This window comes from Pistacia vera, unplaced genomic scaffold (assembly GCF_008641045.1).
Source record: "Pistacia vera cultivar Batoury unplaced genomic scaffold, PisVer_v2 Contig392, whole genome shotgun sequence".
NCBI classification, from domain to species: Eukaryota; Viridiplantae; Streptophyta; class Magnoliopsida; order Sapindales; family Anacardiaceae; genus Pistacia; species Pistacia vera.
Window position 1 is genome coordinate 10162 of NW_022196215.1, and position 144179 is coordinate 154340.

Sequence of the window (144179 nt, forward strand, 5' to 3'; positions counted from 1 at the left end):
CCTAGAGGCTCGACCCATAAGATAAAAAAGAAGGGTCATAGATACAAAGCGCTCTCAAGCGCTCAAAGATGAAGTCGACAAACTTCTAGAAATCAACTTCATCAGGGAAGTCAGGTACCCGAACAGGCGCGCCAACCCAGTCCTATTCAAAAAGTTGAATGGCAAGTGGCGAACTTGCGTCGACTTCACGGATCTAAACAAAGCATGTCCGAAAGACAGCTTTTCACTACCACAGATTGACTAGCTTGTAGATACGACGGCGGGAAACACACACTTAACTTTATGGATGCGTATTTAGGATATAACTAGATCCTGATGGTAAGCTTGACAAAGAGCATACTTCTTTTATTACTGACCATGGAATTTATTGTCATAAGGTTATGCCGTTTGGCCTCAAGAACGCCGGTGCAACCTACTAGCGCTCGGTGAATAAGATGTTAGCCAATCAAATCGGCCATTCCATGGAAGTATACAGTGACAATATGCTCGTCAAATCAAAAGTCGCTGAAAGTCACATTGAGCACTTAGGGGAAATGTTCGACATCCTCAAAAAGTATCAAATAAAGCTCAATCCATTGAAATGTACTTTCAGAGTGAGCTCCGGGAAATTCTTAGGCTTCCTTGTAAACCAATGGAGAATAGAAGCAAACCTGGAGAAGATTCGGGCCTTGTTTGACATGAAAAGCCCAATTGGCATTAAACAGGTATAGAGTCTGACTGGACATATGGCCGCACTCAACAGGTTCGTTTCTCGAGTCACGGACAGGTGTTTACCATTTTTTGAGACCTTAAAAGGGAAGAAAGGTTTCAAGTGGACAGAGGACTGTGAAAGAGCTTTCTAGGAGCTGAAGAAACACCTCGAACAGGCCCTCTGTTGTTAAAGCCCACCCATGGCCAGCAGCTACTACTGTATTTGTTGGTATCCAAATCCACTGTCAGCGCGGCCTTGGTACGCAAAGAGGGGGGAATGCAATGACTAGTGTACTATGTGAGCAAGAGACTGTTCGACGTGGAGACAAGGTACCTAGAGATGGAAAAGCTCGCCTACGCCCTTGTTGTTAACGCCAGGAAGTTGCGGCCTTATTTCCAGGCACACTTCATCCATGTGTTGACAAACTTCCTTTTGAAGAAAATAATGCAGAAACCCTAGGCATCGGGTAGACTGATCCAGTGGACAATGGAGATGAGTCAACATAACATCAAGTACATCCCGAGGACGTCGATCAAAGGCCAAGCCGTGGCGGATTTTATATCTGAGTACTCTTATCAGCTAGACGCCGAGTCAAGCCCGCCAGAGGTAGATACCTCGAGAGAGATCGAGCAACAAAAACCAAAAAGTGACTTCTTATGGCTATGGATTCTGTATATAGATGACTTCTCGAATGAGAAGGAAGCAAGAATAGGCATTTTGCTTGAAAGTCCGAGGGGAGATCCAATCAAAGTCGCGGTAAGTTTCGGGTTCAACGCCTCTAATAACAAAGCTGAATATGAGGCATTGCTTCGTCTCGCCAGAGAAATGGGGGTAGGGACCATCAAAATCTATAGTGATTCACAGCTCGTGGTCCATCAAGTTACTGGGAAATACCAGGCAAAGGAAGACAGGATGTCATCCCACCACCAGCAAGTAGAAACCAAGCTTAGACAATTTAGATCTTTTACCATCCACTAGATCCCAGGGGAGAGACACTCGCAGGCAAATGCACTAGCTCGCCTGGCCTCTGTAATGAACAATGAGAAAGCTAATTCAATCCCAGTTAAATTCCTCTCGAAACCAAGCATCTTCACTTCACAAGATCCGGTGTTAGCCACAAGTCAAAGGTATAGTTAGATGGATGTAGTCATCACCTACTTAAAGGGCGACACACTGCTAGAGGACAAAACCGAAGCTAGAACACTCTGCACAAAAGCAACTAGGTACATGCTCGTCAACGATGGACTATACAAGCAATGTTTCAATATACCATTGCTGCGATGCATTGACCACAAAGATGCAAATTATGTTCTAAGAGAGATACATGAGGGCATTTGCGGAAACCACACAGGGGTAAGATTTCTAGCTTACAAGGTGCTCCGTCAGGGATACTATTGGCCAACAGTCTATGATGATGCGGCAGACTACGTCCACAGATGTGACAGATGCCAGAGATTTGTAGACATTTTGCGAGGTCCTCGCAAGAATTGACCACTCTGATAAGCCTTTGGCCATTCGTGATCAAGGGCATCGACCTTATTGGCCTATTGCCTTGGGGAAAATGGGGCATTAATTTCGCAGCTGTTGCCATAGATTACTTTACCAAGTGGGCGGAAGCCAAGCCATTGGCGATGATAACGTCGAACAGGTTGAAAGATTTTGTCTATAAAAGCACCATTTGTCGGTTTGGAATTCCCCACACAATAATAATCGACAATGGGAAGCAGTTCGACAACGAAGATTTCAAGACCTTCTATGAGCGGCTCGGCATCAAAAAGAGTTTCATAGCCGTCTACCGACCTCAAGCCAATAGACAAGTAAAGGTTGTGAACCAAGTAATCAAGCACACCATAAAGAAGAAACTCAACGACCTTAAAGAGAAGTGGGCTGACGAGCTACCAAAAGCTCTATGGTTTTATAGAACGACTGCTAGGAGCTCGACAGGTGAGACATCATTTTTTTTATCTTATGGATGTGAAGCAATGGTCCTGATCGAAGTAGGAATCAGTTCGTTCCGAAGAGAAACCTTTGACGAAGAAGCCAATAAAGACCTACTCTGCTTGGGGTTAGACCTGATCGAAGAGCATCGGGTCAAATCTTAGTTAAGGCTCGCCTCTTATCAACAGCGGCCAAGTAGTATTTCAACACCAAAGTCAAAAACATAGACTTTGAAGTGGACGATCTAGTTCTTAGGAAAGTCATCCAGGATACCCAAAACCCGAACTTGGGGGCGCTTGGACCTAGGTCACATTAGGATCTTTTCACCTGGAACGCCTCAACAGCGAAGCAATAATACAAGCTTGGAATGCTGAGCGCTTACGAAGTTATTATCAATAAGCAGCTCGAGTTCTATTTATTTCTATGAACTGCATTTGTTGTAAGGTTATTTACGACCGAAACACTTGATCAATAAAAGAGGTATTATTCAATACTTGCTTTGTTCATAATTTACATTTTCTAGTTCGTCAACAATTAACTACCGATCAATAAATCGCCACCTAAGCGATGGAATTCCAAAAGAAAACTCAGAGTCAAAAGTCAAGGAAAGGCAGCTTACCTCGAAAAAGCCACGCCAAAATCCAACTTTTTGAGGATAAAACATCATAAATCGACGAATTTAAACTTGAGTTTTGAAATCAAGGAAAAAACACGTCGAAGAAAATCGGCTTTAAGCCAGCAACCAAAGAACTTAAAAGGGACAGTAAAGTCTAAAATCAAAGTTTATCATCGCATCAGATTTTCTCACATAAATCGGGATTGAAAATCCCAGTTCGACGAAGTTAAACTTGGAAAAATCCAAAAAAAAAGGATGTTGGAAAAAATCAACATTAAGCTGGCGACGAAAGCTCGAAAAGGATGACGAGTCTAAAATTGATGCCAAACGTCGCATAAAGATTTTTTTCACAAAAAATTTGAAAAGTTCCTAAAGAAGCGAACTACGCATGAGTTGGAGCAAAATTTGGATCCCAAAGTCTGATTAGGACGAATTAAATGACTCCGCAGAAATGAAACAATCATTGCTCGAAAGAGAAACGTTGAAAAATGTTCTTTCATTAACTAAAAGTTTAATTACATTCAAGCAATAAAAAAAAAAAAAACAAACAAACAAAAAAAAGACTAAGATTCTTCAGGCTGATGGGGGAGCAAAGCGTTCGTCTTAGACCTCGTGTTCGAGAACCTCGCTCGAGAGGACTATGGTCAGAGGAACCAGGTCTTCGACCTCTAGCTTGGGCCTAGCCTCGTCGCCACCTTCGTCGACCTTTTCCTAGCCCTCGCCGTCATCCCCGGAGTCATCCGAGTACATGTAGGTCATCCCCTAAGCCTCGACCTGCACCCTTTCGACCTCTTTTTGATAAGCTTGTGGAAGGAAAGAAAAGTCAATCGACATATGAGCCTTCCATAATTTCTGCACGAGGAAGACTGATATCTCCCAAGATCGGGTAGTGATGGCCTCATTCAGCTCCTCAATCCTAAGCCTGAGTTGCTCGACCTCAACTTCGGCATTTTGCCGACCTACCATTTCTTGGGTAAGGTCGAGCGAAGTCTGCTTGAATTTGGCCTCCCAACTCGCTGCTGCTTTCTGGGCCGAGGAAAGCTCATAGTTTAGCTTGTTGTTGGCTTCTCGTCGCTAAACCAAACTCTGGTCGACCTCCGCTACCTTAGTTTCAACCTTACCCCAAGCAACCTCGCTCACATTGAGTTTGTCAAGGAACTCTTTTTCTTTGACCCAAAAGGTCATAACTTTCTCCTTAAGGCGTTCAAGCTCGACTTGTCTAACCTCCTTCTCTTTCTCCACAACCTCAGCCTTGGCAAAAGCATCCTCATTTATTGTCTCCGCTAGCATCCATCCCTTGTGAGTTCCCTCCAAGGTTTGGCCGCATTCTTTGTACAGGAGTCGGCTCGCCATGCCAAACTAAAAACGAAAAGGTGAGAAGCGAGCAAGAAACAAAAATAGCATTCAAAAAAGGGAAGCGAGCTATCAGTATCTTATCCGCGTAGTGTAGGTTAAGGCTAATATCTGGGAGGAAGCCGAGTCCTTGACGGCCGCGAATGTTCACGGGGTGACACAATCCCTGGCCACCGTAGCCCCAACATTGATATGGTCAAGAAGTTGGTCAATCAGAGCGTCAACGACAGCCTCGGTCGCTTTGCTCGTCTCCCCATCCTTTGGCTTGGACGAGCCACGTATACTCCCCCATGGAGCAGTTGTCGCACCTGCAGGGGCGGGCTTCTTCTTAGCCAAGCTTTTGGCTGCGCTTTTCTGAAGGCTTCCAGCCTGCGTGGTGACCTCTTTGCCCGAGCGTCTATGAGGCTCAGTCACCTTCTTCTTCCCCAAGCCATCGTTCTGCTCAGGCGCTTTACCTTTTCCCGAGCCTTCAGTTAGCTCGGACATCTTCTTCGCTGGCCCCTTAGGGGGCCCCGGTGGCACTCTTCCCACCAACTGCCTTAGAGGCAGTCGCAGATTTCTTCGCGCTTGGGCCCTTCACAAGCTCGCCTCTGGCGCACTTCGTGCCGGTAGCATCCACGGGCTGTTTTGTCACCGGAGTAGTCGGTGCCTTCTAGGTAGCCACTGAGGCTGCTGTTTTCTTCTTAAGGCTTTTTGGCCCAAATTTCTACAAGGAAAAGGGAAACGAGTTGGCGATCAATTTGTACGAGAAATCAAACGTGAGCAAGCAACAATATACCTTTTTCCAAAAGCGCTAAAAATCTGACCTCGCCCTTACAAAAGTGATACGCCTTTAGGTGAGAAAGCGTAAGAAGCTTGTGGACGTTGTGCGAATTGTCAAGAAGATCGCTGAAACGCTGCGGCCTTTGCAAGCTCACCGTGGGGAGATAATTATGCTCGACGTTAACTGCAAAGTAATTCGGTTAGATAATAAAGCAAAGCTCAAAACTTGTCCTCGCGTACGCGAGCGACCAAAGCCTTACTCGCTTCCAAAGCAAAGACACCGCTCGTCCCAGCTTCGTAGAAGAAGAATTGTGAATCCCAATGTGGGCCCTTCTTTGGGACATCGACTAGGCTGTTGCAACATACTTTCCTCGCCTTGGAAAGGTAGTACATCTGGCCTTGCCCCTTTTTGAGCCTGTACAAGTGGACAAACTCTTCGATGGACAGCTCGTCTAGCTCAACAATCATGTTCACGATGTATACCCCAGTAATGATTAAGTAACAGTTGGCCGTCAGTTGAAGAGGAGTGATGTCGAATCGCCTCAACACTTTATCGATGAAAGGGTGCAAGAGAATGGATACCCCACACCTGAGGAGAGTCTCAGAAATTGCCACCCATCCGGTTGGAGGATTCTTCCGAGAATGTTCTCCCGGGACCATTAGGTTGAGCTGCGGCGCGTAGGTCTCCCTTTATGCGTTGAAGATCCCCGAGGGTGATCAAAGATTGTGGCTCTTTTCGTAACCTGTGAGCTAGAGACAGTGGAGAATGAGCCAGTTGGATCGAAGCATGATCGGACTAGCCCATAGTGTCGTAGTCTAAGCTTTTGGCGACAAACTCTTTAGATATCTCAGGGGATGCATCCCCTAGTGCTGCCGAGCCAACTGGTGAATCAAACATTCGATCTATTGTGCAACTACTAGATGAGGACATGGTTGTAACTTGACTCTGGGTACCTGAAAAAAGAAGTGAACATGTGTTAGAGCTTGAACAACTTGGCGACCATTCCATATTCGCTTCTATGTCAGGCACCCAAAATAGCTTGCGCAACACAATGAAATCATGCGACCTACTGAGGACATCGGCGGCCACCGTGATCTTTAAAACCCGAGACCGTTGGAAATGCACCCGAAAAACCTTACTAAAACCTTAAAACATCCAATGTGGCCATTACAGCAGCTACCTCTTAGCACAAAAGTAAAAAAAAAATGAGCAAGGAAGAGAAAGAACTCTTATCGGAATAAAGAAGAGCGCTGAGAACTCGTAAGAAAGATCACCACAATGATGTAAGAGCAACGACAAAGAAAAGCAAGAGGGTGGAAGAACTTTAAGAGCGGATGTTCTGACGATATTTGCCACCTTTTATAGTGATTTCGCCATGGAAGACGAAAGGGCGGAGTTCAATCTCGACCATTGACTTACAATTGATCTTAGCCCTTTGTTCATTGAGCAATCTCAGCTTTTAAATGTGGCCACATGTCGACCATCCATGAGGTGCGACAAACCATCGATTGATTACAATCATAACCGTCGTCACACGATGCCTCAACTTCACGAGTGAACAACTGTTATCGCCCACACGCGATGAAACGTAACTAACAAAAGCTGCCGCATGTAATGCGACACAATCACGCAAAAATTACATTTATGCCCTGACTTTTTTTATTTTGAGTTTTGACAGGTGGCACATGTAATAATGTCCAACTGTGATGAATGTCGACCAAACGTAAGGTCAGTCGTGATAGCCCGATCGAGCATACACTCAAAGACTCACTGTAGAAGTCGAGCTTGGCATAAAATCGAGCGATAGTCTTTGAAGCCCGAGATGAGCATCGAACACTAGGGGGCAAGTGTTATGTGGTTTCTCCGCCAAGCTCGGGCCAACGCGAGGATGTAGCTCGACTTAGAATGATCTCGACAACTATGATTGATCGACCCAACATAAGCTCGTCGAGCTGTAGCTCGACCTAGCATAAGCTAGTCGCGGAAAATACGAGGAATTAATCAATCAATCCCTAGATTACTTCAGATCCAGGATATAGCGGGAATGCCTAGATCAACAGTTGTCGTTGCATGATCATAGCACCCAATCGCAAGGATATTAGAATTATGATTCAAACCATTTGTAATCTCCTTAATTTGGATCTTTCCTTTATGTAAATCTTGTATATAAACCCCCTAAAACGATGAGGAGGCGGATACAAATTCTGGATAAAAACTACATTGTTAGCTCTCACAACATATACAAAAAACATAGTGGACGTAGGCTGTTAACTTTGTCAAACCACCGTAAAAGTTCTCTTTGTCATTTACTTTATAGCGTTATCATTCACTCATCGTTGATTACCCGTAATCATGCACACATCAGTTTTGATCCCGACAAGGTCAATCTGATCCTGCTGGTTGGTGCAGAATTCTGTATCAACAGGAGTATTTTATAAACCCCTTAAAAATACACCATACTGGTTATGAGAGGTTTTTGAGCCAGTCAAAACTAGTGCATCAAAAATCTGGCAAGTAATGGTTTTAGAACACTTCAAAACTAATGGGAAAAAAAACTCCCAAGTAGACACAGGTGCGAATAATTTTAGAAAAAAAAACGTTTTTTGAGATTAAAAACACTTGAAAAGTATTAAAAAACAATTAATAATATAAAAATAAATAAATAAATGATCTTAATATGTAGGAGTAAGCATGAAAATAGGTTCTACCTAGAACTGGTGAATACCCGAGGTCCTGGTTCCGGGTAGGATCTAGAACTGTCCCTCACAAAGTAGGTTCTGATTATAAAAAATAGGAATTGAGACCCCCCGGTTCTAGTTTTGGTCACGGCTTTGGTTCCTTCATTCCAGGAACTAAAATCGGAACCTGGAACCTGGAATAGGGTACCTTGCTAGGAACCAGTAATAGGGTACCTTGCAAGGAACCAATAACAGGGTACCTTGCAAGGAACCGGGAAAAGAACCGGGGTTTATACAAACTGTTATACAAGATTGGGGGTTTTAACAAAATTTACCCCTAAACTAAACCTAACAATGAAATCCCTAAATCAATTTTAATTTGTCATAGACTATATATCGAACATTTTGGATTTTGGATTTTGGATATGAAGAATCTTTGAATAATTTTAATATATAGTCTTACACTATATATTAAAATTATTTGAAATATTGAAATTAATTAATAAAGAAAAAGTTATATAGAATATTTGAACAAGTGGGGGTGTATTTGTAATTTTTATAGGTTTTTTTTGGTCATTTTGTAAAGTTATAGGGACCAATGTAATTATCCAGGGTACCTAGAACTGGAACAAGAACCTGTTTCACAGGTTTTGGTTCCAGTAATTAAAGAACCAGAATCAGTCGATTCTAGTTTCGATTCCTAATTTCAAGAACTGACCAGTTCTGATTCCTCCAAAAATCTCAGGGTACCTAGACCCGATCACCCTTATTAATATGTATTCTCCAAAGAAATATAATTAAAACCCCTTCATGTATCTTTACATATGTATTTATAAAATGACAATAAAAATAAATATGAAAGGATTTATTAATTTCACGTGACAATATTATTTTGCAAAAATGTCCTAGATTTTTTTTTTTTTTTTTTTTTTTTGAGCAAGATGTCCATGCCCTTAGGGCTTTAAGTTAAGTACCCATAAACCCTCTATATCACCCTAATTAGCATCTTAAAGAACAAAATCAAAACCTCTTGACCTTACCCGTCTGCTGCGGTTTTGCTGTTTAGATCTTGACTACTATTTTGTGATCCGTTTATGTCTCTCTCTGTGCATAAGAGAGTTTTTTTTTTTTTTAATTATTTAGGGTCTTTTACATATATTTTGGATAAGGGAAAAATAAATATTATAACCTAGGTCCTTGGTGATTTTTGTCAATCTTGATAGTTTTGAGAGTGTTAGATTTCTTCACTATATATGAAAAGTAACCTTTTCTATATTCTATTCATAATATGTAATACTGATTGGAAATCAGTTTAAAAAAGGCACTAAATTTTCTCAACGGCAACTATTTTATCAAAACATTTAAATATTTTTTCCCATCCAAAAATGAATACTCAACGAGCATAATCTTATGCAATAACACATTTGCATTTGCAGAAAGCAAGGCAATATATTTAAGCCAAAATCAGTCAATTTCATAAGTAAAAAGATTACTAGCATCCCCTAAATATCGCACATCTTCAAAATCAGGTCTTTAATACGAAAACTTGAAAAATATGAAGTTGCAGAACTCAAAACATTGCCATTTCCACTAGATACTAAAACAAATCTTCAACGGTTGGCCTTAGCAACTCTCTCGATTTCATCTTTCTTTTGATAGCATAGCTGGAAATACAAGGGCATAATAGTTTTAACGCACCACAAAATATTTGACATACGAAAAGAAAACTAGTAATCTAGGCCTTGATTACCTGTTAGATGAACCCTTTGCAGCATTAATAAGTTCATCGCAAGGCACTCTCTGCAATTGTCTTGATGTTCCTGAAGCTGATTCACGAGCACCAGTAGTAAGAGATAGATGGCCTGGTTCAACGTCTCAATGGAAAATATCAACGGCCTGCGTCTAACAACACCAGCTGATCCAATTCTGGTAGCATCTTCACGGGACCACTGTAGTAATAGATACAGAAGAAAGAACATTAGATCAGTAAGGGCAAGGACAAGCATCTAAAAGGCAAACTGAGAAATTCACAACACCCAATTATCCATAAAAATGCAATCTACAAAACTGTAACCAACTTCCATACCTGTTGATGACAGCTCAACAATATTTGATTGGGTTCTGGTCAGTCAACAGGTGAATAATTTCCATGGCTGCTTCACAATCCTAACAGCCATCAATTTCTTACCATTGTTTCTTCCTGCATCATGAAGAGTTTGTAAGCCTCTCCACAGATGGGCACTGGGCCTTCCTGAAACGTTTCACAGAGTACCTACCACGGTGTGGCACATAGGTGGCATGCTTGGCAGCTTGGACTCCAATGTAATCTCAATGAAATGTCAACAACCTACATGGAAATATGAACGGATACATTATGAAAACCAATTGCTAGTTATAAATCATACAGTCCAACTTAAACGAAAAGCCTGTAAATTCAAAAGCTGGTTCACATGTATAGCAAGCAATTTCTTCACATTATCCCAACGGTATCTGAACATGACTTCATTGCTAACTATTATTGATAGAAGACCCAAAAGATCTGTCAATCTACAAATTAAAAAACCTTGAATACTATAATGTCATAGTCATCCAGATCTAAATTCAACAACTAATCTTTACATTTACTCATAAAGCCAAGAAATTCATTAGCACATCGGTAATAATCAACATAATCTGTGATTATTCTAAAACATGATGCTTCAAACAAACATTGTTTATTTTCCACACTTTCATTTACCTCTTCACAGTCCTTCACGTATTTGGTCAAAAAAATCTTTCAATCAACAAGATCTAAGAAGGCCAATAAGACTATTCAATCGAATAAAGTTCTTAAAACCAAAAAACAGATCGACAAAACCTACAATTCGAAATCACATTCCTCTTCACAACAAAACCTCGTGAAACCAAAACAGATCGACAAACACATCACAAAACAAAGCAAAACAAATTCTCTACAAATCGTAAATGAGAAGAGATTTTTGAAACCTAAACGTCGTCGAAGGTCCAGCGGTTGAAGAGCTTCACACGTACTGACCTGATTTGAGTCCAGAGACGGTTGCACCGGTGCCACAGCGGTTGCTGCCATCTTACCTGTAAACAAAACGACACAAAACTCAGTCCAATGGAGAGAAAGTGACGGAGATTTATATGAGAAGGAGAGAAGTGACAGAGAGGAAAGACCTTAGTCAGAGCTCCGGACGGAGTAAGAGTAGAGAATTAGGATTTTTGAAGGTGCGGCTCTCACAATGAAGCTCTCACGGGCGAGTGAAAATGATACTAGGGTTTCGCCTTTTAAGAATCACTAGGGTTGGTGTATGATGGGTGTGCTCGGGTACATGCGGACTATTTAGTGCTTATTCATTGGTCGACCTGAGGATTTTAAAACCTAGTTATATCAGGCATTGCTTAATATGTTATTATAATTAATATTTCACTTAATTTTCAATATTTAATTTAACATATGAACTTATAAATAGGAAATTATTTTGTGATTACATAATCAAGAGATTTTTCTATTAATTAAAATTAAGGAGATTATTTTTATATCCCCTAACTTTTATGTCAATTTTTACAAATCGATATTACAAATTACGTGATAATTTATTTTTTAAATAATTATACTATTAATATGAAATTATTTTTATAGAACATAATTGGGAGATTAACTATAGCTGCGATTTGCACTTAAGAGTGTTTACTAGATTCAAACCTATGGGATTATGTATTTTTAGGGGGGTGTTTTTTGGATTTAAATCTTTAGATATTGCTGACCATCGTCTAATTCGTCAAATCACCGATTCAACCGATCAATTAGGAAACGACCACTTCATTGTTTCACCCCGGTCATTATTAAAACCATGTCTAATAGTTAATAGATGAGTTTTAGTGAGATTTAGCTTTTAGCCCTAAGTAAAACTATAAAAATCTTCATGTAATCATGTGACCATTTCGGAGTGTGAATAATTTAAAAAAAACAAAAAAAGGCTTTTTGAGATTAAAATTTATAAGCACTTTGAAAACTAATTTAAAAAATAAATAATGATAATTGATCTTAAAAAAAAAAAATGATCTATGATTTTGCAAAATTGTCCTAGATGTCCTTTTTTTCTTGCGATAGCAGGAGGGCCATGCCCTTGGGCTTTGAATGTCTATGAAAAGAATCAACCTAAGACCCTTACATATTATCTCCCAATACCATCGGGTGTTTTGCTATATAATCTGTACTATTATTTTGTGATGTCTTCTTCTACTTGCATAGAGTATATTTTTTTTTTTTAATTTATTGTACACTTGTTTATTAATTTATTTAAGGTGCTTTTACTATTTATTTGGGTAAAGGAAAAACATTATACCTAGGTCCTTGGTGGATTTTTGTCAATTTTGACAAGTTACCTTTCTATTCAATATATTAACTCATTGTGAAATCATTTAAAAAGGCCTACACATAAATTTTCTCAACGGCAACTATTTTATCAAGAACATTAATATATTTTCCCATCCATAATGAATACTCAACAAGCATAATCTATGCATAACAATTTGCATTTGCAGAAAGCAGCAATTATTTAAGCCAAAATCAAGTCAATTTCATAAGATTACTAGTCGTCCAATAAATATAACCCACATCTTCAAAATCAGGTCTTTAATAACGAAACTTGTAGAAATATTAGTTGCAGAACTCAAAACATTGCCATTTCCACTAGATACTAAACAACAGTCACAACCCTAGTCGTCCCAAAATCTGTAGAAAGATAGTATGACCAGAGTGGACGAAAGCCATCAACGCAACCTCCTAGCTTCTCTCTCGACTCGAGCAGAGTGAGATATCACCTTCTCTCACGGTCCCTTCACTCCTCATGATGAACCGATTCGGATCATCCAAAATTGACTCTAACCTGAGTCACCTGCCCTCTTGAACCTGTACGTCCCATGACTTTCACCACCACAGCATGCTTAATTGCAGAATCCATTCTGGATACAAAAATGACAACATTTTAGCAAAACAAATCATTTAAAATCACCGCACAAAACACACACAGTCAACCAAAAGTCATAAGCACAACTAAGATTAACAACTAAACTACTTCCTACAATTCGTTAACCTAAACTCCTATTTCCTTATTCTGTCGCCAATTTGCAATCCACACAAAGAACTGCATCAAACTATTATCGAAACCTAGAAATAATTTCTATTCTAAGCACTGATAGGCTCCCTTCAATTAATAAGCAAGCCAATTATGTAAACACAAGTTTCTTGCATCTAGAAGATTCTACGGACAGGCCGCCAGCCCGAAATGTCTAGTTCTCTAAGCGAGTAGTCCAGAAGATCAGACTACTAAAAAAAGACCATTTCTCGACATATTCTTCAGAATAAGCTTTAAATCTCAAATTTCATTCCCTGCTTTTTTTTTTTTTTTTTTTTTTTTTTTTCCCGTGACATTTCTGGGCAGCCAAACAAATCATTCGCACATACAGTAACGTTTATATAGTTAATATTAGTAATTAATTACCAACACCAAAGCAAGTTTTCCTCCACAAAGAGAGACTAAAACAAGAATACACAAGCCTATTTCTCCATGCATTCTTTTAAAAGCTTAAATCTTAAAATTCATTCATTATTTTCTCAGCAGCCAAACAAACATTCACATATCAACTAAGTGCTTTTATAAGTCTAATACTAGTAAATTTAATTATCTTCAAACAGGCAAAATTCTCTCACAGAACGAAATTATAAACAAGGTTCTCAGCAGCCAAACAGATCTGACAATTAAATCACAGCAACATACAGTTATATACATATAAATTTATTAAAATTAAAAGGAATAAACGAGAAAATATTAAACGACGCGTAATCATGTTAAAACAGTGCCAAACGACGTGACAAAAGCTATAGTGTGATGGAAAGAAACAGTACGAAGGAACCCAAGGGGGGAGCGAACCTGAGAGAAGATGAGTAACAGAAAGGCTGTAGAGCGGCTGCTAATTCTTGTGCAGTTCTTCTTCCAATGGGGGAGAAAAACCCTAGATTGATGGCATTTTATATAGCGGAGGAAGCTTAATGACGGTTTTGCCCAGATGGTTGATTTGTTGGGTTTGTGTTTTTTGGTCAATTGAGAAGAAGTTTTCATATAAGGAGTTTAGATGTGGTGTGATTGTACCAAAGTTGATGAAGTGTACGCTTTCTATTTGCATTTCAACCGTCGTATTATCTTACTTTTTCTTCTTTAAGTTGAATGTTGACCCCATTCCTTTGGGCCTTTGTTCTGGACCATGGTTTCAAATCGTGTATCGTATCGTGTTCGAAAACCTAATTTTTTGAATCGTGTATCGCTATCGTATCGTATCGTAAGATACGTCTTTTTCAAAAAAATTAATAAAATAATCAAAATTTTCTAAAAATTAATATAATCCTCAAGATTAATTAAAGAATTTTGTGGTATTATTGACTTTAAATAACGGTATTACATAATCAAAATTAATCACAAAATTCCAAGATCAATGTCAATATCTATATCTCCACTTATATTATTATTATTATGTAAAATGGGCAATACATATTCCTCTTCACTTTCTCCATGCAAAATAGGTAAATTTGGACAGGTTTTGGTGAATCGGGTTGGGTGACCCAGTTTCGACCCGATTTTTTTTTTGACATTTGGCCCAAATTAATAAAGTCGTATCGATTTATATCGATATTTTTAAGAATACGAACGGATACGTATCGTATCGTAGGATACATATTAACGTATCGAATGGTTTAGGATACACTCTCTGATACATATCATTGGCGACCTGTATCGAATCGTATCGTATGATACATATCGGGTATCGTAGGATACTAACAATCATATTCTGGACCTTTATCATTGTTAGCGGTTATGTTTTAATTTCAGTGTTTTGTTTTACAGAATTAAGGATAAACATAATTAAAACACTTCATTTGACTAATTATTTGATGATTTTTAAAATAGTATTTTGAAAAAAAGTAAAATTGGATTATTTTTACGAAAAATATAATTATTAATGTTTTATGAGACGAATAAAGTAGAATAGGATTTTGAGAATATTGGAATAAATGCATTTTTAGGTTTTTTAGGACATAATAGTAGAATAGAATAAAAATATAATATTGAACCAAATGAAGCCCAAAAAACTATTAATTTTTTTTTTTAATACAAATTATTAAAAATACTTTAAAATTAAAGTCCATTTATATATAATGTACTATTATGATTATAAGGGGTTAATTAATCGGTTAAGTCTATTATTTGCTCTTATAAGTTATGGTCATTACGTTTTCTAGAAATAGTAGGATTTGATGGCTTGGTTTTAAAATTTAAGTACTTATGACCGGGGGTGTTCCAGCCAGCTTACAGATATCTCAATAAATTTTTTAAGACTTTCAAGTTAGCGATCGGATAAACCCTCAAGTGGTCACCCCTATTACCAACCGAAGAGAATTGAACTCAAAACATTTTGAATGTATTATCAACTTTCAAATTATAGAGTTTGACGGTCCACTAATTTTGATCTCAATTAGTGAAAGCAAATATGAATTGGAAAGATTTTTCAATTATTAAAAACATTTATTTTTCTAAAAATATTGAATTTAAAGAAAAATCGATATATATGTGATAGAAAAATATTATGCTTAAAACTAAGTCATACAATCAGAGAAAAAACAAAAGACTGAATAGTCATTTTACATGAATTTTATGCAACTTTTGTTTGATTGTATGATTTAGTTGTAAGCAAAATATTATTGTATGAACTATGTAATAATTATCTTTATGTAGATGTACAATAATGTTTTGCTTATAACTGAGTCATACAACTAGGTAAAAATTACATAAAATTTATGTAAAATAACTAATTTATCCTTTATTTTTTGTCTGATTGTAATATTATATAATTTAATTGTATAATTCAGTTGTTAGCATAACATTAGTCGTAGATGTATAATGAATTCGAACGCAAGGGAGTCATGTTAATTTTTTTTAAACTAGAGGGGTGCTTTAGTAAAACAACGTAAACATAAAAAATCCAAAATTTTCTAACCACACGGTCCACACCGCTCTCTCCCTCCCTTCTCCTCCTCCCTCTGTCCACTTCATGGAGCTCTCACTCTCACACTCATCTTCTCTAACAATTTCAGCGGTAACTGCTCCCTGCAACACTTATTCAATCCAAACTAAGATACCCGTTAACCCCAAGTGCAAATCCTTTGAGTTGCTGCTGAAATGCTCCAAGAAAGGGCCTTCACTTGGGCTGTACAGTAGCAGAATTGGCTCTAAACATGCACCAAAACGATCCCAGAGGCGTAACTCCATCTGGGTATGTTTTTTTTTTCTTCTTATTGATGAATTAAGCTCGTGTTTTGCTTGTTTATGACTTTATGTTTGAGTTTCGGTGGTTGAAAAGAATTTTTTTCTGCTTTTTGTTCTTGTTTTTGGTGTGTTCATTAACTTGCCTAGAGTGTTGGAGTAATTATATTTATAAGTATTTGTTTAAGTTAGAATTGTTAATGTGTTGAAGTTCAGCTCACTGAGAGAAAATGGTTAATATAAATGAGAATGCTAATTTACTTAACTAGCTTAAGTGGGAACTCTGGATGAGTCAAAGTCTTAGATGGGACGGGCGCGTCATCCATGCACGAAAAGTCGACTAAATAATTGCCTTGGATTGTTGGATTAATTTTATTATAAGTATATGTTTGAGGTAGAATTGTTCACGTGTTGAAGTTCTACTTACTGAGACAAAATTGTTATTGTTATAAATGAGAGGTGGCTGATTACAATTTCATTTTGTGGTCACCGACTTACCCTGACATGTTATCAAGGGTTGGAATGGTGAAATCAACATGTTGTATTTGATTTTTATTCACCTTGGTCTCTGATATTCCTTGGTCTATCTATGGCATTAATGTGAAAGTGGATGCTGCTAGGCCTCATCTGATATTGGAGCAGCTGGATCTGATCCAGTGCTGAACAAAGTGTCAGCTTTCAAAGATGCATGCTGGAGATTTCTTAGGCCCCATACTATACGTGGAACTGCTTTAGGATCAGTGTAAGTACTCAAGTTACAAATGCACTAGCAGTATTGGTAAATTAATTTTGGTTGGATGTTGCAGGATTACCTTATTTTTATGTTGACAGTGCTTTGGTAGGGAGAGCATTGATTGAAAACTCAAACCTAATTAAATGGTCACTGCTGTTGAAGGCATTCTCTGGTCTCGTGGCTCTAATTTGTGGGAATGGTTTTATAGTTGGCATCAATCAGATCTACGATGTTGGCATTGACAAGTATGTGGTGAAATAATATGTAAAATTCTTTGATTACTTGTAAAACTTGCATGAAACGACTTAAATGTAGACTTAAAATCAAATCTGGGTTTCTGAGCTTTTGAACTGGACTGCTCATATCTTGTGGTTAGGACTCAGCACATTGGATTCAGACGATTAGTGGTTGATATCCATCATTTAGGTCAGATGATTTATATCCATTCAGTGAAGCTAATTCTTAAAACCAACAAGTTCTAGATAAAGGTTTTCTCAATAACATCCCATGGTCTGAACATATTACATGGCCTAAGGTCTTAACTCATGGTCTGTATTTGTTTTATAATTCACTGTTTTAAAATATCATGTGGTACAGTGGTGCATTGTTTAAGTATGTTAAGTCGTCAAAGTAAACTTTGAAGTTAAACTTCTTATAGAAGTATGAGTAGTTGAATCCAAGATTCTGTCTATTATGTATTTGATTATTTATGATAAATGTGTGCAGCAAAAATATTTGTTTTCTCTATGCAGAGTAAACAAACCTTACTTACCAATAGCTGCTGGGGATCTTTCAGTGCAATCTGCATGGTCATTGGTGATATTTTTTGCTGTGACTGGTCTCTTGATTGTTGGATTAAACTTTGGCCCATTCATCACTTCCTTATACTCTCTTGGCCTTTTTCTGGGAACCATCTATTCTGTTCCTCCACTTAGAATGAAGAGATTTCCTGTGGCTGCATTTCTTATAATTGCAACGGTATGGTTTATTTTCACCTTCCTCACCTCCAAATCTCAGAAATTAATTTTATGGTAGTTTGCCTTGTCCTCCACGACCAATTGCAATTTGATGACCCACCACTTGAATGTTATTAAGTTACTATTTTACCTAAACAGCAAGGTTGATATATAAGAGTCTGACAATAATACATAAGCTCTGACTCACCCTTTCACATGCAAGGAATGTAGATTTAACACAACCGCCATCACTAACGCAGCTTATGAACATTGAAATAATGCATTGGGGGATTCAAACACAAGGCCACTTGGTTAACTTAGCTCTCATACCATATTAAGTTAACACTTGATGTAAGAGCTTAAGTCTATACAAAAGGGTCCAGCACAGTATTAGAAACCTATCAAATGTTTTGGTTTTGATTTGCATTTCCTTTGGAATGCCAGGTTGCTTCTAAAATTGAAATCAGAATCATAATTTCTGAACTGATAATAATGAAGAAAATGGGTTTTTAGTTCACATTATGAAATGATAATATGTCTAGTACAAGCCTAGAAAAAAATCTCTTAAGTGTTATAAGGACAATATAACGCCATTAAAAGCTGTGATAGATAAACTAGATGAATTGAATGTTGTATTTGTCTGTGTCTCTGACCGTCTGAAAGTTAGTTTTATTTGATTAAAGAGTAGTTGTCAAACAAAAAAGGTCATCATCTTATGCTACTATTATAAATATTAAGAATCACTTTAGTTTGTGTAAGAATTGTTTAGTGATCTGTATAATTTTATTGCTCTTTTACATTGATTGTTATTGCCACATGTGTCTCTAGAAAGTTAGTTTGTTAGACAAGAAACTAACAAAATATAACTTCTTCAGGTACGGGGCTTTCTTCTTAATTTTGGTGTATATTACGCCACAAGAGCTGCCCTTGGACTCTCATTTGAATGGAAGTAAGTTATCATTCATTACATATTGGTTCATAATTGATTGAATTAATGGTCATAGTTAACATTTGGCTCAATTAGGGTGTCATAGACATTGTTTTAAAACCCGGTTCAGAGGGCAACCCGTTTTGCTGCTCGGGTCACGGGTCAACCGGTTGGACCGATGACGTCAGCGACAATTTTATTTAAAAAAAATTACATATTAATCCTTCAAATTTTAATATATTACAAAAATTTCCCTAAAAAAGTTTAAAGTAGTCCCTAAAATTTTTATTTATTTAAAAAGGCCCCAAAAAATTACCAATTAATCCCTAAACTTTTGATATATCTCTAAAACACCCCTATAAAATTACAAGTTAACCCTTATAATTTTGAAATATTACAAAATCCCCCTAAGACCTGAACCGGACCGGAGAAGCTGCCGGGTCTCGGTCCGACCGGCTGGTCTGGTCCGGTTTTTAAAACAGAGGTCATAGGTACCTGCTAGCATGCTGATTTTTCATAGTGACTATGATGGAAAAATAATCAACCAGACTTAAAATAATTAGTGTGGTACCCCCATAATTCCACTCCATCCACTTAAGCTGGTAGCCTGAGCCATGATTTAGAGTTTGACTTTGTTTACCTTGAAACCTTTCTGATCCCCACAAATTGATACCACTGGCTAGAGGTCTTAGAGTATATCCTTCCATTTACATGAGCAGGCTATATTTAACTTTTTATTGTGGAATATGTCTATACTTGTTCGAACTGTTAACAAGAATTGTAATGTTTTCTCTTCAATTTCTACCTGCAGTGCACCTGTGGCTTTTATTACAACATTTGTGACATTGTTCGCATTGGTCATTGCTGTTACAAAAGATCTTCCAGATGTAGAGGGAGATCGCAAGTGAGTTGCAGGCCTAATTATGTCAATGTATTTGATTTTATTCTACTTTTGAAGCTAGCTGATATCTTGTTTATGTTTACCTTCCTGTGTTTTATGCATTAGATTCCCCTTGAATGCTTAAAGCACCAACTTTGAATGATATATGAGATTCCAGTTTATAGCAATTTATCTTGATATTCCCTCAATAAGCCTTCAAATTCCTAATTTTGTTATCCATCTCTTGAATGTTTTGAACTAACCCTGTCCCCATTTTTTTTAGATTTGAGACACTTCTTATTTTTTCATAGTTGTTTACAGATTTCAAATATCAACTTTAGCAACAAAGCTTGGAGTTAGAAACATTGCATTCCTTGGTTCTGGACTTCTGCTGGTAAATTATATTGCTGCTATATTGGCAGCAATTTACACTCCTCAGGTGAAAGTTCTGCTCCTTTGAAGTTAGTCTTATTAAGTTATAAATGGTTTATGCATTGTTGGTACTTGATTTTAAGCTCATTTCCGTAACTCATGGAATCATTTGAATGTTTATAGTTCTCAACATTGATCTTTTTTGTATACATAGTTTCTGCAAATTTTGTGTTGATCTTATGCAAATCTTATGGAATCAGCAGAGTGTTAAGTGTATTTCCAGACATTTTTTCTTCTATGGAGATTAGTTCTATAACTAAGTATACTTTTACTTGTTTTCAGGCTTTCAGGCGTAACTTAATGATACCTGCACATTTAATCTTGGCATCATGCTTGATTTTCCAGGTGTGTCTCTAATTAACACCATGATCAGGTCTATATTTTATTTCTTTTGAAAGTCTTGCACAGATTACTCTCCATTTGATTCGCCTTTTTTTTTTTTGGGAGGGGAGGGGTAGAGGATGTATGTTAGGATAAATTCTTTTTCCTTGATATGCTTCTTGTTTTGTGTTTGTCAGTGTTTAAATAATAGTTGCTCGACATGGTTTTCTATACTATTTAACAGATGTTATTTTGTTCATATCCTAGAACTTTTCCCTTTCTTTCTGTTAGATTATGGCAAGTTAGATTTGTATTTGGATTCTGATAAAACCCCAAGATTAACAAACAACAAGCAACCAATAAATCAGACAATGCACCAATTCTCAAGTGTTTTCACAAGATAGATTTGGATGGATTTAATCAGATTGATATTAAGAACTAAAAATGGTAAATAACAGAGCAATATTCCAGGAAATGAAATGAAAGAAAATAACAGCAGATAAGTCCCAGCAGTTCAAGGAGCTAGGGACCTCCCTGATTCACACTTTACAAATCCTGACTTTTCAACCAAAGGCTCTTCCTTTTATACATGAATCAGCTAACAACTTTTATTCCATTCTAACTAATTGGTTCACACGTCACATGCCTCCAGCTTCTCTCCACTCAAGCAGGTTTCTTCAATTCTGTTAGCCTCTCTCCACTAACGCATGCTTCTCCAATTCCAACCAAATCTGTAAGTGGCTTTTTACCCTTGTGCTCTCTGTGCTGGTAAACCTTCTTGATGGGTGGTCTATCAATACCCCCCACCTTGAAGAGCCACCTTGTCCTCAAGGTGAAAGTGAGGAAATTGAAGAGTGATGGTGTCGGCCAACTCCCAGGTTGCTTCAAATGGGGCTAAATCCTTCCACTTAATAAGGACTTCCTGAGAGCCATTCACTAGTGTGCGGACGGCCAAGACAAATTCCGAATGAACCTGCAGCTCCATGTCCTCCGTGAGGCAGGGTGGTAGAGGTTGGATAGGAACCGAGTTGTGCAGACTGCTCTTGAGTTGAGGTACGTGAAAAACGGGATGAATTTTGGCTGTTGAAGGCAGCTCCAGCTTATATGCAACCTGTCCAATTTTTTCCAAAATGGGAAATGGTCCATAAAAACGAGGACTCAACTTTTCATTGAGTTTAGAAGTCAGGGACTTGAAGCGGCAAGGTTGAAGCTTCAAAAACACTTGGTCTCCTGGCTGAAAGTTAACATCCCGACGATGGGCATCTGCCTGTGATTTCATATGGTTCTGGGCATTACTCAGGTTATTTTTCAGCGTGTCCAATATGGCGTTACGATCAGCCATCTGCTGATTGACTTCTTCAACCAGTGAAGGGTAGTCGGTGAAGCGGAGAAGAGTGGGCGGATCGCGGCCGTAGAGTGCATTGAAAGGTGTCATCTTGGTTGCACTATGAAAAGTAGAATTATACCAAAATTCGGCCCATGCTACCCACCGTGGCCATTGTTTAGGCTGGTTGCTGCAAAAACAACGAAGATAGGCTTCTAAACAACGGTTAACTACCTCCGTTTGGCCGTCGGTTTGAGGATGGTACGCAGAATTGAATTTCAGCTTGGTACCTGCGGCCTTAAACAATTCTTGCCAAAATTGACTGACAAACACTCGGTCTCTGTCGGATACAATTGAGTTTGGAAACCCATGCAGTCGCACAACTTTCGAAACAAACAAATCAGCCACTTCCTTGGCTCGTATATGGGTGACATAAGGGAAGGAAGTGACCATATTTAGTTAATCGATCCACCACTACCAATATCGTGTCATATCCTTTGGCTTTGGACAACCCCCTGATAAAATCCATACTAATGTCTTCGAATACCTGGGTGGGAATGGGTAAAGGTTGGAGAAGACCCGCAGGCTTAAGAGCAAAATGTTTATTCAGTTGACAGGTGGAACACTGTTGAACAAAAGTCTGAACATCTCTTTTAATACCCTCCCAAAAAACCAAATTCGTCACTCGTTTGTAAGTTCTGAAAAATCCGGAATGGCCGCCGGCCGGACTGTTGTGGAATTCCTCCAACAACTGCGGAATAAATTTAGAAGATTTGGGAACCACCAACCTGTTTTTGTAAAGCAGACAGCTGCGGCGTAGACTGTAATTTGGGTGACTCTGGGGATCAAAAAGCAAATCTTGGATGACAATTCGAAGCTTCGCATCTTGTTGTGCTTCAGTCGCCAGATCATCGAATTCTGAGAAGGTAACTATCGAGACAGCAGTGAATTCCATGTCTGCTCTGCGGGAGAGGGCATCAACCACGTGGTTTGAACTACCTGGTTGATACACTATCTCAAACGTGTAACCGAGAATCTTAGAAATCCATTTTTGCTATTCAGGTGTTTTCACCCTCTGATCGGTCAAGAACTGCAAACTACGCTGGCTGTTTTGGTAGTAAACTTTTGTCTGCTAAGGTAATGACTCCATTTTTGAACTACAAACACTATGGCCATTAACTCTCTTTCATATACTGATTTTTGCTTTGACTGATGGGAAAATGCTTTCTTGATGAATGCTATGGGACGTTGGTTCTGATGTAAGACAGCTCCCAATCCTTGGCCCAATGCGTCGGTGTGGACTTCAAAAGGGATACTGAAATCAAGTACAGCCAGCACAGGAACGGATGAGATGGTTTTTTTAAGGTTATCAAAGGCTTGTTGGGCCTGTTCATTCCACCCGAAGGCGTCTTTCTGAAGTAGTTTAGTCAATGGCCGAGCTATCGACCCATAATCTTTCACGAATCTACGATAATACCCTGTTAATCCCAAGAATCCCCGCAACCCTTTGATAGTCTGTGGAACAGGCCAAGATAGCATTGATTCCACTTTGGTTGGGTCTGCCTCCACCCCATTCACAGAAATCAAATATCCCACATATTCTAACTTCAACTGACCAAATATACATTTTTTTCGGTTGACAACCAGCTCGTTGTCGGCTAAGATTTGGAAGGTGTATCGCAAGTGAGTGAGGTGGGCTTCTAGGTCGGGGCTGTAGACTAGGATGTCGTCAAAAAATACCAGTACAAACTTCCTTAAAATTGGTCTGAAAATGGTCAACCCAAACGGCATGACCAAGAATTCGTAATGCCCCTCGTGAGTTCGGAAAGCTGTTTTCGGCACATCCTCAAGCCTAACTCTGATCGGATGATATCCGAATTTCAAATCCAGCTTAGAAAAAACTATCGCTCCAGCCAACTCATCTAACAACTCATCAATTGAAGGTATGGGAAATTTGTCGGGTATGGTTATGTTGTTAAGGGTGCGGTAGTCAACACAAAATCGCCAGCTTCCATCTTTCTTTTTAACCAATAGCACCGAGCTTGCAAAAGGACTAGTACTCGGTTGGATTATTCCGGATACCAGCATTTCACCCTCCAGCCTTCCTATCTCATTCTTTTGAGTGTAGAAATATTTGTAGGGGCGTAGATTAGGGGGTTAGGAGGATTGTTGGAGGGTTATGGCATGGTCAGTTGGTCTCCTCGGTGGAAGACAAGGGTGTTGGTCAAACAGTTGGTGGAATTCTTTAAGTAATGTAGCAACTTCCGGCTCCATGGGTTCACTTTGCTCTTCGACTTTCCTCTCAATAGAACAAAACTCTACTACATACCCTGCACCTTCACTCTATAGTGTCTTGAGCATAGCTTTTAGAGAGACTATAGCCTTAACTAACGAAGGATCACCCTGCAACACAATTCTCTTCCCATTACTATCGAACGCCATGGTTAAATTTTTCCAGTTAGAGCACACATCTCCCAACGTGCTCAACCAAGATATCCCTAACACCACATCAGCTCCACCTAAATCAAAGGGGAAAAAATCTTGTGTCAACTCCACCTCCTGGATCCTCATACTCACATTTCTGCAAATTCCTTCTCCCCTGACGGTAAAACCATTTCCTATCATTACTCCGAATTGTTTCCCCTTCTCCAAGTTCAAGCCTAGCTTCTGTACCAACTCCTTTGAGATGAAGTTGTGGGATGCCCCACTATCAACCAACACAATCACTGTCTCATCTCCAATCATTTCCCGGATCTTCAAAGTTTTATCCATCGTCATACCCACAATCGAGTTCATAGACAAAGCCAATGGATTACCTGTTGGGTTGGTGTCATCGTTGTTGTCAGAGTTGGGTTCTTCCTTTTCCGGCGAGTCTTCATCGGTTACTATAAGGATCTGCAGCAATCTTGCCTTCCAACGGTGCGTGGGATTGTATTTTTCGTCACATTTGAAACACAGTCCCCGCTTCCTCTTGGTCTGAATCTCGACGTCAGTCAATCGCCGGAAGCCTTCGCCCCGAAATCCCTGCATGGGTGTGTCAGCTGGCCTTTGTCGTTCATTTCCTTTGTTTGAACTCAGATCTGGAATGCGTGAAAAGGTGTTGGGAGACCACGCATTTGTGCGCCAGTTTTCTGGGTTGGGTGTGACCCGCTGGTATGGCTCCATTTTAGGTGGTTGGGTCTTAAAGGGTTTGGGCCTATGTTTTTCCAAAACCCAGTTTTTGTCCTCAACTCTGTGGACCTGCTCAATAAGTGAAAAGAGTGTATTTGGTTGGGCCAAATGCAGTTCAGCCCGAATTTCTTCTTTGAGTCCATTTAAAAAAATTCCCATTAGCAAATCTTCTCCTACCTCAAGCAAGGGAGCTGAATGTTCTTCAAAATTTTCTCTGAAGTCTGTTACTGTTCCAGTTTGTTTTAAGGCTACTAGTGCCTCATATGCTAATCCTTTGAAACATGGACGAAATCTCGCAACCACGGCAGTTTTAAAAGCTTCCCATGAACTGATTGGTGCCCTTGATTCGACCCACTGATACCAATTCAGTGCCCGTCCCTCCATGCAAACTGCAACTGCCTCTACTGTTTCTCCCTCTGTGTAACGATTGACTGAGAAATAGCGATCTGCTCTGAAAGTCCATCCGTAGGGATCTTCTCCATTAAATATTGGTAATTCTAATTTTTTTCCCTTCTTTTCCTCCTTAAGGCTCTCGGTTTCCTTACTCTGACTCATTCCACCATTGTCGTTACTGTTGGAGTTTTCCCCCAGCTTTGACTTGCCCCGATCTCTACTATTTTGTGCTTCCTTCTCCTCTTTCAGTCTCATCCATTCTCTCATTTCCAGGATATACCCTTTGATGCTACCTAACTCCTCCTTCATGCCTCCTAGCTCCTTCTCCATGTTACCCATTTCTTTTTCTAATCCCTCAACCTTCTGCTCCATTCTCGATTTAGGCATTACCCACACTAAGCTCTGATACCAGTTGATAAAACCCCAGGATTAACAAACAACAAGCAACCAATAAATCAGACAATGCACCAATTCTCAAGTGTTTTCACAAGACAGATTTGGATGGATTTAATCAGATTGATATTAAGAACTGAAAATGGTAAATAACAGAGCAATATTCCAGGAAATGAAATGAAAGAAATAACAGCAGATAAGTCCCAGTAGTTCGAGGAGCTGGGGACCTCCCTGATTCACACTTTACAAATCCTGACTTTTCAACCAAAGGCTCTCCCTTTTATACATGAATCAGCTAACAACTTTATTCCCTTCTAACTAATTGGTTCACACGTCACATGCCTCCAGCTTCTCTCCACTCAAGCAGGTTTCTTCAATTCTGTTAGCCTCTCTCCACTAACGCATGCTTCTCCAATTCCAACCAAATCTGTTAGTGGCTTTTTACCCTTGTGCTTTCTGTGCTGGTAAACCTTCTTGATGGGTGGTCTATCACATTCACATGACAAATCTGTGTGTTCATATATTTATTAGAGTTTAAATGCGATTATTCGACTTTTTTCTGTACACTTAAAACTTTTGGAGTTACTGGTTACTACAAATTGTTCTTGATCTGAAATTAATTTCAATAATTGAATTTCTGTAATATGTGGTTATCATTAATGATCTGTGTCTTATCTTACATACAATTTCATCTGGAATACAATTTCAGGCGTGGGTGTTAGAACGAGCAAATTATACCAAGGTAATCCTAGCTTTGGTGTTGCTTTATATGATCATAGTAATATTTTGTGTTGAGTGGTGATATTTGTCCCTCACCCCACCGAGGACTTGAAGAAGTCTCGTTTATCATTTGAAATCAGTTGAATATTTTTGAAAAATACAAAATTGACATCACAAATTTTTTGTGTTGGATAATTACAAACCCTTCTTTGAAGTCAATTAATAGTTAGAGAGAAAGTCCACAAAACCGATACATTAGATGACGAAGAGATAAAACAAATTAAAAAAAATTGAGAATACAGGTTGAATCCCCAGAAAGGTTCAAAAGACAACCCGCAAAAACAGAACTAAAAGAGAGAAAAACAAGGGTTTGAAACAAAAAAAATTATTGTTATACCAACTTGAAATATTAAAGAACAGATACAAGGCAGAAGGAAAAAAGAATGGAATAGAAAAAGAAAGAATGGAGAAAAGAATTGGAGATAAATCAGCCATACGATACATTCGGCTGTCATACCCTATGGTTATATAGTAGATAGATCTTTCAGAACTAAAGTGAGATTCATATGATACTGTCCTAAGCTGCACATTGCCCTTCTTGCTTATCTGATTATATTTTTATCGTCTTTTGCAGGAAGCAATCTCGGGGTTCTACCAGTTTATATGGAATCTCTTCTATGCTGAGTATGCTATATTTCCTTTCATCTAAAATACTAGTCTGTACCTTTTTTGGTGTGCCCTTTCTATTTTTCATTTTTAGTTTCCCACAGAGAGAGATAGTAGTTTGTTACATAAATTGCTGCATAATTTTGCAATGTAGCTAACTTTGTTGTATGTACAATTTTGTATATCTTGCTAGGCAAAGAACTAAGAACTGTATTTTGATTCATGCAAGTAATGGAATAATATGGAAATTTTCTATCCAGTGACTTGCAGCCTTGCTGATTTGCTTGTTGGTAGACATACAAACTTGAATTCTGGTGTCTTCATAATTCAGCATGGTCTTCATTCGCAGAACTAATCAACCCTAGTTGCTAACTACTTACATACACAGTAGAATATATATTGGTTCAGATGAGTGAAGTTAGTAGGGTATTACATAGTGTTAACAACTCTTGTTTGGTCCTCGGGTCTAGATGTTCTTGTGTTATGTCATAGAGTGGATAACTACGATGTTTCAGAATCTTAGATGTTTCAAAAGCTAGTGGATCAGTTCTGTGCTCAATAATTCAACTATATGCTGTGTCTTAATGAAATAGGGGATCCATTTGGGTTTTATAGTTGAACATATAATATAGGTCAAATTGAGGATGCTAACACATTTTGAAACTTCAAATCTCTTAATACTTGAAACTTTAGAAATTGGTATCTAAGATTGAGTTCAGACTGAGACTTGTTGGTTCTAAAACATTCAACTTACATTTATTACTTATCAAGTTACAAATGAATTTTACTTTGTAATTGTATCTAGATTTTCAAGTCCCTGTTTCTTTCTTTCTTTGTATATTAAGATTAATTTAGGATCATATAGAACTGAAGAAATGAAAGGGTACTCATCTTTCTATATTGAATGGCAACAAATTCTCATTTTCACTTTGTGTCTACTAAAAGAAATGTGTAACAGATTGGTATAGAAAGAACATAAATTAACTTCTATTTCATCTTCTCTACCGCCAAGACCAGTCAATAGATATACTTTTGTCTAAATATAGTCTATTCCTTGCCTGGTTGGGACGATTCGCCTTGCTCTGGAGCAAGGGGACTTCTACCTAGTGGATTTGAAAATGCACCTCTTACACCTCTTGCTCTTGGAGACAAGTTTTCTTGCTCGAGAACCCGGCATTGAAGTTCAAAAGGGTAATCCCTCATGCAACCAATCCGGGGCCCAGCTCCTGTGCTCCATCTAGAGGATAATTGCTGAGCTAACTGGTAAGATCTCATTCCTTTATGTGAATCTATCCTCATTATGATTTTCTCTTTTGGGATGTGCTTTTCATTTTCATCATCACTATCATCATCCTCATCAAACAAATTCTTTTTAGGAACCATGAATTCTTCGTCTGACAAAAATGATTCTTCTGCTGTTTCATAACCATCTTCTGAAGGAGATTCTGGAATTTCAGAATGACAATTTTGAGGAAGCACATCTTTCTTAAAAATATCATACACATCACCTATTTTGGGTACTTCAACTCTTGTAACTTTCGAGCCAAATCGTCGAGACAATTTTGATTTTAGTTTACCCGAACTTTCTGCAGCCTTAGAGTCCTCTTCTCGCGAATCAATATCCTCTTGGGCTGAAGTTTTAGCTTCTGTTGCTTCAGTGTACTTATAGATTTCTGCTTCCAATGAAGTGCTATGCAGGCTCTTGCTCTTCTTGATATTGCCTTCTTCTTCCTCCTCAACTGGCGTTTTCTAAACAGAACATATCCCAAAAAAAAAAATTGTCAATACATCAAAGATTAGCCTCTCTTTGTTTAACATACGGAAAAATCTGGTATGATACGATAACATATCCAAAAAAAGAAAAAAAAAGAAAAAAAAAGGGGCATAAATCTAAGTTTTTGCCTCCCAAAAGTCTCCTGCTACACAAATTTTGGGTTATATCAGATGTTAACTTCATCAGTGCTCTTTTTACCTGCAGATTTTCCGTATCCACGCCATACTCGTGGAGGAATGACATGAACGCCTGGAAATTTTCTTCTGTTGGAAGGTAGTGTCCACTGTGAGGCCAAACTGACTGTAAGGTTGAATAAATCATGTCAGCACACAAAACCCACTTGAGGTAAAAGAATCTAATTCCTCAGAAACACGTAGCAATGGCTTCTTATTTACCTTCAGAATACCATTTTCGACGACCAATCTTCCAGCTGATAATGTCGCGCCACCAGCCAGAAAACTCGAATGCTGAAATGTGCCCTTGTTCTTCTGCCCAACATACAAGCTCTTGGATGCACTGAGAACGAAGATCCATTTGGCATCTTTAGGTCCTCCAGTGGTATCAAGAAGTTTCCCACTCTTCTTGTAAAGGAATTGTGCACCCTCTATCACTACTTCATACTCAGTCCTTTCTGTCTGCAAGTTGAAAATTTTGTTGTTTAGCAAACTCCGTTTTAGGGTTTTAAAATTTTAAAAACTACAGACATCCGCGGAAGAGAGGAACAGATGGAGAGATTAGGCGACTAACCGGACCAAGATACTTAATGCATTGCTGTTGAAGCTTCGATCGGGGACACCTCTCAAGGAGGTTAACTTCTCTTCCTTCGCCTATATCAAGCCTGCAAAATGTTTAGGTTCTCAGTTGTGAAGTTGAGAAGTTTTTTAATTCATTTTGTTGTGGTTCCAAGTATCCTTACCAGTAAAAGAAGGGCTGCTTGCTCTGACAATGCAGCCATGTTCGATAATAAAACTGAAGATTATGGCCATAGCGATGGCGAGGATCAATCTGCCAACAAAACAAACAATGAATAAGAATAACACCCCTTATCTCAATCGATGTATCATATTAAGTCGTATAATTTCCTAGAAGAATGGACTCACTGCTTCGAGCCAATGCTGTAAAGCGAGCTTTCGAGCCTTTTCATCCTTGGACAAACCTTTTCCAACCTGGAAACAAACAATTGGAACGTTACCAATTAAAAATTGTCGCAAAAATGTTTAATAAATTAACAAGCATCTCCTTGTTGAACATATTTATGTAACTTGGGGTGTTCAAAATTGATTAATCGGTTTTATGAACCAAACCAGTTTTTGGGTTCAGGAATTTTCCGGAACTGAAACCAAACTGGTTAATCGGTTAGTAAAAACCTGTTAACCGGTTTTGAAACTGTCTCAATTTAATATTTTTATGATAAATCGGTTTTGGTTAACTGGTTTTCATATTCTCGTAAATTAGTGATCAAACTGAAAAATCGGTTTCTCTATTTTTTGAACCAAAACCGAACTAGTTTGGTTCGGTTTTTGCATCTTTTTGAACACCCTTACCTTGGCAGCTCTGGTTCTTGCTCTTGACCAACGAGAAATGGCAGTTTCATGCTTTCCAATCTCAAAGAATGATACCCGGTTGAGTTCAGCAAAATCTAACACCTTCCACCTATGAAAATTTCATTACAAGAATCTGATTATTCGACTGTGCTTTTACCTTTATACCCTTTTTATAAAAAGAATGCAAAATATATTTTTAGTGCGACATACCATCTTTGCTCAGCAAGAACAGCACAATCTGCAAGCTTTCTCCTGGTTCTGAAACTCTTGTACACTTTCTGCAACCTCAATGCAGCTTGATATCTCCGATTACCCGCCATTTTCGACACACCCGCCGGCTGCAATTTCCTCCCGCGAACACCATTCAATCTCGGATTTTGATCACCACCATCACCATCACCGTATCCATAACCATAAGCATCATGATCTCCAACATCCTCAAAATCTTTGTTCTTGAAACCCATGGCTGTGCCAAAAACCTGGTACTCCATTTCTGCAGGTGCAGGAGGAGTTTTAAACGATAACGTGTTGTCTAATTTCCTCCCTTCGAAGCTAAGTGATCTTTCCATTATTATCTTCCCGGTACTGTTTGATTTTCTTACCGTTGGCTCAGCCTCGCGGCCGTTGAAACTCACTGAGCGAAAGAATGGAGCCTTCAATTCCCCACCACCACCGCCTGTGACACTAAATGATCTCACGAGAACTGCCCCAAAACGGCTGTCTAAATCGTCAAAATTGTCAATTGGGTATGAAGGTGATACCCCCATTTGGCCTTCGAAGAAATGCCAAGATCTCAACTAACAAGATCTCTTTCAACCTGTGAAAAAAAAAAAAGCANTTTTTGAACACCCTTACCTTGGCAGCTCTGGTTCTTGCTCTTGACCAACGAGAAATGGCAGTTTCATGCTTTCCAATCTCAAAGAATGATACCCGGTTGAGTTCAGCAAAATCTAACACCTTCCACCTATGAAAATTTCATTACAAGAATCTGATTATTCGACCGTGCTTTTACCTTTATACCCTTTTTATAAAAAGAATGCAAAATATTTTTTTAGTGCAACATACCATCTTTGCTCAGCAAGAACAGCACAATCTGCAAGCTTTCTCCTGGTTCTGAAACTCTTGTACACTTTCTGCAACCTCAATGCAGCTTGATATCTCCGATTACCTGCCATTTTCGACACACCCGCCGGCTGCAATTTCCTCCCGCGAACACCATTCAATCTCGGATTTTGATCACCACCATCACCATCACCGTATCCATAACCATAAGCATCAAGATCTCCAACATCCTCAAAATCTTTGTTCTTGAAACCCATGGCTGTGCCAAAAACCTGGTACTCCATTTCTGCAGGTGCAGGAGGAGTTTTAAACGATAACGTGTTGTCTAATTTCCTCCCTTCGAAGCTAAGTGATCTTTCCATTATTATCTTCCCGGTACTGTTTGATTTTCTTACCGTTGGCTCAGCCTCGCGGCCGTTGAAACTCACTGAGCGAAAGAATGGAGCCTTCAATTCCCCACCACCGCCGCCTGTGACACTAAATGATCTCACGAGAACTGCCCCAAAACGGCTGTCTAAATCGTCAAAATTGTCAATTGGGTATGAAGGTGATACCCCCATTTGGCCTTCGAAGAAATGCCAAGATCTCAACTAACAAGATCTCTTTCAACCTGTGAAAAAAAAAAAAAAAAAAGCAAAATTAATTCAGAAAATTTCAAGAAACTTGAAGTGAAAACAAAAACTTCAACCCAAAAGTTGAAAATATTTGGACTCAGAAGCCTGAAAACGATTGGTTTTCTGAACATTTCCATTTCTTTTTTTCTTGGTTTTCTTCAAAAGGATTCAAGAAAATAGCTTTAAAATAAGAAGAGATTCATGGTTGAACCAACATATAAACCATTTCCCAGAAAGACATTTCCATTTCTTAGTTTTCTTCATAAACATTCAAGAAAATAGCTTGTAAAAAAAAGAAAAGTTAAACCAAAATGTATGAAACTTTCCTGGAAAAGAGATTACCATCTCAAAAATGTTCAAAATATTTGGGTTCATTTAATGGATGAAAAAGCTCCAAATTGATTGCGTTTCTGAACATTTCCATTTCCATTTCTTATTTTTCTCATAAAAATAGCTTAAAATGAAAAGTTAGAACCAAAATACAATAAATTTTCCAAGAAAAGAAACAACCCTTTTGTCAAATCTAATGTATCCAACTTACACCATTTCATGCAAACTTAAATACATTTATATATTTAAATCAACCAACAAAACCACAAACAAAACCAATCAACTTGATGATTGTAGAAAGAAACAAACAAAAGAATAAAAGAAGAATCGAACTCAAAAGAACTTCACCTTAACGTGGGAGAAATGGAACCAAAGAATCACACCAAACAATAAGAGGAAGAGAGAAGAAGAAGAAGTCAAAAGAGAAAAATGAGGCAGAGACGAAGAATGAAGGAGATATAAGAAGAATGCAAAGAGGTCTTTAAAGCATGGATTTGAGCTCTAGTATTCGATTGGGTGATTGCTATACTTGCAAGAGCCAATGGTTGTATATTTATAGAGAAGATGATGACACCCAACAACAGAAGAAGTAGGAGAGTTTTAAGTTTGAACTCAACAGGTGGCATTGTCTATATGATATAATTAGAAATTCATTTCTATTCACCCAATAAATTTTTTTTTTTTTTTTTTTTTTTTAAGCATAAATTTTTACTCCATTTATTTAGTCGGTTTGGTACGGCATATATGCAATTAAATTTGAGGGTATAAAAGGAGGAAAATTTTTAGGTGAGTTAGGTTTACCACCTTATTTGTATATATATCTAGTAAAATTTTGTCATATATGAATTTGACAATATTTTTCGTCGAGATCAGGTATCCATAAATTTTGAGAATATGAACGAGAGAGAGGGTAAAGGAGTACCCACAAAAACTCGATCTTGGCATGACCCAATATTGATTAATAACTAATATTTATTAGATATCATTTAATTTAACATGTTCTTTTTCATTTACAAACGAACACATGTATAGAGCTTTATAGTTATTGGTATGAATGATGTGATATAGTTTATTCATTTTAGTTATATATATATATATATATAAATTTAACAACTTTTGTCAAAAATTTTAGTTAGATAAATGTCAATTGATTTTTTGATTAATTACCATAAAAGAATCTACATATTTAAAGAATTCAGAAAAAAAAAAATGAAAGTAATTTTCTATTTTTAAACTTAAAATAATATATTGAAATTGCTTATTGGGTAAAACTTTACATTTTGATTTTTTTTATGTGAATATACAAATAATGTTTGTAAATAAAATTTAATTGAAAGTATGATTAGCAATTATTTTATAAATGATTTTGTTACCATAAAATCTTTTATAATAAACTAATATTGATATTAAACAAAATGTAAATCTATAATTTTTTAGTAAAAAATTGTAACATAAATTTGAAATTAATATATGAATATTTAGGCTAATAGTATGAAAGTTAAAAATTAATATCATAAGAAGATAGAATTAGCATTAAGCCATTCATTATATCAACAATTACATTTTTAATTAATTAATATTTAATATTTATTTGGTAACATAATAAAAATGATTAAAATTATATATATATTTGTAAATTTTTAAAATACGAATATGAATTCATTATTTATCGATTATAAACAAAAATTCAATTAAACTTTTTCATCCAGTCTTAGACCATTTCCAACCACAAACACCGAATTAGTGCAACGTTTACACTATTTTACTATTACATCTTTAACCCATTACACTAGATATTATACCAAAGTGATTATTTCTTAGAATATTCTCATTCTTTTTCTTTTTATTAATTATCAATAATTAATTTATTTAACTAATTATTTATATATATATTAATTAAATATTTGTAATAATATATTTTATTAATTAACTACTAATAATAAACATTTATTAAATCAATTAAACATTACACCAAGAATTTTGCAAAAAAGAACCCAACAACAAGATCAAGGATCTCAAAATACCTATAGTTCTTTTCAAAATTTTGATTATCTTACAGGATCCGGAATTAATCTATCGGAATACTAAATTGTTATTATAGTTTATATTATATTTTCTTTTAATTTAAGTGTTTCTGAATTAGTGTTGATTTATTTTGAGTTATTGAAGTTTAATATTTGTATTGTAATGAAATTTTATATTAATTTTTGAATTATATAATTATTATAAATATTAATATAAATAATAATAAAATTAACATAATTACAAATTAAAAAATAAGTAAATAAAAGATGTTTTAGTGTGGATGAATAGTATCGTATCAAATTTGTTTACACCAATTTGGTGTGACTTTTGATGTCTGGTGGAGTAAAATTTGGACACAATTTTGGTGTTTTACATCAATTTAATATCCCATTAAAAAGAGGAATTATTAAAAAAAAAAAAAAGCAAACAAAACAAAATGTAAACAAAACTTTTTGAACTTTCTACCAAATGCTTGACAAAATGTGAAAATTGAAAAATAATGATGGATCATTAACCTATTATTACGTGAAAACGATATTATCAAAGAAATTATTTATTTTTTATAAATATAAATAAATAATCTAATCAAGATATTTTTATATTAATTTATATAATTATATTAAATATAATATTAAATAAAAATATTATTGGAAAGCACAAATGAAAAATAAAAAAAGCTCAAAAAGATGTCGGAAAAGATAGCAGTCTTGCAGTGCAAAACCAGTCAACCCTCACCGCCACTGTTCGGATCCTGTAAGTTGTACCCAAAGGTACAACCCGCAACAAAACAAAAACCTAGGTTGTACTTAGAAGTTAGAAGAATATCATCCCAATCGCTTTCTCAACCACGTTAAACCACGCTCCACGTGAAGCATCGACATCGCGGATTAACTTATTATCACGCGCGTCAAGTGACAATGGGACTTGTATGTGTAGAAGTCAAGTACACAGTTTCACGACGACACAACCAGCTGTCGTCTCCGCTTCCCCATGCATACAGGTTGTAGGTCAACCGTACGGAATTTTTTTTAACACACAAACACGTGGCAGACCAGGATTCGCATGCGCGATAAAGTGTAGAATTAGAAATTTGAGGATAGTGAAATTAAATTCCACTCGGTTTTGTGTTGACTTTTTGACTGAATTGGTCCTCACTCCTGTTCACCGAAACACAGGAGAAAATGAAATAAATTGATATATTTTGGCCAATGTTTTAAAACCCAACTCTGAGGATGATCCAGTCACCTCTTCACCTAAACACATGACGAAAATGAAATAAATTGATATATTTTGGCCAATATTTTAAAACCTAACTCTGGGAATGACCCAGTCAGGCGACTGGGTCGTGGGTTAATCGGTTAAACTAGCAGTTTAATCAATAGTTTAACAGGTTTAAAATCTAGTAAACACACTTCTGATAAATACCATCAGACTCCATAGATTTGAAATCTAGCAAATACAACCCCTAGCTAAATGCAAATTGGCGATCGATTGGGAGAGCAGCGGCGACACACCAGGGAGGGTAGATTAGGTGATGGAGAGGACGAATCAGCAATTGGCAAGTTAAGGCATCGCTAGAAAATGATAGATCGGTGGTGGAAGTCAAACAGTTGCAGTGGCTTTTTTTGTCGAGATGACGGTGGATCTTCGTGAACTGCAATGGAGCTTGGGAGAAGGTAGATCGGTGGCTGAGAAGGCCGATCGATGCCGAAGAAGGTCGATTGACTTCGGGAAATGGAAGAAAAATTAATCGACGACGAAACATCGTGTTGCGACAGGAGATGAAGCATCACGGCCCCGAAGAAAGTCAGAAGGTGGTTTCCGATGGCAAGGGAAGGTGGAAGGTCGTTGGAAAAGGGAGGTCATCACTAGTTTGCATTTAGCTAGAGGGTGTGTTTACTGGATTTCAAACCTTCAAGGACTGATGTGTATTAATAAGGGGTGTGCTTAATAGATTTGAAACATGAAACAGTTGAAAGGGTAACCCAACCCGGAGAAGGCCCCGAGTCTCTGTTCAACCGATTAAACCGGCGGGGTCGGTCTTGGTTTTAAAACAATGATTTTGACGTGGAATTGACTATTCATTTTGGGTTGTTTCAACTTTCACGTGTTTTCTTAAGACCAAAATTGTCTTTTTTTTTTTCTTTTTTTTTTTTTTTGTCTTTTTATTCATAATATGTAAAAAAAAATATTGGGTGTGACCATACTAGCACTAAGGCACTAGATCCCATTAGAATTCTTAAATTAAGCATGCTTAGACAAGAACAGTACTAGGATGGGTGATATCTTGGGAAGTCCTCGTGTTGCATTCCTCATTTTTATCTCGCTTTTCCCTTTTAAACCACCACTAAGTGGCCTAGTAGTCAATTAGGACTCTTGAGTGTATTATTCAAGAGGTACCGACTGTCAATTTTAAGGCCCCGAGTGATTAATTGAGATACACGTAAGCTGGCCCGGATACCCCCAGTCATCAAAATAAATAAATAAATAAAAATAAGCAAATATTTTGTTTTTCAATATTCTTAATATGTGTTATAAACCAAAATAACTTACAAAACAATGCTAACTTTTGTTACATACGTGATAATCGTTTCTCTTTTTATAATATATTATTTACTTTATGAATAATTTATGTTCTTATATTTGTTAAATAAGATTTTATTGTTATTGTAATGTCTAATATTATATTGTATGATGTTTTAAAGATTATATTAAATAGTAAAATATGGCATTAGTAGCCATTATCTTAGGTGTTATAAATCTATTATTTAATCATAGTTGTACACAATGATAGAGCTTATAATGATGTCACTTTAAATATAACAACATTAATGTTGTTAAAGAAATGATGGCAAAAATCCAAAACAGATCTACGCAGACGGGAAGGTTCCACCAGAGAACTTGTTAAAATCAATTAATTTTCAAAAATCTTTCTCCAAAATTTATAAAATTTATTAATTAATAATATTTTCGAAAATTTGTGGATTTGTTTGAAATAAAAATTTCTCATTTTTTAAAACAAGTGGTAAAACAGATTTTACTAAACATATATATATATAATTTGCTAAATTAATGAATTGTATTTTAATCTTTAAAAAATTATTCGTGAATTACAAGTCAAATAAACCCATAAACACGAAGGAAATTAAGTGATATTTTATTGGTTTAATTATATAACATAATTATCCAAAGGCAGCTGGAAAGCACCAAAAAAGGAAACAGGAGAGTTTGGATTAGATTAAGAAACAGAGTATAAGGAAATAAACTGTTAGATGATTGGAACTTTTCATAATTTTGATAGAATCCAGAAAACCTCTGACCAAATATTTGATATCATCACTTTTTGGTCCAACGCGCTTCACTGAACCACCGACACTTAGCTCAAAATTAACTCCTTCTAGATACTATTAGTTTAGGAATTTACTGTTTCATCCCTGTGAAAATTACCACCGACCCTTCAAAATAGTTAGTTGGGGTATTTGTCTATTCATGGGATATAAACATTTTAGTCTAATCAGATAAGATTTTTTTAATAAAAAGTCTATAGTACCCCAGTTGTCTTAAACAATGTTAATAGAAATAAATAAAATATTAGAGAAAAAAAAGTTAAAAAAGTACTATACACCTAAATGGAAAAAAAAAAAAAAAAAATTTATAAGAGTAATGGTCATATATATAAGTGAAAAACTTTTTAAAATGAAGATTAAGTCATACATTCCCCATTTCAAGTTGGCTTTCGAACATGTCTGTATTCATGCAAGAGGAAGAGCAGTGTTAGATGAATTAGAGAAAAGTCTTGATCTCAGGGAATGACATATGGAGCCTTCAAGAATGATTCTTTACAGGTTTGGGAATACTTCCAGGTTTGGGAATACAAATTTCTGCCCATCGTGCGTCCACTCAAGGTGGACTCCCGTCCATTATTAAGGGACGCCTTTCAAAAAATTTGAAGGAGGGTTCATTAAGTTGAGCATAATTTTTTTAAATTTAAAGTTTGGACGGGCGTCCAATCCATTATTAAGGGATACTCATCCATAACATTTAAACGATCGTCCCTTAATTTTGTTTTTAATTTATAGTTTGGATGAGCGTCCATCAAATGTGGTGTTCGCCCGTCCATTAGTATGGACCCCCGTCCATTGAATATGGACGGGAGTCAATGATTTTTGTTTTCAAATTTTTTAAATTTAAACTATGGATGAGTGTCCATTATAGATGGACACCCGTTTATAGTAAATGAACTCTCATCTATATAATATGAACGGGAGTCCATCGTTCATTTCGCATGGATGGGCATCCAGCTTTGATGGACGTTTGTCCAATAACAGTGAACGGTCATCCATAGTTAATGAACGGCCGTTCATTTGCAAGATATTTGTTAAAGTGATACGTGGCTGGTTCGAGTGTGATGACGTGTAATTCGGTGCACAGTCCCAGTGTCCGTAGCATTATTGACTACCTTATACAAAGATATAGATGAGAGATAACGTTTTCTTTTGAGAGAATTTGTGGTTTAAGGGTTTCACTGGAATTGAGTCAGAAAGAATTTTAGAAATAGTGTTTTCTCTTAGAGAATTTCTAGTAAAAGTAATGTTACATGTATGAAATATGTGTACGATTTCGTTGTATTGCATCAGTAAGTTTCTTTTGATGATTATTTATGGTTATTTAATAGTTTAAGTTTTTAGGTCGATTGGTTTTTTAAAATGATTTATCGAATTTGATCTCTTAACCAGTGTGTCTTGACTAATCGAACTTATAATCAAGAATTATATTGATTACATAACGTTATTAAGTCAGTATGCATATATATGAACCGTTAGATTAATGTCTTTTAATGGTTGAGATTGCATCTATATTAAGGAATTCACAATATGCATTGGTTATGCAAGTTGTATTGTCAAAACTATATTTTCTTATTTCACCCGTAATTATATGAACTCAATAACGTTATAATTAAGCATTTAGACCATCACAATCAGGGAATGATATAAAACTTAGAAGAATGATAGTGAGAGTCAACTAATTTACTTGTATTGATATTAAATTTGGAAGTGGAAAAGGGTTTTATTAAAGTATAGTAGTCAAAAAATCTAAAATCACAATCATTTACTATTCTCATTTAGCACTTTCCAATTCTTAGTACAATTTTCTAGGGTTTACCATGAATGGTTCAACATTTAAATTTCAAACTCTTATACTCACTCAAAATTCTTTGGTCAAAACTTTTCATTCTTTCACTTCACCACCTCTTGACTTAAAAAATTTCCACATGCATGTCAAGTCTTCTCTCATCATTTTCAAAGTAGTTTTCTTTAACCATCAACTCTCCTTCTTTAGGGTTAATTTATACTTCAAAATATGATTTTCCACAAAGACTTGGTCATTTTCGACATTATAATAATTTAGTTGCTACATTAATAATGTTTTGATTATGACTTTCATGTAACCAAGAATTATATTGACGGGAAAAATCTAAAATACCACCAAATATCGCATCGACTATATAGTTTTAATTTAACAATTACCAGTCACAGTATTTATAAACATAAATGTGATATAAAAAAAATTATTGACCTGTGGTATAACCAACATGGTATATCGTCCGTGGCATTCATATTTTCTCCAGTATCAGTGCATCTCAAAAATCACAAAATCATATCACAAAATGACATAAAATTCTCTATTAGGTTTTTATATACGGTTATTTAAGCCCCACTCAATCTCTTTCTAAGTCCCAACAATGATTAAAATTATATAGAAAATTTAACTTTTTTTTTTTTAATTTCATTCCAAAATTATCTCCTTTAATATTTATTTTTCTTCTTTATATCTTTGTTAAATTGAATTTCAAAAAGCAACTCTAATACAAGAACATTAATTCATTGTTTGATTCTATCTTCCTTCTCTTCGAAAAAAATTAAAATATGATTTCAAATATCAAATTTGCAAACTATGTTTTAGAAATAAAGAATTTAAAGTTTATTTTTTTTTATTTTTATCATATGGTGTGTTAAAAAGAAAAAAGAAAAAAAAAACCCTTAGAGCTTATGATTATTAACATTCTTTTGAAATAGGTGGGCTTCTTTATACTTCTTGGGCCTATCTTATTGGGCCCATTTCTGTATACTTACAAATGAGGCCTAATAAGATAATAGGTGGGCCTTTCCTAGGCTTGCTGCTAATTACACCCTTGTGAAGAGAAGTGTTCTTTTAACTCATTCATTTTATCATTTAACTTCACACTTTTTTTTTTTTTTATATTTTAAACGAGAATAATTGTAAATTTACAAATTCATTTATGAGGATAAAACCAAAACTTACATTCTTTTTCGAACGCATATTAGTTTATATATATATATATGTGTGTGTGTGTGTGTGTGTGTGTGTGTGTGTGTGTGTGGCTTTATATATTATTAACATTCTTTTGAAATAGGTGGGCTTCATCCCAATCCAAAGCAAGTCGTTCTCATGCAGAACAAGCTCGTTCTCGTGACCGTTCCTTATATTGTTCAATTTGCGATTTAAGCGAAGTCAGCAAGGCTGATAAGAGTTTGAAAATACACAATTACTTTATGGTTTATGGGGACTATTTGGGAGAAATTAGTTGTAAATTGGTAAATTTGCTTAATATTTTCATAAATATCTTTTATGGGATTATGGGTGTGTTTTAGTGTTTTTTAGGTTATTAGTGTTAAATGTTATACTCGAATGAATAATCACGTCGGCAACAGAATGAGTGATGAGTAGAAACAAACGGATTGAGAATCGGAGTTGAATTAAAAAAGTTATGGAGCTTTGAAGTAAAAAGGAGATTCTAGATTACGCTCCAGTTTGAGCATGCCTAGGTGTTTCAATAATAACTCAAGCTGCAGACCTTGGATTAAGATGATTCAAAGGGCTACATTTCATATGTTTACTACTTCTCTAGATTCTATCATTATCATGCTAAAAAATCACTATCTTTGAAGTGCTGCAAAATGATGCGAGATTTGAACTAAAGAAGAGGAAGTTATCATTGCGCCGCAACACACTTAGTCTAGAATCAACTGCACCACAGCACAGTACTGGGCACAGTCACGACAGAAGGAAATCTTTCTTTCATTTTTATTAGGAAATTAGGGTTTAAGAGTCCTAAACTAAATAGAATTAAGGGAAAAAAAACCCTAACCCTTTTGGAATATAAAGGGAAGTCTTTTAATATTATTTTGGGGAATTTTTCAGAGCGAGCAAAAGAAAAACTATTAGAAGAAAAGAAAAGAGCATAAGAATTTATGGAGCTTTTGGAGCAAAATCATAGAGAAATTTTTCCTTGTTTCTCCTTAAACTCATGATTTTTGTTTTAATAAAGATAATTGTTTCATTAATATTTGCTATGAACTAATTTTATTTTCTGGGGCTAAGATGTAGCCCAATTTCTTGATTTATTTATATTGATTTTTATTAAAATTTCTTCCTAAGTTTTATTATTATCCCTAATGTTTTTTATTCTTAAGGGCTTAAGAATTGAATGAATTAATGGACTAAGTTGAGATTGAGAGATAATACTTAGTTAGTCTACGGTAGTAAAATCATATGTTGAACGAGCATTAGAGATAAGTTATTGCGATTAATGAGGTTTTGGTAAACTCCATAAAGCGTAATAATCTCTAATTGCTTAAATCTTATTAGAGATAATTTAGGTTAGCAATTAGGGGTTAATTTGATAATCATTCAAGAGAAAATTGTTGGAAATTTAAGGAGTTTGACATATAGGAAGAGCTTAATGAAATTAACATAAGTTATCAATACATAGGAATAAGAGATGGTGTGAAATCTATATCCTAGGTCTAGTCATCTTGCATTAAAACCAAAGATTTATTTAGTTATTTTCATTTCAATTTTTTTATTTTATTTAATTTCAATTGTTTATTTTTAATTTAGATTTTTCTTGATGAAATTTGGATTAATCAAATAGTATTAGGATAGTTTATTTTGGTAATTGATAATAGTAATTCACTTGGGATTGATATCCGTATTCTTACAAAGGGACGTGTGTTCCTAAAGAAAGAATGCATGTTCCAATCCAGAGCACGTCATTCTCATATAGAATAAACCTTTTCTCGTGACCGTTCCTTATATTGTCTAGTTTAGAAATTAAGTCCATAACTAAGGTAGAACGCCGTTCATCAAGACACGGGATGCCCATTCCCTATGCTATAGAAGTCACCAAATGATTATTTTGCCAATATCAACAAGCTGCAGCCGTGGAACAACTTAGCTTGAGGGGGGCTGCCAAGATATAAGCTTAGGAGCTGTCTGGGTTAGAATGTAATATTTGAAAGTAGTCAGGACTACACTGTTATTTGTCTAGGTTAAAATGTCATATATCAAAGCTAAGTAAGAAACACAACCTTTTGTATCCACGACTACATTAAAAGAAAGCCGCGCACTGTTCTTGTAATTAAAATAGTTAACAAGAAAAATATATATGTCTCTCTCATTTCTCTCTAATTTTTGCCCCAAATCTAGAACAATCTCACGTCAGAGAACTGGTGGTTATTTGGTTCCAACCTAGATCTAAGCTTTTCAAGTTTGTCAAATTTGCTAAACCTGCACCAAAAGATTTAAATAAATAAGATAAAAAAGAAACAACTTAGATGCATTTTTTTTTTTAAATAAACCAGTATCATCAAAAATCAAAATAAACATCTCAGATCAGCATAGAATAATTTTTTCTTCTTGCTATTTTTCTAAAAGTCGGCATATATCCTCTTTTGATAAATGTAAAAAAGGAGAAGGAGAAGAGGGTTCTGTAATCAAATAACCCTAGATTTGCTGCCGGTCAGCCAGCCTCCTCCTCAGACAGCCAAAGCCACCACAAAGCATCCCAAACCAACACCAACCCAACAAGCAAACCCACAACACTCGAAACTCACACTGACGCCACAGATGGGCGTGGCGAGTCGCTATTGAGCGTAGTCAATCGCGCGCTTTTTATTGTGCAAACAGGCGCATTGACGTCGCTGAAGATCACAGCGCATGGGTCACTGTGAGAAGTAGGGGGCCTGGGGACTGCAATGGGCGCGGGAAAAAAGCTAAAAAGGACGGTGACAACGCTTTAAATTATATGTACTCTTTTGGCTTTTCAATTGATTAGTTGGCTTGTTTTGTTCAGGTGGCGCTTAGGGTTTTGGCTTATAAAAAATCTCAGGGTTATAATCCGATAGTAAAGATTCATTTTGAGATGTTGAGATGGGGCGTATTTGTAATTTTTTAAAGGTTTATTTGTCATGTTTGAAACTAATAGGGATTATCTTGTAATTTTTGTTCCAATCCAATTTTTCAGAACCAGCTAATTCTGGTTCCTTAAAAAGCGGACGGGTACTCGGACCAGCCCACCCTTATGGAGAAGTTATTATAACATATGATAAGTTAGGGTTTAGGGTTTGCAATTTAAATTTTCTTTTCTTTCTTATCTATGTTAATAATTAATATGATCAATAATTAATAAATTAAGTATTTTTAAAATATAAATATATCAATTTATGGTATAGTTAATATGATATCCAATGATATCGTTATGACTTATGACAACTTATCGAAAAGAGATCTTAAATGGTATCTTTTGGATATCATTTTTTTTTTTTTTTTTGGTTGCACTTGATTGCTCAACATCAAAACTAGGAATGGGGAGCGAGTTAAGCGGTTTGTGAGCTACTCGAGCTGGACTCGTGAAAAGCTCGAACTCGATTCGAAGTCATTCGAGTCCTGCTCAAGCTCGAGTGGCTCGTTTAAGGGGTTGAGCCGAGTTCGATCCAGGCGAAGCTTAGCTCAATAGGCTCGCGAGCCTCACCACGTTCGGAGGGTTAAATTGTAAGTTTTGTAATTTTTTTTATTAAGCAGCCCCCTTCTTACAATAATCTCGAAGCTCGAGCTAGTTTGAGCACGAGCTTGAGTACCCACCCACACTCACGAGCTTGAGCTTGAGCCCAAGTATTCAAACACGAATAAGCTCTGCTCGAACTTGAACTTGACAATTTTTATCACGAACCAAGCTTACGTGTCTAAATACTCGGTTGGCTCGGCTCGTATACACCCAAAAAACTGGCTTAAATTAGGTCAGTCCAGGTTAATTAATGCCCTCCTACGCAATGCTACTAAGGAGCAATCTCTTGAATTTAAGATACTATGGTAATTATATGAATTACAAGTATATGTTTTTATCATTCTTATTTTTATTTTCCATATTGGGGCGAAACCAGCCCAGCTGGCTCACCCAGGCTGCAGCTCGGATGAGATTTTGCAAGAAAATTAAAATTAAAATTAAAATTAAAATTATTTTATAAATATAATATATTAATATAAATTAATTGTTTATTATATACTATTCAACCTAATTTTAATTGAAAAATCTCTCCATTCCAATGAATAATTTTAACTTTGAGTCAACCACTTTTCTTCAAACATAAATAATTTTCAAAATCACAATCCATGAAAACAAAAGAGAAAGATTTAAAATGGTAACAATGAAATTTTTTTATCGTCATATTATAAAGAAGAAAAATCTTAAAATATATTTACACTTTAATCCTTGGACATAATATTCTGATTCAACTTCTGTCTGTTCTTCTATTTTCATCTTCTCCTACGAATATCTAATCAGGTAATTCTCTAATACCGTCTCTCTTAGCATTAATTAGCTTGTAATTATAAACTAAGTTCAGAAAGAAAAATCAAAGAAAATGGCAATTTTATCTAACCTCGGCGATCCATGAACTGGCAGTTTCGCTTCTTCTTTTGAGTATTTCTTCATAATTTACTAAAGCCTTTTTCTTCATCCATTTTGTGATCAGAAACTTCTGGGAAATTACTCTTCTCAGTAGACATATATTTGATCTCAAAATCCCATATTGAAAGTCATTGTTGCTATCAGTATCACCCACAAGTCAACATACGAACATAAATGTGAAGAAATTTAACCACTAACACAAGTCAACATACAGAGAATAAATTTTTCCCCCCGATGGGTAAGGGAGGTTTTCCTTTCTCTTGGAAATGGAGTTTAGATCAGAGAAAATCAGACCAGCCTTCCACCGGAACCCAAAAAATCCCTTTTCTTCTTTTTAGTTGTTGACCTTATTCATATGAGTACCTGGGAATGTCACGATGATAGGTGCGTCAGTCGGGTTATCCTGTGATGCACGGCGGCCGGAGGCTCACGTGCTCCTACATAGAGAATGATGGTGTTTCCCCTGACAGTGGCTGCCTTTACAGGTCTCCTCTCGATTTAGCTGCATGGAGAGTATGTGGAGTTTGCATAGCCGCGTGCCGTCAACCAGTATAGGCAGCTTATACGTGATAAGGTGATCTATCTGAGTGAAAAGATATTTTCCCATGGTGGGTCCTCTTTCTTTCTTGTATTGTTACATGTGTTGATCGCTAGCGTTCTTCGCTGTCCATCTTTGGTCCTGAGCTTGATGTTCGCTCTGAACAAAGGCGTATCCCGGACTCCTCTACTGATCCCGGGCTGGAGATTTTTACCGCACAACACATTTATTTGATCTCAAAATCCCATATTGAAAGTCTGTTGCTATCACCCACAAGTCAACATACGAACATAAATGCGAAGAAATTTAACCACTAACACAAGCATCTGAGCACCTTATCTTCTTCTTGGACAGTGGCAATAATAAAAATACAAGGAACTCATTTTGAAACAATGTGACTCTATATCTGGAGAGCTCTGCTGGGACAAGCTAGAGCTGAAAACATTTTCTCTGATGCCATTTATGGCAAGCAGGTTAAGTAGCGGTGGCCTGGCCGGCGAATTCGGTGGCGATCACTGGTTAGAAGTAAGATCAAATCAAAGCCGTAACACATGAATGAAATGATGAGAAAAATATCAAACCAAAATTTAAGCTGAATTTAAAAAGCTATACAGAACCAAAGTCTCATCCCCCAGACTTTTATGATCTGCGCACAGGAGCATCACTGAATGAAATAGAGAAGCAACAGGAACAAAATAATAATAGTAAAAAAAACAACAGTAAACAAAGAAATTATATCGCGATTTACCCTGGTTCACCTAATGTGGGCTACGTCCAGCTGAGTTAAATTTTTGAAATATACCTCACCTCTCTCGTTACAATGAATGAATTGCTCCCACACTCATAACAAGAGAAAAATATGTTTATATACTAGGTTTAGAGATTAAACCTAGTTTTACAGGAATTCCTATTCCTAAGCCCAACCCAAAAAGGAATTAATAACTTAAAAGGAATCCTACAGCGGTTTACATGGAAAAGCCCAAACTGCCTACGGGCTCCGTTACCCATTAATGCTGAAGTAGATGACTAAAGCCCAACCCCCGAGTGCGTCTCCGTTACCCATTAATGCTGAAATAGTCGACAACTCCAACAATCATGATAACCTTCTAGATCAAATAACAAACAAATTAAGTAAGCTCTTTCAAAATATTAAAGAAATATCTAGACGAGACAAAACAAGACAGAGACTATCTAGTTGGAAGTGACGTGACCCAGTCAAGGAATATCGATACTGTGGGTCGGATCTTGGTCCGAGTATATATTATGGGGTCCAATTGGATTAGATTTTTGCCTCCTGTAATGATTTTTTCTTCTTCCATAACTCCTGTATTATATTGTAAATTAACAGCTTTTTCTCAATTGCATTTGATATCTTTTTATTTACACGTACAAAGTAGTATCCAATGATGGGATAAACTTGGGAACTGGAATAAGTATGAATAATGTTAAAAATAAATTATATAGGTATACAAGTTGAAAATTCTCAGGTACGGATGTCCTGAATCATTTTGCATGCAGTGCAGACGATGGTGAGCGATGACACTAACTTCGATTGTGAGCTAGAATCTAGAGCTTACCCTTGATCTGTACGAAAAGTTTAAGGACGTCCACATCAAAGATTGATTATACAACTGATGCATTACACTATAAATAAAAGTAAAATAAAGCTAAAGGATATGACAATTAGAAAATATTAATGATAGGTTGATTCATATACAAAAGTTATACCAAGTTATAACAGAATAAAATCACATCAGTTTGTATATATACATTATCTTAAATTGTTTTAATTGTAGGAGCGTGAAAGGAAGGATGGCTTTGAAATTGAATGATATACTCAGAGGTCTGTTTTTATTATTTTTTATTGTTTAATGAGAGGTTTAAAAATAATTGGATTAGTGCTGCGCACGGAATTTCCAGGAACATATAAAACTGATGCATGATTAATGTGACAATTGAAATATAAAACTCTTGTAATTTCTCAAGACAAATTTAATTTTCCCATTCTCTGTTCGTCAAACTATAAAAAAAAAGAAACTTGTTCGGCCTTCTTTGATTCTCCCGGACACTGGTTCTCAAAGTTTCTCCTTGCATGTCTTGGCCGTTCGATGAGAACAAAGTCTGATAAATTGTGCGGAAAACAACAATTTACGACTGCTCGATGGACAAAGCTAATCACTTTGACACACAAATAAACAAGAAAATATTAAGAATTAAGAGTAAAAATTTTAGTACTGAAAGAAAGGGAAATGTGAAAGAAAATCTACGGCTACGAAATTCAAAAGTAAGATATGCAACTAACTTCCCTGGTAATATGAATCTTAAATGATTTAAAACTCTGATTTTTTTTTTCCTTTAAAAACAAAATGTGTTTCCCTACACGAGAAAATAACTATGTAAAAAGGGGCAACGTACCATACATGAGGAACATAGAAGTCATAGTGGACAACCACTCCAAACTTTGCTCAGTCGTTTTAATTATATTGACTTGGGTATATTTGAATCATAGTTTCTCCCCTTACATATTTGTAATAATATTACCCAAAAAGTAGTGTTTGGTTCAGGAAATTTTTTATTCGGAAAAGATAGGATTGTCTTGAGATAGTTACCTTGAAGATTAATAGGGAATGTTATATTAATATATTTGGTTGGGAGGAATAAATATTATCGAAAGGGTTATTATTGAATTACATTTTTTTTTAAATATTATTATTATTTAGAGTATTATTTTAATCCCAACATTTGAGAATTTAGCTAAAACACCCCAACAATAGAAGTATAAATTTACCAAATACCCACCCTAGAAGACTGTCGACCACTAGCTACTACCGTCAGCCGTCGTCGATAGTTGTCGAGACGACATATTGTTGTCGAATCTAGCCAAAAACAGTTAGATCCGTTGGTCGTTTCGACGACGCATCAAACTAACGAGGGTGCCTGACAATCGTCTGGGTGGCTGGGGATATTTTGGGTATTATTCTTGTAAATAGTGAGTGTATTTCTATGCAAAAAGTTAATATATGAGATTATAGAAATCATTTCGCATATTTTGGCTAATTGTTATTTAATAGACTATGAGGACATTCGTGTCCAAAATGTTTTATTAATTAGGGTAAGTTGTATGAACAGTGGATTACCCTAGTAATAAAAAATAACACAATTTTAGACGGTAATCGAATTACCCACTATTACCTACAGTAACACAATTTATATTGATCGATTATTGGAATCTTTCATTATTGACATCCAATGTGATAATTGCGAATTAAAGTTAGATTACCGGTGTTATCTTTTATGATCTCAAATCAAATGCTATTTTAATTTATTAATGGGCAAAGTATAAAATGTGTAAGATGATAAAAACCCAATAACAATAAAATAAATTGTTATTAAGTGATACTTCCCCAAAAAAACTGCACTTAGCTCTTTTATCATTAATTGTAAAAACACTTTTGAATACTTTTTGTGTCATTTTGATTTTCCCCGAAATAACAAAACCTTTATGTGATTAAATAAATTCTTTCATGTTTACAACTGAAAGAGCTTGATCAAATATATTGTTAGCCTCAAAAGTCAAGCTCATGTCAGTATAATAATGTCTCTTTGTACCAGCTACCAAGCCCATATCTTCAAAGATATTCTCATCAACTTTATCATTTCAAATAGATGAATGGACGAGAGCCTTTCATGTGTCAAGACAACTTGCAAAACACTCATTACATTGAGTGTTTAGGTGTATAAATGGGCACTCCTCTTCCCAAAGAAGGGGGATGGGCTAAGATTTGAGCTTCATTTCATTCTCTCTCTGTAAATACTGTATTTCTTCATTTTGTATGCCTTACGAGCAAAATCATAGAAATAGTTAGAATTAATAAAATAACAGTGGATTTATGAGTCACTTATTGAGCATTAAAACCACTATAAAAACCCCTTTTGTCAATCTTTTATTTATCTTTTCTGCAACATATATATCTCAACTCCATATTCAAATCTCATGCATCCATCACGTATGATCTAAGTCCGCTTAGCGCTTTTCACGTGCGAGTTGTTAGCGTCCAAAATCAAGCGTCACAATATACATCTATAATATATATATATATATATATATAATATATATATATATTCTAAATCTCGTTAACAATAACCTGACGTAGTTGTGACAATTGAAATATAAATTTTTTATTTCATTATTGTTTTTCAAAATATGTTGGTGTTTACAGTAAAAACATATAACACACATAAAAGTTTAGTACTCACCAAAGTGGGGGTCTCCACCCATTCGCCACGTCTCCCAGAATCAAATTGAATTTTTAATGTAAAATTACAATAGACCCTCTATTCTTTACTGACATTTCTTCCATTTGTTCCAGTCCAGTTTCAAGACATGTTCCATCTGGGTACCCGTTGTAGCCCAGTTTCAAGATATGTTCCATCCCGGATACCTGACCTCAATGCCCATTCCAGGTTTTGGTCTGGTTCCAGTTTATGGACATGTAGGAATAAAAACCAACCCCGCATAATGGCGGTTCCAATCATTGGAACTGGAATCTACCTTGTGAAGGCCGGTTCCAGTTCTATCCATTGGTTCCGGATAGAACCGTTACTCATGTTTACCCTTAATGCATGATATGACGTCCATGGAGAAAGTTTTTGTAAACTGTACCATCAAAAATAAATGTTAAAAAATCATTTTTCACAAGATAAGTGTATATTATATATATATATATAACCTAAGTTTTCTGTTATGGAGTAATTTAATTAGAATCCATTTTGGTATCAGGGCATTAGTAGAATTTCCCAACATGCTTAAGGATCTCAAAGTTTTTTATAAAATTAATGGAAAGACGTTTATTTATTTATTAAAGGTGCCAAAGTGGCATCTTAAAAAAAAAAGGAAGCTACTTATCATAGTTATACATTAAAAACTACGTTACCTTTCATCAACAATGTCGAGGCGAACGCGGTTGCCTTTGTTGCTTGTTTTCTTTCTTCCATCTCCCCACTCTTCTCTAGAATCTTGCTTTTACAAGTTTGGATACATCGATATCATTATATATACATAAAGTTTTTGTTGGAGTCCCACACACTACAAGAAAATTGACATTTGCAACCATTTTTTAGCAACTAACCAGAATTAGTTACAAAAGGCTACATTTATCAACTAAATTGACATTAGTCGAGCAAGAGAATTAAAATTTTGGGGCCCACATATTCCAACATTTGGCATCTAAAGTTAATTTTTGCGACTATTTTGTTAGTCACAGAACCGGTTGCTTTAGTGACTAATAAATTTGTTGCAATTTTTTCCGGGTGATTTTTCCCTCCAAAATTTGATAATTTGCATCTAAAATATGGCTTTTTGCATCTACATTTTTGTTACAAAAACCAATTTTTTGCACTACTAATTTAGTTGCTAAATTAGTTGCGAATAATTAGAGATTTATTAGTAACTATTATGATTAGTTTAGAAAAATGAAATTACCAAATATCACTATTTGGACAGTAATTACAGGGCCCCAAAGTATTACAGCAACTAAATTTGATTTAGTTGCTAATTTAACTTAAAAAATTCATATCACCCCCAAAATTATTTGTTCCCGCCGACCTCAATTATGGGCAACTAACACTAATTCTTTACTGACTAATTTTTAGTTGCAAATCGACTTATTTCCATAATAGAATTATATTTCAAAATATCCCATATTTGGACTAATTACAAGGCCCCAAAGTATATACAACAGGTTGATTTTGTCTCTTTTTTTGTTTGAGGGGTCAAATGATATTATTTAGGGTCTACCTTGTCACTTTTCATCATGTAGGGACCAAATAAATGTTTTACATATACCCAATTATCCAAAACTAAACTAATTTTACCCTAAACCCTAATTGATCACTCCGTCCGCATCTTCTTCTCCTTTTTTCCCTAAAATCTGGACTTCTCCAGTTGTCCTTGTCAGTTCTGACTGTCGTCCATCGAACCTCATCTGTTCTCAATCTTTTCACGGCCGGCTTCGACCCTAAACGCTTTTACACACATGTTCTTTATTAAACGACGACGTCAGAAGCGTTCGTTCTTTCTTAACATTGCAGTTACAGTTGCACTCTAAATCTTCATTCCAATGCAAATACGAAGTCTTGATTAATTAGGAGAAAAAACTTGTTATCAAAGAAACACAACCACAATCAGAAATGTGGATTTGATCGCAACTGCTCCACCGCCTAGATCCGCCATACCTCTTCTTCGATCCAGTTGACGCTCATCCTCTTTGGTTTAAATCCAATCTCTTTCTCTCCCCAACCTTTGACTCCGAATCCTATATCTCGGAGCTCCAAAATTTTGTTCCTTCAGACACTCCGATCTAAGTTACATCTCATTTATCTTCCTCAAGCATGAACTTATGATTTAATTGACCGGGACTGTGTCTGATTTCGTTAACTTGAACACCAAGCTCGTCAATGTCGACGCGGCCATCGTACGGATGCAGGCCCCATGTTGGAGTTGAGGAAGAGAATCGAGGGTTTAGAGTCACTATTGGAGGTTCCATTTTGGCGTTGCAGAGTGGTTTAAAGAAAAGATTGGAGGCTGCTGCGGCTAGGGGCTTTTGAACTGTTGCTTGACACATTTCATGTTGTTTCTGGTTTCATTACTGCGTTTTTAGAGCTGATATTTATTCGTTGAATTAAACTCAATTATTGATTGCGTTGATAGGGTTGTTGGATTATAGCTAATTTCAGTTTGGGTGTTGTACTTGTGGCGACTAAGTGTGTAAAGATGAAAGAGCTGGATCTAGAAGTTACAGAATTTGGGATTTGTGGAATAGATATCTAGTTCACTTGAGTTCAATTTGATTGATAGCACTAGCTTATAATGCCAATATTTTATTGATTAATCAAGGTTTTCATGTGAGTTTCATGAATTGCGTGAGATGGGTATGCTGTTAATTACTATTTTTTTGTTTTGCATTGTACTCACCATGTGCTTGAGAAATGAGTCAAGAATGAGTTAAAAGTGGAAACATGAGTACTTATTTAAGTGGCCGTGCTCGGGTTAGTTTGATGTTCTAATCAAATTTTAATGCTGAATTTTAATTATTGGGGTTCAAAATTAAGTGTTATGCTTCATCACCTCTGCCTCATGAAAAACCCACATCATTAATTACAAAGCCCTACTTCAATTTTTTCATTCTGACTTTACATTTGCACCATTTAGTTTTTATTCAAGGAAGGTAATACTCTTTTTATTTAATGTGTTTCTTATCATGCTATGTTTTGCAGTTTTCTTGTACCACTCTTGCCTAATCAATTACATATAGTCTATGCTTCTGTCCTGACATTTTTTTTTCCTTTTTTTTTTTTTTTTGTTATTGGCAGTCCTGTCTTGTGGGCATCATTTGTGCTTTTCTTGCTTGTAAACGTTAATGGTGAGTTATCTTCTCCTTGATAATGCCTTTTGAACAATGATTCTGCACTTTAAATTGAACTAGAAGTGATATAGTTCATTAACATATTTATTTTCCTTTTCAGGATGGCAAGCATTATTGTGGGCATCCTTAATCCCTGTGATTGTAAGAAATTTATTCTCTGCACCTATCATCTTGACTTACTGGAAGAGTTAAATTCTGAATACTATTAATTGGTTGCAGATAATCTTAGCTATTGGAATGGAGCTTCAATCCATTTTGACACAGTGGCTCTTGAAATTACCGAAAGACATGCGGTGGTGCAAGGGATGCCACTTGTACAGGGCTCAGACAATACTTTGGTTTGGTCGGCCTCATTTAGTGCTTCATCTCATTCACTTCGCTTTGTTTCAGGTACTGAATGACCTCCTCTTTCGCAGATAGAAGATCTTTAATAAATATGATTAGAGTGAAATTGGAGTAAAGTAAGATCAAACAAGTGAACTAAATTACTTGCTGTAGACTTTTATGCATGCTGTGTCTAGATTATGATAAACGGAAGCTTCATTTTAAACTTAGAACATTCAAAGGGGTTGTCTTTTGCTCTTCATCCCATCTATTTCTTGTAAGAGATCCATAAAGTGAAATTAATTTGGTTTGGATACCCTTACTATTAAATGCATCCATTCAATTGATGCGGCCTTAGTGCTACATTTCATCTTCGAGATCTTAATGCTTTTTGCTTAGTTAACTTTGAAATAAGTCCTGGTATAGTTAGCTATATCAATACCTTTAATTTCTTCTAAAATTAAATATTGTTTCCGAGCGAGAACTACACATATACTTTATTAAGTGCTTTTGGGCAAGTAAAAATTTGTTAAGTGCTTTTGGGCAAGTAAAAATTATAGAAGGCTTTAATTAGTAGTGTAATTTGATGAATCATCAGTTACAACAATTCTTAATTTTTAATAATTTTCTTATAAAAAGTGAAGATAACAAAGTTTGGTTAGAATTATATAATTAATTTTTATATCTATAAGATTGTGAGGATAGGCATGCTCAACGAAAAAATAATTAAAGTTGTAAAGCTTGCTTTTCCTGCCGTTCTACAAGTCTGATTCTATCATTTAAGACTTTATAATGTCTAAATCATGGTGTTACTTGTTAAAGTCCTTGTAATTCTTACCTAATCTCTTTAATTAATTAGCCAGTTACATATTGTTTTTCTTTTTTATTGCTTGCCTCCATAGCCATCTTTGTCTCCATTACTTCTACGAGAGTTGACGTTTTTTATATGTATTTAATTAGGTACCAAAGAGAGGTTTCCTACATTAATAATTTAGAGTGTGGTATTTCTTTTCATATAAGAAAAATGACATATTCTTGATAAATTATAAAATTAAAACCTATTATTTGTTGTAAAAGGTTTTTGAGGATCTTAAAGTTGACTTGAAGACCGAGGCTAAGAAGACTGCGGCACCACAACTACTCAACCATAACAAAAAGGTATAAGTTACGTAAATTGATATTTAATTAATTTATTGATCGTTTAGACCCATTTACATTATCACTAGTACTATATTTTCGCATGGATGAATGTGGTTTAATTGGGTTGAGTATTGTCTTTGTGATAGAACATATTATGATACTGAATTTATGTTTTGTTTGTGACCTAAAGGTCACAATGGATAGAAGATTAAACAGTTGGAGGACCAGCTAATCTTATTTGATCAACAAAAAGAGAAAATAAAAAGCCTTGAACACCAACAATTGGTCCTGTTAGAGATGATAAGCAGCACTATAGCCCTTGAACTGAGAAAATCTGATAAAGCTCCAACTCGACAGCACTGCCTTCTCGAACTGATGAAGACTCGTCCTCATCAACTACAGCTATTTCAAATACCGGAATTGGTGACACTTGATGTGCTAACGGTATTGATGGTTATTTTAGTGTTGTATGGACAATAGATATTTTGACATGGGGGTAGAACCATCTTTTTAGGATTGTTTGCATATATGTGTTAGATGGTTACATGGGGTGGGCATTTTTTGTTAGTATGCACAGATAGATAGGTAGAAAAAGGAAAATGTGGGTGCATGTGTTCTTTTGGGTTATGCACAGTGTATAGTGCATTTTGGATTTTTATTGCTCATCATCATAAAAATCCATGTATTGACTACATATATAGATATAAAATTGATTTTTGTTTAGTGATCAGATTTTAATATTGTGTCCATTATTTTGTTCATGTTGAATGTATAATGTAGGTCAATACGAAATGCTCTAAAAAAACATTCTGCAACTATATTTTAGTAGCAAAAAGTCATTTAGCATAGTGGCATCGCTGGAGGTCAATATGAAATGCTCTAAAAAAACACATTCTGCAACTAATGTTTTAGTAGCAAAAAGTAATTTAGTATAATTGTTCCATATTCAGCATCTAAAAAATAGTCGCGATACATTTCAGATTTCACATTCAGCGTCTAAAATGATTACAATTAACCACTAAATTTTTGTCACTAAAAGATAATTCGGCCACTAATAAAAAGTCACAAAAACCTATTGGATTCCACATTCAGCGTCTAAAATGACTATAATTAACACTAATTTTGGTCACCAAAAGATACATTCGGCCACTAATAAATAGTTGCGAAAACCGTTTGGATTCTACATTAGCGTCTAAAAGAGTTACAAGTAGCCACTAAATTTTGGTCACAAAAGATACATTCGTCACTAATAAATAGTTGCAAAAGCCTTGACGAAATTACCCTTACACCTTTGGCGACTAATTTGCGTGGGATTCGTGACAAATTATTAGACACTAAAACCGACATTTTGCAACTAATTGATTAGTCGCTATACAATTTTACCAAATTACCCTTCAACTTTTAGCGTCTAAGTTGGGGGACTATTTTGAACAACATTTGTCGACTATTTTGATAGTCGCAAAAAAAAAAAAAAAAAAAAACTTTTTGCGTCTAAACCACAATATGACCGCTATGAATCTGCAACCAGCTACTGCAAGTAAGGGGCAACTACCGAATTAGATGCTAAAAAGTTTAGCATCTAAATGTGACTTCTGCATCTAATTTTGCTAGACGCAGAAAGTCAGTTTTTTCTAGTGACATCGACTAGACACGCTCAAGCCTATTGGGTTATAAGAGGGGGTACTCTCCCATTCAACGGCCTTATTGGGTGAGGAGTTAGGCCCACCTCAAATTCTAACATGGTATCAAAGCCTAGGTTCAGTTGAGCTGAGCGCTTGGCCAGTAGGTGAGGAGTTAGAGCCAGCAAATATCTCTAAAATAGGCATGACCCAAAATATGGCTTAACCGTGAGGAGGAGTGTGGAGTCCCCACATCGACTAGGCACGCTCAAGCCTATTGGGTTATAAGAGGGGGTAATCCTCCCATTCAACAAGACCTTATTGGGTGAGAACTTAGACTCACCTCAAATTCTAACATGGTATCAGAGCCCAGGTTCAGTTGAGCTGAGCACTTGGCCAGCGAGTAAGGAGTTAGAGCCAGCAACTACCTCCAATAACAGGCATGACCTAACATATGGGCTTGACTGTGAGGGGGAGTGTTGGGGTCCCACATCGACTAGGCACGCTCAAGCCTGTTGGGTTATAAGAGGGGGTAATCCTCCCATTCAACAAGACCTTATTGGGTGAGGAGTTAGACCCACCTCAAATTCTAACATGGTATCAGAGTCCAGGTTCAATTGACAAGGCCTTATTGGGTGAGGAGTCAAGCCCACCTCAAATTCTAACATGGTATCAAAGCCCAGTTCAGTTGAGCTGAGCGCTTGGCCAGCGGGTGAGGAGTTAGAGCCGACAATTACCTCCAAAAAACAGGCATGACCCAAAATATGGGCTTGACCATGAGAGTGAGTGTTGGAGTCTCACATCAACTAGGCATGCTCAAGCCTATTGGGTTATAAGAAGGGGTAATCCTTCCATTCAACAAGGCCTTATTGGGTGAGGAGTTAGGCCCATCTCAAATTCTAACACGGTATCAGAGCCCAAATTCAGTTGAGCTGAGCGTTTGGCCAGAGGGTGAAGAGTTAGAGCCAGCAACTATCTCAAATAACATGCATGACCCAACATATGGGCTTGACCTTGAGGGGGAGTGTTGGAATCCCACATCGACAAGGCATGCTCAAACCTATTGGGTTATAAGAGGGGGTAATACTCCCATTCAACAAGGCCTTATTAGGTGAGGAGTCAAGGCCACCTCAAATTCTAACAGTTTTGACTTGTTTCAATGAAATAAAAATGTTAAACCTGAACGGATCATGAAGTCATTCTCATTTGTTTGTGTTTTTAAGTAGAGTACTTTAAATCTTAATACGTGCAACCAAGGGTGGATGCTACTCTAGTTCTGGCTGTCGGACGACGACCGCTTCTTGTTCTTGCCTAGCCGCTTCTTTTGATTTGTTTATTATTTAGAATCCTAGACTAAAGAAGAAGCTCCTGAATCAGCGCAGGGCCAAATCAGCAATAGGAAAATTATACTAACCCATCGTTAGTGACTTTCTCAAGGCTCCACAAAAGAAGAAAGTCTAGGTCCAATTTTTTAAAAAAATATTAATATATACAATTTCTGGATTTTGGCCCACCCTAACAAAAATATTTATGAGCAAAAATATTAATGTGTAGTTAGTTTTTATTTTGGCCCATCATAACATAAATTTTTGCATGCAACAAATGTTAGCAATGTACTTCTAACCATCTCAACTATCCCCACTTCCCCACTATCAATCTATTAATTAATTGTACTAATATTCCTAGTCCTTGAGATGGTGGGGACGAATATTAGAAATGGCATTGTTCTTACCCAAAAAAGAAATGGCATTGTTGGGACAGCAAGAAATGTTGAAAGCCAAAAACATTTGTTGAAGTTTCTATGAAAAGAAAAAAATGTAAATTAAAATAACAACGACTAAACTAATTATTATAACTTTATATAAAAGCTTAGATCATAATTCCACTCAAACTAAATACTCAGATTCATCACAAATGAAAACAAATTAATTCTACGTGGATAAGATTAACAAAACTAGACTTCTAGTAACATACGCCATTATAAAAATGTTATCTAGCTCACTTTACAAAAGTAATTAGGACTGTTGTGGTTTTTGTTTTCTATATATATTAAAACCCTGGCACTTTTCAGTCATCATGAACACACGAACACATTCTTATCATGTTAGAATATCCTATAATTAAGAGATGTTAGAATATCCTATAATTAAGAGATTGATATGATCAATAGTCTTAATTATAAGATATTATTTCTTTCATAATTATATGATATTTTCTGTAATATTCTGTAATTAATTCTTTTATTCATTCCTTGTAAATGTTCTTGTATCTAGCCTATATAATATTGTAGAAGTACAATGAATGAAATCATTAGAAAATTATTCCACAATTGTGTTTCTTGACATGGTATTAGAGCCTCTTTCAATCTCCTCTTCTTTGCCCTAGTAATTGAAGTTTGGTCTTGTGTTCACAATTGTTGTTTTTGTTCATATCATTCTACTGCGAAGTTTTTTGTTATCTTTACCGTTGTGGCTGATTTAGAAGAAAGTAGTAATGATTCTCTAAAGAAGAATGAATCTACTACTATATCGGTTGGATTCCATACGTACGAAACTTCTTCTCTAATCACTTCGGAATGACTTGATGGCACCAATTATGTTGAGTGGTCTTTGAACTCTCAAAATAAGATCCGTGGGTAAAAACGTTGGGGTTTTATTTTGGGTACTACGGCCACACCAAAAGATGTTCATTCGGAGGAACATGAAGCATGGGAAGATGAAAACTGCTTGGTCAAATCTTGGCTCCTTGATGCAATGACAAAGGACATCAGATCTCTCTTCCTTCGGTTGGCTAAGATGAAGGAAATATGGGAGGCTGCTAAACAGACATATTCGGTCAACTAGGATGCATCGAAAGTCTATCAATTACATTGCGATGTAATTTATGTCTGCTAGAGTGGAGGTTTTGTTATTTCTTAGTTTGGCAAACTACAAAAAATATGGCAAGAACTTGATGATATTGATGACTATACTATGTAGTGTGCCAATGATATTGTGAAATATACGACTAAGGTTAATTATCAATGTGTGTATATGTTTTTAGCTAGTCTTGACCTCAATTAGATGGATTCAAGGTCGCGTACTTGCTACCAAAACACTTCTAGATTTACAGGTTGTTTATGCTATGGTTTGTGCGGAAGCTAATCGCCAAGATGCTATGCTTGGAGGAAAAATTGGAGAAGCGGCTGTAATGGCCTCTTAGAAAATGCCTACCTCAAAGAAGGATAGGAAATGTAATCATTGTAATGATATGGGTCATACAATAGATACATGCTTTCGAATCCATGTATATCCAGATTGGCATCCAAAGGGTAAGAAAATGTCTCAGGTCCATTTGTTTTAGTATTTTGGATAGGATTTTTGATATTTTTAGAGTTGGGTGGGAATAACGAGGTAGGATTTAAAAATTAACAAAAACAACCCTTTAGGTTTACTAATTTATGAAACACCCCAATATATAATTTTTTTGTAAAATGACAAAAACACCCCCACCTATAGTTGCCAAATTCTAGCCACCACCATCGGAATCTAGTGTTACAACGCACGATTGGTCAGATCTGGCCGTTTGTGTGCCGATATGGCCTTTTCTAGCCAAATCCACCACAGATTTGGCCAAAAAAGGCTAGATCTATGGCCATTTCTGGCCGTCAACGATGGCCATATCTTAGCCATCATTGATGACCATATCTTAGCCATCATTGATGACTAGCTACGATAAAAAATCTGGCCGTGGATTTGGCCGAAAAAGATAGATTCGCACACTACTGGCCAGATCCAGTCGGTAATGTGCAATTATACCAAATTCCAACCACCTTCCGACGGTGGTGGCTGGAATCTGACAAATGTGGGTGAGTGGGGGTGTTTTTGTTAATTTTTAAACTTTCTTTTTCTGAGGGTGTTTAGTTAAATTAATAAATTTAAGAGAATTAAAATATAGTTGAAGAAAATATAATAGCATTTTGAGGATAATGAAACAAACAGTTATTTTGAGGATAGGATTGGAAATAGGATATGGAATAATGAAACAAATGGACCCTCAGATGTCTTCTAGACATTAATCCAAAGGGGAATCTAGCCATAACTCCTGGATTTACTGCTAAGTCAGGTATGTCTTTGTTGTAGATAATCATGTAAAATCTTACAGATATTGCATGATTAAGTGTATAAATCTATAATAAGATATTAGGACTGTAATCAATATATATTAAGAACAAATCTGTAAAATAGGAAGTTAGATTATTCATTTCCTAGACTAGATTATTTGTTTCCTAGATTAGTTCTTTATTTTCCTATATATTGATGTATAATTTATCAATACATACATAATAAAATTACAATAAGTTCTCTGTTTTTCACATGGCATTAGAGCAATTCTAGGTTGTTTTTCAATTTCGTTTTCTTTTTCTCTAGCCAAGTGAGCATTATTTGTGAGTCACCCTAGAGAGTGACCTTTTTTTTCTCACCGCCTGCCTAGGAAGAAGCCCCTCCTGCCAATCGACTATTCCTTAAAGTCCGATCACCGGATGAGCAGCATGTGAGTCTCATGTGCCATCTTTTTCATCTATTGCAGTCTCCACGCGCTAGCACGTGGAGGCATGTGTGACAAAGGACAGTGCTCCGATCACCCTTCTCGGCTTTGTCTTCATATTTTCGGCAAGTCTGTGTGATTAGTTCCTCAGTATCTCAGCCAGGTCAGATCAGTTTTGTTGATTTCTATTAGTATCAGATTTCATTCTTTGAAGAGTTTTGTTGGCTATTTGTGTTGAGGTCAGTTTGTTGATTTTCGTCTGCAAGTTGTGTTGTCTATTTGTGTTGAGATCAATTTTCATCTTCTTACCATGGTTGATAAGCCTATAACTGATATGGTTCCTGTAATGTCGAAAATTACGGAACATAAGCCTAATGGGTCTGATAACTATTTTGATTGGAGTAAGACAATTCGTCTCTGCCTGCGAAGCATTGGTAAAGATGATCATCTCACAAAAGATCCATCTGAAGATGATTTAAAGCAAACATGGTTGAGAGAGGATGCCCAGCTATTCTTGCAGATACGAAACTCCATCAACAATGAGGTACTTGGTTTAATTAATCATTGTGAATATGTGAAAGAGTTGATAGACTATCTAGATTTTTTTGTATTCTGGGAAATGAATGTTTCTTGTATTTTTGACGTATGCAAAGCCTTTTATCGAGCTGCGAAACAAGATAGGTCTCTTACAGTATATTTTATGGACTTTAAAAGGATATATGAAGAACTTAACGTCCTTTTACCGGTGAGTGCTAATGTGAAAGTTCAACAAGCTCAACGAGAGAAAATGGCGGTTATGAGTTTCCTAGCTGGACTCCCTTCTGAGTTTGAATCTGCTAAATCTCTGGTTCTCGCCAATTTTGAGATCACCTACCTCCAAGATGTATTTACTAGGGTTTATCGTACAGAAAGCCTTCCATCTGTTCAGTCAAGTAGTGCTCTTGTAAGTCGGAATAATGACACTGGGCGTTCATGTAACAGAAGAAATAATAGAGAAGGGGGTTCAAATAATCATGATAATCAGAGTAAGAAGTCAGGAGGGATTTTGTGCTACTACTGTCATGAACCCAGTCATACAAAGCGCATGTGTAGAAAGTTGTAAAATAAGGTCCAGAAAACTCAGTCAGCTCATGTTGCCGCTATTGATACTTTTGAGAAGACAGTTATGATTTCAGCTGATGAGTTTGCCAAGTTTTCTCAGTATCAAGAATCATTGAAGTGTTCATCTACTTCCATCATTGCTCTCGCTGAGTCAGGTAAACCAAATACATGTCTTATTTCCTTATCCTCTAAATGGGTCATTGATTCTGGTGCCACAGATCATATGACAGGTAATCCTAGTCTCTTTTCAACATATTAGTCACATAATTCCTCGTCTAATGTTACTTTAGCTGATGGGTCAACTTTTTTTGTTCTTGGGTCTAGGTCTGTTAACCCTACTCCGTTAATTTCTTATCCTCTATATTGAGTCTACCACAGTTCGCTTTTAATTTAATTTATGTGAGTAAACTCACTCGTGCTTTTAAATGTTGCATTTCTTTTTTCCCTAATCACTACCTGTTTTAGGATCTTATGACGAGGTAGATTATTGGTAAAGGACATGAATCTGGAGGGCTTTACATCCTTGACACATAGGTGCCCAGAACCATTGCATGTTCTAGTATTTCGACCCCTTCTGAGGTGCATTGTTAGTTAGGACATCCTTCTTTACCATTGTTAAAGAACCTATGTCCTCAGTTTAATAATTTATCTTTGTTAGATTGTGAGTCATGTCAACTTGCCAAACACCATCGTCTTCCTTCAAGTCCAAGAGTCAATAAATAGGCTAGTGTCCCGTTTGAATTAGTTCATTCAGATGTTTGGACTCTGTGTTCTATTATGTCTAAATCTGGATTTAAACATTTTGTTACCTTTGTTGATGACAACTCTCGTGTAACTTGGCTTTATTTAATTAAAAATCGTTCTGAGTTGTTTTCTCATTTTTGTGCCTTTTGTGTTGAAGTTAAAACTCAATTTAATACTTCTGTCCAGACATTAAGAAGTGATAATGCCAAAGAATATTTTTTGAGTTCTTTTCAGTTTTATATGAGTCAGCATGGCATTCTTCATCAATCCCCTTATGTTGACACACCATCCCAAAATGGAGTAGCTGAGAGGAAAAATAGGCACCTTCTTGAAACCGCCCGAGCCCTATTATTTCAAATACAAGTTCCTAAATAGTTTTGGGCCAATGCAGTTTTCACGGCCTGTTTTCTAATTAACCACATGCCTTCGTCTATTCTTAATGGTTTTACTCCTTACAATGTCCTCTTCTCATCTAAGCCTTTGTTTCTTATTGCACCAAAGATATTTGGTAGTACTTGTTTTGTTCGTGATGTTCGACCCTAGGTAACAAAGTTAGATCCCAAATCTCTTAAATGTGTTTTTCTAGGTTACTCTCGCCTTCAAAAGGGATATCGATGCTATTGTCCTAGTCTTAATAGATATCTGGTGTCATCTGATGTTACTTTCTTAGAAAACACCCATTTTTTTTCCTACTTCGTCTACCTATACAAGTCAGGGGGAGGATGATGATTTACTAATCTACATTGTCACATCCCTATTGGCTACTCCTACCCTTGATGCTTCCCCACCTACTGTTCCTCCTCCGGCACCACCTCTTGTCTGTCCACTACCTCCAATTCGCATTGTCTATTCTCGTCGACAGGAACCTCCTGTACTAGTCCCTTCGTCGTCAAATCCAGTCTCCAGTTATCTCGACACCTGTATTCCTAGTCAGGAAGACCCTTAGAATTCATGTCCTGCCTAAGACTCTTCGTTGTTGGATCCGGCCTTGAGTGATCTTGATCTTCCTATTGTTCTGTGGAAAGGTAAACGTTAGTGTATTTATCCTATCTCTTCATTTTTTTCTTATGATCACCTATCATCTTCTTCTTGTTCTTTTGTGGCATCCCTAGACTCTGTCTCCCTTCCTACAATTGTTCATGAAGCCTTATCTCATCTTGGCTAGTGTGATGCTATATAGAAGAGATGAATGATTTAGATGTTAAAAGTATTTGGACCTTGGTTGACTTACCTACTGGAAAGAGACCTATTGGATGCAAATGGGTGTTTGCTATTAAAGTAAATCTTGATGGGTCAATGGCTAGACTTAAAGCTTGTCTTGTAGCTAAAGGTTATGCTTAAACTTATGGAGTGGAATTGGCTTCTGTTCGCTTATTTATCTCTATGGTGGCTACTCATTCTTGGCCATTACATCAGTTGGACATCAAAAATGCTTTTTTACATGGTGACCTTCTAGAATAAGTTTATATGGAGCAACCACCTCGGTTTTTTTGCTCAGGAGGAGTATGGGAAAGTTTGTCGTCTTCACAAATCGTTGTATGGTTTGAAATAGAGTCCACGTGCTTGGTTTGGAAAGTTCAGTCATGTATTTGAAAAGTTTAGAATGACAAAGAGCAAGTCTAATCACTCAGTCTTTTACAAATAATTGGCAGTTGACATTATTCTTCTTGTCATATGTTGACGACATTATCATCACTAGGAGTGACATTATAGGGATTTTATTACTTAAGTCTTTTCTTCACACCCATTTTCATACAAAAGATTTAGAACTGTTGAAGTATTTCTTGGGGTTGAGGTAACAAAGAGCAAGAAAGACATCTTTCTCTCTCAAAGGAAATATGTACTTGACTTATTAACTGAGATAGGAAAATTGGGAGCTAAGCCATGTAGTACGCCAATGTTTCCTAATTTGCAACTTACCAAAGATGGTGAACTGTTTGAAGATCCTGAGAGTTATAGAAGACTGGTTGGAAAGTTGAACTATCTAACAGTCACTCGTCCTGATATTGCGCTTTCTGTCAATGTAGTAAGTCAATTCATGTCTTCTCCTACGGTTGACTATTAGGCAGCGTTAGAGCAGATTTTGTGTTATCTGAAAGGAGCTCCAGGACGTGGTATTTTGTACGAAAATCATGGACATAATAATATTGAGTGCTTTTTTGATGTAGATTGGGTGGGTTCCAAGATAGATAGAAGATCCACTACAGGCTACTGTGTTTTTGTTGGTGGAAATTTGGTCTCATGGAAAAGTAAGAAGCAAACGGTTATGTCCAGGTCTAGTGTAGAATCGGAATATAGGGCTATCGCCCAATCTGTGTGTGAAGTAATATGGATATATCAGTTTTTGACTGAAGTTGGTCTTATGGCCTCTTTGCCAGTGAAATTGTGGTGTGATAACCAAGCCGCTCTTCATATTGCTTCTAATCCTGTATTTCATGAATGAACTAAGCACATTGAAATTGACTGTCATTTCATTCGTGAGAAAATACAGCAAGGTTTAATCTCTATAAGATATGTGAAGACTGGAGAGCAATAAGAGATGTTTTCACTAAAGGTTTGAATGAGATTCAAATTGATTATATTTGTAACGAGTTGGGCATGATTAACATCTATGCTCCATCTTGAGGGGGAGTGTTGTAGATAATCATGCAAAATCTTACAGATATTGCATGATTAAGTGTATAAATCTATAATAAGATATTAGGAATGTAATCAATATATATTAAGAATAAAATTTATAAAATAGAAAGTTAGATTATTCATTTCCTAGATTAGATTATTTGTTTCCTACATTAGTTATTTATTTTCCCATATATTGATGTATAATTTATCAATACATACATAATAAATTTACAATCAATTCTCTATTTTTCACATTCATTTATTGGAATATGTCAGAGTCATGAAAGTGACTTGATTTTGGCGATAAAAAAAGCCTATGTGCGATTAAAATGAAATCATATTGAGGTAATTAAGAAATTTATGTATTTATTCACGAAAAATTGCATCCTAATATTTTCCTATGAATTTAGCATATTTGGAATGAATTTGGAAATGGCATGAATTGATATTCGGTTGTGGTTTATGGATTAGGGGTGATTTTGTCTCATTTATGCTGTTTAGGGGGTAAAATGACATGTTTCAAGAGGTTGATTTTGTCACTTTTCAATCATGTAGGAACTAAATGGAAATTTACCACATTTTGTATAAAAATGAAGCGAAAGGTCACAAACAGGAGGCAGTCGCCAAAGACCTTTACCCATCACTGGAGTTTGGTCGCTGGTAGGCGACCTTTCATCTTCCAAGCCGACGACTCTTCGCCTTCTCACACAGACTAGTCACCCATGTCAGTGACATACCACCGTTTCCACGTAGTGACTCTTCACCTTCCACTGGAGTTTGTACCGTTCTTCGGTGTCAATTGAGCTCCTTTTGTATTGGCCATCACCCCATTAACTTCCTCTCACATTTCCGCCGCCGATCTCCCCTTTTTTCGGCGAGATCCATCACCTTGATTCGACAAATCTTTGACTTCCTAGCATGATTTTGCTCTCTTTTTGTCGACCTTTTATCTCCCCAGGACTTGATCCAAACTCCCCATCACTTGAGATTTCCATTGGTACCTTCGGATCCCATTCTACTACCATTTGCCGGAAGACCCACCAGAAAACTAACATTTCCTGGCAAGTGCAACTGTTCGTATTTCGGGCTATCTGTTGGTTGTTTTTGCTCCTTCTTCGCATCATCTTATTGTCAGTTACTTTCTCTTCACCATGACCAGCTTTGTTTCCACCATTCCAGCCTTTGTCGACATCACCATGAGCGGCTGAGCTCCTAGTTGCCTGTTACGGTGTAGGGAAATCAGGATCGACACTCGTGGATCTTATTGGCAGTTCTTGACTAGTTAGATGAGCCTGAATGTTGGATATTTGGTTAAGTTTCTTGTATTCAGATGATATTTGTTTTCGTTTCAGTTTGTTTGTGATGCTTAAATATTATTCTGATGCTTGACGTGCTGAATTGATAATGTCCATTGAGAACGTTTGTTGACATATAACTTTTCGCATAATTGAATGTTGGTTTTTAATGTTGATTATGACTTTAGATTGCTTCGATACTGATTGCAATCAAGTTGTATTAGTGTTTAATATCATTTCTACTAGGAATGCATTTGTTGTGTAATTAGTTGATTGGATGATACAAGTTGATAGGTTGTACTTGTTAACGTTGTACCAACTAGTGGTGTTTAAGGGTTTAGCATTTTTTGGTTAGTCGATGATAGTCTTTAACCAATCGATCTATAACTAAGATGATGGGGAGACAAGATAGATTATACCTAGGTTGCCGGGAGATGTTTTTATTGATTTGCCTAGCCTTGTAGGTTTAGGAAATTGAAGAGCGAGGAGAGGAATTGTGAGAGTTGGTCTTGAGTCAAACCGAATCTGTAGCAGCAACTCTTTTAATACTGTGTTTTAGTTAGCAATTTATTTGATGCTTTTAATTTTCTACAATGAATTAGTTTCCTTAGTTTTAATCAATCAATTTTCCAAGTTCTCTTTCGTTAACTTAAATATACATTAGGTCATTAGTCTTGTTCTCTGTGGATTCGACCCTGCTTACCACTAACTATGGTATTTAGGTTTAATTTTGTGGCCGTGATGACCGGTTCAACAAAATAGTGATTGAATAATTGACTCTGGTGCAACAGACCATATGACTTGTGATCGTTATAGGTTTAGTTACTTATCCCCTAAATGTTCCAAAACTACCATTGCCAATGCCAATGGTGTATCATCTTCAGTTGTTGGAGTTAGTACAATCCGGTTATCCCCCACCTTAGCTATCAAAGATGTCTGATTTGTGCCATCATTAAACTATAATCTTCTCTCTATTAATCAATTAACCAAATCTCATAATTGTATTGCTCTATTTTTTCCTACTCATTGTGTTTTTAGGACATCTATACCAAGAAGAAGATTGGCTGTGATAGACAAAACAGAGGATTGCATTATCTGGAGGATGGGTTCCAACATTCCAACAGAGAACGGCAATCTCACTTGCTAAGGGAAGATTTGATGAATAAGAAAAAAGAGGAAATTTGGTTGTAGCATAAGAGACAAGGACATCCCTCTTTTAGCTATCTAAGGAGATTATTTCCCTCTTTGTTTAGAGGAGGTCATTTTTCGGATTTTAGTTGTGAAACTTGTGTAATGGCAAAAAGTCATCGTACTATTTTCCATTTAAGTGATAATAAAGCAAATATACCTTTTTCATTAATTCATTTGGATGTTTAGGGACCAACACCAATTTCTACTCTTAATGGGATGAGGTGGTTTGTAACTTTTGTTGATGATTGCACTCGAATGACTTGGGTTTATCAATTAAAACATAAGAGTGATGTCTGCTCGGTTTTTCGCTTGTTTCATCAAATGGTAACTACTCAGTTTGGTATTCCAATAAAATTCGTTTGTTCCAATGATAGGGGAGAATACTTGAAGCAAGAATTAATGGAATTCATGCACTCAGTAGGGGATTATTCACCAAACATATATGTGCCTATTCTCTTAACAAAATGGTGTTGCAGAGTAGAAAACAGACAATTATTGGAAGTTACTCGGTCTCTCTTGATTGTAGGTCATGCCCCCTCTCACTTGTGGGGTGACACCTTGAATTTAACGGCATACTTAATAAACTATACACCATCTAGTGTTCTCAATTTTAGAAGACTATTGGATGTTCTCTTTGATCATTGCACTCTTCCATCGATGATACTTTTGGCTCCTTGAATTTTGGATGTGTGGTTTATGTCCATTTGCATCCCCATCAACGAACTAAGCTTGAGCCTTGTGCAATGAAGTGTGTTTTTGTGGGATATGGGATAAGTAAAAAGGCTACAAGTGTTATGATCCATCTTCTTGGAGATTTTATGTTTCCATGGATGTTATTTTTCATGAGATAGAACTTTTTAAAAGACACCGACGATTGATTTACCACTTTAGGGGGAGAATCAAGACGAAGTGATTAATCACAAAAAACTACATGTGTTTTTTCCCCAAGATTTAAACGAAGGAAATCGGATGTCCAAAGATGCTGTAAAAATAATTCTTTGTCTCCGATGTTTCCCAAACAACTGAAAGAATAGAAGGAAGAAAACCGGGTGACCGAGGAATTTACGAATGAACAAATGACTCTAAACTCCAAAGATGATTCTCTCTATAATAGTACCATGTCTCTTAACAATCCAGCACAACCATTGAGTTAATCTTCTCTTGAGCTCATTCAAAGGTACCCATTAATCCTAATTCTATGATTGTTGATGATGTTAATTTGAATCTCAATTGTCTCAATATCGTCTTCTAGCTCATTCTAACCGTGCTATACCACCCATTAAATACGAGCCTGATCCTAAATCCAAAGTTAGACATCCCATTAGTGATCAAGTATCTTTAGAAAAATTGTCCAAGTCATATGCGTATTATGTGCTATAGTTATCAGGTATCTTTATTCATAGTAAAATGCAAGAAGCTTTAGCAGATGCTAGATGGACCCAAATGGTAGCACTTGAAAAGAATGCTACTTGGGAACTTGTGCCTTTACCGAAGGGAAAGAAGACCGTGGGTAGATGGGTATTTGCAATCAAGCATAAGGCAGATGAGATCATTGAAAGGTACAAAGCTTGGTTGGTTGAAAAAGGGTATATAGTCTTATGGGATTGACTATCAAGACATTTTTGCACCAGTTGCCAAGCTTAACACAGTTAAAGTGCTCTTGTCGTTTGCATTTACCTGAGATAGGCCACTTCGTCAATTTGATGTAAAAAATGCTCTCTTGCATGGAGATCTTGTAGAAAAAGTGTATATGGATCTTCCTCTGAGTATAGAGAATTACTCAAATGTAACAAAGGTGTGCAAACTCAAGAAGGCCTTTTATTGTTTAAAGTAATCTCTAAGAGCATGGTTCGGCTGATTCACCAAGTCTATGAAGAACTTCGGCTATAAACAAAGCAACTTAGATCACACCTTGCTTTTAAAGCACCAAAAAGGCAGAATTATTGCTTTGATTATCTATGTTGATGATATGGTGGTGACACATGATGATCAAGATGAAATTGAGAACTTACAATGACATTTGGCCTCAAAATTTGAAATGAAATAGCTCGGTGACTTGAAGTACTTTCTTGGGATTGAAGTAGCCAGATCAAAAAATGGTATTTTCTTATCTCAACGGAAATGCATTCTTGATTTGTTAACTGAAATGGGGATGCTTGGATGTAAGCCTGTGAATACTCCTATTGAACAAAATCATAAGTTATTTCATTGTTTGGATACAACTTTTACTGATAAGGCAAGGTACCAGAGACTTGTGGGATAATTGATTTATATGTCCTACACTAGGCTAGATATTACTTATTCAGTATGTGTAGTGTAAAACTCCTCTCCAATCAGGTATCCTCTGAATATCCCTCAATGAGAATCCCGGGGATATATGTCTGGAGAACGAGTTGTATTTAGAAAAAATCCGCGTAAGGATAAAAATAATAATATCCAAAACATGCATATAAGGTGTCACGTAGTATCCAAACTTATAATTTCAAAAACTTTAAGAATTTATCTGGAAATTATACAATCAAAACATATTTATAGGGTGGAAGCTTCCAAAGGTGTTTCACAAACATTTATCATTTACATTATTTACATCAAGATAAAAACATCAAGATGACAATAAATCATCTCCCCTCACGTGTAGCCCCATTGTCTCTAGCATCATTTGCTTCTGGTCTACCTACAAAGCAATCAACAATGAAAGGGTGAGCGCTAATCGCTCAGTAAGGAATGATCAATTTCATTCTAAATGTGCTATTTGACCTTCATTTAAACATAGTTGTTAACACACCACTTATCTTTTACATCTAGGTATACTTCCTTTTTTTTTTTTTTTTCTTTCTAATTCATATGTTTTTCACCATTTTATGCCATGGCTATGTAAATATCAATGCATATACATACAAATAAGTATGTAAACATATTACATGTCATGATATTATCTAAATATCATCTAACATAAGTATAAATCATCTTATGATGTAAATAATATCATAACTCATGTAATGCAACTAATTGCATATGAAGCATTTAACGTGTAGCCGATTAGACTTTTCTTAGTGCCTTAAGCACTTCATATCATCTAGCCTCAAATTCATCTAGCCTCAAATTCATCTAGAGCTCATATCATTGGGAGGCGTGCTTACGTGTTATTTAGCATCTAAAGCATATATTCATCTTTTCTTAAACGGTATACGAGGATATGCTTACGCATTTTCCATCATGTCTATATGCATCTCTAACATCTTATGGCATGTAAATATATATTTTAGTGAGCTTAATACTTTTAATTCATTTATGGATTATTAATCTATTTACATTACCTCTTGCTTATATTCATTATCTTAAAACATGTATTACATTGCATCTTCATGCCATTTCATAACATTAATCATGCATTGACATCATGACCATGTATATCTTTCAAAGATCATCTAACTAATTGGTAAACATTAGTAAATGACTTAATCACATCAATATATAATCAGTTCATAATCATAAGAATTAATTATGTTAAACCTTAAACTTTAATAACTAGAAGCTTATACTTCAGGCCATTTTCTATCCATTTGCTAAACGAATTGGCTCTTGGCCTAAACATAAAAGTTGTAGGGCTATGTCTTAAATTTCTACGCTTTAAGAATCATCTTATTTGGATTTTTATAACTCAAGTTATGGTCGAAATACTGAAGCATGTTTAACATAACCCCTAAGCTTACCAAATCTGATTTTTTCATATTAAACTATGCCACATCAATTCCTATTAACAATTAACCAATAGGTCAACTTATGGATCAAATAAACCTTCCCTTAATAGTCTTTAACATCTTAAAGGAAGTGTAAAATCTCATTCCCATAATCATCCATTATTGTTATAACATTGTAAGCTAATGCAAACAACACATCAACACTTCTAATAGCAACTATTCAACACCATGTGTCCTCTAATACTGCAAGTTTTGCCACAATCAACATCCACACTTCATTTTCTTCAATCAAACAAAACAACTTATAAAATATAAATAGCAATAATTTCATGTGTAATGAATTCAAGGCAATAAATAGAATAAATGAGTTCAACTACACTTGCCATCAACTAATTCTATGCCTTAAAGCCTTAATTTAAGGTTTCATTAAAATCTACAAACCCTTGCATAATCCCTAAAGTCATGGGAGGTTCTTCCTTACCTTTTTAAAGAATTCCTCCAACAAATCCTTTGCCTTTGTCTTCTTTTACACCTTAGTCTTACATATATAACATCATACCTCAACATCTACTTCAAATCTTCAAATCATATCAAAACTAGGGTTTTTAATCCTTACCTTAAACCCTCCAACTTGAAGATCCAAGGCTCCTATCTTGTTCTCCTTGAAAAATTATGCAAAACTGCTTTAAAACTTAGAGAGAGAAAGCTTATTTCATGGAAAATTTGAGAGAAAATGGAAGAATGGTTGAAGAAATGTTATCTCCCTTGGCTTGAACGAATTTCCTCTCATTTATAGGAAAATATTTCATTAATTTTCCAAAATTATGCTATTGGTCCTATTATTTTAATTGTATAACTCATAAGTCCTTAATTCTTCATATAAGGGCATTTTGGTCATTTTGGACTAAACATAATTATTACTTAATTAATGCCATTAAATGCAATTAAGCCTACTCATCCTTGAATTTTTCAATGCTTATCTATAGGCAAAATGACTACTTTGCCCCTAATACCTTTATATGGATAATTGATTCATACCGTTCCAAATTAATTGACTATTTTGCCCTTAGTTAGATTTTATGCTTTTTAACATAAAATTAACATCTAAATGACTATTTTGAGTTAGGAACATACCTTTGACATCTTGGGTATTACATGTAGTGATCTAGTTTATGTATGATCCTCGTAAACCTCACAAGGATGTCATGGAACGTATATTGAGGTATTTGAAGTCTACTCCAGGTAAAGGGTTACTTTTCACTAAGCACAATCATCTAAAGGTAGAAGGTTACACTGATGCAAATTGGGCTGGTTTAGTTGATAATAGAGATCTTCAGGATACTTTACTTTTGTAGGGAGAAACCTTGTGACTTGGAGGAGTAAAAAGCAACGAGTAAAAAGCAACCGGTAGTAGCAAGGTCAAGTGTAGAAGCTGAGTACAGAGGCATGGCTTTTGGAGTGTGTGAGCTACTATAGTTGAGGAACTTACTAAGAGATTAGGGGATTGACTCTCAGGATGCAATGAAGTTGTATTGTGATAACACTTTAGTTATAGAGATTGCCCACAATCTAGTTCAGCACGATTAGATGAAGCATGTAGAAATTGATAGACACTTTATTAAGGAAAAACTGGAAGCTGGGATCATTATATTTCATTTTGTGAAGTCTAAAGACGAACTAGCCAACATTCTTACCAAAGCCGAAGCCAACAATGCATTTGATGACACTTTAGACAAGTTAGGCATGTGTGATATTCATGCTCCAACTTGAGGGGGAGTGTTAGAATATCCTATAATTAAGAGATTGATATGATCAATATTCTTAATTATTGAATTTTATTTCTTTCACAATTATAGGATAATTTCTGTAATATTCTTTAATTAATTCTTTTATTCTTTCCTTGTAAATGTTCTTGTATCTAGCCTATGTATTGTCGAATTACAATGAATGAAATCATCAGAAAAGTATTTTACAATTGTGTTTCTTGACATATCACTCTCTTGAACTCCTTGAAATTAATTCTCATCACTTTCTCAAACTCCTTGAATTTAAGAGGAGAAGAGTCCCATCTTCAAACTAGCATTAGTCAACTTCCAGGAGAAGAAGATGAAGAAGATGCAAAGCTTTCAAAATGTTTAATGAACCATGATGCTTTAAGGTTCCTTTTATTTCTTTACAGTTATGTTCTGCCTTGTTTTATTGTTGATGTAGTTGTCAGGGGATACATAAATACTACTAGCGTAGTAAAAGTGTTAAAAATAATTATCCGGAACACATAAATGATAGGATTTGAGGTGGATTTGATTCTTCACTCAATAAATCCTTGTTGAATGAAAACCAGTAGGCTTAAGTGTGCCTAGTTGGTGTGAGACTCCAATGCTTTCCCTTATAGTCAAGCTCATATGTTGGTTCATGCATGTTGATGGAGATAGTTGTTGGCTCTAACTCTTCACCCACTGATCAAGATGAGTTGTCTAGCCTACCTCAAATTCTATTAATAAACAATTAAAAACAACAGGGCACTTGATTTCTTACTTCATTGTTAAGGCATACACCTTGCTTACTTGTTGGTCAAGAAAGGAATATTTTGAAACCCAGCAGGTGTGTCCGCACCCCGTGATTGGAAGAAGAAACCATTGTTTTTATTCCGTACTCTTAAAACACATGAAAGAAGGTGCTACAGTTACATATAAGTCATAGGTCCAGAGTGGTGTGGCAGTGCGGTGGTCATGCTATTGGCCACAGTGCGGGCAATAGGTGGTCATAGGTAGGGTCCGTACGAGTCACCAGTGGCCACAACAAGGCTTATGGGGTAGCCACCAGTGGCCACAACTGTCAATAGATAGATTCATCAATCACCATTGGTGGCCCAATGGTCAATTAGAACTTTTGGATATATTACTCAAGAGGTCTTGAGTTCGATCCACTTGGTTTACTAATAGGGGTGGCCAGTGAAGGGATTTACCCAACTGTCAACTTTAGGGTCCTAGGGGATTAGTTGTGGTGTGCGCAATCTAGTCCAGACATCCCTGGTTACAAAAAAATAAAAAATAAAATAAAATAAACAGATTCATCATACGGTTGTAATAGCACATAAAGTGCAGCCATTAGGAGTCCCATGAAAACTGTGTGGGTATATTCAATATTTGTGCTTTAAACATGAGGGAGATGCTTAACAAAAAGGTGGGCAAGCTGAATTTATTACTCTTTTTATGCATATTTTTTTTAATCAAACTTTTTCATCTTTTGCAGGTATAGTGTTATACTCTGTGGAACAATGAACCCTTATAAATGGACCAATTATCATGTAGATTTAATAAATTTCATTATGTTATTTTAAAAAATAAAAAGCAAATTGTAATCCTTTTACGATTTTACAGTGCGCAAAATTTCCTATCCTCAATGCCATACTATGGCGTCTTTGGTGTTTTGATTCCATTGCTTGTCACCGTTTTGCAAGTGCACGTTCAAGGCACCACCAAATCATCCTTTGAAACACATCCAATAAATATGTGGATCTTTCCAGTTGCCGCAGTCATCTACTACTCTGTATTTGCTGCTGAATGCTGATATGAAGTTTACTCCAGTTACTTTCAAGTATTCAACGTAATTGGTTTGATCTCAGGTTCCCTTTCATTGGTGGCACTGATCGCCATCCTCCCAGGGCCTGGAGGATATTTTATTTTCATTGCATGGGGTTTTGTGCCGATAATTGTAGTACTGTACAAAAATGCCCATCTTTTAAGAGTGCATATGCTTGGCTTTAGCGGAAGATCGGTGGCATGGAGGAGCCACAAATATTGCCACAACTGCCAAGGTTGCCAGTGTAGATAGCCGATTATGCCATGAAAAGAGAGAGGTCTATAGGGAAAGATAAAGAATAACATTGAAGTGTTCGGAATTGGAGAAAAAAAATAGGAATTGTTTTTTGAGTTTTTTCTTTCTCATCAATCTTTTGGAGGGATGCCATGCCACCTAGACCTGGCAAACGGGTGGGGCAGGCGGGTATATGTAGGGAAATCACGGGCAATGGGTCAAATAGTATGGGTCGATTGGTACATTTTTTGAACATGTAGGAAAAGACATCATGTTCGGCCTTCAAATAAATCAAGACTTGTGTTTTAGAAAAATTTTAAAGTATTAAACAAGTATAATCTACTACTTAAAGACGAGCACGAACTATAACAATATTAAGGATTTTACACACCATCAAATATAATTTATAAAAATAAGCATTCAGAAAAATAATTAAAAAATTTCTATTACAAACAATATACTTAAGACTAAGCATATATATCTTGCAACATATAAATGGGTTGAGTCTGCCTTACCCAGTAGGCTCAAAACATGGCCCAAGCCCAGGATTGGCCTGCCCTTAGACACATCTAAGGATCAAAGAGCTAGCTTGCTTAAGTATGTGCATAAAAAAAGATGGAAGAAAGGCTATTAATATATGTCTATATAAGGCTTATTATGAGAATACAATAAAGAAAGACAAATAAAACCTAGTAATTAATAATATTGTTAATATAATCAAAAGAAAAAGAAAAAGCAAATCCACAGCAATAGATATCAAATCAAATATAAGGAAAGAAAAGGGGAGTAACTTTCACCCTAGTAATTTTAAACTATTGGGGTAAAGTGTTATATATGGCAAACCACTATATGAAAAATTATGTCCTTTATGTTCATTAGCACACTTAAATTTGGTTAAAACTTATTCATTATAGTTAATTATTTATCATAGCATCTAAAACTTTTTATAAATAAGATCATCACATTCAATGATTTCCATAAATCTATATATATAGATATAGATTTGTTTTTGTTTTTGTTTTTTATTTTTCTTGAAAGGCTTATTGAACTCATCAACACGAAGAAGAAACATGAAGATCCTCTATGCTTATGCCGTCTTGTTCTTTTTTATCCTCTTTTCTGGTTAGTTATTAATTTCAGAAGATAAGGTGACATCAAACAATACAACGAGAGGGCCTAACTGTTTACAAGCTACATATAATGACTTTTGTCAATGATAACTTTCATAGATTTTAGTTTCGAAATGATTCTCTACCAATAAATTCAAGAAAATGTATCAAATAACATTTTGTTGATCATTTATTCTTTTCATTCTAATTTTATATCTCTACACAAAATTAAATAGGTTTATTGAAACTTGAAATTTCCAAGGATACTCCAAGGGCAGCACGAAGTTAAAAAGACCTGAGTACAATTGAATTTCCTAAAATTTTCATATATATCTCATATGCGTTTATTATTATAAGGATTGGATCGATGATCAATATGAGAAACCATGGATTCATTTTACAACTTCTTTCTCAAGGATTTATTAGCCCTGCAACTTTTTTTTTTTAATTTGATTGAATACATCTATTTTGACAAAATGGGCAGATTTGTTATCCCAATTGTAAAGGTTTCACGATATTCAGTATCTTACCTGTGGCTTCCGTGCATGAGTGATTTTGTTGCAGAATTGATAAGTACTTTTACTGGAATATAACCAGCCAAAAGTACTTTTTAAATCACTTTGGAGTTCCATTGCTGTTTTGGTAATATCTAAAAACACAAGAGTAGGAGAAGATTTTTATCTGCTCAGATTTTTGCAACAAAGTCACAGTGAATACAAATTAAATGAAAAATTCAGAGTCCTGAGAATCTAAACCTTGTAAGAGTTGTGTTGATGAAGATGACATTCACAGCTTTGTATCTCCATCCTTATGGCTTAACCAACAACGAGTGGAGTGAGTTGACTCAGATGAGTCAAGAGCGAGACGAGTGCGAGGGCGTCGTAGTCGGGTCCATATTCTGGGTAATTAGCTGGTACAAGACGGAGAGTCAAGGTGTGCTTGAGAGAAGTATGAAGTCGCATCAACTGGGGACGGGTGAGTGGAAGCGAGTTGAGGGCGTATGGAACCGAGTAAGGGCGGGTGTCCTAAGTCGTGTTTTGGGGTGGGAAAAGAAGGGAGGTTGTTTTCTTGGGCCAAGTGTGAGCCTATGATCCGGAGAGTTGGAAAAGTAACCTGCTCGGCCCGGCCCAACCTGCGGCAGGTTACTGATTTTGGCGGGTCGGTCCTAACCCGCCGGCCAACAAAGGCAGACCGGATAGTGGGGACGTGTGGGGTCTAGGTGGTTGAATGGGCCTTGGTTTGTGGGTCGGGTTATCAAGGTGGGCTGCAAGAGTTCTTTTCAATGGAAGGGCAAATTGTGAAGTTAAATGTGCCTGATGAGTACAAATTATTTGTGCAGTCTGGTTGCTCTGTGGAGATCTGAAGTCTGAACTATATAAGATTTTGGAAGATGATCAAAATTTTAGGCTCCGTTTGGTTGCCAATTGGGAATACTACATTTAGTATTCCCAAAAAAGTTAAACAGTAAAATACCCAAAAACTCACAATATTATTCAACTTTATTCAACATTTTTTAAACCCCCTAAATTTGTTAATTCAATTAAATACCCCTAAATATTTTTAATGTTTTTGTTACAGCAACTCCGGCCACCCTCCGGCGGTAGTGGCCGGCTGTCTGTATTTGACATTGGGTTAGGGGTGTTTTTGTTAACTTTTAAGATTTTATTATAAGAGGTGTTTTGTAAAGAAACAAATATAGGGGGTATTTTATTAATTTATAAATCCTACATCGTAATACCCGCCCAATTCAACTTTTTTTTTACTTTTTTCAAAAAACTTTTCCCAAAAACACCCAATTGTGAACCAAACGGAGCCTTAGTTTTTTTAGAAAAAAAAAAAAAAATTACTAGTAATAAATATTTACCATTTATTTTAACATTGAAATTAATTCATTAGGTTGATGATAAAAATTTTTAACCATGACTTTCTACTCAGTTTAACCCAATAACGATAGGCTAAATCCTACTTATATGATGTACTGGTACATGTAATATGATACAATACGCAAGTCACACTAAAGATTTAGTCGTATGAGGCAAAAGTATTTTGATAAAGATATTTCTATGGAAATTAATATTATCATATCATAGAATATATTCTTTTTCATTTACAGACAAACACACGTACAAAGCTTTATGGTTGCTTGTATGAATGACGTGATGCATTTTGTTTATTTAAACTTTTTTTTTTTATACGAATGTAACAGCTTTTGACAATTTTTTTACTTAGGTAAATGTCAATTGATTTTCTAATTAATTACCATAAAGGAATTATTTAAAGAAGTAAGAAAGTATAATTTAAAAAAAAAAAAATGAAAGTAGTTTTCTATTTTTAAACTTAAAATAATATATTGAAATTGCTTATTGGGTAAATCTTTAAATTTTTTTAGTTTTTCTTTTAAGTAAATATAAAAATAATTTTTATAAATTAAATTTAATTGAAAATATAATTAGCAATTATAAATTTTATTAATGTTTTTGTAACCATAAATTTTTTATATAATAAACTAATATTGATATTTAAAAAAAAATGTAGATCTATAATTTTTTTAGTAAAATTTTTTAGCATAAACGTAAAATTAATATATGAATAATTAAGCTAATAGTATGAAAGTTAAAAATTAATATCATAAAAATAATTAAAAATTCATTATATCAACAATTGCAATATTAATTATTTAATATTTAATATTTATTTGGTAACTGGTAACATAGTAAAAATGGTTAAAATTATATATTGATACAGAATTCTACACCAACTAGTGAGATTCGATCGATCTTGTCAGGATTAGAACTGATGTGTGCGTGATTACAGGTAATCAGCGATGAGTCGATGACTGAATGATAACGCTAGAAAGTAAATGACAAAGAGAACTTTTAAAATGGTTCGGCGAAGTTAACAACCTACATCCACTGTGTTTTTTGTAAATATTGTGAGAGCTTACAATGTAGTTTTTATCCAGAATGCATATCCCCCTCCTCACCATTTTAGGGGGTTTATATACAAGATTTACATAAAGGAAAGAGCGAAATTAAGGGTCTTACAAATGATTTGAATCATAATTCTGATATCCTTACGATTGGGCGCTATGATCGCGCAACGACAACTATTGATCCAATCGTTCCCGCGATATCTAGGATCTAAAGTAATCTGAGGGTTGATTGATTAATTCTTTAGATTGTCCACGACTAACTTATGCTGGGTCGAGCTACGGCTCGACGAGCTTATGTTAGGTTGATCAATCATAGTTGCTGAGATTATTTTGGTCGAGCTATATCCTCGTGTTAGCCCGAGCTTGGAGGAAAAACCACACACAACATCTGCCTCTTAGTGTTCGATGCTTGTTTCAGGCTTTGAAGACTGTCGCTTGATTTGACGCCAAGCTTGGCTTCAACAGTGAGTCTCTAAGTGCATGCTCGATCAGGCTTCCATGACCGACCTTACATCTGATCGACGTTTTTCACACTTGGATATTATTACCTGTGTCACCTGTCAAAACTCACAATACAAAAAAGTCAGGGCATAAATGTAATTTTTGTGTGGTCGTGTCACATTAAATGTAGCAGCCTTTGCAGTTACATTTCGTCGTATGTGGGCGATAACAATTGTTCACATGCGAAGTTGAGACATCGTGCGGCGACGGTTATCATTATAATCAATCTGATGGTTCGTCGCACCTCGTGGATGGTCGACATGTGGCCATGTCTAAGGGCTGAGATTGCTCAACGAATAATGGGCTAGGATCAGTTATAAGTCAATGGTTGAGATTGAACTTCGTCCTTTCGTCTTCCATGCAAAAATCACTATAAAAGGTGGCGAATATCGTCAGAACAACCGCTTTGAAAGTTCTTCCACCCTTTTGCTTTTCTTTGCCATTGCTCTTACGTAGTTGCGATGTCTTTTTTACGAGTTCTCAATGCTCTTCTTTATTTCGGTTAGACTTCTTTCTCTTCCTTGCTCATTTTTCTGACTTTTGTGCTAAAGGGTGGCTGCTGTAGTGGTCACATTGGATGTTTTAAGGTTTTAGTAAGGCTTTTGGGGTGTAATTTCAGCGGTCTCAGGTTTTAAAGGGGTTTAATCACAGTGGCCGCTGGTGTCCTAGGTAGGTTATGTGACTTCGTTGTGTTGTGCGAGCTATTTTGAGTGCCTAAGATAGAAGCGAATATGGAATGGTTGCCGAGTTGTTCAAGCTCTAACACATGTTCGCTTCTTTTTCAGGTATCCAGAGTCGAGTTACAACCATGTCCTCGTCTAGCAATGGCACAATAGTTCAAATGTTTGATTCACTGGTTGACTTGGCAGCACTAGGAGATGTGTCCCTCGAGATATCCGAAGAGTTTGTCCCCAGAAGCTCGAACCCCCACGTTGTGGGCTTGTCCGACCGTGCTTCAATCTAACTAGCTCATTCCTTGCCGTCTCCAGCTCACAGGCTACGAAAAAAGCCACAATCCTTGATCACCCTCGGGAATCTTAAATGCATCAGGGCGACCTACGTGCCGCAGCTCAACTTGATGGTCCCGGGAGAACACTCTCGAAAGAATCCTCTAGTTGGATGGGTGGCAATTTCTGAGACTCTCCTCAGATGTGGGGTATCCATTCCCCCGCATCCTTTCATCGATAAAGTGTTGAGGTGATTCGACATCGCTCCTCTCCAACTGACGGCCAACTCTTACTTGATCATTGCTAGGGTATACATCGCGTACATGATCACTGAGCTAGGCGAGCCATCCGTCGAAGAGTTTGTCCACTTTTACAAGCTCAAAAAGGGGCAATGCCAGACTTACTACCTTTCTAAGGCAAGGAAAGTATATTTCAACGGGCTAGTGGATGTCCCAAAGAAGGTCCCACATTGAGATTCACAATTCTTCTTCTACAAAGCTGGGATGAGAAATGTCTTCACTCCGGAAGTGAGTAAGGATTTGTTGCTTATGTATGCGAGGACAAGTTTCGAGCTTTGCTTCATTATCTTACCGAATTACTTTCTATTATAGTTAATGTTGAGTAGAACTATCTTCCAGTGGCGAGCTTGCAAAAGCTGCAACGTTTCAGCGATCTTCTTGACAACTTGTATAACATCCATGAGCTTCTTACACTTCCTCACCTAAAGGCGTACGACTTTTTTAGGGATGAGGTCAATTTTTTAGCGCTTTTGGAAAAAGGTAAGTTATTGCTTGCTCGCGTTTGATTTCTGATACAAATTGATCGCTAACTCGTTTCCCTTTTTCCTTGCAGAAATGTGGGCCGAAAAACCTAAAAGCCTTATGAAGAAAACGACGGCCTCGACAACTGCTCAGAAGGTGCCGATTGCTCCAATAATAAAACAGCCTTCAGATGCTACTGGCACGAAGTATGCTAGAGGCGAGCTTGCAGAGGGTCCAAGCGCAAAGAAATCCATGACCGCCTATAAGGTGGTTGGTGGGAAGAGCGCCGCTAGGCCTACTAAGGGGCCAGTGAAGAAGAGATCCGAGCCAACTGAAAGCTCGGGAAAAGGTAAAGCACCCGAGCAGCATGATAGCTTGGGGAAGAAGAAGGTAACTGAGCCTCAAAGGCGCTCAGGCAAAGAGGTCACCACGCAGGCTGGCTGCCTTTAGAAAAGCAAGGTCAAAGGCTTGGCCAAGATGAAGCCAGCCCTTGCTAGTGCAGTAGTTGCTCTAGGGGGGAATAGACCTGGGTCGTCAAAGCCAAAGGATGGGGAGATGCGCAAAGCAACCAAGGCTGACGTCGATGCTTTGATCGACCAACTAACTGACCATATTGGTATTAGGGTTGCGGTGGCTAGGGATTCTATCACCCCACGAACATTTGTGGTTGTCAGGGACTCAGCTCCCTCCCAGATATTGGCCTTAACCTGTAGCTACGCAGCTAAGATACTGGTAGCTCGCTTCTCTTTTTTGAATGCTATTTTTTGTTTCTTGCTCACTTCTCACCTTTTTATTTTCAAGTTGCCATGGCGAGCCAACTCATGTATGAAGAATGTGGCCAAACCTTGGAGGGAACTCAGAAGGGATGAATGCTAGCGGAGACGGTAAAGGAGGATGCCTTAAAGGTTGCGAAGAAAGAGAGGGAAGCTAGGTAAGCCGAGCTTGAATGCCTTAAGGAGGAAGTTACGACCTTTGGGGTCAAGGAAAGGGAGTTCCTTGACAAACTCAAGGCGAGTGAGTTACTCGGGGTAAGGCTGAAGCTAAGGTAGTGGATGCCGACCAGAGTTTGGCTCAGCAGCGAGGAGCCAACAACAAGCTAAACTCTAAGCTTTCCTCGGCCTAGAAAGCAGTAGTGAGCTGGGAGGCCAAATTCAAGCCAACTTCGCTCGACCTTACCCAAGAACGGTAGGTCATTAAAATGCCAAAATTGAGGCCAAACAACTCAGTGTTAGGATTGAGGAGTTGAACGAGGCCATCACTACTCGATCCTGGGAGACATCAGTCTTCCTCGTGCAGAAATTATGGGAGGCTCATCCATCGATCTACTTTTTTTTCCTTCCACAAGCTTATCAGAAAGAGGTCAAAATGATGCAAGTTGAGGCTCAGGGGATGACCTACGTGTATTCGGATGACTCCGAGGATGATGGTGAGAGCTAGGAAAAGGTCGAGGAGGGTGGCGAGGAGGCTGGGCCTAAGCTGGAGGTCGAAGACTGTTCTCTAACCATAGTCCTCTCGAGCAAGGTTCCCGAACATGAGGTTAAAGATGAATGCCCTACTCCCCCATTAGGCTAAAAAATCTTAGTCTTTTTTGTTTGTTTTTTTTATTGCCCAAATGTAATTAAACTTTTATTTAATGAAAGAACATTTTTCGATGTTTCTCTTTCGAGCAATGATTGTTTCATTTCTGTGGAGTCATTTAATTCCTCATAATCTGACTTTGGGACTCGAATTTTGCTCCAAGTCATGCGTAGTTCGCTTTTTTAGGAGCTGTTTGAATTTTTTGCGAAAAAATCTTTATGCAATGTTTGGCATCGATTTCGGACTCGTCGTCCTTTTTGGACTTTCGTTGTTGGCTTAAGGACGATTTTTTTTATGCGCTTTTTCTTGGATTTTTCCAAGTTTCACGTCGTCAACCTGGGATTTTCAATCCCGATTTATGTAAATTATGAACAAAGCAAGTACTAAATAATACCTCTCTTATTGATCAAGTGTTTTGGTCATAAAAAGCCTTACAACAAATGCTATTCATAGAAATAAATAGAACCTGAGTTGATTATTGGTAATACCTTCGCAAGTGCTCGACGTTCCAAACTTGCATTATTGCTTTGTCGTTGAGGTGTTCTAGGTGGAAAGATCTTGGTGCGAGCTTTTCAGAGATCTTGAAGGGACCTTCCCACTTGGGTCTAGGTGCCCCCAAGTTCAGGTTTTGAGTATCCTAGATGACCTTCCTGAGAACCAGATTGCCTATTTCAAAGTCTTTGTTTCTGACTTTGGTATTGAAATACTGCTTGGCCTGCTATTGATAAGAGGCGAGCCTTAATTGAGATTAGGCTTGATGTTCTTCAATAAGGTCTAACCTTAGGCAAAGTAGGTCTTCAATGGCTTCTTCTTTGAAGATTTCATTTCGAAACGAATTGATTCATACTTCGACTGGGACCATTGCTTCACATCCATAAGACAAAGAAAATGGGGTCTCGCCCGTTGAGCTCCTGACAATCGTTCTATAAGACCATAGAACTTCCAGCAGCTGACGACCCACCTTTTTTTAAGGTCATCGAGCTTTTTCTTTATAGTGTGGTTGATTACTTTGTTCATAGACTCTACTTGTCTGTTGGCTTGAGGTCGGTAGAAGGCTGTGAAACTCTTTTTTATGCCGAGCCGCTCGCAGAAGGTCCTAAAATCTTCACAGTTGAACTGCTTCCCATTGTTGGTTATTATTGTGTGGGGAATTCCAAACTGACCAATGATGCTCTTATAGACAAAATCTTTTAGCTTGTTCAACGTTATCGTTGCCAATGGCACAACTTCCGCCCATTTGGTAAAGTAATCTATGGTAACAGTTGTGAACTTAATGCCCCATTTTTCTTAAGGCAAGGGGCCAATAAGGTCGATGCCCTAGATTGCAAATGGCCAAGGGCTTGTCGGAGTAATCAATTCTTGCGGGGGAGCTCGCAGAATGTTTGCTAATCTCTAGCATCTGTCACATTTGCGGATGTAGTCTGCCACATCATCATAAACTGTTGGCCAATAGTATCCCTGGCGGAGCACCTTGTAAGCTAGAGATCTGCCTCTTGTGTGGTTTCCGCAAATGCCCTCATATATCTCTCTTAGAACATAATTTTCATTTCTATGGTTAATACATAGCAGCAATGGTACATTGAAGCCTCGCTTGTATAGTCTATCGTTGACGAGCGTGTACCAAGCTGCTTTTGTACAGAGTATTCTAGCTTTGGTTTTGTCCTCTGGCAGTATGTCGTCCTTCAAGTAGGCGATGATTGCATCCATCTAGCATTACCTTTGACTTGTGGCTAACACCAGATTTTTTGAAGCAGAAATGCTTGGTTTTAGGAGGAATTTAATTGGGTTTGAATTGGCCTTCTCATTGTTCATTGTAGAAGCTAGGCGAGCTAGTGCATCTGCCTGCGATTTTCTCTCCCTTAGGATCTGGTGGATGGTAAAAGATCTAAATTGTCTGAGCTTGGTCTTCACTTGCTGGAGGTAGGATGTCATCCTATCTTCCTTTGCTTGGTATTCCCTGGTAACTTGATGAACCATGAGCTGTGAGTCACTATAGATCTTGATGGACTCTGCCCCATTTCCCTGGTAAGATGAAGACCTGCGAACAATGCCTCATATTCAGCTTCGTTAATTAAGGCATTGAACCTAAATCTTATAGCAGCTCTGATTGGATCTCCCGCTGGACTTTCAAGCTAGAAACTCACTTTTACTCACTTCTCATTCAATGAGCCATCTATATACAGAGTCCATCGCCATAAGTCATCACTCTTTGGCTTCTATTGCTCGATCTCTCCTGAGGTATCTGCCTCTAGCGAGTTTGACTTGGCGTCTGGTTGATAAGAGAACTCATATATAAAATCTGTCACGGCTTGGCCTTTGATCAAAGTCTTTAAGATGTACTTGATGTTGTGCTGGCTCATTTCCATTGTCCATTGGATTAGTCTACTTGATGCCTCAGGCTTCTGCATTATTTTCTTCAAAGGGAAGTTTGTCAGCACATGGATGGAGTGTGCTTGGAAATAGGGTCGTGGCTTTCTGACGGCAACAACAAGTGCGTAGGCAAGCTTTTCCATCTCTGGGTACCTTGTCTTCGCGTCGAGCAGTCTCTTGCTCACATAGTACACTGGCCATTGTATTCCTCCCTCTTTCCATATCAATGCTATGCTAATAGCGGATTTGGATACCGACAAATACAGTAGTAGCGGCTCACCCTGGATGGGCTTTGACAACATAGGGGGCTATTCGAGATGTTTCTTCAACTTCTAGAAGGCTCTTTCACATTCCTCTGTCCACTTGAAACCTTTCTTCCCCTTCAAGGTCTCAAAAAATAGTAAACACCTATCCATGGCTCGAGAAATGAACCTACTAAGCGTGACCACACATCCAGTTAGACTCTGTATCGGTTTAATGCCAATCATGCTTTTCATGTTGAGCAAGACCTGAATCTTCTCTAGGTTTACTTTTATTCCCCGTTGGTTTACGAGGAAACCTAGGAATTTCCCAGAGCTCACTCCGAAAGCACATTTCAATGGATTGAGCTTCATTTGATACTTTCGAAGGATGTCAAACATTTCCCACAGGTGCTTAATATGACTTTTGACGACTTTTGATTTGATAAGCATGTTGTTAATGAATACTTCCATGGAAAGGCCGATTTGATTGGCAAACATTTTGTTCACCAAGAGCTGGTAAGTCGCGCCAGCGTTCTTGAGGCCAAATGGCATAGCTTTGTAACAATAAATTCCACGGTTAGTAATAAAAGAAGTATGCTCTTCGTCGGACTAGTACATTAGGATCTGGTTATTTCCCGAGTACGCATCCATAAAGCTAAGTAGTACATTTCCCATCGTCGCATCTACAAGCTAGTTGATCCGTGGTAGCAGAAAGCTGTCTTTGAGACATGCTTTGTTTAGATATGTGAAGTTGACACAAGTTTGCCACTTGTCATTCGTCTTCTTGATCAGGATTGGGTTGGCATGCTACTCTAGGTACTTGACTTCCTTGATGAAGTTGATTTCTAGGAGTTTGTCGACTTCATCTTTGAGCGCTTGAGAGCACTCTGCATCTATGGCTCTTCTTTGCTGTCTTATGGGCTAAGCCTCTCTATCAGGGTTTAACCTATGACATATCACCTCAGGGTTGATCCCAACTATATCAGCATGCACCCTCGCTAATACGTCAAGGTTCTTCTTCAGGAACTCGACTAGATTATCGACCATCACTCTGCTGAAGCTGCTACCGATCTTTAGTATGCAAGTTAGATCCTCCTTTCTAACACTTACTCCTATCAGCCCCTCGATTAGTCCCATAGCGAACTCTTCTTTGTGGCTGAGAGGATTTATGATGTCTTCTAGCGGTCATGAGTTTGGCTTGGATTCTGTGATGATCATGGTCTTTGGGTGCAACCATTTCTGTGCGAAGTTTATGGCCCGATTATAACATTCTCGTGATTCTTTGGTGTGGCTCCTGATTGTCGCGACTCCCCCGGGAGTCAGAAATCTCATTGCTTGGTAGTGCACTGACGTGACCGTGCTTAAATCATCCAAGATTAGCCTTCCAAGGATGACGTTATACGTGGTTGGATAGTCTACCACTAGGTATTCAGCTATCATAGTTCTGACCTTTGGTTTGGCCCCCAGAGTTACGGGAAGGTCGATAGTACTTTTGGGAACCATGTTGTCCCCGATGAACACATAGAGTGGCGAAGGGCGCGCTTGTAGGTTCCTTTTTGTGAATCCCATTCTTCTGAAGGCTCTCAAGAAAATAATGTTTGCAGTGCTCTTGTTGTCATCCATTACCCTTAATACTCTTGCATTGCTAACCCTGGTTGCGAGTACAACCGCACATGATTGTGACGAGGGGATGTTTCGCACTCATCATCTATGAACCCCACTACCTCGCTTTCCTGTTTGCGCCACTTCTGTTTACAACTCATTATTTAGGGGACCGAGTTCGTTTTGGCCTTCTGAGCGTATTGCTCGTGGGCTCACCTCAATCTTCCTACTATATCCGATCCTCTGTAGATCATATTCATGAAAACCTTGTTGGGGTTTGGTGGAGCTTGTTGAGCCACTGTCTGTATGTGGCCTAGGAACTGGTTTCTTTGCTCACCAGGATTCTCTCGAGCTGGTTTTGCCTTAACAAATTATTTCAAATGGCCTCTTTTTATCAGGTCCTCGATGACATCCTTCAAAGCCTGGCAGTCATTTGTATTGTGCTTGACATCTCTGTGATACTGACATTATTTTTACCAATCTTTTCTTCCTTGAGCTCCCCTCATTCTTTCCAGAGCATATAGCCTCTTCGCCTCTCAGGATATCTCATAGATGTGGGCGATGTCTTGAGTAAGGGGGTGTACTCTGCATGCCACGGGAAAGGCTGCCTGTCTCCACGGTTATCTACTCTTTGTTTCTTTGGGAATCTATTGTGATCCCTATTGCTATGGTCTTGGCCCCCACACTTAGCTGAGGGGCAATCTTGTCTCCTGTCCTGGGCCCCCCATGTCGAGCTCCTGGCTAGTGCCGCTAATGAGCTCTCTACTCGTTAGTATTTTGCGGCCATCTAGTAGAATTTGACCAGGCTCACATGGTCTTCGCTCTGGAGCTTTTTCCATAGCTTCGTGTTAGGTCTTATCCCTAAGATCAGGAGAGTCCGAATGGATTCTTCGGGGGCATCAGTGACCTTTGCCTACTCATTCTAGAACCTCGTTAAATACGAGGTTAGTGATTCATCTCGCTCTTGGAGAATGTTGCTCAAGTAGTTGAGCGGCATTGCGAACTATCTCCTTGCCTGAAACTATTATAGATATAGTGCGGAGAATTGTTGCCAGGAGTTGATGGAGTTCGCCTTGTAGCCGTTTGTACCACCTCTTGGCATCTCCGATTAATGTGACTGCGAAGCACTGGCATTTTGCTAAGTTAGTGACCTAATGTAGCTCCATGAGGTCATTAAAGTTGTTGAGTTGATCTTTGGGGTCCCCCCTCCCGTCGAACTTGCTTTCTGCATGATTTGCCCATCCCAAAGTAACCAAAATTTATATTCATGTGGAAGTTATATTACAATTTCCCACTTATTGATCAGATGTATATGAAAGAAAATTTGGAGAATTGTTGGCTCATCAATTTCATAAAATCAATTAACATAACTTGACCTCATTTAATGATATGTCCAAGTTGCAATACAATTTCCAATCGCACACTTGTTTTTATTAGGAGACTTTGAACATGCTTCAGCGAATAGTCCATTGACTTTAGCATGTGATTTTTTTGTTCAATAATATTCCTACAATAATATTATTTAATGAGAGGTTTTACTAAAACGTAATTTATGGATATATGGAAAGCTTTTACAAGTATTTTAGCAAACAAGATTTTTGTTAAAAAATGAAGCTGGATTCATTTTTATTGTAATATAATTAAAGTAAATAAATATTTTACCCCAAAAAAAAAAAAAAAAAGCTACATTTATAAGTAGGACATAAAAGAAAAGATGGAGAATTTCATAAAATCAATTAGAAAGGCTTGTAGATAATAGATCAATAAAAGTATATTGTTAAATTAAATAAAATAGATCATGTCTCTTATTAAAAAAAAAAAAATTATCTTAACAGAAATGAGCTTATAATTGTCTAATTATAAGGATTTGGCAATCCTTGTTGTAATATTCTTTCTAGTTAGTATACTTGGGAGGTATAAAATGAAAACTCACTAAATATATCATAGAAAAACATATATGGATATATGTATAAGGTTGTGGGCCCAAAAATATCATTATTTTTATATACAAATCTCGACAACAAGTACCATAGTCACAAAAATAAACTCAAAAATACAGTCTGACAGTGTTGCCTTACTCCTTCGCTACTTGACATCCCATCTGACCGGATCTCATTTACTACCTGCAAAAACAGTGAAATCAATGAGATGAGCACTAATTGCTCAGTATGTAAGCCCACAACACTTCTATTCTTTCTCCGTTACTCAGATTCTGAATTTTCTTCCTTATTCCAAGCCTCTCTATTCTTCTCTGTTTTCTACGATTCTAGTTCTCACTTACTGATATATAAGCACAAATAGGGAAACTAGCTCAAGATAGTAGAAATGGCATGATGCATATGCACGAATACATAAACTGTTCTATACAATGCATTTTCTTTTATGTTTTCTATTTTCTTTCTTTTTCTGTTTCTATTCTTTCTTTTCTGTTTTTCTTGCTTTTTTTCTATTATTTTCTTTTCTATTTTTTTTTTCTTTTCTTTCTATTCTTTCTTTGCCGAATCGGACTCAGTTGAGGCATGTATTCAGAATCTTAGTCGTGTGAGTGTATTCTCAAATTCTTTCTTGGGTACAGTCCTCATCCACATACACTTCTTACGGACTATATAAATTCTTCTTTCTTATTCTGAAGCCGCTCACTAAAGGTGGCGTGCATGCGGGGTTATTCTTCTCTATCACTCACGGGCTCCCCTTCGCAACAACCTTCTCTTCTCTTCTCTTTTTATATTTCTTTAAGTAAAATTTCAGTTTTGAAGTATTCTTTAATTATATTCTTTAAAGGATGATTCTACAATTTATTTCTTTTCTTTCTTTCTCTTTATTCTTTAATGTTCTCTTATGTGTGTATATGCATGTAAATAAAAATATTCTTGCTATTCTTTCTAAATGCAAATGCTCAAAATTAAAGAATGCATTAGGGCATATAAAGACTTCATTATAGAACTAGTATTCTCTACCAACAACAATACCAATACAAGGTAATACTCTAACATACTCATATATGCACTTTCTTTGGAATTTCATCAAACAACTTACTTGCACATACAAACCCTAAATTGGTTACACTTCCACATATTTCTCAAGCCACCAAAAATTGGAGCAAAAACTCGCTAAGGCCAACAACCAACCTAGCCGAATTTCATCCTCTACTTTTCCACATCCATTCTTTCATTTTTCACCAAAAATCCCATCAAATCAACACATACAAATACATCACTTCTCATCACATACCAATAAATCAATTCTCATCACATACTAATAAGTCACTTGTCATCACATTTAATAAATTACTTCTAATCACATATAATAAATTACTTCTCATGGCCATGAAATTCACATATCAAACAACCTCAATTTCAATTCATAATTCTCATCATCCAAACACATATACAACATATAAAAATTTCTCTACACAAATATTTATCCAATCAAAGCTAAAGTTGGATTTACTTACCTTGAATTTGAGCAACTCCAACACTATAATCTCTTTTTGGCAGAATTCCTTTTCCTCTTAAACCCTAAGCATATAAAACCACAAGAATTCAAAACTTTAAAATTTAATCTCACATATTGGTGCAAGAATCTTACCTTTGGATGCTTAGGATCAAAAATCTATCAAAATTGAACTAAAATCCTATGAATTTCCCTGAAAATTGAGTGAAGAAATTTGAGAGAATTTAGGGTGAAGGTGGCGTGAACTATGGGTAGAGTGGCTAGGGTTTCTCTTCTTGAACTCTTACTACATAATAATATATATAGTTTCTCATTTTACCCTTGCACTTTCTAAAAATTCCATCTATGTCCGTTAGTCAATTACAAAAATGCCCTCATTTTTTTTAACTTTTCCATGTTATTCTACTTCTTTTCACTCCCCACTTTTTCAACTAATTATGAGTGAAAAGACCATTTTACCCCTAATAAAGGTTTAAGGAATTTTCTTCACACTTGTTCAAGATAACTTTAACAAAATTCAACTAAAGGTATAAGGGCATAAATAAAGCTACGTACCTTGATGTGGGCGTTACACTTGTCAACTTTAGATCAATGAACACAAATTACTTAAAAGAAACGGAAATCAGTAAGTTTCTAGCTGTTGATTCTATACTAGAATGATGAACACTAATGTCTTAAAGAAGCAAAACCCTTCCTCTTGATATGAAATTGTGAGATATTTCATTTCCATTGTATATATGGAAAGGCCGTCGCTCTACTTAAGTGGCTAACGAAATATTAAAAGAAACGACATTTTCATCTTCGTGTAGCTGAAAGTTAATGTCACTCTTTTTCCAGTTATAAGACTTCTTCAAACTCCTACATTTCTTCATTTCTTTCTTTTACAAAATAGAAAAAGGTTTGAATAAGAGAAATAGAAATAACTCAGTTTCCTTACCAAGGAATAAATCATTAAAAAATTATCACTTTTTATGATCAGACTTTAGAATTAACTTATCTTATCCAATTCTATAAATGGTTATAATACTTTTTGTCAGTATATTTTAAATACATTGTATATCAAGATCCAAATTTGCTCTAATTATCGACTTGTCAATTTCTGTAATCTTCCAAGTCAATGTTTCATTACTATTCCCAGTCAACTATTGGTTAAACTTTGAGTCGACGTTGATTAGACAACTTCCTCTTTTTCTTTCATTTCCTATTCTTGGCTTCTCACTTTCATTCTTCCCTTTCATATACATCCTGAGACACCGTAAATTTAAAAAATATTAAGTTTATAGAAAATAGCTCAATAATTGTATAGGATATTATCTACCAAGGAACAATGTTTTACGAAACTATAAAAAAGAAAAAAAGAAAAAGGAAACAAAAAAACAAAAAAAAGGCTATAAGTTTCTAAATATATTATTGTATTTATGGGTAATAAATCATTAATCACACAGATGATGAAATAATTTAACGTGGTTCACAAAAAACCACATCTACAATGAAAGAAAAAGAAACACACAACTTGATACCCCTTTGGTATTTGTTAGAGTTCCACACTGACTAGGCATGCTCAAGCCTACTGGTTTATAAGAATGGGTAATCCTCCCATTCAATAAGGCCTTATTGGATTAGAAGTTAAGTCCATTTCAAATTTTATCATGGTATTAGAGCTAGACCCAATTGAACTAAGTAGTTGACCACTAATAACTACCTCCATCAACAGGCATGACCCAACATATGGGCTTGATTGTGAGGGAAAGTGTATTGGACTTTCACACCGACTAAGCACGCTCAAGCCTATTAGTTTGTAAGAGGGAATAATCCTCCAATTCAATAAAACCTTATTAAGTGAGGAGTCAAACCCACCTTAAATTTTATCAGTATTCTAAAATTTGGTGCCAAATTTCCAAAGACTAAGCAAAATAATATGATACTAACTTGGTGCCAAATTTCAAAAGACTAAGCAAAATAATATGATACTTAACAAGGTCTCAAAACTATATAATAGTTACTGAGAAAACCCTTTTCTAAGGGTTAAATTGAAATCTGAACTCTTTTTTATTGGCTTAGTAAATTCACTCTAATAGATAGCGAAAGTCATCTAGCGCTTGAACCGCTTCCAGTCAACTCTATTTTTTTATTATTTTTTTTAAATAGCACCGTACAAGTTCAAATTAGCATCCTAGCCTCCCCTCAGATTTAAAAGTCCTCTTCAGCTTGTCCTTTTCCAATCATAGAAACTTTTACATTCAAGATTAAGAAATTTTTTTGATGATTTTCATAATATAATCACGCATAAGATTAACAAATTATTCATCATTTTTTGCTACATATTGTTAATGTTTGGCTCAATGATGTAAAAAAAAAAAAAAAAAAGGCTAAAATAATCACACGATGAATAAAAAACATCTAAAATAATCTCAGCTTTTTGTTCTAACTTAATTCTTTCTAGAAACACAATATAATAAACATTTCAAAGTGGATAATAATAGGATTAGCACTAGTACTAAAATTTATGTAAAGTATACCATAGCACTTTGTTTCTAATTCATAACATAATTAGATCCCTACATAATCTTAGCGTTTTATACTGTTTAAGTGTCTAATTATTTTAGAAATTTATGTCCCATTTTAATTGTATTCAAGAACCTGTATCTTTATTTTGATTCTCCCTATGTATAAGTATACTAACTTTTCCAATGCACGCACCAATGAAAGTAAATGAATGTCAAATCCATAAAGACCTTGTCATAAAAACGAATGGAAATAAATAGTTCAAGGTCTTTATGTGGGCCAAATTCAATTTAATTAAGAGACTGTTAGCGTTAATCTTAATTGTTATTAGATTGTACATGGGAAGATTCTATGAAACAGATATCTTACGTTAAGACCAAATTTATTTAGACTTCTAGTTATTGTTGGAAGATAAAGGTCTTGGTCAATCTTTTTCTTTAACAAAGAGTTGATACCGTGGTTGATATGCATCAAATTAAATTAGACATAATAATGTTAATGAAGTAAATACTATTGGACAAATTGATACTCATGACTCGTTAGGAAAGAAGATATTTAGATTCGAGTTAGGGGATGCATTTTAAATCACCCCATTATAGGAGATGGGTAAAAGATGTATTCGAACAACTCTTTTGCAAAGAGACAATACATTATGACGATCATAGTTCTTCAAACCCTACTCAGTGAGCTGGGTAGAGGATATTAGAATAAAAATGTGCAGCCCAAACATTAACAAGGTGAAGCCTTTATGTAAGACAGAAGTGTCGTTACCTAAAATTTTCTATGTATTAAAAAAAAAAAAATTATAATAACAAGGCAAAGTTAGAGTCCTAATAATGAATTTGGCCATTTATATCTTAGAAACACTTGACTTTATTAGGTCCTATTTAGGTTGCATCGACAACAAAACCAGTAAAGTCTTTTGTGGAACAAAATTTCATAATAACTCCCAAGAGTGGTCAATTTATCGTAACTAGTCTTAAATGATTCGACCTACATAAGACGTAAGTTGTAACCTTTAATTTTATCTTTAAAGATTCATAAAATATGCATATTTTATTATAAAAAATTATTTTGACTTATTATTTAAAGTTCTAATGTTGTGTCTTTTAACTCAATCCAAGTTAGCCTATAAGTTATAGGATTGTGATTATTCTGATTTGGAGTTCTAATCTTAATAAGATATAAAAAGTTATCAGAAGCAAGCATATTTCTTTCTTCACTAAATATACTATAATGTGTTGCATTCATTCAGGTAATGTAGAGCTTGATTAATGTTTGAAGAGCAATGTTATGCTTACAACTAAGTTATACAAACTGACAAAAACAAAAGATAAAGTAGTCATTTTAAATAAATTTTGTACAATTTTATCTTTTGTATAACTCAGTTGTAAGCAAAATATTATTGATTTCCGAAATAAGAGAGACGTCTCAAAGACAGTAAGTCTAAGGCGAAAATTTCTAAGGTAGGCCTTCTCATGCTTCATAAAATTTCATTCAAATTTATTTGCAAATTTAATATATATTAGCATTTTAATATTAAAGAATAATATCCATTAACTTTGTTAAAACTGTAGGCAAATAAATATGTGTGTGTGTGCGTGCGTGTGCATGTGTGTTAGGAAATAATCTTTAAGCATAACATTCTATTATGTAAAAAGAATAATATAAAAGAAATTTAATCATCAACATATCAATGAGGAAACAATAATTACAGGACACAAGTCAGAAACTATAGTTTGGGGACAATTAATGGACAGATAAATCCATAAATTTAATTGGACAAAAAGGTACAAAGGTTACATTCATAAAAAATGGTTTGTTTGAAAATAATAATATAAATACCTTTTTTAAAAGTAAGACCCAGTTAAATTTTTCCACCTGTACATTTAAATTAAAAACTAAATACCTAATAACTTAAAAAAGTTTTGAATGTCCCCGCTAGTTGCACGTGATGTGTCTCTTCAACAGGAATCCTGCCAGTGTTGCCTTGTCAACAGCTAAAGTGGCCGACGTTGGCCTAGGCCGATCCCACCTGGGTTGGCTTGGCCCACTATAGTTGTGCCAGGCTAGATCGCGGCTAGATCAAGCGTTGGCCATCGTGTCCAGAAGGATGCCCTCATTTTTTTTTTTTATTATTCTTATTCTTTTATAATTTTTATCTTAATATCATTTTTTTAGTATTTTTTGATGTATTAGAGTTTACTAGTTTTAACTTTTTTTTCTATGATTTGTTTTAATTTATTTTAAATTTTTATCTCAATTCGTTAAGTTGATTTAATTTTTTAAAATTTTATTGAAGTTAAAGCTTATCTCAATGGTGATAAAAATTAATTGAGAATATTTTCAATTTTTGTAAGACAATTAATCGTATATTTTCCATGCACATTTTGTTTTGTTGCGGAGACTTTGAATCAATGATAATACAACTGCCCTTTTTTCTTTCAATTCCTTTTCCTCTTTCATTATCTTTAAAACAAAAGTATTAATCTCACAGATATTCTACAAGGTGACACTGTAAATTTAAAATGTTGATTTCATAGATAATAAATAAATGAAAGTATATTGTTAAATTGAATGAAATAGGTCTTGTCTCTTATTAAAAATAATTGATCTTAAAAGAAATGAGCATTTAATTGTCTAATGATAAGTATTTGGCTACAATGCCATGGAGGCACAAATGACTTTCTTTTACAATTTGAAAGTTTTAAATTTACCAAGTGATTTAAAACTTGGCGGAAATGGTTGCCCTTGTTGATTTTAAGAGTTCATAAAACATAACATAAAGCAATAACAAGAACATAAAGTAAACACACAAGATTTTTACATGGTTCGGCAAAATGCCTACATCCATGGGACCAAGTCCAGAATGAAGCTAATCCACTAGGTTTATGATAGAATGAAGGACAAAAGTGGAATTTCTCTTAACGTGAATTGTAAAACGATGTCGTTCCTTTAGCATGCAATACTTGCTTATAAGCTTCACGTGTACTCTGTTTCAGTTAGTTAGAAAAAAGAATCATTTTTCAGCTTTTCTGTTTTTTCTCTGTTTTTACTTTTCTCTGCACTTTCGTTTCTTGAACTTGTAGAAGAAATTTCTCTTCATCCTTTCATGGTATCAGAGCCCTAGACACCACGTCTTTGGCAAAGATTTGATCCTTGCTGTTTTTCGACTGTTTTTCTTGTCAATTTCAAGTCTCTGTTTGAGAAAACTTCTCTGTAAAAACAATGGAGAATACCTCAGTTCAATTGGAGATCCGATTACACCGCCAACACTTCCTTCAATCTCTGTCAAGTTGGTGACAAAATTATAATTACTGGAAGTCTCAAATTCTTCCAGCTCTCACTGGCCATGGACTTGAAGGTCATATTACGGAGAGAAAGTTTTTCCTCCAATGATCATTATGCAGAACAGATGTCTTGAGCAACCAAAGAAAAGAGGTAATCCTACCTATTTTTCTTGGCAACGAATTGATCATGTCTTAGTAAGCTGGTTGAATTCCACTATCTCTGAATCCTGTTTCGTCATGTTGGGAAGTGTTTACTGCTTATGATATTTGGAATACACTTGAGATGCATTTTCATTCAGCCTCTAAGCTCGAACTTTACACTTAGAAGTCTTTTACAGAGTACTAAGAAAAGCACTTACTATGAATGAGTATGTACTGAAAATGAAAGAACTTGGTGATGAGTTGTAGCAAGTGGAGTCTTAATCAGTGATGAGAACTGTTATTATATATATTAGACGGACTAGGACCTGATATGATGCCGTTGTAGCCAACCTAACTGCAACAAGTAGTCAAGTGACTTTACAAGAAGCTCATTTCTTCTTCATAAGCATGAAATCCGCTTGAAAGACAACATAATGTGTACTCTAATCTTTCTGAACACTAGCTTCAGCATTACTTGCTGCAAAACAGAGTGAAACTACTGTTAGTTCTCAGTTTAAAATGGGAATATAACAGCATCTGTACCAGTAAATGCATCACACATCTTGAGAATGCAAGTGCTCAACCTGCCTATCCTTCTGCTCAATACTTGACTCCACAAACTGGTCATTTCCCTACTCAGTACTTGAACTCACAGCCTAGTCATCCTAATGGGAAAAATATTTCCACATGCTTCTCAATATGCTCAGTCTCAATATTTGACTCCACAGAATGGTTCTTCTAATGGGGATTTTCTCATTATCCTGGAATGATGATGTTTGGTCCTAATATGCAAAGAGGACGAGGCAGAGGCCGAGGCTATTTTCGCCCTAAATTGATTTGCCAAGTATGTGGGAAGACTACACTCTGCTCTTCACTGCTACCATCGGTTTAATCATGAATATCAACAGATCACTGGCTTACATTCTGCTAATCCAACCACACCACAGTTCCTGGTTACACTGATGCTTCGACCCAAGCATTAATGGCGGCAAGAGTTATGCCTCCCCACCTTTTTCTTACTCACCATATGGACCTCAGTCTAACCAAAACCTACATTCAATTTTCCACCACAATCATCTCTATCAACTACTCCCCAGTTTCATCACCCTATACCTCAGTTAGTGCTACCTCACCACAGTATGTCTCAGCTCCTTCACAACAGTATAATGTGCCTCAATCACCCCTTGACAATTCCTTTACCAGTATAGAGTAAACTCTAATCCAGCAGTCACAGGTCTACTGACCAAGGATCCTCATTTGCAGCTGCTACTTCCCCACACCCTAATTATCAGACTTGGTTTGTAGATTCTGGAGCTACAAATCATATGACAGCAGACCCTTAGAATATGCTTCTTTCATCAGCTTATCAAGGAGATACTCAAGTTCAGTTGGTAATGACATACAGTTCCCATTACACGTACAGGTATTAATTTTATCCTTTCTGATTTCTCTTCTAAGGTGTTGAGTTTAAGAAATATGCTGTGTGTTCCTAGTATACCAAGAATCTATTAAGCATTTCACAAATAACAAAGGATAATGATTTATTGTTGATTTCATGCTGCACATTGCTTTATAAAGGACAAACAACTAAAGACATACTTCTACAAGGGAGTCTAAAAGATGGCTGTACCAGTTGCATATGTCTCTGCCATCTTGTGGATCTCTTTGTAGCTATGTCACTATGATATCCTCATCTGCAGTTCCAGCCTCCTGCTCTCCACTTAATGCTGTAGGAAATAAAGTTTCAGTCTCACAAACTGAATCTTCTAGCTTTCACTCTGTATTGGCAGCAAATAATTGTACTTCAGTTCATCCCATATTAGATGCAAAGCTTAGTACTACCTTGCTATGGCATGCTAGGTTAGGACACCCTCAAAAAAGAGTTTAAAAGTTGTGTTGAATAAGCTGAATGTATCCAGTTACTTTGGCAATAAAACACCTTTTTGTGAGGCTTGTCAATATGGTAAAATGCAACAAGCACAATTTCCTATACTCATTCTCATTCACAAGCCCCACTCGAATTAGTTTACTCTGATCTATGGGACCTGCCCTCTTTAAATCTTCTGAAGGTTTCTCGCTATTATATCATATTTGTGGATGATTACAGTAGATTATGTGGATATACCCACTGAAAAACTAAATCTGAAGCATTCCCCATCTTTACAAAGTTTCATTGCTGGTTGAAAAACAGCTGAATCATAAGCTTAAATGTTTGCAAACAGATTGGGGAGGTTAGTTTAGGACATTTTCTAATATCAGACCAACATGGCATATCTTTAGACATCCATGTCCTTATCTACACCAACAAATGGTCGGGTAGAAAGGAAACATAGAGCTATTACTGAATTTGGACTCTCTCTTCTTGCACATGCATCTATGCCACTTCATTTCTGGTGGCAGTCTTTTAGTACTGCATTGTACCTGTTTGAATAGATTACCATCGGCTTCCATTGGTTCCTCAATTCCATTTACACTGTTATTTAGTCAGAACCAACTATAATGATCTAAGATGTTTGGCTGCTGTTGTTACCCTTTCATTAGACCATATCAGAAGCAAAAATTTGGTTATCATACCGAGAAGTGTGTCTTTCTCGGTTATAGCCTAGTTCACAAAGGCTATAAGTGCATGTCCTCATCTGAAAATTGTATATTGTCAGCAAGCCAAGTTCAATGAGTATGATTTCCCATTCAAAAATGATTTCAGAATGTTTCATTTGAAGACATGAAGTTGCTGGACTGACTAATGCTCCCATCTTCAAAACCATGGCAGATTCCAAACAGTCATATCTACTCTTTAGATCCAATAACTACAAGTTTCCCTGAGGTTTGTGCAGGTCAAAACCAGATTATCACCACCAGTAAGATTCTCTCTACATCATCATACAGATCCGTCTACATCACCACCTGTAACTCAGCAAAATATTCATCTGGAATGCATTTTCCAGACCAGCAAAATTTTTCAACAGCCATATCTCTTCCAGATCATTAGTCACCACAACATACTTCATTTGGAGTGCATTTTCACAGCTCAGCAAAATGTTCAGCAGCCGTATCTCTTCCGATCATCAGTCACCACAACATGTTTCAGGTCCCAGGTTACAACATTATAATCTGCTGATCAACCACCGATAGATGCACAACACCTACAGAGTACAGATCTTCTTCTGAGCATCCAGGTATTCAGTTGAAGTTGACTTGTGTTTTCCTAAGTTTCAAACCAAGAATACTCAGAACACTCACCCATGGTAACCAGGTCCAAAAGCAGTCTGAATCCAGTCAATCCCTCTGCCTATTTATCAAGTCAGACAATTCTAGCTGAGCCTAAATCTTCCACTGAAGCCTTGAATACACCAGAATGAAAGAAATTGCAATGTTGACAGAATATATAGCTATGACAATCATACTTGGGAGCTGGTGCCTTGTATGTCTGAATGAAATAGAAACAGCAAATGGGTTTTAAAACCAAACTAAACTCTGATGGATCTTTGCAAAGGTATAAGCAAGGCTTGTTGCAAAGGGATTTCACCAAACACCAGCTTGGACTATTTTGAGACTTTTTCACCGTTTATCAAAGCTGCCACCATAAGAGTCATGTTATCCTGGCAGTTCATCATTAATGGGATATTCAGCAAATTGATATCAACAACGCTTTTCTAACGGTGAGCTAACTGAGACTGTTTACATGTACACCCCGAAGGTTTTGCTGATCCCCATTTGCCAAAGTATGTTTGTAAGCTACATAAAGCCTTGTATGGCTTAAAACAAGCTCCTAGAGCTTGGTTTGACAAGTTGAAAGGTGTATTACTTTCTTGGGGTTTTGAGAATTCTGCTGCTGATGTTAGTCTATTCTACTTTAAAAGAGAACTCAAGTCATTTTATTTACTAGTGTATGTAGATGATATCCTTCTCACGGGAATGATAATCATCTTATTAAGCAAATTGTGACAGATTTGACACAACTATTTGCTCTCAAACCTTGGGGTCTCTTAACTATTTTCTTGGGTTTGAAGTGACTAGAAATGAATCCTCACTACTCTTAACGCAAACCAGTATGCTCATGAGCTGCTAAATAAAGCTGGCATGGCAGATTCAAAACCTTGTCAGACTCCTATGGCTCTCGGCACAAAGCTCAGTAAAGAGGATGGTGAATTATTTGATCAACCTACTCTCTATAGAAAGGGTTGTTGGGACCTACAGTACTTAACTCTGTCCAGACCAGATATAGCATTTGCTGTGAATAACCTTAGTCAGTTTTTGCAGACACCTATGCTTGCTCACTGGACAGCCTGTAAGAAGTACTTCGGTACATTCAAGGAACCATTCATCATGGCTTGATATTCACCAGAAATAAAAGATTATACTTGAAGGTTATGCTGATGCAGATTGGGCCAGTGACACTAACGATAGAAATCAACCAGCGGCTATGGATTTTTCTAGGAGGAATTTGATTCAGTGGAGTTCAAGAAAACAAAAGGTAGTCTCTCTTTCATCTACTGAGCAGAGTATAGGTCCCTGTTCAAGCTGCCACTGAAATGGTTTTGGATTCAGAATTTGTTTACAGAACTGGGAATTGAAAACACACTCACGCCTATACTGTGTGTGATACATGAGTGCGGGGCTTTGTCATCAAACCCTGTCTTTCACGCAAGAACGAAGCACATTGAAATAGATGTGCATTATGTTCGAGATTGGTTGCTGATAAACGAATTAGTGTGCAGTATGTAGGTATGAATACCAGCTGGCAGATATACTAACAAAACCCTTGTCTGGACATAGATTTCAGTGGTTACGGGAAAAGTTAAAAGTTGCAGAGTCGTTACTAAAAGTGTTTGAATTAGTGGGAGAAAAAGACTGATGAAGAAAGTAATTAGGGAAAGTCGTTGTTTGCTGAGAAAACAGCTAGAGAAAGCTGGTTTTGCTGCAAGATTTGAGCTAATGCGAACCAGTGGGAAGAAAGACGAAGAAGCTGGTCTAAGTTGTTGTTTGCCGAAGAAAACACTAGAGAAAGCTGGTGTTTGCTGCAAGATTTGAGCTAAGCGAACCGTGGAAAGAAAGACGAAGAAGCTGGTCTAAGTTGTTGATTTTAATTTGGTTAGGAAAAACTGCAGATGAGTTGTGAAGAAAGTGCAGAATGTTACGATGAAGAGGAAATATGAAGATTAGAATGGTGTAGGAGAAATAGAGAATGTTTAGTTTATGGGGGAATGATAGAATGAAGGACAAAAGTGGAATTTCTCTTAACGTGAATTGTAAAACGATGTCGTTTCCTTTAGCATGCAATACTTGCTTATAAGCTTCACGTGTACTCTGTTTCAGTTAGTTAGAGAAAAAGAATCATTTTTCAGCTTTTCTGTTTTGTTCTCTGTTTTACTTTTCTCTGCACTTTCGTTTTCTTGAACTTGTAGAAGAAGATTTCTCTTCATCCTTTCACTATACAGTTCAATTACAAAGTTAGAGAATAAGCCTCAGTTACCAAACATCCTTGTTTTGTAATGCTTCAATCTCTACCCTTTGGTTAAACAACGTACAACCATAGTAAGCTTACAAGAATAAACGACCAACATGGTTAGCCTTCAGCTACTCTCAAGTATCAGAAATGAAGATGCACTTCAGTGGAGGAAGCTCAACATGCTTCAGCATCTTAGGATGAGCAGGGACGTGTTTTGGGAACTTTGAGAGAAGTATTTTAAAGCTTTACCTAAGCATAGAAACCTGACAAAAACAAAGTAAAATAACCAGAGAAAATTCAGTAAACTTTTCAAAGAGATATCAGGCTTGAGAAAAAGTGCAATGGAGAAGAGTTTATATAGGAAAACAATTGGCCATTGCAAGGACAGGTGGCAAGCATCCCTTTATTGAATTTACCTTTATAAAAGTTAAATCCTATATCAAGATGCCACCTATCAAAGAGAAAAAACCTTCCAACACATTGAATATAATTTTGACAAGTGTTATGGACCACACAAATATCTCAAAAGAGAATATTACAACTCATGCATTCTAGAAGCATAGTACATGTAACTCAAATAAAACTACCAGATACGAGGTGATCACTCTGACTTAGAGGTGCTCACCCAAAACTGCAGATAATCAACATAAGGGAAGGTGGTCACCTTAAGCACAAGGTGGTCAAACTGGAAGTTTATATAAAATTGATTGTGCTAGGACAAAGTAAGATAATCATACCAGGATTAAGAGTGACCACTCTAGGTTCATAAGTTGACAAATAACTTACATAATTTCCACACTTGTTGATAAAATAACGAAAACCAAAGATGGAGAATGACGGCACATCAATTTCATAAAATCAATTAAAATGACTTGACTTTCTCTAGTGATCTGCCCAGCTTGTAATACAATTTGCAATCACACACTCGTTTTTTAGGAGACTTTGAATAAGCTTGAGCCAATGGGCAATTCATCTTGGCATTGATTTTTTGTTCAATAATATTCCTGTAGTAATGTTATTTAACAATATGTTCTATGAAAGCATAGTTTAAGAATATTGAAAAGCATTTACCAATATTTTACCAACAAACATTTGTGTTAAATCAAGTTTAATGTGTAATAAAATAAATAATTATATGTTGATTGGATATTTTAGAAAAAAGAAAAAAGACAAACATTTACAAGTACGGTATGAAAGAAAAGATGAAGGATTGGTGGAAATCAATTTCTTAAAATCAATTATAAGACTTGACCTCCTATAGAGATCTATTTTACTAAGTGTACAATTTGCAATTGCATAATTGTTTATTTCTTCATTTATTTCTATTTCTTTTTCATTTACTTTTTCTTCCCTTTTCTTAGCTCTTGGTGCTTTAGTTTTCAAACTCTCCGTCACTAGAAAATGACCGAAAAGAATTGAATTTTGGGATTAAAATTAAATAAATTGACTAAGTTGGCCATGTTAAGGGGATTGAAAAATTAAGGTCTATTTTGAAAGGATAGGAAATTGACGTGTTTTCACATTTTTTTAATATAACCATAAAACACAGCTTGACCTCTCTTAGTGATATATCTATCTCAAAGTAACTAAAATTTCAATTTTTTTGGAAGTTATATTATAATTTCCACTTTGAATGTCAAAGATTTTAGATAAGTAACAAACTAACAACCTAGAAATAGACCTCTTATTAATTATTTTCCAAAAAAAAGAAAGAAGAAAAAACTATTTCTTTTGAAATACTGTTAGTTATTTAGTTTCTAGCTTGTCTTATCTTATACTTCAAATCGAATGTAGAAAAATTATTTATTAGTTGTATTGACTTGTTGTGTTGGACGACTAGCAACTTTTTCTACAGTGTTGTGAACGTAACATCATTTTCCAAGTCAATATAATTGGTTAAAACTAATAGCAGAATAGGGTTATTTACGATATAAATTATTTTTATTTTTAAAAAAAGAATCTCTTTAGGGCTTAGCAATAGTATTTAAGTTCCAACTCTATGTAATTTATAAAAGTATGTAGGGATTTCATAGGATCTCAGTTGCATTGATTAAAGTTATATTTTATTTTTACAATATAAAGTCTAAATTAGTGTATTACTTTTATGAAATGTAATTAAACATTTTAATTTTTGGAAGTTAGTACATTTTCAGTACATGTTTTGTCTTTGTTTTAGTTTCAGGGAACTAATTTGATTACACATCTTTTTAATATAAACCACTTAACACGACTTGACTTGACATTCTTTAGTGATCCATTCATCTCAAAGTAACTAAAATTTCATTTCTATTGAAATTTATATTACAATTTCCACACTTGTTGATAAAAATAAGGAAGAAAAGATGGATGGCTGGCACATGAATTTCATAAAATTAATTAACATGGTTTGACTTTCTCTAGTGATATATCCAACTTGATCTACAATTTGCAATCGCACACTTGTTTTAATTAGGAGACTTTGAATAAGCTTTATACAAATTCAAGAGTTATATTAACGTAGCTAGCTCAATTTTCTCTTCTTAGATCACATCATATCAATATATCTCCACTTTATTTGACGTCCTGTGAAAACAAATGGAGAATACCTCAGTTTCAATTGGAGAATCGATTACACCGCCACACTTCCTTCAATCTCTGTCAAGTTAGTGACAAAATATAATTACTGGAGTCTCAAATTCTCCAGCTCTCACTGCCATGGCTTGAAGGTCATATTACGGAGAGAAAGTTTGTCCTCCAATGATCATTATGACAAGACAGATGGATCTGAGCAACCAAAAAAAGAGGTAATCCTAACTATTTTCTTGGCAACGATTGATCAGTTCTTAGTAAGCTGGTTGAATTCCACTATCTCTGAATCCATGTTTCGCATGTTGGGAATGTGTATTACTGCTATGATATTTGGAATACACTTGAATTGCATTTCATTCAGCCTCTAAGGCTCGAACTTTACACTTAAGAAGTCTTTTACAGAGTACTAAGAAAGAAGCACTTACTATGAATGAGTAGTACTGAAAATGAAAGAACTTGGTGATGAGTTAGTAGCAATTGGATGTCTTAATCAGTGATGAAGAACTGTTATTATATATATTAGACGGACTAGGACCTGAATTGATCCGTTGTAGCCAACCTAACTGCAACAAGTAGTCAAGTGACTTTCAAGAAGCTCAATTTCTTCTTCTAAAGCATGAAATCCGGCTTGAAAGACAACATAATGTGTACTCTAATCTTTCTGAACACTTAGCTTCAGCATTACTTGCTGCAAAACAGAGTGAAACTACTGTTAGTTCTCAGTTTAGAATGGGAATATAACAGCATCTGTACAGTAAATGCATCATCACATCTTGAGATGCAAGTGCTCAACCTGCCTATCCTTCTGCTCAATACTTGACTCCACAAACTGTCTTTCCCTACTCGTACTTGAACTCACAGCCTAGTCATCCTAATTGGGGAAAATATATTTCCACATGCTTCTCAATATGCTCATTCTCAATATTTGACTCCACAGAATGGTTCTTCTAATGGTGTTTTCTCATTATCCTGGATGATGATGTTTGGTCCTAATATGCAAAGAGGACGAGGCAGAGGCCGAGGCTATTTTCGCCCTAAATTGATTTGCCAAGTATGTGGGAAGACTAGCCACTCTGCTCTTCACTGCTACCATCGGTTTAATCATGAATATCAACAGATCACTGGCTTACATTCTGCTATCCAACCAACACCACAGTTCCTGTTTACACTGATGCTTCGACCCAAGCATTAATGGCGGCAAGAGTTATGCCTCCCCAGCCTTTTTCTTACTCACCATATGGACCTCAGTCTAACCAAAGACCTACATTCAATTTTCCACCACAATCATCTCTATCAACACTCCCCAGTTTCAATCACCCTATACCTCATGTAGCTACCTCACCACAGTATGTCTCAGCTCCTTCACAACAGTATAATGTGCCTCAATCACCTGACAATTCCTTTACCAGTGATAGAGTAAACTCTAATCCAGCAGTCACAGGTCTAGCTGACCAAGGATCCTCATTTGCAGCTGCTACTCCCCACACCCTAAATGATCAGACTTGGTTGGTAGATTCTGGAGCTACAATTCATATGACAGCAGACCCTTAGAAATGCTTCTTTCATCACTTATCAAGGAGAACTCAGTTCAGGTTTGGTAATGGACATACAGTTCCCATTACACGTACAGGTATTAATTTTATACTTTCTGATTTCTCTTCTAAGGTGTTGAGTTTAAGAATATGCTGTGTGTTTCCTAGTATAGCCAAGATCTATAAGCATTTCACAAATAACAAGGATAATGATGTATTTTGAATTTCATGCTGCACATTGCTTTATAAAGGACAAAACAACTAAGACATACTTCTACAAGGGAGTCTAAAAGATGGCTGTACCATTTGCATATGTCTCTGCCATCTTGTGATCTCTTGATGTAGCTATGTCATCTATGATATCCTCATCTGCAGTTCCAGCCTCCGGCTCTCCACTTAATGTGTAGGAAATAAAGTTTCAGTCCCACAACTGAATCTTCTAGCTTTCACTCTGTATTGGCAGCAAATAATTGTACTTCAGTTCATCCCATATTAGATGCAAACTTAGTACTACCTTGCTATGCATGCTAGGTTGGACACCCCTCAAAAAGAGTTAAAAAGTTGTGTTGAATAAGCTGAATTTATCCATGTTACTTTGGCAATAAAACACCTTTTGTGAGGCTTGTCAATATGGTAAAATGCAACAAGCACAATTTCCTATATCTCATTCTCATTCACAAGCCCCACTCGAATTAGTTTACTCTGATCTATGGGGACCTGCCTGTTAAATCTTCTGAAGGTTTTCGCTATTATATCATATTTGTGGATGATTACTAGATTTTGTGGATATACCCCTGAAAACTAAATCTGAAGCATTCCCCATCTTTACAAAGTTTCATTGCTTGGTGAAAAACAGCTGAATCATAAGCTTAAATGTTTGCAAACAGATTGGGGAGGTTAGTTTAGGACATTTTCTAAATATCAGACCCATGGCATATTCTTAGACATCCATGTCCTTATCTACACCAACAAATGGTCGGGTAGAAAGGAAACATAGAGCTATTACTGAATTTGGCACTCTCTCTTCTTGCACATGCATCTATGCCATTTCATTTCTGTGGCAGTTTTTCTGTTCAGTTTTAGTACTGCAGTGTACCTGTTGAATAGATTACCATCGGCTTCCATTGGTTACCAATTCCATTTACACTGTTATTTAGTCAAGAACCAACTATAATGATCTCAAGATTTTGGCTGCTGTTGTTACCCTTTCATTAGACCATATCAGAAGCAAAAATTTTTTATCATACCGAGAAGTGTGTCTTTCTCGGTATACCTGTTCACAAAGGCTATAAGTGCATGTCCTCATCTGAAAATTGTATATTGTCAAGCAAGCCAAGTTAAGGAGTATGATTTCCCATTCAAAATGATTTCAAGAATGTTCATGTGAAGACAGTGAAGTTGCTGGACTGACTAATGCTCCCATCTTCAAACACCATGGCAGATTCCAAACAGTCATATCTACTCTTTAGATCCAATAACTACAAGTTTCCCTGAGGTTTGTGCAGTCAAAAAACAGATTATCACCACCAGTAAGATTCTCTCTACATCATCATACAGATCCGTCTACATCAACACCTGTAACTCAGCAAATAATTCATCTGGAATGCATTTTCCAGACCAGCAAAATGTTTCAACAGCCATATCTCTCCAAATCATTAGTCACCACAACATACTCATTTGGAGTGCAATTTCCAGCTCAGCAAAATGTTTCAGCAGCCGTCTCTTCCGATCATCATGTCACCACAACATGTTTCAGGTCCCAGGTTACAACATTATAACTGCTGATCAACCACCATAGATGCACAACCCTACAGAGTACAGATCTTCTTCTGAGCATCCAGGTATTCAGTTGGAAGTTGACTTGTGTTTTCCTAAGTTTCAAACCAAGAATACTCAGAACACTCACCCGATGGTAACCAGGTCCAAAAGCAGTCTGAATCCAGTCAATCCCTCGCCTATTTATCAAGTCAGACAATTCTAGCTGAGCCTAATCTTCCACTGAAGCCTTGATACACCAGAATGGAAAGATGCAATGTTGACAGAATAATGCACTTATGAACAATCATACTTGGGAGCTGGTGCCTTGTATGTCTGGAATGATAGTAAACAGCAAATGGGTTTTTAAAACCAAACTAAACTCTGATGATCTTTGCAAAGGTATAAAGCAAGGCTTGTTGCAAAGGGATTTCAACAAACACCAGGCTTGACTATTTTGAGACTTTTTCACCGGTTATCAAAGCTGCCACCATAAGAGTCATGTTATCCTTGGCAGTTCATCATTAATGGGATATTCAGCAAATTGATATCAACCGCTTTTCTAACGTGAGCTAACTGAGACTGTTTACATGTATCACCGAAGGTTTTGCGGATCCCCATTTGCCAAAGTATGTTTGTAAGCTACTAAAGCCTTGTAGTGGCTTAAAACAAGCTCCTAGAGCTTGGTTTGACAGTTGAAAGTGTATTACTGTCTTGGGGTTTTGAGAATTCTGCTGCTGATGTTTAGTCTATTCACTTAAAAGAGAAACTCAAGTCATTATTTTACTAGTGTATGTAGATATATCCTTCTCACTGAATGATAATCATCTTATTAAGCAAATTGTGACAGATTTGAACAAACTATTTGCTCTCAAAACCTTGGGGTCTCTTAACTATTTTCTGGGTTTGAAGTGACTAGAAATGAATCCTCACTACTCTTAACGCAAACCAGGTATGCTCATGAGCTGCTAAATAAAGCTGGCATGGCAGATTCAAAACCTTGTCAGACTCCTATGGCTCTCGGCACAAAGCTCAGTAAAGAGGATGGTGAATTATTTGATCAACCTACTCTCTATAGAAAGGTTGTTGGGAGCCTACAGTACTTAACTCTGTCCAGACCAGATATAGCATTTGCTGTGAATAAACTTAGTCAGTTTTTGCAGACACCTATGCTGCTCACTGGACAGCCTGTAAGAGAGTACTTCGGTACATTCAAGGAACCATTCATCAGGCTTGATATTCACCAGAAATAAAAGATTTATACTTGAAGGTTATGCTGATGCAGATGGCCAGTGACACTAACGATAGGAAATCAACCGCGGCTATGGAATTTTTCTAGGAGGAAATTTGATTCGTGGAGTTCAAAAACAAAAGGTGTCTCTCTTTCATCTACTGAAGCAGAGTATAGGTCCCTGTTCAAGCTGCCCTGAAATGGTTGATTCAGAATTTGTTTACAGAACTGGAATGAAAACACACTCACGCCTATACTGTGGTGTGATAACATGAGTGCAGGGCTTTGTCATCAAACCCTGTCTTTCACGCAAGAACGAAGCACATTGAAATAGATGTGCATTATGTTCGAGAGTTGGTTGCTGATAACGAATTAGTGTGCAGTATGTAGGTACTGAATACCAGCTGGCAGATAACTAACAAAACCCTTGTCTGGACATAGATTTCAGTGTTACGGGAAAAGTTAAAATTTGCAGAGTCGTTACTAAAAGTGTTTGAATTAGTGAAGAAAAGACTGATGAAGAAAGTAATTAGGGAAGTCGTTGTTTGCTGAGAAAACAGCTAGAGAAAGCTGGTGTTTGCTGCAAGATTTGCACAATGCGAACCAGTGGGAAAAGAAAGACGAAGAACTGGTCTAAGTTGTTGTTGCCGAAGAAAACAGCTAGAAAAGCTGGTGTTTGCTGCAAGATTTGAGCTAATGCGAACCAGTGGGAAAGACAAGACTGGTTCAGTTGTTGATTTTAATTTGGTTAGGAAAAACTGCAGATGAGTTGTGAAGAAAGTGCAGAATGTTACGATGAAGAGGAAATTGAATTAGAATGGTTGTAGGAGAAATAAGAATGTTTAGTTTATGGGGAATGATAGAATGAAGGCAAAAGTGGAATTTCTCTTAACGTGAATTGTAAACGATGTCGTTTCCTTTAGCATGCAATACTTGCTTATAAGCTTCACGTGTACTCTGTTTCAGTTAGTTAGAGAAAAAGAATCATTTTTCAGCTTTTCTGTTTTGTTCTCTGTTTACTTTTCTCTGCACTTTCGTTTTCTTGAACTTGTAGAAGAAGATTTCTCTTCATCCTTTCACTATACAGTTCAATTACAAGTTAGAGAATAAGCCTCAGTTACCAACATCCTTTTTTGTAATGCTTCAATCTCTACCCTTGGTTACAAGGACAAAGTTAGAGTCCTAATAATGAATTTGGCCAATTATATCTTAGAAACACTTGACTTTATTAGGTCCATAGTTAGGTGCATCGACAACAAAAACCAAGTAAAGTCTTTTGTGAGACAAAATTTTCATAATAACTCCCAAAGAGTGGTCAATTTTATCGTAACTAGTCTTAAATGATTCGACCTACATGAAGACGTAAGTTGTAACCTTTAATTTTATCATTTAAAGAATTCATAAAAATATGCATATTTTATTATAAAAAAATTATTTTGACTTATTATTTAAAGTTCTAATGTTGTGTCTTTTAACTCATATCCAAGTTAGCCTATAAGTTATAGGATTGTGATTATTCTGATTTGGAGTTCTAATCTTAATAAAGATATAAAAATGTTATCAGAAGCAAGCAATTATTTCTTTCTTCACTAAAATATACTATAATGTGTTGCATTCATTCATGTATATGTAGAGCTTGATTAATGTTTGAAGAGCAATGTTATATTTACATATGAGTTATACAAACTGACAAAAAACAAAAGATAAAGTAGTCATTTTAAATAAATTTTGTACAATTTTTATCTTTTGTATAACTCAGTTGTAAGCAAAATATTATTGATTTCCGAATATATAAGAGAGACGTCTCAAAGACAGTAGAGGTCTAAGGCGAAAATTTCTAAGGTAGGCCTTCTCATGCTTCATAAAATAATTCATTCAAATTTTATTTGCAAATTTATATAATATATTAGCATTTTAATATTAAGAGAATAATATCCATTAACTTTTGATTAAAACTGTAGGCAAATAAATATGTGTGTGTGTGCGTGCGTGTGCATGTGTGGTTAGGAAATAATCTTTAAGCGATAACATTCTATTATGTAAAAAGAATAATATAAAAAGAAATTTAATCATCAACAATATTCAATGAGGAAACAATAATTACAGGACACAAGTCAGAAACTATAGTTTGGGGACAATTAATGGACAGATAAATCCATTAAATTTAATTGGACAAAAAGGTACAAAGGTTACATTCATATAAAAATAGGTTTGTTTGAAAATAATAATATAAAAATACCTGTTTTAAAAGTAAGACCCAGTTAAATTTTTCCACCTGTACATTTAAATTAAAAAACTAAAAATACGCTAATAACTTAAAAAGAAGTTTTGAATGATCCCCGCTAGGTTGCACGTGATGTGTCTCTTCAACAGGAATTCCTGCCAGTGTTGGCCTTGTCAACAGCTAAAGTGGCCGACGTTGGCCTAGGCCGATCCCACCTGGGTTGGCGTGGCCCACTATAGTTGTGCCAGGCTAGATCGCGGCTAGATCAAGCGTTGGCCATCGTGTCCAAGAAGGATGCCCTCATTTTTTTTTTTTATTCTTATTCTTTTATAAGTTTTATCTTAATATTCTATTTTTAGTATTTTTTGATGTATTAGAGTTTACTAGTTTTAACTTTTTTTTCTATGAAGTTTTGTTTTAATTTTATTTTAAATTTTTATCTCAATTCGTTTAAGTTGATTTAATTTTTTAAAATTTTATTGAAGTTAAAGCTTATCTCTAATGGGTGATAAAAATTAATTGAGAATATTTTCAGATTTTTGTAAGACAATTAATCGTATATTTTCCATGCACATTTTGTTTTTGTTGCAGGAGACTTTGAATCAATGATAATACAACTGCCTCTTTTTCTTTCAATTCCTTTTCTCTCTTTCATTATCTTTAAAACAAAAGTATTAAATCTCACAGATATTCTACAAGGTGACACTGTAAATTTAAAATGTTGATTTCATAGATAATAAATAAATGAAAGTATATTGTTAAATTGAATGAAATAGGTCTTGTCTCTTATTAAAAATAATTGATCTTAAAAGAAATGAGCATTTAATTGTCTAATGATAAGTATTTGGCTACAATGCCATGGAGGCACAAATGACTTTCTTTTACAATTTGAAAGTTTTAAATTTACCAAGTGATTTAAAACTTAGGCGGAAATGGTTGCCCTTGTTGATTTTAAGAGTTCATAAAACATAAACATAAAGCAATAACAAGAACATAAAGTAAAACACACAAGATTTTTACATGGTTCGGCAAAATGCCTACATCCATGGGACCAAGTCCAGAATGAAGCTAATCCACTAGGTTTATGATAGAATGAAGGACAAAAGTGGAATTTCTCTTAACGTGAATTGTAAAACGATGTCGTTTCCTTTAGCATGCAATACTTGCTTATAAGCTTCACGTGTACTCTGTTTCAGTTAGTTAGAGAAAAAGAATCATTTTTCAGCTTTTCTGTTTTGTTCTCTGTTTTACTTTTCTCTGCATTTTCGTTTTCTTGAACTTGTAGAAGAAGATTTCTCTTCATCCTTTCATGGTATCAGAGCCCTAGACACACGTCTTTGGCAAAGATTTGATCCTGTGCTGTTTTTCGACTGGTTTTCTTGTCAATTTCAAGTCTCTGTTTGAGAAAACTTCTCTGTGAAAAACATATGGAGAATACCTCAGTTCAATTGGAGAATCCGATTACACCGCCAACACTTCCTTCAATCTCTGTCAAGTTGAGTGACAAAAATTATAATTACTGGAAGTCTCAAATTCTTCCAGCTCTCACTGGCCATGGACTTGAAGGTCATATTACGGGAGAGAAAGTTTGTCCTCCAATGATCATTATGGACAAGACAGATGGATCTGAGCAACCAAAGAAAAGAGGTAATCCTAACTATTTTTCTTGGCAACGAATTGATCAGTTCTTAGTAAGCTGGTTGAATTCCACTATCTCTGAATCCATGTTTCGTCATGTTGGGAAATGTATTACTGCTTATGATATTTGGAATACACTTGAGATGCACTTTCATTCAGCCTCTAAGGCTCGAACTTTACACTTAAGAAGTCTTTTACAGAGTACTAAGAAAGAAGCACTTACTATGAATGAGTATGTACTGAAAATGAAAGAACTTGGTGATGAGTTAGTAGCAAGTGGAGTCTTAATCAGTGATGAAGAACTGTTATTATATATATTAGACGGACTAGGACCTGAATATGATGCCGTTGTAGCCAACCTAACTGCAACAAGTAGTCAAGTGACTTTACAAGAAGCTCAATTTCTTCTTCATAAGCATGAAATCCGGCTTGAAAGACAACATAATGTGTACTCTAATCTTTCTGAACACTTAGCTTCAGCATTACTTGCTGCAAAACAGAGTGAAACTACTGTTAGTTCTCAGTTTAAGAATGGGAATATAACAGCATCTGTACCAGTAAATGCATCATCACATCTTGAGAATGCAAGTGCTCAACCTGCCTATCCTTCTGCTCAATACTTGACTCCACAAACTGGTCATTTCCCTACTCAGTACTTGAACTCACAGCCTAGTCATCCTAATGGGGAAAATATATTTCCACATGCTTCTCAATATGCTCAGTCTCAATATTTGACTCCACAGAATGGTTCTTCTAATGGTGGATTTTCTCATTATCCTGGAATGATGATGTTTGGTCCTAATATGCAAAGAGGACGAGGCAGAGGCCGAGGCTATTTTCGCCCTAAATTGATTTGCCAAGTATGTGGGAAGACTGGCCACTCTGCTCTTCACTGCTACCATCGGTTTAATCATGAATATCAGCAGATCACTGGCTTACATTCTGCTAATCGACCAACACACAGTTCCTGGTTACACTATGCTTCGAACCAGCATTAATGGCGCAAGAGTTATGCCTCCCCAGCCTTTTCTTACTCACCCTATGGACCTCAGTCTAACCAAAGACCTACATTCAATTTCACCACAATCATCTCTATCAACTCCCCAGTTTCAATCACCTATACCTCAGTTAGTGCTACCTCACCACAGTATGTCTCAGCTCTTCACAACAGTATAATGTGCCTCAATCACCCTTGACAAATTCCTTTACCAGTGATAGAGTAAACTCTAATCCAGCAGTCACAGGTCTAGCTGACCAAGGATCCTCATTTGCAGCTGCTACTCCCCACACTAAATGATCAGACTTGGTTTGTAGATTCTGGAGCTCAAATCATTGACCAGACCCTTAGAATATGCTTCTTTCATCAGCTTATCAAGGAGATACTCAAGTTCAGTTGGTAATGGACATACAGTTCCCATTACCGTACAGGTATTAATTTATACTTCTGATTTCTCTTCTAAGGTGTTGAGTTTAAGAAATATGCTGTGTGTTCCTAGTATAGCCAAGAATCTATTAGCATTTCACATAACAAAGGATATGTGTTATTGTTGATTTCATGCTGCACATTGCTTTATAAAGGACAAAACACTAAAGACTACTTCTACAAGGGAGTCTAAAAGATGGGCTGTACCAGTGCATATGTCTCTGCCATCTTGTGGATCTCTTGATGGCAATGTCATCTATGATATCCTCATCTGCAGTTCCAGCCTGCTCTCCACTAATGCTGTAGGAAATAAAGTTTCAGTCTCACAAACTGAATCTTCTAGCTTTCACTCTGTATTGGCAGCAAATAATTGTACTTCGTTCATCCCATATTAGATGCAAAGCTAGTACTACCTTGCTATGGCATGCTAGGTTAGGACACCCAAGAAAAGAGTTTAAAAGTTGTGTTGAATAAGCTGAATGTATCCAGTTACTTGGCAATAAAACACCTTTTGTGAGGTTGTCAATATGGTAAAATGCAACAAGCACAATTTCCTATATTCATTCTATTCACAAGCCCCACTCAATTAGTTTACTCTGATCTATGGGGACCTGCCCCTGTTAAATCTTCTGAAGGTTTTCGCTATTATATCATATTTGTGGATGATACAGTAGATTTATGTGGATATACCCACTGAAAACAAATCTGAAGCATTCCCCATCTTTACAAAGTTTCATTGCTTGGTTGAAAAACAGCTGATATAAGCTTAAATGTTTGCAAACAGATTGGGGAGGTTAGTTTAGGACATTTTCTAAATATCTAGACCAACTGGCATATTCTTAGACATCCATGTCCTTATCTACACCAACAAAATGGTAGTAGAAAGGAAACATAGAGCTATTACTGAATTTGGACTCTCTCTTCTGACATGCATCTATGCACTTCATTTCTGGTGGCAGTCTTTTAGTACTGCAGTGTACTGTTGAATGATTACCATCGGCTTCCATTGGTTACTCAATTCCATTTACATGTTATTTAGTCAGAACAAACATAATGATCTCAAGTGTTTGGCTGCTGTTGTTACCTTCATTAGACCATATCAGAAGCAAAAATTGGTTATCATACCGAGAAGTGTGTCTTTCTGGTTATAGCCTAGTTCACAAAGGCTATAAGTGCATGTCCTCATCTGGAAAATTGTTATTGTCAAGCAAGCCAAGTTCAATGAGTATGATTTCCCATTCAAAAATGATTTCAAGAATGTTTCAGTGAAGACAGTGAAGTTGCTGGACGACTAATGCTCCCATCTTTCAAACACCATGGCAGATTCCAAACAGTCATATCTACTCTTAGATCCAATAACTACAAGTTTCCCTGAGGTTTGTGCAGGTCAAAACCAGATTATCAACCACCAGTAAGATTCTCTCTACATACTACAGATCCTCTACATCAACACCTGAACTCAGCAAAATAATTCATCTGGAATGCATTTTCCAGACCAGCAAAATGTTTCAACAGCCATATCTCTTCCAGTCATAGTCACCACAACATACTTCATTTGGAGTGCAATTTCCAGCTAGCAAAATGTTTCAGCAGCCGTATCTCTTCCGGATCATCAGTCACCACAACATGTTTCAGGTCCCAGGTACACATTATAGTCTGCTGATCAACCACCCGATAGATCCAAACCTACAGAGTACAGATTTCTTCTGAGCATCCAGGATTCAGTTGGAAGTTGACTTGTGTTTTCTAAGTTTCAAACCAAGAATACTAGAACACTCACCCGATGGTAACCAGGTCCAAAAGCAGTTGAATCCAGTCAATCCTCCCTATTTATCAAGTCAGACAATTCTAGCTGAGCAAATCTTCCACTGAAGCCTTGATACACCAGAATGGAAAGATGCAATGTTGACAGAATATAATGCACTTATGAACAATCATATTGGGAGCTGGTGCCTGATGTCTGGAATGAATATAAAAACAAATGGGTTTTTAAAACCAAACTAAACTCTGATGGATCTTGCAAGGTATAAAGCAAGGCTTGTTGCAAAGGTTTCAACAAACACCAGGCTTGGACTATTTTGAGACTTTTCACCGGTTATCAAAGCTGCCACCATAAGAGTCATGTTATCCTTGGCAGTTCATCATCAATGGGATATTCAGCAAATTGATACAACAAGCTTTTCTTAAGGTGAGCTAACTGAGATGTTTACATGTATCAACCCGAAGGTTTGCTGATCCCCATTTGCCAAAGTATGTTTGTAAGCTACATAAAGCCTTGTATGGCTAAAACAAGCTCCTAGAGCTTGGTTTGAAAGTTGAAGGTGTATTATGTCTTGGGGTTTTGAGAATTCTGCTGTGATGTTAGTCTATTCTACTTTAAAAGAGAACTCAAGTCATTTATTTACTAGTGTATGTAGATGATATCCTTCTCACTGGAATGATAATCATCTTATTAAGCAATGTGACAGATTTGAACAACTATTTGCTCTCAAACCTTGGGGTCTCTTAACTATTTCTTGGGTTGAAGTGACTAGAAATGAATCCTCACTACTCTAACGCAAACCAGGTATGCTCATGAGCTGCTAAATAAGCTGGCATGGCAGATTCAAAACCTTGTCAGATCCTATGGCTCTCGGCACAAAGCTCAGTAAAGAGGATGGTGAATTATTTGATCAACCTACTCTCATAGAAGGTTGTTGGGAGCCTCAGTACTTAACTCTGTCCAGACCAGATATAGCATTTGCTGTGAATAACTTAGTCAGTTTTTGCAGACACCTATGCTTGCTCACTGGACAGCCGTAAGAGAGTACTTCGGTACATTCAAGGAACCATTCATCATGGCTTGATATTCACCAGAAATAAAAGATTTATACTTGAAGGTTGCGATGCAGGAGGCAGTGACACTAACGATAGGAAATAACAGCGGCTATGGAATTTTTCTAGGAGGAAATTTGATTCAGTGGAGTTCAAGAAAACAAAAGGTAGTCTCTCTTTCATCTACTGAAGCAGAGTATAGGTCCCTGTGTCAAGCTGCCATGAAATGGTTTTGATTCAGATTTGTTTACAGAACTGGGAATTGAAAACACACTCACGCTGATAGTGGTGTGATAACATGAGTGCAGGGGCTTTGTCATCAAACCCTGTCTTCAGCAAGAACGAAGCATTGAAATAGATGCATTATGTTCGAGAGTGGTTGCTGATAACGAATTAGTGTGCAGTATGTAGGACTGAATACCAGTGGCAGATATACTAACAAAACCCTTGTCTGGACATAGATTTCAGTGGTTGGGAAAAGTTAAAAGTTGCAGAGTCGTTACTAAAAGTGGTTGAATTAGTGGGAGAAAAGACTGATGAAGAAAGTAATTAGGGAAAGTCGTTGTTTGCTGAGAAGAAAACAGCTAGAGAAAGCTGGTGTTTGCTGCAAGATTTGAGCTAATGCGAACCAGTGGAAAGAAAGACGAAGAAGCGGTCTAAGTTGTTGTTTGCCGAAGAAAACAGCTAGAGAAAGCTGGTGTTTGCTGCAAGATTTGAGCTAATGCGAACCAGTGGGAAAGAAAGACGAAGAAGCTGGTCTAAGTTGTTGATTTTAATTTGGGTTAGGAAAAACTGCAGATGAGTTGTGAAGAAAGTGCAGAATGTTACGATGAAGAGGAAATATGAAGATTAGAATGGTGTAGGAGAAATAGAGAATGTTTAGTTTATGGGGGAATGATAGAATGAAGGACAAAAGTGGAATTTCTCTTAACGTGAATTGTAAAACGATGTCATTTCCTTTAGCATGCAATACTTGCTTATAAGCTTCACGTGTACTCTGTTTCAGTTAGTTAGAGAAAAAGAATCATTTTTCAGCCTTTCTGTTTTGTTCTCTGTTTTACTTTTCTCTGCATTTTCGTTTTCTTGAACTTGTAGAAGAAGATTTCTCTTCATTCTTTCACCTTCGGATATCTTGGGGAAGCTGTCTTTACTTAAATATCTCCAATTATCATATAACAATATGATAAGTCATGACAACAACAGCAATCTCGAGCCCTTCTTCACCGCCCTGGAAAATTACACAAGCTTAGCTGAGCTTCAGTTTGTTAGCATGGGCCTCCGAGGAAGATTGCCCAGTTCAATCAGCCAACTTAATATAACAAAAATGTTATTGCAAGAAAACCAAATCACTAGATCAATTTCTCCGAGTATAGCAAATCTTTCCTACCTTATGACTCTAAATTTGACTTCAAACCATCTGAATGGAAAGATATCATCAACAATTAGTAGGTTGTCGAAATTGGAGCAGCTTTTCTTATCACACAACCTATTCTCCGGTGAAATTCCAGCAGTATTAGGTCAACTCCCTCATCTGGGTTTGCTTGATCTATCATACAATAATTTCAGTGGTCCTATCCCGGAAAGTCTCAAAAATTTAGTTCGGTTGAATTATCTATTTCTCAACAACAATTTGCTTTCAGGATCAATACCACGAACTTTAGGACAGTGCATAGATCTGTACAATTTAGACTTATCCTATAACAAGTTGACTGGGAGACTTTCCCCAGAAATTTCAGGTATTCATGCAATCAGGATATTTATAAACCTGTCCCATAATCATCTTGAGGGGCCATTGCTAATTGAGTTTAGCAAACTGGAAGATGTTCAAGAGATAGACCTTTCATCAAACAAATTCACTGGAAATATCTTCACTCAGATATCTAAATATCATTGAGGAAGATAAATCTATCTCACAATGCCCTTGAGGGGCTCTTTCCAGATTCTCTAGGTGATCTGAAGAACTTGGAATCCATTGATGTTTTAGAAAACCACTTATCCGGTATGATCCTAAAAACCCTTAACAAAATTTACACCCTTACCTTTATCAATCTCTCTTTCAATGAGTCTGAAGGTATGATTCCCTTAGGAGGCATCTTTGATTTAGTAACAAATATGTCGTTCTTAGGGAACCAAGGTCTCTGTGGGGCAGTTGTCAATGTGCCCATCTGCTCTCCAAAACGACATGGGTTTCATTCACTTATATTCCTGATCGTATCCATCCCAGTCATATGCATACCAGCATTCTTATCAGCAATATTTTGTGTGCTTAAGTTCCGCTGCATCAAAGCTATAATTCCCTTAGCAAAATCTCAAACAACAGGGAAGCATACAACACTAGATTTTGTAAGCACTACAACAAAAAGGGCTTTAGCTACGATTTTGTTAGCGACGATTTCAAAATTCATCGCCAAATGTAACTATTAGTGACAAAATATGAAATTAGCCGTCAATAGTTTCGTGGACTTTCTAATTCTCGCACGAGATGGCAGGAAACAAATTAGCAACGGACTTAGCGATGACATAATTCATCATATAACGTTTCTGACGATAAAAATACAAAAAGCGATGTCCAAGTTGTTTTGCGACGTAACCATATGTAGCTGTGGATACTTTTTAGAGACGAAAATAGTACAAAACGTAGCCAAAAGTATCTAGCAACACAAATGCACAGTGCCATAAAATGTGTTTGGCGACGAAAATATAGAAAGCGATGCCAAAGACGTTTAGCTATGCAAAAAAGGCTCGTCGTAATAGCTTTTTGGCGACGAAATTATAGAAAGCGATGCCAAAGATATTTAGCTATGGAACAAAAGGCTCGTTGTAATAGCTCTTTGGCGATGAAAATATAGAAACCGACGCCTTAGACATTTAGCTATGCAACAAATGACCCGTCCTAACAGCTTTTTGGTGACAAAAATATAAAAAACGACACAAAATCCATATGGCTACGCAACAAATTGTTCGTCGGAAAATGTTTTTGGCCACGCAAATATAAAAAGCAACGCCAAAAACGTATTGCGACGCAATTTATGTTTCATCGTGAAAACGTTTTGGTGTCGATTTTTTTAAAATCGTTGCCATTAGTATGTTAGAATTTAATTTTTAATGTAATTTTATATTTTTATGACAATAACTAAAAGTGTAAAACCAATTAGTAATAAAAGAAATCAAAATTAAAAACAGTGTCAATTGTCAATATAAAAAATAATGTCTTATAAGTTTGGCTTTTGAATTTGACATTCAAGCATGCACTTCAATTTAAGAATGTTGCTAGTAAAGAATTTATTATTTCACTTAATAGATTGGGTTGGCGTTGGTTATTATTTAATACTTATTTAAAGCCTTGATATATAAATATATATAAATATTTATTAAAAGCTAAAGACAATGCTCTTATTATTATTATTATTTATTTTGTAAATACGAAAAGCATCATGGGGTAAATTGGTTTTAAGGTTTCCACTATTGGTAACTTATGTTTGGTACTTGTTTGTTGTTGTTTGGAATCATTATTATTTTTTTTATAATATATTTTATAATAAATTTATAATATTATTTAATATTTATATTTAACTGTCAAGGATTAAGTATATATATATATATAAAAAAAAAACAATTTGTCTTTTTTTGCCACCAATTTTTCATTCACTATTCCCGTGATTTTTTCCTTAAAACTTATGCTTGCCCTTTATTTCACTCATTTTTGCAAACCCTTATAGTCGACCTATTTTCGCTCAGTGACTTGGGTGCTTACTCCGTGTCTATTCCGACAGAGTTTGTTAACTTCAGTGAGTTCTTATAGAGGCGTATCCCCAACACCCAAATGTAGGGGTGTTCAAAAACATGTAGAAATCGAACCGAAGTGGTTTTCTGGTTATCCAGCAAACATGTTCGGTTTTGGTCCATAGAAATAAAGAAAACCGAATTTCTGATTTTATTAGAAAGAAAACCGAATTTCTTAAACTTTTTTTTTTGTTATAATTAAAAAAAATTAAATTAAAAAGATTATAAATCTAAAATTAAAGAAAATCAAAACCCCAAACCCGCTTTAAAAATAAATAAAATAAAACAATTTTTCTCACCTCAAAATTTCTACCAAGGCAAATTCTCCCACCCATTTTTCATTAAGTCAAAGCTAGGGTTGTAAACTATTAGAAAAACCCATTTCTTCTACCCAAAATTCCGACGCCCAAAAACCCATTCTTCCGCCCAAATTTCTTCCTCCCAAAAACCAGAATAATTTCCCTCTCTTCCGCCAAAATCTCTCTTTGTCGCTCTTCCACTGAATTGCAGAAGCTCTCTAAAACAAACCAAAAATGTAGAGATTCAATTCTCTGTCTCCAATCTCAAGAAAAATATCAATTCTCAAATTCTAGTGTTAGATTTTGGCTTCCAAAATTCTCTTAATCCATCCATTCATCACTGATTGATCTTACCGCTACCTTGCCCGCCTCATTTTTACCGTCCGATCAACCCCCGTTCTTGCTCAATATGATCATTGTTTCGTCTGGAAAACTCAATTCGTTTGTTTCTCTATCAATTTCTTCTTTTAATCGTATTTCATGTTCAAGTTCAAGGCTTTGTCGATCAATCCTCTGAAAAGTTAGGGCTTTGTCTGTCAGTATCTGCTAATGGTCCAAACGAGTTGTTAGACTATCTTAAGTCTCTTGAGCCTCAGAATCTGAAGGTAAGAAGTTTTGTTTATCTTGATTTCCTCTTCGACATATGGTTGACATTTGAGCTCTGGAGTTTCTGATTGCTATCTAATCTTCCACTGATTGTGGGGAAACATTTGCGATATTGTAGTCATGCTTAGATATTTTAGTTGCCATTGAGGAAGACTATGTTTGTATTTATCATTTTTGAAAAAATCAATCTTAGATTAATGAAATCACTATGTGTTTGAAAATCAAAATTTTGGGGTTTTAGGAGAGGGATTGTGTATTTTTGTTCCTTGATTTCATACTTCCTGTCAAAATGAATACCCTTAGTGTGACTCAAATGTGTATCTATCTGAGTATGGTCTCTCACGAATCCCCACTGCTTCTTCTAAAAGTCTGTGTACATTGTTTTCAAATGAATTGTGCATTATTTATGTAGGAGTTGACCAGTAGCGCTAGAGAGGATGTTGTACTTGCTATGAACACGTTCATTAAGCGTCTTTTGGCTGTTTCAAATCCCAGCCAAATGAAGGTTTGCCTTTATATTAGAGCTTTACGATCTTCCTTTACCTTTATGCTTCATATTAAGACATAAATTTCATTGATTTCCTAATATCTAGTTGATTGTGTATATTCATCCTTATTGAAATGAATTGAGATTGACTATTAAACTGATTATCTGAATTTTTGATAACTATAACGAAGAGATTGAAAACCATATGTGATTTGAGAAGTGTCCTCTAGAGTATATCTTTGGATTTGTAGATTGAAGATCTTCATGCTGTATCATAAAATGCATTTATTTGAAATTGATGAAGTGACTTCTTGTTTAATATTTTTACCCCTGATGTAAATATATGCTATCATTTTGTGTGGTCAATGATTTCAGTAATGACTGTATGCTGCACAATGAATAGCTTTTATACATGCCAAACTAGCGTATGCAGGCATCTAATTGAAATTGACCATGGTTAAAGTGACTCGAAATTGTTATTCCTTCAGTTTGTTGCTTACAATCAGAGGAGTTTAATGCCATTAGGCTTGTAAACGATGATTTGGTTGTATATTTTCACTCATCTATCCGTGACTCTTTTTAAGTTCATATGATGCATTATCATAATTGTGGCTGACATCCAACTTGTTAAAAATGGATGTGGGCCCGTGGACCTGCAAATGGGTGCTCCCAGTGATCTCAGCTTTTGCAAAATGAGTTCATAGTTTGCACAATTATTTTCCATGATTTTCCTTCTCCAACGGAAAGCTTTTTGTGGAGTAACCATAATCTCAAAAGTATCAGCTAATAGGGAAAGGACCAACTATAATATTTAAACTCATAACAGTTCTCATATGTTCTGATCTTGATGCTTGATTCCATTTTTTTAATCAAACCTGGGAGTATAAGGGATAGATAGCTACGGTTTCGATATATTTTGATATTTTTCTTTCAAATTGTTACATGTACATTTTAGGTAAGTACTTAGTATGGTTTAGTACATAACTAACACATTGTCTTGTTCTATGGCTTGATGCATGTTCTCTTACCTTTTCTTATTCTTTCAGGCTCCGTTAGTTGTGTCAATTATCCTAAACCTAGAACTTTGGTGGTTATGCTCTTAAAATTTACTTCTCATCTTTTAATTTGTAGATTCAAATGGAGACACCATCTGGCATTAAAGATTCCATACCTGCTTGGATAAAGTTCTCTATACAAGCTCCAGGTGAAATCCCATAAAATGGTATATACTATGATCCACTAGAATAGGTATGGTTCTGCAATCTTTTATTTCTCTAGGTTTGCCAAAACATTTTTGAGAAATTTATGATTTAGGCATGTCTAAGAATCTTTAGTATAAAAGCAAGAGTGGCTTCAAATTCAGCAATAACATTGGGAAGGATTTATGTATAATTTTTAAATAATTGTGTAATTTTGAGTATGCTATATTACACGGAACTCTTACCATACCATAACATTGACACTTGTGGAGATGCACTTTGATAAACTTTGCACTCAATAGGTAAAGGAACAAAATCTGTTTATTATCGTGGATTGGGTTATGGTCCAAAACCACCTGCATCTTCTAAGACTTCAAGGCGAGCCAATCAAGAAGTTTTAGAGGAACTCACACACTTGCGTGAGGAGGTGCAAGAACTAAGAGGCGTAAGGGAAGAATTTCGCCAATATAGGCAAATGATGGAGAAGATGCAACAGTTCATCTAAGTTAATATGGGTTCTTGTTCTATTGGCTCACCGACATTTCCGGGCCAATTTCCACCATATCCTCCTCCACCTGCAACAATTTGAGTTTTTATGTCATTTTTTGTTGAATATTAACAATTTAGTCAACTTCATATATTTTTGACTTTTTATTGAAAAGAAAAATATATAGAATAATATATTTGGTTTGATATATTTGTGTGATTTCAATTAATTACATTTACAAATTAATATTTACGTTATAGAATTAAATTTTAAAATGTCTTAAGATAAATTAAATATTATTTAATCATATATTATAAAATGGGCAATGATAATTATATTTCGACGTTGTAGACTTTTAGCTAAGCAATATATTCATCGTTGAAAAGTTTTGTTGATGACTTTTATGTTTCATCACTAATAGTTTTAAGTGACGAAATATAAAGTATCATCATGCTATACCTTAAATGACACACAAAGATTACGTCGCTATTAACTTTAGGTGACAACAACTTTTTTTATTGCACTACATGTTAGGCGACAAAATGTCACATTTCGTCGCTGTATATTTTACGTGACGCAAACAATTATGGCATCGCTATTAACTTTATGCAACAAAATTGCACATTTCGTCGCAATATTTCGTAGGCTAGCAAAATTCACATTTTGTCGCGATATATGTTAGGCGACACAAACACACATTTCGTCATGGTATAGTGTCGACAACACAATAAAGAGTACGTCGCTATTAACTTTAGGCGACAACAACTAATATTTCACCGGTAAATAGTTTTAGCAACGAAATGGTATAGGCGACAATTTTTTGGTTTGTCGCCAGATTTAGCGACGAATTTTAACAAATTGTCGCCTAAAATCAAGCGCGACATGCCTACCGCGACGATCGTGGCGATGATTTTCTTCCATCGCTAAACATATTCTGTGACAATTTCTAGGTTTTTAGCAACAAAAAATTTCGTAGATGAAAGCCCTTTTTGTTGTAGTGAAGTATTTTGGTTTGTCAACTTATTCATTCGGATTAGTGCACAATCTATTTAATTTTAGTTTCAAGGTGTTCACAAACAGAATTGCAGTGATCACAACACATCTGGCAGATTTTATTTTAATATTCATGCACATCACACCCGCTTTAATTAAATGTGATTATATTTCCAGTTGTGGAAAGATTTTTCGTGGACATTATATATTATGTGAGCTGGAAAAGATTTTATTTAATTATGATTTCAAGAATCCTTTTCCTAAAGGAAGATTATGATTTAAAGATTCCTTTCCTATAAAGGAGTCTAGGATCTCAAGAATCATTTCCAAAACAGGTTTGGTTTCTTGTTATCCTTTCAAAGTCACTAAAGTATAAATAATCCTTTTATTATTGTGACTTTTTTTAAGGAAGCCATATTATTTATGTAAAACCCCATTCTAATCATATATATATATTCGCTTTGGTTTTGTTTATAAGGAGGGACTTTCTGTCAAATTTTAAAGTTTGGTTAGTGATGAAAATGAAGAAATGGAAGCTGTTGGGTTTGCATGTAACAAGGGCACAAAATTTGGACATTTTCGTAAAGAAAAGCTTAGGTGGCGGGGTTAGATTGAAATTTAGAATTTTTGGGGGGCATATATAATTTCAGAAAAAAAAAAATTTTTTTTAAAAGAAGAAGAAAACTGGGCAGTTCGCACAAAAGAAGAAAAAGAAAAAAAAAAAAAACAGAGAAGAAGAGAGAGGAGAAGAAGAAGGAGAGAGAAGAGAAGAAGAAGAAAGAGAAGAGAAAGATAAGAGAGAAAAGATAGAAGGATAAAGAAAGAAAGAAGAAGAAAAAAAGAAAAAGGAGAAGAGAGGAGAATGGATTTCGGCTGAAAATGGTAGAGTGAGAGGAAGAGTGGAGGAGATGCAGACTTCGGCTGAGTTAGAATTGTGAGTGGAAAACGCATTAAATCCTTTTCTAAATTTTGCATTTTTCAAGTTGCATGTTACTTGATGTTTTTGTTTCAAGCATTTAAAAGTTATGTTTAAATTGATTATTGGAATATTGTTTGTACCTAGAGATGAGTTGTGATGTTGTTGATTTGAAGAGTAGATGGAGAAAGGTTATAAAATAGGCAGAATTAGAAATGTTGAACTTGGCATGCATGTGTGCATTTTATGCATTACATAATGTTTGTGAATAAAGAAATTATGGGAAATTGTATGTTGGATATGGTGGCTGACTATTGTGGTTAACTGAAATTGGAGATTTAATGCAATAGTTTTATACGGTAGAGCATATATGTTGATCCTAAAGAGCCAAGAGTTATTAAAGTAGTTTTTGGTTATAAAAAGTTATGCTGTGAAATTCTGACAGCCTAAACTTCTGAAAATTTTATAATGTTTCGGGTTTGTAAATGAAGCAATTTCAGATATTTTGTTTTAGACTTATGAGATTGTTTGAATTTATTTCACCCCAAAATTCGAAGTATTGGATTTTTTTATTGAATTTTGAATTCTGCTATGATTCTGGAATTTCATGTTTTCTGTAGAGCATGCATTTTTCAGAACTGAAATAATGCACTTATACTTATCCAATTGAGTGATTTTAAATTCTGGTGTCCTATAGGTGTCTAGTTTATTCTGGACAGTTTCATGAGGTTTAGATTAAGGCTGAATTGCTATGAATTTTCAAGTCAGTAACCTCAATTCTGGAAACAGTTGGCAGATTTAAATGAGTTGAAAAGAAATTGTGTTTTAAATATTTATTGATTCTGAAATGACTTGAAAATTACTGGATCAACATATTTTGTCTTATGCCCCATTGAAATTATAGCTTGATTTGGTGAGTGGATTAAACCAAATCTTCTTCCAAATCCTTAAATCCTGCTTGCATGTTAACTTGTGATTTTATTTTAATGTTTTGATGAAGTTTGGTATATAGAATTTTATGTATTCATGCTATATGAATAAAATGTTCCTGTTGAGAGTGAGAATTGGTTGAATTGTATACGGGTTGAGGATCGTGATGTTGGTAGATGGTTTCTGGTAAAAAGAAAAAGAGAGGGGGTGCATTCTGTCAGTTTTGAAAGTATGTTTTAAAACTTGCATTCTACCCCCATTTTGCATGGAATTTCATACGATTTGGCATGATTTACTTTTATATGAAATGTGTATATCTTATGATTAGTGAGGAAATATGCTATGGAAATGTGATATTGAAAGTAATTTTTAATCTGGGTTAAACTATCATTTTTAAACATGTTTGGAAATTTTCAGTTTCACCCCTGGATTGATTTTTGAATATTATGTCATATATGTATGATTTATAAGCACTTACGAATATGCTCTTAACTTACTGTTACTTGAGATTATGCATGAGATTGTTATGGTTTTAAAACCACCCTACGAAGTACCCATCCCCCAGTTTTCAGGCTCTGCCCACGCGATGCAGGATTCCGCTGGGTATTGAGATATTTGGTCTTCAGGCTCTGCGCATGCGTATTGAGATATTTATGCTCTGCCTGGGCGTTGAGTTGTCCGCCGGTATTGAGATGGTTTTCTTCAGCTCTGCCCGCGCGTGATAGATCTTGCCGGTATTGAGATGTATTTCCCAGCTTTGCCTGTGTGTGGGATGCCCACCAGGTACGAGATTTTTCCCCGGGTACTAGTTGTGGTGAGAACCTTTTATCGGTTTACTGTTTCGAAACAGGATATCAGTTTAAAGTTTTCAGATACCACCCATATTTTTCAGATCAGTTAAGTTTCAGTTTTCAGTATCTGATGGATATCTGCATTAGTTTATAAAACAGTTGATTTGTAGCATGATTTATAGAAAACATTGTTTTTAGAAGCATAAGCATTTACAGCAATCTTCTTTAAGTTCTCATAAAAGAATTTTCAGCATTTAGTAATGAGCTAGGATTCAGAAATTGTTGTCAGTTTAATTGATCAGATTATAATACTTAGAACAATTAAAAATGAGTTATGCATGCATACATGGATGATTAGCTGCCACTGTAAAAGAATGTTCATGGAATCATGTTGTTTTCTGTATTTTATAAAACCTTTGCATGCCATAACTTTGTTTGACAATGTTTGGCAAACTCCCCCTTTTCCCCACTCACTGAGTATTTCAGCTCACCCCTTTTTTTAAATGTTTTTCCCCCCCACCAGGACCTTCCGGAGATCGTGCCGAGTAGTGAGCCTCCGCTCAGGGTTGTGCCACGCGTTGACATCTTTTATGTGGGTTTTATATTTACGTCGCATTGTAAAATTTGGACTTTCGTTTCAGGAACTCATGTTTTCATTCATGTATTTCCTTTTGTTTCATGTTTTGGAATGTATAGTATAAGTGGAAAACCTGATACCACAATTTTCCCTAACTCTTTCCTTTTGTAAAACGAAAGATGATGCATGTCCTTTTTTTTTTTTTAAGATGTTGGAAATGGAAATACTATGATGATTATTCAGGAAAAGTATGTCTTTAAACAGGTTTCACAGTTTTTTTTTTTTCTACATGACACGTCTCGGGTATCCGAGTCTTGTGGGAGCGCCCGGATCCTACGGGATGAGGAAATTCGGGACGGGTTGTGTCAATTTACCTCCATTATTCTCTGAATATTTTCTTTGAGGTTGTTTAGTTTTTGCATGTTTCCAATATGCTTTGGTAGGCTTTGAATTACCGTGTTTTGTCTCTTGTTGCATAAGTTGATTTTGGAACGTTGTTTCTTGATGAGATTTGGACCTGATGTTGCCGAAGTAATTTGTCATTGTTGAAACTCAAGAGCAGCTCAAGTGCGACTTGGTGGTCCCGTGGAGGAGAAGCTAGATTATGAAGGTTTGAGGTTCAACCAAAGAGCGAAGATTGAAGTGTTGTCCAAACAGGGAGTTTTTACAACTGATACTTATTCTTGTCTTTGTAATTGAACACATAATTATTTCATAGTGGATTAGCTTCTTCTGGACTTGGTCCCATGGATGTAGGCATGTTGACAAACCATGTAAAATTGAGTTGTGTGCTTTATTTTATGTCGTGGATGGTTTATATGTTTAATCATTAGTTTGGCAACTCATTAAGCACAACGTAAACAAGTAATCTTAATTCTGCATAAGTTTTAATGAACATGATAAGGGTTTAAAACTTTCAATTGGTATCATAGCGTGTTCTGAAGAGTTATTTTAGTAGATCCTTGCTTGTTTTTTGTGCTTAAATCTTGATTTGGTAGCTGTTTTTTTTTTGCTTTATTTTGTGTTTTTTTAATAGTATTCTCGCTACAGACCTCGTGTGACCACATCTGTGTTCTGTGTGACCACATCAGTCTTGTGTGATGACCTTTGCTATTTTATTTACTATGAGTTTGTTTAGTGAAGGAGGGTCTACCAGTAAACCACTCTTATTAGAGGGAACCAATTATGCTTTTTGGAGACCTATGATGCGTGCCTTTTTGAAATCCATTGATGAGAAGGCTTGGAGGGCTTGTATTGTTGGTTGGAAAGAACCTAAAGTTGAAGAAGCAAGTGGAAGCAAAGGAAAAGCCATAGATCAATGGACTAAAGTTGAGTTAGAAGAGTCTAATTTTAACTCAAAGCACTTCATGCTATTTTTAATGCTGTTAATATTAATCAAATGAAAAATATAGCAAACTGTGAAACAACTAAGGATGCATTGGATAGACTCCAAGTAAAAAATGAAGGAACATACATTGTGAAAAAGACTAGACTTAGAAGATTAATAACTGACTATGAAAATCTTGTTATGCATGATGATGAAACTATCTCTGATTTTCATGGTAGATTGTGTGATGTTACAAATGAATATTTTGCTTTAGGTAAAATATATATTGATGCTGAACTTGTCAGGAAAGTGCTATGCTTTTCACCCAATAAATTCATGTCCAAGGCCACCTCTATTGAAGAATGTCGTGACCTCGATGAGATGCAACTGGATGAATTGATTGGATCCTTGCAAACCTTTGAGCTAAATTTGAAACGATGGGATAAGAAATCAAGTAAAGGACTTGCACTGAAACATGAGGTAATCTCTAAATCCCCTGCTTATGTTGATTCAAGTGACATTGATGATGATGAGTGTGCTATGCTTGCTAGAAACTTTGCAAAGTTCTTGAAGAAGAATATGAGAAAACCGAGTGAGGGTAAAAAGGGAAAACAACCCTTTGTGAAAAAGTTTTCTGATCAAACTGGTCAGGAAGGCTTCTCGAATTTTTTTTTGAGAGATTATGAAAAGAAAAGCAAGGGTATAAAATGCTTTGAGTGTGAGGGGTATGGTTATATTCAGTCTGAGTGTGCCAATACTCTGAAGAAAAAGGGTAAAGTTATGACTGCCACCCTAAGTGAGAGTGACGACAGTGAAAGTGGAGGTGATGACTCTAATGAAGATGAAAATTACTTGGCATTTTCGGTGAACCAAGAGGACAGTGATAGTGTATCCTCAGATGGCTCATGTGATGTCTACAAATAGCAACAAGAGGTTATGACAAGATGTATGAGTCATGGTTAAAGGCTATCAAGAAGATTAAATCTCTTGAATCTAAAAAATACATTGTAATATTTCTCTCTAGCTAGTATACTCATAAAATAATAGTAAAACTCACTAAATATACATAAGAAAATATACATGTAGACGTATAAAATAATGGGCCCATAACTAATTTTTTCTTTATATACAAATCTTTACTTAATATAATAAAGTCTCAAAACAGTATAGTGTTGCCAAACCCTTACGCTTCTTGACGTTCCAAGCAACCGCATCTCACCTACTACTTACAAAAACATTAAAAACAACGGGTGAGCACTAATTGCTTAGTAAGTAAACCCGCTATGCTACCCTTCTCTTTCCGTTGCTTAAATTCTGAATTTCTTTCCTTACATCAGACTTCTCTATTCTTCTCTGTTCTTTCTCACTACTCATGATAATAGGCATGGTATCATGCATAGGTATGATGCAAATGCACAAATGCATAGAATGTGCATTTTCTTTTCTATTTTTCTTATTCTATTTCTTTTCTTTGTATTTATTTATTTATTTATTTTCTTTTGTAGTCTTTCTTTCTTTCTATTCTTTCTTCTTTTTTCTTTCTATTCTTTCTTTCTTTATTGCCGATCAGACTTGGTTGAGGCATGGATTTGGAACTCTAGCCGTGTGAGTGTATTCTCTAATTCTAGGTATAGTCTTCATCCACATGCACTTCTAACAGACTGTACAATTCTTCTTTCTAAATTTCGAGGCCGCTCACTAAAAGCGGCGTACATGCAGGGCTATGTCACCACGGGTTTCCCATCGCAACAACCTTCTCTTCTTTTATCTTTTTACAATTCTTTAAATAAAAATTCAGATTTGAACTTCTTTAATATTCTCATTTCTTTCTATTTGCTCTTTAATGTTCTTTAATGCTTTTTAATGCTCTTATGAGTATGTATGCATGTAGATGGGCTCATGCTTATAATTCTTTCTAAATTCACATGTTTAGATGCAACAATGCAATATGGAATGTAAACATGTCATTCTCTACCATCTACAAACTCATCTCAAGATAACAAATAATCATACCCATACACGCACTTTTCTTTGACATTTCATCAAACAATTTATGTGCACACACAAGTTCCAAATTGGCTACACTTCTCTTCTAAGCCACCAAACTTTGGAACAAAATTGTCTAAGATTAACGCCAAACCTGTCCAGGATTTACACTCCATAAATTCTACTCCAATTCTTCCATAATTCATCCAAACTCTCATCAAACATCAAGTACAAAACACTACTTCTCATGGATAAATTCTATTCATCATTCAACATCCATTCCATCAACAATTATTCATATATAAACACATATATGCATTAAAGAAATTCTCTACACAATATTACTCCAATCATAACTAGAGTTGGATTTATTTACCTTAGATGTGAGCATCCAATACTTTAGTATTCTCCCTTGATCCAACTCTCTTTCTCTTAAATCATATGAACACAAATCATAAGAATTCAACACTTTAAAAATTAAAACTCATATCTTAGTACAAGGATCTTACCTAAGGATGCTTGGGATTGAAATTCCACTAAAAATAACCCAAAATCTATGAATTTTCCTTGAAAAAGAATTGAAGAAATTGAGAGAATTTGCCGATGAAGGTGGCGTGAAAGAGGAGAAGAAATGGCTAGGGTCTTATTCTTCAACTCTTGATATAACAAAATATTATTTATAGTTTCCCATTTTACCCTTGAACTTTGTATGAAATTTCATCTATGTCCCTTAGTCAATTACCATAATGCCCTCATTTTTATTGCATTCTCCACGAAATTCTATCTCTTTTTACTCACCACATTTTCAACCAATTATGAGTGAAAAAGACCATTTGACGCCTAATGAAATTTTAAGACATTTTCTTCATATTTGTTCAAGATAACTTTAACAAAATTCAACTAAGGGTATTAGGGCATAAGTAAAGCTACGTACCTCGATGTGAACGTTACATGCATCTTGATAGAAGATAAGAAAATTTTGAATGATAAGTTGAAAGTCTTATTTTCTGATTTGTCTAACAAGGAAATTTTGTTAAATCAAGCTTTAAATGAACTAACTGAGGCTAAGGCCGTTGCCAAGAGGTTAAATGCAGGTTCATACAAGCTGGATGAAGTCCTTGCACAAGGGAGGACTTTTGGTGATAAAGCATGTATGGGATTTTCTCCTAATGCGAGCACCTCCAAACCCAATGTGAACACCTTCGTTAAAGCATCTGAATCAATTCCAAAAGTTGTTACTGAATCATGTGAGCAGATTTCGAAGGTAAAAAATTTCATACCAATATGTCATTTTTGTCACAAGAGAGAACACATCAGACCAAATTGCTTTAAACTAATTTTGTAGTTAAAAAGATGCATTGGAAATCATGAGTTTTCTTCTTTAAAGTCACCACATAAGTCTCTCAGGTCACCACATCAAAATAATTTTTCCAAAAACAGAAAAGTGTGGAGACCTAAGTTAAGTGCTCATTGTCTTGTTACTCATACATCATTGCTTGTTTTTCAAAATGACCAATGGTACTTTTGTAGTGGTTGTTCAAGACACATGACAGGTAACAAATCTTTATTGACTAATCTTGAACTTGGGGAAGTTGGTCATGTAACTTATGGAGATGGCAAAAGAGGTAAGATTCTTGGAAAAGGTTCTATTATCATTCCTGGCTTCCCAATGCTAAATGATGTGTTTTATGTTGAAGGACTTAAAGCAAAACTGATAAGCATTAGTCAAATTTGTGATAAAGGTTGTATTGTGAAATTTTCAAAGAATATGTGTCAAGTCTTGAATGGTGATGGTACTTCTTTGCTTGAGGCAAAGAGATCTGATGATAATTGCTATTTATTGTCTAACAAAGTTTCTTGTTTAATCTCCAAAACAGATTGTGTGGATCTTTGGCACAAGAAACTTGGGCATATGAACTTCAAGGATATAGTGAAACTCTCCAAAAAGGATGTTGTCAAAAGACTACCTAAACTTGAGTTTCCCAAAGGTAAAGTGTGTGGCCCATGCTAACAAGGTAAGCAGACTAAGAGTCCTCACAAACCTTTATCTCGGTTAACTACCTCTGGTGTTTTAGAACTTCTCCATATGGATCTAATGGGTCCTATGCAAACTAAAAGTTTAGGAGGGAAAAAATATGTTTTTGTTTGTGTAGATGACTATTCTAGATTTACATGGGTTGATTTTTTAAGATAAAAATCCGATGCATTTGAAGTCTTTAAATGTCTTGTCAAAAGGTTACAGGTGGAACAAAATTGTCAAGTGAAAAAAGTGGTAAGAATAAGGAGTGATCATTGTAGAGAGTGAAAATTCTTATTTTTCTAACTTCTGTGATATGCAGGGTATTTGGCATGAATTTTCTGCCCCAAAAACACCTCAACAACAGAATGGTGAAGTGGAGAGGAAGAATAGAGTTTTCAAGAGATGGCAAGGGTTATCTTAAATGCCAAGAAGTTGCCAACAAGACTATGGGCCGAGGAAATTAACATTGCATGCCACATTTCAAATCGAGTGTTCTTAAGGAAAGGTACATCACAAACTCCATATGAGTTGTGGAAGGGTAAGAAGCCAAATCTTTCATATTTCCATGTCTTTGGTTGCAAGTGCTATGTCTTGAATGATAGAGATCATTTAGGGAAATTTGATGCAAAGAGTGATGAAGGTGTGTTCCTTGGATACTCTTCGAATAGTAGAGCCTATAGGATCTTTAACATGAGAACTGAACATATTATTGAGTCATTTAATGTGGTTTTCTCTTATTCAGAAGATTACTTACAATTCTCACAAGAAGATGAAATTGAAGATATGACTGCCCCTACTAAGGTGACCACTGATCGAGATGGTGTGTTCACTTTGAATCCGACTGGAACACAAGATTAAGCTTAGATGATCACCCCAGAACCTGATGTGACCACCGCGGGTGCCCAACAAGGATTAGTTTCTGAAAGGCCGGGACTTGATTTGTTAATTGATTTGTCCGATGAGATCGCTCAAACAAAGCCTCCAAAAACCAAAGAACCACCTCTTGGATCAAGAAAACTCATCCACCATTCATTGTGATTGGAAATCTTGAAGAGGTAATGGTAACAAGAAGAAAACGATTTAATGAAATAAATAACTTGTGCTATGTTTCTTTTATAGAACCAAAGAATGCAAAACAAGCTCTAGAGGATGACAGTTGGATTGCTGCCATGCATGAGGAGCTTGAATAGTTTGAGAGAAACGATGTATAGAGCTTGGTTCTTATCCTAGGGTTGGGGTGCTAGGGAGCTTTTCCTTTTTAGGTGTCATTCTTTATTCTTTATATAATTACCATGTACCAAAAATAAAAAAAATTATGAATTTAATATCATCATCCTTTTGCAATATCTAATACATTTTCTAAAATGGGATTTGGACATATATAACCAAGTTAGTAATCTAAATTTTCCAAAATGGGAAGGTTTTAATTGAAGGATAAATCTAGCCACAAAATTAAGTGACTTACCAAACATACTCTTAATGAAAAAATAAAGGACATATTTTCAAACATATAATGGTAGACAATGTTGGTCTATACTAACTCAATATTCTAGCATTTAATATTATGATTTAATAACTTGATTAAGGCATGTTAGACCATATTAGATCTTAAGGCATGTTAGACCATATTAGATCTTACCAAATTTTAGTAGTTTAGCGCATTTCCACCGTTTTTGTCATATTATTTTTTGTTGAGGGCAATTAAATTAATTCACATGATTTTATGGTTATTTTTGTCTTTTTAATATCCTTGACATTTTGAGAATTATAATTAGTGATAGGACTACAGAGAAGAATTTCTCTTAAATAAAAAGAAAAAGAAAACTATTGTGTGAAGCAATAAAGGATTTCATTGCCTTCTGTCCGGGCCACTATGGGCTCAGAGACAATTATGTGAAGCCCACGAAGGCTCTTACCCATTATGTGAAACATAAAAACATTCTGCTTTGGGCATCAGAGAAATTTCTTTTTCTTTTTCATTTTTTTATTTTTTTATAAAAACACAAACCCATCCCTTACTCTTTACCCATAGTACCGCTTCTCTTCTGTAGTTAATGGAATAAAATTTTTTAGTGTTTTTTTTTTTATGCCAATTGTTACATTTGGAATAGGACGAACTCTTCATCTCCTGAACTTCAAAAATCTTAACGCTTATCACATAATATATGGACCTTGCATCATCGTGTGGAAGTTGTCGTAAAGATAACCACATAACATATATAATTACTAGTTTACTATAAGGAAAAAAAATTAGACAAATATCTCTCAGTAATCAAATGGTTCGATAAAGACTTTTTGATATATTACTTTAGAGATTCTGAATTTGAGAGTCTCTTTAATTGCTAATAGAAATAACTACTAAAACACTTATTTGACTGATAGTTCTATAATCTCGAGAGATTAATTAGGTTACATGTAAATTAACTCAAACACTTTCGGCCATAAAAAAAATAACTCCTAGACTCTCATTTTCTGAAGAGGAGGAATTTAACAGTAACGGATTGAATTATTTGCTTCTTGACCAGATATTATGATCCTTATGAATTTGTTATTCGCTTACGCAACTTTGTGCTTATCAACTAGGAGTATGTATAATAGCGATATTATATCTCATTTTCATTTTCTTCCATTAATCATTAGCACAGGGACAAGTTGAGTACATTAAACCAAATAATATTATTTATATATTTGAGATTATCTATTCTAAGTGCATTGAACTCAAGATTAAGCTCAAGTTTATCAAAAACAAAATGATGTTTACAAAGGCATTTTAGATTAATAAACTTGAATATATGTTAAGTCATCATTATAAGTTTGGCTTTTTATTTATTTATATATTTATTATATTTGCAAATCTAAATATTATTTGTATTTTATCAACTTGAAATATTAAAAAACCACCTTTGTTACACCATTGTGATTTTCCACAACACCACTACCATCACCACTAAAGTAGACTCAAAAAAGTTTTAGGCTTTTTCACATTCGATGGAAAATATTAATTAAGTTTTCATATTCTAATTTATATTTTCTTTTAGTATTTCTCATGAAGAAATAAACAAACATAAGTATCAAATAATAATAGAGATCATTCCAATATAAAAAATAGAAGAGACAATAATATTAGAAGAAAAACTTATTTTTTTGTGTAATCCTAGCTGAAAAAAATTAAATGCAAAAGCTAAATGTTTAATATATATATATCGAGTTTTAACTCAAAGCATAATTTTTTTTTTTCTTGATGACCGAGAGTGTCCAGACTAGTTTACGTGCATCTTAATTTATCTTTCGAAACCCTAAAGCGATCAGTCTAATAAGAGCTTCAGTGATCACTCCTATTAGCAATCAAGGAAAGACTCGAACTCAAGGCCTTTTGAATAATACATCTAATAGTCCCTATTGAATCACTCGGTCACCCAAAGGTTGGTTAACTCAAAACAGAATTAATGTTTGAAAATTGAACAAGTTGAGCAAACTTTAATCGTCATTAGAGCCCACCATAATCACCAATTTGAATGGCGATTGTTATTTTATATATTATGCTTACTAATATACTTTTAGCATTATTTACTAATTAGGTAAAACATGTGAAATGTCATAATGTAGACGAATGTACATGTTTTTCAAAAGTTTAATTAATAAATTAATATTGAATGTTGTTTGTACCATATACTTCCTATTATAGATCATAAGTACCCATGTCTCAATCAACATATCACAAATAAATCTCATGCTTTATATATTTTAAACCTTTGAGGAATGATGTAAAGACTTCGAATGACACCATGAAGTGCGGTGAGCAAGTTGATTGACAATATATAGGCGAAACGAGCAACATTGTCAATAAGTATTTAATAATTGAAACAAAAGAAATATTTTTACTTCTAATTATCTCTTTCTTAGTCTCGTGTAATTCCTTTACAAAGTAAAGTCAATAAGAAACTTATGATGAGAATATTACGGACTTTTTCCCACCTAAGGTTTGCCTTAATTAATGACACTTTTATACCTAAAAAGTTTAAAATTATCTCTTTCCCACCCAATGTTTATATTTCGTTAATACTCAAAATATACTTCACTTTCTTAGTCGGCGTTCAAAGAGTAACCAAGAGCTAAGATAAAAAGGTTTTTGCAGAGTGAAGGTTGGTGAATTGAACGATGGTGATTAATTGAATATTCGATGTCGGAATTAGTCGAAAATCATCTAAGAATAGAAAACCCTAGCTTTTTAGTGGCCGACAATCGGAGAGAAATCAGGTGTTAAAGTGGTGAGGTTTTTGTAGAAAGGAGATCGAAGGTTCTAGTGGTGGTGACGGAGGAAATTTTTTCCATCAGAATCAACTTTGGGTAGTAACGGAATATTAAATTCGGGTGGGAAAGTGATATTTTAAAATTTTTTTGGTGGGAAAGTGTCATTAAGGCAAACCTTGGGTGGGAAATAGTCATTTACTCTTACTAAATTGTCTTAAATCAATGAAAAATTGTGTCATAGTAACTTAACCTCTTATTATATGAGAGTAGAAAATTAAAAGATGTATATAAAAGATAATCATATAAAACCTTCACTTAGAAATGAACATAGACAAAATTTTGGGGTAGCAACAATCACAGAACTGAGCACGAGTATTGTTACGTATACAAACTGATGTGATAATCCCTCATGTTTGCTATAGAATAATTTATTTTTAAATTTAAAATTACCTAATTATCTTAAAACATATTAGCTTGTATATGAAGTATCATCCTTTGAATATATGATAATAGTAATGTTAGTTAATTAAACAGTGTTTGTAAAACGTGTTGTATGTTTTAAGATTAATTATCTATATATTGGAAGTACTTTATTTTACTATCCTCTTTAAAATGGTATCAATTAATTTAAGTGGACTTGAAAATTAATCTACTCAATACCCATCATAGTTTGCACTGCATTTTTCCCCCACTTCTGAAATCACCCGTGGAAAAGACATAGTCTGTCTTTGTCTCTTCTATACTCCTAAAGACAATACTCATATAATCATACAAGCCTATCTGAAATATTCCTCGACCACCCATCAACAAACAAATCCTGAACATGGTAATCATGGTCAACTGGAGGTGGTGGTGGGTGCACCGGCAACATGGGCGGCCGCGACCAATTGAAACCGCATAGCCGACCATGAGTTTTGTACTTATTTCTTTTTATTGATAACGACTTGTTGATGATAAGTGATGATGTGTTGAATGACCATTGACGAAGCTGTCAGTGACAGGTGTTGGTGTTTGACCATTGATGAAGTTAAGTGTGATGGGTGATGGAAGAGAGATGACTAATTTTAACTCTTCACCATTAAATTTTACTGACATCCCTAAAAAATTGAGTGTATTCATCACTTTCAACACGTATGGGGTGAGTGAAACTATACTTAACCTAAACCAACATTTTATTTGAATTGCAGGCCATGCAACAATGTCATGCAACGACGATACTTACCTCTCTTTGCTTACAGACAAGGCAGGGAGGAGGCTGTTGATATCTGCAACTTCACGGCTGTCACATGCCTTATTTCTGATGAGTTGCCTTTTAGTGAAGCTGCCTTCAGTGCAATATCTCCGTTTATCATAATAATATGACTCTCGATCCATTTTTCACCGCCCTGGAAAATTATAATGAGTTAGATGAGCTTGAGTTGGCAGGCATAATTTAAGACAGATTTTACTGCAAGAAAACAACAAAAGTGGATACATTATATATAGGGAATCTTTCAAACATTGTATTACTGAATTTGATGTCCAATCTTCAGAATGGGAACATTTTGACAGAGACTTGTAGGTTTTCAATGTTGGAGAGGATCAATATCTCAATCTCTGGTCGAATCCTGAAAAGTCTAGGAAATGTGGTTCGGCTTCATCAGCTCTTTCTTAACAACAATACGCTTTCAGGGTCAATATCTCAATCTCTAGGACAATGCACAAATCTGCAAGTTCTGTTAACAGAAGATATAAGATAATTAACCATGAACTGGGTTGATACATAAATATAAACATAAGAGATATTTTTACTTCAAATGATATTTTTCTCTATATTTCCTTTTCTAATGAATTCAAAAAGATATTGATGAGAATATATATGTAAGAAATGATCTAGTGCTTATTCCATTTGTAATTTTATAAAAATTTCAACTATTCTTCTATGTTTTATATACCTTGAAGAATGCTTTAATAAGGTAGAAATAATTCTCTGTAAAGTCTCCTATACCACGTTATCCACAAGATAAGTCTGTAAATTCATATCATTATTATTATTATTCATTAAACCTAAATATATTAACCAAAGAAAATATTTGCAACAAATGTAGAACTGGAATGAAAAACTCCCATCAAGCTATATTTTGAAACATATATATTATCCACAGCACATTGCAGAAAAGGAACCACTGACCTAAACCTTGCTACCCCATACCCTTTAGTTCTGCACTTGTCCCAACCATTCATGGAGGTCCTCAAGTCATATGCTGTCACAAACAGCGTTGACTCTTCACCAATCAAACTCATCCGTCGGTGTATAATTTATGCCGTGGACAAACTTTTTGCCTACACCAACCACAGAACATAAATAAATCCAAAAAATTTTAATTGCAATCCACCAAGCACAAGTTGAACTGTAACCAAAGCACCATAAAATATGGAGTTTTAACCCAAAGGAGAACTAAAGTTAGGCAATTGAAGAAGTTGAGACAACTTTAATCATCATTAGAGCGCACCATAATCTCCATTTGGAATAGTGATGTTATTTTATATATTATGCTTATTATGATATACTTTTAGCATTATTTACTAATTTAGGTAAAACATGAGAAATGTCGTAACGTGGAAGAATGCACATGTTTTTCAAAAGTTTAAATTAATTAATATTGACTGTTGTTTCCCTAGTTCATAATAAAAGATAACGTATCATATATGTACCCCTTATATGCTTCGCAAGTCTACCCATGTCTCAATCAACATATCACCACTCAATCTCATGTTCTATATATTTTAAACTTCTGAGGAATCATTCAAAGACTTTGAATAACAGTACTAGATATGAAGTGGGATGACAAAGCTGATTGGCAATAATTTTGTTTATATTTTTTGTAAACTTCGGCGAAACAAGCAACATTGACAATAAATATAAATTAATAAGAAAAAACAAAAGAAATATTTGACAATAAATGTATAATGGTAGAAACAAAAAAAACATTTTTACTTCTAATTTTCCCTCTCTTAACCCTTTACAAAGTAAAATTAATAAGACATCGATGATAAGAATAATACATACGTCAGAAATAATACTACATTTATAAAAATAGGACCCACCTTAAAGTGAAACCAAATATGTTATTTTCCTATACTACGTAATTAATAATATCAATTGAAATCCTAATTTTTTATAAGATCAAAGTATTGTAATATAAAATTCTGACACAAATCTTCTAAATTTTAGGCAGCAATAGCCCTAGAATAAAAAGAATATTATAAGCTAATGTTTACGTATGAGGTAATGCCGTAATGGTGGTGTTAATAAATTAATAAGTGTGTGTGAAACAAGTTGTATGAGGTAAGATTAATTATCTATCTATTGGAAGCACTTTCCTTTTTATCTGGGTATTAATTAATTCTAAGTTAGACTTGAAAAGTAATCTACTCAATACCCATCATACTTTGCACATAATTTTCTACCACTTCTGAAATCACCTGTGGAAAAGAACATACCATTTTGTCTTTTATCTCCTCTATTCTCTTTAGGACACTGATCATTACCCGGAAAGCAAACAATTGATTTTTTTTACATATTCTTCATCACCAAAACCCTCGACCACCCGTCAACAAACAAATCTAAACACAAATCAAATCATATCTTAAATTAAAATGAATCTTTTCAAACTTGGTCATCATGGTCAATTGGAGATGGTGGTGGATGGACCAGCAACATGGGTGACCGAGACCAATTGCAAACCGCATAGCCAACCATGAGTTTTCCACTTATTTCATTGTGTGTTATCTGATTTCGTTTTTTGATAATGACTTGTTGATGATGAGTGACGTTGTGTTGAATGACCATTGATGAAGCTGTGAGTGATCGGTGATAGTGTTTGACCATTGGTGAAGTTAAGTGTGATAGGTCAGGTGATGGAAAAGAGCTAAGTCTTCACCATTAACTTTCACTAACATCTCGTAAAAATAGGGGGTATTTACAACTTCTAAAACATATGGGGTTGCAATTAGTTTACCCTAAACCAAAATTTTATTTGAAGTGCAGGCCATGCAACTATGTCTTGCAACGATACTCACCTCTCTTTGCTCACGGACAAGGCGGCTCTTCTGGCATTCAAAAGCTCCTTAGTATCTGGGATGAGGCTGTTGATATCTGCGACTTCACGGCTGTCACATGCCTTCTTTCTGATGAGTTACCTTTTAGTGAAGCTGCCTTCAGTGCAATATCTCCGTTTATCATAATAATATGACTCTCGAGCCGTTTTTCAGTGCCCTCGAAAATTGTAATGAGTTACAAGAGCTAGAGTTGGCAGGCATAATTTAAGACAGATTTTACTGCAAGTAAACAACACTGGATCAATTCATCTATACATAATGGAAATCTTGAAAACCTTGAAAAATTCTAGTTGCTGTAGGCAAACTCGCTCAGCTGATACTGCTTGATCTATCTTACGATAATTTCTCTGATTAAATCCTGCAAAGTCAAGGAAATTTGGTTCAGGTTCATCAACGCTTTCTTAACAACAATATGCTTTCAGGATCAATACCTTGATCGCTAGGACACTGCACAAATCTGCACGTTCTGTAAACAGTAGAGATAAGATATTAACCAAGAAGTGGGATGAGATAAAACTATAAACAGAAGAGGTAGTTTTAATTAAATTATCTTTTTTTCTATATGAAAAGAAATCAAAATGAATCTAGTGGTTATTTCATTTTGTTTTTATAAAAATTTTAATTATTCTTCTATGTTTTATATATCCTCAGGAATGCTTTAATAAGGTAGAAATAATTTGTCAATGTCCTATAATCTCTGGAAAGTCTCATATACCACATTATGCATACTATAAGTCTGTAAATTCATATCATTATAGCTATTATTATTATTCATTAAACCTTAATATATTAACCAAAGAAAAATATTTGAAACAAATGTAGAATTGGAATGGGAAATTCCCATCAAGATATATTTTGAAACATATATATTCGCAGAAAAGGAACCCCACCTTTGATTCTGCAGCTGTCCCAACCATTCATGGAGATCTTCAAGACTTCAAGCAGTATGGTGTCACAAACAACATGGACTGTTCACCAATCAAACTCATCCGTCGGTGTACAATTTGACCCTGGACAAATTTTTTCAGTAGAAACCACAGAACATAAACAATTCAAAAGACTATCCAAACCCAATGACTATGGCACAAGTTGAATTATAACTAAAGCACTTAGTTTTACTGGCGGTGTGAGTGTGCATGTGAAGCATGTTCTATGAGCTAATATTTAAATTGCGCATGCCTATGATCTCTTGCAACGTTTCTTTTGTCATCGATCTCATGGACATTAATTTAAGTTAACCTAAAAAACCACTCATCAGAGTTCCAAGCCCATGATCCAGCTGAAAAAAGTACTTTATTGTCTTCATATATCATAGCCTGCACTGATTTTTTCTTCCCAAAAGATCGGTTTCCAGCTTCAATGAAACCAAACTCCAAAAGTAATCACCTGTAGACAAATCGTAGCCTTTCCCTCTTTTTCGCTAGAGTTCTTACTGTTATACTCCTATACGCTCCGATCTCTTAAATTTTATGCAATATGTTCTTGATTAAAGCAGTTTTCGTACTTCTCCGTTTTATTCTAAGTACAGGTCAAGCAACTATGATGGGTCATAACCGTCATACTCACCACTCTTTGCTTACAGACAAGGCTGCTCTTCTGGCGTTCAAAAGCACCATAAATTTTTATCCAAATTGTACGATAGCTGGCTGGGGGGACGATGTTGATGTATGCAGCTTCAGAGGTGTCAGATGCGACAAACACCATCACCGTGTAGCTCAACTTTTTCTACCAGATTGTGGACTGACTGGACCTTTCTCACCCTTTCTTTCAAATCTCACTGGCCTTCGAGTCCTAAAGCTCTTTAACAATCACTTTTCTGGAGTCATTCCACCTGAATTTTCCCACCTCAGGCACCTCCTTTGTCTCCAGCTAGATGAGAACAATTTACAAGGTCCCATACCAGAGTCCTTTGCTCTTCT

The 144179-nt window shown here is 35.8% G+C and overlaps 3 protein-coding genes, 1 long non-coding RNA gene and 3 pseudogenes across 4 annotated transcripts in view; 4 read left to right on the forward strand and 3 right to left on the reverse strand.

The window, feature by feature from the left end:
• Nucleotides 1-9649: 9649 nt before the first annotated feature.
• Nucleotides 9650-11124, reverse strand: LOC116141106 (annotated as a pseudogene).
• A 1694-nt stretch (nt 11125-12818) lies between these two features.
• On the reverse strand, nt 12819-13021 carry LOC116141074 (annotated as a pseudogene).
• Nucleotides 13022-16113: 3092 nt separating this feature from the next.
• LOC116141098 (homogentisate solanesyltransferase, chloroplastic) lies at nt 16114-27546 on the forward strand. The gene is made up of 10 exons (XM_031426644.1): nt 16114-16373; nt 16984-17105; nt 17195-17341; nt 17849-18074; nt 18928-19001; nt 19792-19884; nt 20182-20299; nt 20575-20637; nt 26604-26636; nt 27249-27546. Exons 1-10 carry the CDS (start codon nt 16152-16154, stop codon nt 27321-27323), a joined length of 1173 nt encoding a protein of 390 aa, XP_031282504.1. The 5' UTR covers nt 16114-16151; the 3' UTR covers nt 27324-27546.
• Nucleotides 27547-28156: 610 nt separating this feature from the next.
• Nucleotides 28157-31365, reverse strand: LOC116141097 (IQ domain-containing protein IQM6). The gene is made up of 9 exons (XM_031426643.1): nt 31085-31365; nt 30809-30967; nt 30599-30707; nt 30155-30220; nt 29971-30059; nt 29802-29892; nt 29450-29689; nt 29253-29354; nt 28157-29029 (listed from the first exon to the last, which is right to left on the reverse strand). Exons 1-9 carry the CDS (start codon nt 31363-31365, stop codon nt 28328-28330), a joined length of 1839 nt encoding a protein of 612 aa, XP_031282503.1. The 3' UTR covers nt 28157-28327.
• A 5457-nt stretch (nt 31366-36822) lies between these two features.
• LOC116141108 lies at nt 36823-36941 on the forward strand (annotated as a pseudogene).
• A 16362-nt stretch (nt 36942-53303) lies between these two features.
• On the forward strand, nt 53304-53690 carry LOC116141077. The gene is made up of 3 exons (XR_004129734.1): nt 53304-53359; nt 53463-53503; nt 53582-53690. It is a non-coding gene; the product is annotated as an uncharacterized LOC116141077 (long non-coding RNA).
• Nucleotides 53691-143736: 90046 nt separating this feature from the next.
• The window catches only part of LOC116141078 (putative leucine-rich repeat receptor-like serine/threonine-protein kinase At2g24130), a 3282-nt gene continuing 2839 nt past the window's right edge, over nt 143737-144179 (forward strand). The window contains exon 1 of the mRNA XM_031426622.1: nt 143737-144179. This exon is cut by the window's right edge and continues 2102 nt beyond it. Coding sequence (XP_031282482.1) covers nt 143737-144179 — 443 coding nt within the window.

Excerpts from the sequence above, each read along its gene's own strand:
- LOC116141098 (XM_031426644.1), top strand. The coding sequence starts at position 16,152 with ATGGAGCTCTCACTCTCACACTCATCTTCTCTAACAATTTCAGCGGTA. Across the intron at positions 16,374-16,983 it reads AGAGGCGTAACTCCATCTGG|GCCTCATCTGATATTGGAGC; the intron begins GTATGTTTTTTT and ends GGATGCTGCTAG. Across the intron at positions 17,106-17,194 it reads GGAACTGCTTTAGGATCAGT|TGCTTTGGTAGGGAGAGCAT; the intron begins GTAAGTACTCAA and ends TTATGTTGACAG.
- LOC116141097 (XM_031426643.1), bottom strand. The coding sequence starts at position 31,365 with ATGGGGGTATCACCTTCATACCCAATTGACAATTTTGACGATTTAGAC. Across the intron at positions 30,060-30,154 it reads TACAGCATTGGCTCGAAGCA|ATTGATCCTCGCCATCGCTA; the intron begins GTGAGTCCATTC and ends TTTTGTTGGCAG. Across the intron at positions 29,030-29,252 it reads TGGATACGGAAAATCTGCAG|AAAACGCCAGTTGAGGAGGA; the intron begins GTAAAAAGAGCA and ends TGTTCTGTTTAG.